The 144179-nt window shown below is 42.3% G+C and overlaps 6 protein-coding genes across 6 annotated transcripts; all 6 read right to left on the reverse strand.

Moving 5' to 3' along the window:
* Positions 1 to 4646: 4646 nt before the first annotated feature.
* ctsla (cathepsin La) lies at positions 4647 to 8799 on the reverse strand. Its single transcript, NM_001146546.2, has 8 exons — positions 8659 to 8799; positions 7603 to 7741; positions 7268 to 7390; positions 6658 to 6810; positions 6191 to 6415; positions 5713 to 5881; positions 5324 to 5441; positions 4647 to 5088 (listed from the first exon to the last, which is right to left on the reverse strand). Exons 2-8 carry the CDS (start codon positions 7729 to 7731, stop codon positions 4989 to 4991), a joined length of 1017 nt encoding a protein of 338 aa, NP_001140018.1. The 5' UTR covers positions 7732 to 7741; positions 8659 to 8799; the 3' UTR covers positions 4647 to 4988.
* Positions 8800 to 22844: 14045 nt separating this feature from the next.
* LOC145850149 (uncharacterized) lies at positions 22845 to 28610 on the reverse strand. Its single transcript, XM_014138637.3, has 2 exons — positions 28347 to 28610; positions 22845 to 24128 (listed from the first exon to the last, which is right to left on the reverse strand). Exons 1-2 carry the CDS (start codon positions 28519 to 28521, stop codon positions 23194 to 23196), a joined length of 1110 nt encoding a protein of 369 aa, XP_013994112.1. The 5' UTR covers positions 28522 to 28610; the 3' UTR covers positions 22845 to 23193.
* Positions 28611 to 38644: 10034 nt separating this feature from the next.
* Positions 38645 to 44265, reverse strand: LOC145850150 (uncharacterized). Its single transcript, XM_082960518.1, has 2 exons — positions 43135 to 44265; positions 38645 to 40864 (listed from the first exon to the last, which is right to left on the reverse strand). The coding sequence occupies exons 1-2, from the start codon at positions 43307 to 43309 to the stop codon at positions 39930 to 39932; spliced, it is 1110 nt and encodes a 369-aa protein (XP_082816644.1). The 5' UTR covers positions 43310 to 44265; the 3' UTR covers positions 38645 to 39929.
* Positions 44266 to 52869: 8604 nt separating this feature from the next.
* On the reverse strand, positions 52870 to 59333 carry LOC106568359 (uncharacterized). Its single transcript, XM_014138638.3, has 2 exons — positions 59072 to 59333; positions 52870 to 54568 (listed from the first exon to the last, which is right to left on the reverse strand). Exons 1-2 carry the CDS (start codon positions 59232 to 59234, stop codon positions 53592 to 53594), a joined length of 1140 nt encoding a protein of 379 aa, XP_013994113.2. The 5' UTR covers positions 59235 to 59333; the 3' UTR covers positions 52870 to 53591.
* Positions 59334 to 75352: 16019 nt separating this feature from the next.
* On the reverse strand, positions 75353 to 83066 carry LOC145850151 (uncharacterized). The gene is made up of 2 exons (XM_014138642.3): positions 82729 to 83066; positions 75353 to 77600 (listed from the first exon to the last, which is right to left on the reverse strand). Exons 1-2 carry the CDS (start codon positions 82898 to 82900, stop codon positions 76666 to 76668), a joined length of 1107 nt encoding a protein of 368 aa, XP_013994117.3. The 5' UTR covers positions 82901 to 83066; the 3' UTR covers positions 75353 to 76665.
* A 20435-nt stretch (positions 83067 to 103501) lies between these two features.
* LOC106568360 (uncharacterized) lies at positions 103502 to 106436 on the reverse strand. Its single transcript, XM_014138644.3, has 2 exons — positions 106125 to 106436; positions 103502 to 104903 (listed from the first exon to the last, which is right to left on the reverse strand). The coding sequence occupies exons 1-2, from the start codon at positions 106294 to 106296 to the stop codon at positions 103969 to 103971; spliced, it is 1107 nt and encodes a 368-aa protein (XP_013994119.1). The 5' UTR covers positions 106297 to 106436; the 3' UTR covers positions 103502 to 103968.
* Positions 106437 to 144179: the final 37743 nt, after the last annotated feature.

The raw sequence follows: 144179 nt of genomic DNA on the forward strand, positions 1-144179 counted from the left end.
ACTCAGTAATTGTTGAGCACCTTTGGCAGTGATTATAGCTTCGAGTCTTCTTGGGTATGACGCTACAAGCTTGGCACATCTGTATTTGGCGAGTGTCTCCCATTCTTCTCTGCAGATCTTCTCAAGCTCTGTCAGGTTGGATGGGGAGGGTCGCTGCACAGCTATTTTCAGGTCTCTCCAGAGATGTTCAATCGGGTTAAAGTCCGGGCTCTGACTGGGCCACTCAAGGATGTTTAGAGACTTGTCCCGAAGACACTCCTGCGTTGTCTTGGCTGTGTGTTTAGGGTCGTTGTCCTGTCGGAAGGTGAACCTTCGCCCAAGTCTGAAGTCCTGAGCACTCTGGAGCAGGTTTTCATCAAGGATCTCTCTGTACTTTGCTCTGTTCACCTTTCCCTCGATCCTGACTAGTCTCCCAGTCCCTGCCGCTGATGGTGCCACCACCATGCTTCACCATAGGGATGGTGCCAGGTTTCCTCCAGACGAAGAGTTCAATCTTGGTTTCATGAGACCAGAGAATCTTGTTTCTCATGGTCTGAGAGTCCTTTAGGTGCCTTTTGGCAAATTCCAAGCGAGCTGTCATGTGCCTTTTACTGAGTGGCTTCCATCTGGCCACTCTACCATAAAGGCCTGATTGGTGGAGTGCTGCAGAGATGGTTGTCCTTCTGGATGGTTCTCCCATCTCCAAAAACGAACTCTGGAGCTCTGTCAGAGTGACCATCGGGTTCTTGGTCACCTAGCAGCTCTAGGAAGAGTCTTGGTGGTTCATTTAAGAATGATGGAGGCCACTGTTTTCTTGGGGACCTTCAATGCTGCAGTAATGTTTGGTACCCTTTCCCAGACACAATCCTGTCTCAGAGCTCTACGGACAATTACTTCGACCTCATGGCTTGGTTTTTGCTCTAACATGCACTAGACAGGTGTGTGCCTTTCCAAATCATGTCCAGTCAATTGAATTTACCACAGGTGGACTCCAATCAAGTTGTAGAAACATCTCAAGGATGATCAATGGAAACAGCATGCACCTGAGCTCAATTTTGAGTCTCATAGCAAAGGGTCTGAATACTTGTGAAAATAAGGTATTTCAGTATTTTTTTTAATACTTTCTGAATGCACTGTATACTACAGTACGTAGGCCTACTGTCAGTATTTATCATCATATAGAGAAAATAAGGTGTTCACATAGGCCTATCTCAGGACAGCTAATGAGTCAATATCCATGATATCTGGAGGGAATGCAAAAAAGATTTTTGCATGAAAGAAAAATATGGATTTCATATTTGTCAAATTTTTGAGCATGTGCAGAAAACTTAGAAATGTATCAGAAATCGTCCTTATTTTCAGCATATGAAAAAGCATATCAAGATCCGGATATGGACTTCAGCCAAGAGAAGCATATCTGGAATCAATATAGCTTCATATCTTAAATATGATGAGAAAACAAAGATATGCTATGTATAGTTATAGTCAGTATTTGTCAACATGAAGAGAGAAAATAGGATGTCGCATATCTCAGGCGATTGAATGAGTCCATATCTGGTCATATTCAGAGTACTCCCAATATCATATATGTCTAAAAGACACATCTGGATCCACAAACTGAAAAAACATGCATTGGAAATCTGTATTTTGAAGAATTGCAGAAAAAAATGAGTAACTCGCAAAATGTTTTATTTACTTTTTTTTAGCATGAGAGCTACTTTTAAAAAATAAAACGTGGAGAGCTACACATTTTTTTTCTAGCTTTCAGATGGGCACATTCTTCTCTCCCCTGCAACTCATCCCCGGGTGTTTAGTGTACAAGAGAAAACAGTGCACTATGTTTTCTGTCAATACCTGGTAAAATAATGGTTAATAAACAACTCAGTTGTTATTTATTTATTTATTTAACCTTTATTTAACTAGGCAAGTCAGTTAAGAACAAATTCCTATTTACAATGACGGCCTACACCAGCCAAACCCAGACGACACTGGGCCAATTGTGAGTCACCCTATGGGACTCCCAATCACTGCCGGTTGTGATACAGCCTGGTTTCAAACCAGGGTGTCTGTAGTGACACCTCTAGCACTGAGATGCAGTGCTTTAGACCGCTGCACCACTCGGGAGCCTCAAATGTAGAATTGCTCATAGAGAAACAAGGAAATTGGATGTTCTGAGGCCATGTCAATGCTTAAATCACATCAGAATACCATTTGTTTTAGGACTGGAAGAAAACTAACACATTTAGATTTTTGAGTGTAATTCCCCTATAATTGCGCATCTGGCCCTTTAATTGTGCATCTAACGAGTGAGGAATGTGCCTTCTAACTGCTGGTCTAGTGATGGTTCTATACTGCAGCTGCTCATTTCATGGCAAAGTTTGCAAATAACACATATAAAATATATAATGACTCACGATATAGGCTAATCCCCAGGGAAGCCTACTTTGCAGTTAACATTTAATTATGAAAGGTGTTAGGGAAAGTATTTCTGTCAACCCACAAGACGGTTATCACATCAACTGGCTACACACAGAGTGAAAGTCAAACGGGCGCACCACACAGACAGACGGGCAATTTTGCTGGAAATTAATTGGCAGATATTGTTTGAGTTTCTAAGCCAAAAGTAGCCAACCAAGGATGGGATAATGTTTACATTGTGTTGATTAGATAGTAGCTGGGAGCTTGCGTTCTCTGATTCCAGTTTGCAGTGGAACATGTGAAAATTGCATATACTTTCAGAATTGTTTGGCAAACTACTCATAGATGGGCTGTGAGCTACTTAGATGGGCTGCAACCGACCTGTTGGAGACCCCGGCTTTAGAATATCAAAAAATGTTTCATGTAAAGATATCCCGATATGGACCCTTTTCGCCTAGTGGTTGGACGCTGAGCTGTAGGCCATGAACAGCACTCTCAAATAGGCGTTCCTCTTGTCCAGGTGGGAAAGGGCAGTGTAGAGTGCAAAAGAGATTGCGTAAACTGTGGCTCTGTTGGGGTGGTAAGCGAGTTGGACTGGGTCCAGGGTGTCTGGGGTTAGCTTGGCGTTCTTGGGCAAGTTAGCTTGGCGTTCTTGGGCACAGGGACTATGGTGGTCTGCTTGAAACCTGTAGGTATTACAACCTGGGTCAGGGAGAGGTTGAAAATGTCAAAGAAGGCACTTGCCAGCTGGTCAGCACATGCTCTGTGTACGCGTCCTTGTAATTTGTCTTATGAATGTTGACCTATTTAAAGATCTTACGTCGGCTACGGAGAGCGTGATCACACAGTCGTCAGAACAGCTGTTGCTCTCGTGCATGGTTCAGTGGCGCTTGCCTCAAAGCGAGCATAGAAGGCATTTAACTTGTCTGGTAGGCTTGTGTTACTGGGCAGCTCGCGGCTGCGTTTCCCTTTGTACTCTGTGATAGTTTGCAAGCCCTGCCACATCTGTCAAGCATCAGAGCCATTGTAATAGGATTCGATCTTAGTCCTGTATTGATGCTTTGCCTATTTGATGGTTCGTTGGAGGGCGTAGCAGGATTTCTTATAAGCGTCCAGATTAGTGTCCCACTCCTTGAAAGCGTCAGCTCAAGCCTTTAGTTCAGTGTGGCTGTTGCCTGTAATTCATGGCTTCTGGTTGGAATATGTACATACGGTCACTGTGGGGACGACATTGTCGATGCGATTATTAATGCTGGTGACTGATGTGGTAACCTCAATCCTATCGGATGAATCCCGGAACATATTCCTGTCTGTGCTAGCGAAACAGTCCTGTAGTTTAGCATCCGCTTCATTGGACTACATCACTGGTACTTCCTGTTTGAGTTTTTGCTAGTAAGCAGGAATCAGGAGAATAGAGTTATGGTCAGATTTGCTTCTTTGTGAGGAGTGAAAGTGTTTTTTTTTTTCACCTCTAGTTGCACAGGTGACATGCTCGTAGAAATTAGGTAAAACTGATTTCAGTTTTCCTGCATTAAAATCACCAGCCTTGCCGCTTTTGGATTAGCATGTTCTTGTTTGCTTATGGCCCAACCTAAACACAATATTGCTCCTCACACCAATCCAAGCATACAGCCTCACTGATAGTCAGATGACAAAATCGATTTTTGGTAACTAAGACCATTTTATCTGGGAAATAACTGCATTCCCTTTAAATTGGGAGCTGCTACACATACCCAATGCAGTACACACAAATGTCACTAACAAACAACTGCCAGTCAAGCCACAATCTGGCGTGATTGGACACAGTGTTCTTTTTCTATGACAAAGGTTACTGGATCTGTGGCTAGAGTTAACCAGTTAGTTGTTTTGGATCCCACCAGGCTAAAACTGGTCTTATCTGAGCCATGAGGACCTTGCTCCTCTAAAGGGAGAGGCTGTTCATCTTATCTGCTCTGAGACACACAAACTCCTGCTGTATTATTGGTATAAAATGTTAATACCGTCAAGGTTTTTCCTGACCTATCTGGAATACAGACTGTTTTGTGTGTGTACCTAAGTGGTGGGGGCAATATGGCTTTAATACTGGCAATAGGGAACAGCCGTGTGCAGTAAGCTAAGTTAAATGACTAGGACTAACTCAAACAGTGACATTGACCAAAGGGCACAAAAACACTATTGGCAAAGTTTTACACAGTTTGGATAGGATGACTATTACCAATTTTGTAGTTTGCCATGTAAACAACAAATCCATTTTAAAAAGAGGTTTATTTTGCTCATATGTACAACATTTTTACAGAACAGGTGTAAAAGCAGTAAACTAGGAATGTACACAGAGGTCACACCTGTAACATGTACTTGACTCAACTATATGTGTATAGACATACAATAAATCAAGTATAAAAACAAACTAGGTAGAATTTCATAGATTCCCTAAAACTGTGTTTCTTTAAAACCCATGCAGCAGGATTCACTAGTGCCTTTCACAGACTTAATAAGGCAGCACTGTCGTCATCATTGCCCTTTATGAACGTTTTTCAAACATTAAAAAAACAAAACAAAAAACATCTAGAACGTGTCCAGGTTCTAAAACACTAGACCAGTGGGTAGCTGGATGCCGTGGCGATACCACAGTGGTTCTTCCTGTCTTTGGCCATGTAGATATAGCCTTTGTCTCCCCATTTCTCGCTCCAGCTGAGGAAAATACAAACAATTTTAGCTTCTCTGTTGGAGTTAGTTGGGAAATTATACAAAACTTGATTTACTGCCACTTTAGAGAAATTCATGACTTAAACCATAGTACCAGACCAACACCATATTCAAATAAAGGCAATGGTATTGTAGAGGTATATTCCCTGACGGAGAAATTAACCATTCCTGTGGTGGAATCTGGTCACAAACAAAAACATTCCAGGAAGAACATCTGTACCTGTTCTTGACAATCCAGTATTTCTTGCCATCCACATCCTCTCCTTCAAAACCATACCCCACCACTAGAACGCCATGGTCCAACTCCTCACTGCTGCACTCCTTCTCATAGTAGATCCCTAGAGCGAGGGCATGTAGTTACATTAGTTGGGCTAAAATGGGTTTACCTCAGCGTACAACCATCTGATCAATGCTAAAGCTGCTAGCGGGCAAAGTGACAACTTTGGTAACACTTTACTTAATGGCTTTGAAAGAACCATTATTAGCTACAGTGTGAACAGGACAGTGGACCAGTGAAGCTCACTGCTACTCAAAAATAGAATGTATGGACTCCAAATAAAGTTGAGGAAGTTGATGTAACATATGTTGCGTTGCCTTTTTGCTACTAACCAGACTCATAGAACTGAAAGGACTCGTGGCCGGCATCGATGGCAACAGAGACCGGACCGACTGCAGCCACAGCCTTCATCATAGCATGCTCCTTGCCACTGGGAATGTCCACAAAGCCAGTCTCGTTGGCACCACTGAACTCTGGTTTGTAGTGGCAAGGGTCCTCATCCTGGGAAAATATATATATTATTAGTTAAGAAAAAAATAAAAAATAATAATTATCCAATGAATCAAGCAATACTGGTTGAAATGGCCTAAATTTCAATGCAATCAAGAGCAGAAACCTTCATTTATTTTTACCGAACGTATGGAATTTTCTGTCAGTACCTCACGCAACAATAAATCCAGATTTCTAAACATTTATGGCCCAGTCTTGCCAAATCCTATTGTCATGCCAAACATGACTTTAACCATAGGAGTTGGTTATTCAGCTTGAACAGATCTGAGACCAGGCTAAAATAACAGAAATGGGTCTTACAGTGCCGACGTAGGGGTAGGACTCCTCTGTGTCCAGGCCGGCGTTGTCCTGGATGTACTGGAAGGCCTGGTCCATGAGCCCACCATTACAGCCCTCATTGCCCTCCGGTCTGGAGCAGTCCACCAGGTTCTGTTCACTCAGAGACACCAGCTTGCCAGTCTTCCTGAACTGCTGGCCCTCCATGGCCCCGGTGGTGCTGAACGCCCAGCAAGACCCACATGATCCCTGAGGGAGGCGGAGATTGTGAATAGCTAGCATGTGTATAACAAAGAAAGTGACAATAATTAAGCAATTGCGAAGTAAGGGTGTAAGCAATGCATTTAGTGCAACTATAAATATCCTGTGTACACAACTTGTGGCAACTTGGAATGGGTTAACGGCAAACCTCAAAGTCTTGTTTTATTCAGAGAGACACAGCTGTGTATGGTTAAGAATGAGTCATGGCTCATGAGTGACTGAGGTCTCACCTGGTCCTTGACGGGAGTGACGTAGCCCTTCTCCCTCCAATCAACAGCTTTAGGTGCCTGCAGGTAGTTGGGTTCCATGAACAAAGAGCCCTTGAACTTCCTCTCAGTCGTCTGCTTGTAGCCGTTCATCGTCTGCCTGAACTCCTCATTGGTCTAGGGAGGAAGGAATCAGTAAGGGCATGTTGAAATGTATGTCATTCCTGGCCAGGTGTGCTTTGGGGTTTTTAAAGTTCCTATCTGAATAGAACATTGAGGGGTTTCCAATGTCTAAGGACTTTAAAAACTTTTTTATTTTTTACTTATGCATAAAGATGAGTAAGTTTCAGTTCCCTTCTCAGATCACTATTCTGTTCCTGTTTCTTCAGTACGTGCTAGTGGGAGAAACCCAACCTGTGAGTCTGAATACATCCCTGCTTTCATTGCCAACGCTGACACCTGTGGCTATGTTTTCATAGTCCCTGTGAAATATTTCCTTATTCTGTACTGTGTCATAGACCACATAGGGCATAACAACAAAAGGATTCAGCTACAGCAAACACTATGGGACAAGGCTGCTGACATGCATCTTCTGCCCCACAGTAAAATGTCTCAGCAAGGAGCTTGTTCTTACCATGTCACCAAAGTGGTTCATGCCCAGACGGTAGGAGTGTTTTCCCATGGTGTGTTCGAGGTTGTGCATCTCAATCTTCTTCAGGTTTTTCTCCCAAACCATCCTCCTCCAGCCCTCCTCACTCTGAGAAATTAGTGTACTTGGTCAGAGAATGGACATACAAATCATAGTCCCAGAACTACAAACAAAATCCAGGGAAAAATAAGTCACTACATTTTGCAATAATACAGACCTACATGAAATGTACAGTTTGTCAAGGCACCAAATAATACATTTGAGACTCACTAAGACCTTGAGGCGCTATGGTGCCTTACTTGTACTTCAATAACACCCACCTCATGGTAGCTCTTGCTGTGCCAGTTTTTCCACAGGTGCCAATGGTCCTCCAACTGAGAGTCAAACCTAGGAGCCGCACACACAGCACTCACACAGAGCACCAACACTGCCAAGTACAGTGCTGTCATGGCCAAACAGCTGTGAAGGGAGCGAGAAGAGCTATCAGTCAGCCTTGTATTTCACAGTGTGAAGCAGCTACATTTATATATAGAGATTGTTATTGCCTTCAGATTATTGCCACAGGCAGCTTGGTTGACTGACATGTTAAGTGTGTGTTGCGTTTATCTAGAACCAACAGAACAGGAAAAACAAGGGCTATAGATTCTGTGAGGATGAGAGTTGAGCATAATGCCTGAATCAGAAGTCATATAACAACTCATAATAAACCAACTAGCTAATTTCCTTAATTTAAGTCTATGCAAATGGCAGACTGCAGCCGTCTGAACCGACGTTCTGGTTAGAATACTGTGTATGCAAACACTGAAAGGGAGTCTGCGCAAAGTGGGACTTGGTTGGTTGCATCATTCCTGTTTTTCTCTAGTTTGGCTTGATCCTGATCACAAGACGCGGGCGGATCCAAAGCCGCTGAATCATTCTCTGAACGTGGGCAAAGCCCAAAGAAAATAGAAAAGGAAATCGAATCTCCCACATCACCATTTCCAAAAATGTTACGGTTCGCTATAATATATAACAACCTATAAACGATAACATTCGCGACTGATACATTTGAACACAATGTTCCCTTTGTGAGAACAAAACAAAGCCCTCTAAGCGCTACACAAAAGCACTCGACTCATGGAGGGGGAAAAAAAGATAACGTTTTATAAGGACCGTTTTACTGTTATACCTTTTCAAATTATATCAAATACTGTAATGTTGATATCAACGAAACTAGTCGAGGGAATGTTAGGTAACAGCAGGTATCAAAAACATAAGAAACCAGATCAAATGTCCGGGGTAAAGTCCATAACCCAAGTAGACTTACCTAACGTAGCAGGCGTAAATAGACAGGCCTAATACTGTACAAACAACGCAAGCCCTAGAGAAATACTTACTTAATGTATTGTCAATTTGCAGTAGAAGTGTGGAGGTCCCAGCTGTTGCGTGTCGATCAATGGATAAATATTGTGTAGACACCACTTTATACAGACAGTTTTTGTTTTACAGTAGGAGGGCCTGTGATTTGTTGAATGGGTAACATATGTCACACAGGAGGGGCTAGGATTGGCTGAAATGGGACTTTATAACGCGCAGGTCCCGCCCCGAGTAAAGATCCCAGCATGTGATTCCTGCCCACGTGACCGTCTTATCCCGCAGCGGAATTGCTGGCATGTTACAAAGTAACAGTAAGTCATTTTCCCTCAACAGTCTTTACTTTTCAGATAGTCTACTTTGTAACAGTTCTCCCATGGATACAGAAAATACAAAGAAATTGTCAGAAAAAAAAGTCAAGACATGTTCAGAGCACAAGGACGACATGCATTAAGGAAGAAATGGTAGTCATATGATCAATAACACAGCACTCACGTGAGACACACCTTAATGTTAGTCTTGGGCCCTAGACAAATGTTTTGTAACACACAAAAAATGACCAGGGATGTTCTCTTGATAATTATGTGAATTGGACCATTTTCCTGTCAAAATGTGAGGAGTACTTTTGGGTGTCAGGGAAAATGTATGGAGTAAAAAGTATATTATTTTCTTTAGGAATGTTGTGAAGTAAAAGTTGGCAAAAATATGACTAGTAAAGTACAGATAACCCCAAAAAACGACTTAACCTCTATGGGCTAGGCGGGACGTAATCGTCCCACCTACGCAACAGCCAGTGTAATCCAGTGGCGCGATTTTCAAATACCTTAAAAATCCTATTACTTCAATTTTTCAAACATATGACTATTTTACAGCTATTTAAAGACAAGACTCTCGTTAATCTAACCACACTGTCCAATTTCAAAAAGGCTTTACAACGAAAGCAAAACATTAGATTATGTCAGCAGAGTACCCAGCCAGAAATAATCAGACACCCATTTTTCAAGCTAGCATATAATGTCACAAAAACCCAGAAGACAGCTAAATGCAGCACTAACCTTTGATGATCTTCATCAGATGACAACCCTAGGACATTATGTTATACAATACATGCATGTTTTGTTCAATCAAGTTCATATTTATATCAAAAAACTGCTTTTTACATTAGCATGTGATGTTCAGAACTAGCATACCCCCGCAAACTTCCGGGGAATTTACTAACAATTTACTAAATTACTCACGATAAACGTTAACAAAAAGCATAACAATTATTTTAAGAATTATAGATACAGAACTCTTCTATGCACTCGATATGTCCGATTTTAAAATAGCTTTTTGGTGAAAGCACATTTTGCAATATTCTAAGTACATAGCCCAGCCATCACGGGCTAGCTATTTAGACACCCGGCAAGTTTAGCCTTCACCAAAATCAGATTTACTATTACAAAAGTTTGATTACCTTTTGTTGTCTTCGTCAGAATGCACTCCCAGGACTGCTACTTCAATAACAAATGTTGGTTTGGTCCAAAATAATCCATCGTTATATCCGAATAGCAGCGTTTTGTTCGTGCGTTCCAGAAACTATCCGAAATTGTAAATCAGGGTCGCGCGCATGGCGCAATTCGTGACAAAAAAATTCTAAATATTCCATTACCGTACTTCGAAGCATGTCAACCGCTGTTTAAAATCAATTTTTATGCAATTTATCTCGTAAAAAAGCGATAATATTCCGACCGGGAATCTCCTTTTCGGTAAACAGAGGAAAAACCAGAAAGACGGGGGCGGCCAGTGCACGCGCCTAAGCCCACAGTCCCTTGATCGGCCACTTGAGAAAGGCGATAATGTGTTTCAGCCTGGGGCTGGAATGACGACATTCAGGTTTTTACCGGGCTCTGAGAGCCTATTGGAGCCGTGGGAAGTGTCACGTTACCGCAGAGATCCTTTGTAATGGAATGAGATGTCAAAGAAAGACAATAAATGGTCAGACAGGCCACTTCCTGTAAAGGAATCTCTCAGGTTTTGACCTGCCATTTGAGTTCTGTTATACTCACAGACACCATTCAAACAGTTTTAGAAACTTTGGAGTGTTTTCTATCCAAAGCCAATAATTATATGCATATTCTAGTTACTGGGCAGGAGTAGTAACCAGATTAAATCGGGTACGTTTTTCATCCAGCCGTGTCAATACTGCCCCCTAGCCCTAACAGGCTAAGTAGTACTTTAAAGTATTTTTTTTACTTAAGTATGTTACACCAGTGCAAAAAACAGGTAGGCCTGAAAATATTTGTACCGCAAACTCGTTCACCAGACACTTCTGCCAACGCGCAATTGGCCTAGACTAGGCCTACTACCTAAAACTGAGTGGGCAGCAACAAACACCACACCGCTAATTGGACATCAAAACCAGTCTAATACTCTTTTTACAGACAAAGCTCACACATGGTGAAAATTATAACTTTCCTCTCTGTGAAGTACATTCAGTGTTTGATCAACCGTGGGCTGATATGATTTAAAAAATATACAGTTGAAGTCAGAAATGTACATACACCTTAGCCAAATACATTTAAACTCAGTTTTTCACAATTCCTGACATTTAATCCAAGTAAAAATTCCCAGTCGTAGGTCAGTTAGGATCACCACTTTATTTTAAGAATGTGAAATGTCAGAATAATAGTAGAGAGAATGATATATTTCAGCTTTTATTTCTTTCATCACATTCCCAGTGGGTCAGAAGTTTACATACACTCAATTAGTATTTGGTAGAATTGCCTTTAAATTGTTTAACTTGGGTCAAACATTTTGGGTAGCCTTCCACAAGCTTCCCACAATAAGTTGGGTGAATTTTGGCCCCTTCCTCCTGACAGAGCTTCTGCAACTGAGTCAGGTTTGTAGGCCTCCTTGCTCGCACATGCATTTTCAGTTCTGCCCACAAATTTTCTATAGGATTGAGGTCAGGGCTTTGTGATGGCCACTCCAATAGCTTGACTTTGTTGTCCTTAAGCCATTTTTTCACAACTTTGGAAGTATGCTTGAGGTCATTGTCCATTTGGAAGATCCATTTGCGACCAAGCTTTAACTTCCTGACGGATGTCTTGAGATGTTGCTTCAATATATCCAAACAATTTTCCTGCCTCATGATGCCATCTATTTTGTGAAGTGCACCAGTCCCTCCTGCAGCAAAACACCCCCACAACATGATGCTGCCACCCCCGTGCTTCACGGTTGGGATGGTGTTCTTCGGCTTGCAAGCCTCCCCCTTTTTCCTCCAAACATAACTATGGTCATTATGGCCAAACAGTTCTATTTTTGTTTCTTCAGACCAGAGGACATTTCTCCAAAAAGTCTTTGTCCCCATGTGCAGTTGCAAACCGTAGTCTGGCTTTTTTATGGCGGTTTTGGAGCAGTGGCTTCTTCCTTGATGAAAAGCCTTTCAGGTTATGTCGATATAGGACTCGTTTTACTGTGGATATAGATACTTTTGTACCTGTTTCCTCCAGCATCTTCACAATGTCCTTTGCTGTTGTTCTGGGATTGATTTGCACTTTTTGCACCAAAGTACGCTCATCTCTAGGAGACAGAACGCATCTCCTTCCTAAGCGGTATGACGGCTGCGTGGTCCTATGGTGTTTATACTTGTGTACTATTGTTTGTACAGATGAATGTGGTACCTTCAGGCATTTGGAAATTGCTCCTAAGGATGAACCAGACTTGTGGAGGTCTGCAATATTTTTCTGAGCTCTTAGCTGATTTGTTTTGATTTTCCCATGATGTCAAGCACTGAGTTTGAAGGTAGGCCTTGAAATTCATCTGCAGGTACACCTCCAATTGACTCAAATTATGTCAATTAGCCTATCAGAAGCTTCTAAAGCCATGACATAATTTTCTGGAATTTTCCTAGCTGTTTAAACGCAAAATGAACTTAGTGTATGAAAACTTCCGACCCACTGGAATTGTGATACAGTGAAATAATCTGTCTGTAAACAATTGTTGGAAAAATTTACTTGTGTCATGCACAAAGTAGATGTCCTAACCGACTTGCCAAAACTATAGTTTGATAACCTCTTTGGGCTAGGGGGCAGTATTTTGACATCTGGATGAAAAGCATGCCCAAAGGAAACTGCCTGTTTCTCAGGCCCAGAAGCTAGGATATGCATATAATTGGTCGATTTGGATAGAAAAGACTCTAAAGTTTCTAAAACTGTTAAAATAATGTCTGTGAGTATAACAGAACTGATATGGCAGGCGAAATCCCGAGGACAAACCATCCACAAAAAAGAAATCTGCCTACCGTCATTGAAGTCAAGTTTCTCTCATCCACCAAGAAACCCCAATCACTGTTTACTTAATCGGTTACCTAGAAGTAAAATTATATTTACTCTGACAACTGACCAACAGTGGGGTTGAAAATTATTGACACCCTTGATAAACATGAGCAATAATGACTGTATAAAATAAAGAATTCAAATACTGAGCTATATTGTATGCAACAAAAAAAGTGGGAGATTATTAGCTTATACTAATACAATTGTTCAGCGAAAGAGATGTTGTTAAACAAGTAATACTTTATTTTCTCAAAAAGGCAAGGGGTAAAAATTGACACCCCTAAAGCTTTTTATAAATAAAGTAGTCAAAAGTTTTATATTTGGTCCCATATTCCTAGCACGCATGGACTACATCAAGCTTGTGACTCTACAAACGTGTTGGATGCATTTGCAGTTCGTTTTGGTTGTGTTTCACATTATTTCTTGCCCAATAGAAATGAATGGGGAATCATGTGTCATGTTGGAGTCCATTTTGTTGTAAATAAGAATATAATATGTTTCTAAACACTTCTACATTAATGTGGATGCTACCATGATTAGTGATAATCCCGAATGAATCATGAATTATGATGATTGAGAAAGTTAAAGGGGGTGAAAGACCATACCCCCAACTCATGCTAACCTCCCCTGTTAATGGTTAGAGGTTAGCAGGGGAGGTGAGCATGATTTGGGGGTATGGGTGTAAATGGGTGTTTGACAATTGGCATCCCTAGCCGCGTCCTCAGAGCATGCGCAGACCAGCTGGCTAGTGTGTTTACGGACATATTCAATCAAGCCTTATCCCAGTCTGCTGTTCCCACATGCTTCAACAGGGCCACCATTGTTCCAGTTCCCAAGAAAGCTAAGGTAACTGAGCTAAATTACTATCGCCCCGTAGCACTCACCTCCGTCATCATGAAGTGATTTGAGAGACTAGTCAAGGATCATATCACTCCACCCTACCTGATACCCTAGACCCACTCCAATTTGCTACCGCCCCAATAGGTCCACAGACGACGCAATCACCATCACACTGCCCTAACCCATCTGGACAAGAGGAATACCTATGTAAGAATGCTGTTCATCGACTACAGCTCAGCATTTAACACCATAGTACCCTCCAAACTCGTCATTAAGCTCGAGAACCTGGGTCTCGACCCCGCCCTGTGCAACTGGGTCCTGGACTTCCTGACGGGACGCCCCCCAGGTGTTGAGGGTAGGATACAACATCTCCACCCCGCTGATCCTCAACACTGGGGCCCCACAAGGGTGCGTTCTCAGCCCTCTCCTGTACTCCCTGTTCACCCATGACTGCGTGGCCATGCACGCCTCCAACAACGACGAGACGGCCTACAGGGAGGAGGTGAGGGCCCTCGGAGTGTGGGGTCAGGAAAATAACCTCACACTCAACGTCAACAAAACAAAGGAGATAATCGTGGACTTCAGGAAACAGCAGAGGGAGCACCCTCCTATCCACATCGACGGGACAGTAGTGGAGAAGGTGGAAAGTTAAGTTCCTCGGCGTACACATAACGGACAAACTGAAATGGTCCACCCACACAGACACAGTGGTGAAGAAGGCGCAACAGCGCTTTTTCAACCTCAGGAGGATGAAGAAATTCCACTTGTCACCAAAAACACTCACAAACCTTTACAGATGCACAATCGAGAGCATCCTGTCGGGCTGTATCACCACATCGGGCTGTACGGCAACTGCTCCGCCCACAACTGTAAGGCTCTCCAGAGGGTAGTGAGGTCTGCACAACGCATCACCGGGGGCAAACTACCTGCTCTCCAGGACACCTACACCACCCGATGTCACAGGAAGGCCAAAAAGGACAAGGACAACAACCACCCGAGCCACTGCCTGTTCACCCCGCTATCATCCAGAAGGCGAGGTCAGTACAGGTGCATCAAAGCTGGGACCGAGAGACTGAAAAACAGCTTCTATCTCAAGGCCATCAGACTGTTAAACCACCATCACTAACATTGAGTGACTGCTGCCAACATACAGACTCAATCTCTAGCCACTTTAATAATAAAAAAAATGGATGTAATAAATGCATCACTAGTCACTTTAAACTATGCCACTATATAATGTTTACATACCCTACACTACTCATCTCATATGTATATACTGTACTCTATACCATCTACTGCATCTTGCCTATGACGTTCGGCCATCGCTCGTCCATATATATTTTTATGTACATATTCTTATTAATTCCTTTACACTTGTGTGTGTATAAGGTATTTGTTGTGAAATTGTTAGATTACTTGTTAGATATTACTGCATGGTCGGAACTAGAAGCACAAGCATTTCGCTACACTCGCATTAACATCTGCTAACCATGTGTATGTGACAAATAAAATGTGATTTGATTTGAAATATAGCATAAAGGAAAAATTACAGTAAATGACCGGCATTGGAAAAGTTACTTCATGAAATCGAAACAGAGTGAAAGAGAATTGTTATCAAAACCCTCCAACAGTTACAGTTGAAGCGGAAGCACATTTTATCTGAATTAACTGAAGGATTGTTTGTCTCTGACTTTGTATAGGACACACTGGTCTCTGAGCCAACGGGGAAGACACTACCACACAGGAAGAACAGGACGGATCGTTTTTATTTTTTGGCAGCTGCTGAATCTACCTGTAGATATGTGGTTACTGAGAGGACGGACACACACACACACACACACACGGCAGATATGTGGAGGTTAATAGGACTACTTGATGGTGTGTACAGAAACAGAGGGAAATCGCATTACCATTCCTGAGGAGTTTCTCTCTCTTAATACAATCAGTGAAGCATTCATTATCACAATTATCCTTTGCAGTATAATGAGGTAGTCGAGAAAGTGGGGTTGATTGAAAATGATAAAAATTGATTAATATTGATTAATCTTATCAAAATAAATTTGATAACAATGGAGTACTGACCATTACCTCATCCATGCAACTTCAAACATTTTGCTGACACTGATTACAGTCTGACGTAAACAGATGCACTTACTCTACCTGCCGGCCATCAAGAGTACTGAAGTCAATCTAACAGTCATGACCTTAGAATGGACATATTGACTTGTGTTTGCTCCTCTAAACAGGACCTAATAACAATAGGGTCTGAAAGCAACATTAACATTTTAGTCGTTCATTGTCCACTCATCTTAGCATTTCAGTATTTGATCCACCTACACTGAGTGTACAAAACATTAAGGACACCTGCTCTTTCAATGACATAGACCGACCAGGTGAATCCAGGTGAAAGCTATGATGTCACTTGTTAAATCCACTTCAATCAGTGTAGATGAAAGGGAGGAGACCGGTTAAAGAGACAATTGAGCCTTGACATATGGATTGTGTATGTGTGCCATTCAGAGGGTGAATGGCCACATAAAAGATTTAAGTGCGTTGAACGGGGTATGGTATATTTGTATTCATTAAGGATCCTTGGCAGCAGCTACTCTTCCTAGGGTCCAGCAACATTAAGGCAGTTATATACAATTTTAAATATTACATGGCGTTATATTTCAGGACACTTTACCCAATACATTTGGTGTGTTCCCTCAAGCCACTACTCCTATCACATATTTACAATACATCATCCGTGTGTGTGTGTGTAGAGTGCATGTCTTATCGTGTGTGTGTCTCTTCACAGACCCCGCTTTTCCATAAGTTGTATTTTTATCTGTTTTTTAAAAAAAAATCTGATTCTACTGCTTGAATAAGTTACCATGTAGCCATGGCTCTATGTAGTACTCACTTAGTCTGCACAACTGAACAGGCAGCGGCATCTACAGAAGGTAGCTAATGAGCTAGAGCTAGGCAAGCTTGTCACATGCTGTCTTAAAGTAAAAGATGAAGGTAACTCAGCCAGGGCAGAGGAACCCCTCACCAGCACCATCTGATGAATCATGTGACAGCTTTGCGTCTATATCACTGACACAACCACGCCAACCTAGGAGAACAAGGTGGAGCCTATGAAGATTCACATCTTATCCCTGCCACCCGAGGCACTGGTTCCGCACCCTGCTCCAGCTCCCGTGGTTCCGCACCCAGCTCCCGTGGTTCCGCTCCCGTGGTTCCGCACCCAGCTCCCGTGGTTTCGTACCCAGCTCCCGTGGTTTCGCACCCAGCTCCAGCTTCCGTGGTTCGGTACCAAGCTCCAGCTCCTGTGGTTCCGCTCCCGTGGTTCCTCACCCAGCTCCAGCTCCCGTGGTTCCTCACCCTGCTCCAGCTCCCGTGGTTCCTCACCCTGCTCCAGCTCCCGTAGTTCCTCACCCTGCTCCAGCTCCTGTGATTCTGCACTGTGCTCCAGCTACCGTGGTTCCGTACCAAGGACCAATACCTGCGGCTGCATAACCCGAACCAGCACCTGTGGCTCCATACCCTGGACCAGCATCCGCAGCTCCACATCCTGCAACAGGTTTTACACCATACCCTGTTCCAGGTAAACCCTACTTACCTGCGGGACAAAACATGCCTTATCCAGTCCCAGCAGCACCGGGCTTCCATCCAGATTTAGGCATGCCCTATCCCAATCCAGCAGCACTACATCCTGCCCCGGGACAGACGGTACCCTACCCGGAGCCTGCTCCGCCACCTGGCATGGATCAGCTGATTGCCTCATCATACAGCATGCTGAAGCCGTCGTTGCCCTACTTTGAGAGTGGTAGAGAGAGGGATTTTGCCCTCCTCAAAATGTTCCTAGATGACCTGATGAGCAGTCACAGACACCTAAACGAGCGGTATAAGTATCGAGTGCTCCTGGCCCACCTGAAACTACAGAGTGCAGTACAGCTCGCTAAGGCCTACATGCATGACCCGAGACGTTACACTGCTGTCTTACAAGCCCTGCAGGACAAGTACGGTCAGCCAACTTGTCCAGTGTGAGCTAGCCACCATCCTAAACTCCCCCGCCTTCAGGTCCGGAGATGCAGAAGCTTGACACCTTTGCCCTGTCTATCCACTCACTGGTAGGCATGCTCAGGACCCTTGAGGGGCAGAACGGCTATGAGCTCAGATGTGGATCCCACGTCGACCGGCTCTTGAGCAAGATGCCACAGAGCTACCGGGATGAATTTGTTGAGTACTGCTTCAATCACGACACCCTCCAGACGTACATCCAGGTCAAACAGAGCTGCAGTCCTCTGTCAATGTGACATGCCTAAGCCATTCAAGACCACCGTGCCTTGACAAAACAGAAGGAGAAATCTGCTTCAATCTTTTTCAACGCAAGTGAAGATCCAAACCCAAAGGAGCCTGCTCAATCCAAGGAGAAATCCAACCCCAAGCTATACTGTCCCCACTGTGACCATAAAGAACACTTTCTCTTCTCGTGAAGAGTTCAAGAAGCTGAACACAGGACAGATCGTCAAGTGGATAAAGGATTGGAAAATGTGCTGGAAGTGCAGACGATCCCACAAAGCTGATGCTTGCACCCTCCGACAACCTTGCAAGACATGTAAAGAGCAGCACCTAACAATCTTTCATGATGCCATACAGGAAAACCACAAAAGCGTGCTCATGAGTGTCCCTACGACCAAGGTGTACATGGACAGACCCAAAAGATCGGCGAAAGTAATGCTGTAGGTCGTGAAGGTCTTACTTTACAATGGAGACCGAGCCCTGGAGACACACGCCATGCTCGATGATGACTGAGTGTAGCATCGTCCTGCCACAGGCTGTTCAACAACTTAACCCCAATTCTGAGCCTGAGACCCTCACCCTTAGGACAGTTCAACAAGGCGTTGTGCAACTTCAAGGTGCCTCAGTTACCTTTGAGGTGTCCCCCCTGCTCAAACCTTTCAAGAAGCATCAGATACGTCAGGCATTCACCGCAGACCACCTAGGCCTTTCCGAACACTCCTGACCAGTAGCAGCTCTCCAAAGGCGATACGACCACCTCCGTAAGCTGCATGCCACCGGTGGACCAAGCTGATTTGGTTTAGACATGCCTCACTTCCTGATACCCATACAGCCAGAGTGTACAGGCCCGCCTGGTGGACCCATTACCGTCCACACCGAACATGGCTGGTCCCTGCAAGGCCCTACTAGCTTTGTCCACACATCACCCGCTGAACAACAGTGCCTGCTCACCACCGTTTTGCCTTCTGCCGAGCTCTTAAAAAATGTTGAGCGTCTTCGGCAGATCGATAACCTTTCCTACATGAGTGAGAAGCTGGTGACTCAGTCAAAACGACCAGCAAGCCATGACTTCCACCTCTAGGATAGAAGTTGATGGCGTTCAGCGCTACGCTACACCCCTGCTTCGTCGAGTCAACAATGCAACTCTCCATGCTCCAAAGGAAGCTGTACTGCCAAGCCTCAATAGCATGGAGTGAAGACTCGCCAAAGATTTAAAACGCGCAGAGGTGTACTGCCAGGATATCAAGAAGCTGCAGACGGCAGGTTAAGTGTCACTTGTGCCACCCGAGGTAGCTGAACAATCCTGGTTTATACCCGACCATATTGTGCATCACAATGGAAAGGATAGGATTGTGTTTAACTGTTCGTTCCAGCATAAAGGACAGTCGCTCAATGACCTTCTCCTCCCTGGACCAACCTTGGGACCATCCCTGCTCGGTGTCCTTCTCAGATTCCGTCAACATGCCGTAACTGTAAGTGGTGACATCAAAGGCATGTTTCATCAGATTCGCCTCTTACCAGCAGACAAACCGGTGCTATGCTTCAACTCTAGGGAGTTTTTCCTAGCCACCGTGCTTCTTCACCTGCATTGCTTGCTGTTTGGGGTTTTAGGCTGGGTTTCTGTACAGCACTTTGAGATATCAGCTGAAGGGCTATATAAATAAATTTGATTTGATGGTACATGCGTAGAACTGAAAAACCGAGCATCTATGAGTGGCAGGTCTTGCCATTCGGCATGACTTGTAATCTCTGTTTTGCCATCTACGCTCTGCAGCGACACGTTCAGGACAATGTAGGAGTCAACCAAGAGCTTGTGAAGGAGTCATTCTACATGGAATACTGCCTTTGAAGCATCCCCTCTGCCGAGGAAGCAAGAAACCTTGTTAATGGACCTCCATGCTGGAGGCTTTGAAATACGCCAGTGGTCTAGCAATGTACCAGCTGTCATCGATCACCTACCACCCGAGGCCAGATCGGAAAGCAGCGAACTGTGGGTTTCCCAAAGTAGCATGGATCTCAGGAGCCAAACCCGGGGCTACGTTGGAACTGCCTCAGACTCCTTGCGATACAAGCACTGCACTGTGGAGCGCTCCAAACCTACAATGAGGAATATCTACAGCATGCTCGCTCATCAATATGACCCGCTAGGCTACATCACGCCTTTCACAACCTGAGCCAAGGTACTCGTCCAGGACCTGTGGAAAGAAGGGATAGGTTGGGACAACCCCATTCAGCCTCAGAGCCTGCTGGACAAATGGCTTGGCTGGGAACAAGAGATTCCTGACCTTGCCCAGATGGAACTCCCCAGAACTTACGCACCACCATATACTGACAATCCAAAGTCAACCAGAGACCTCCAGATATTCTGTGATGCATCAGAAAGAGCATATGGTTCTGTTGCCTACATGCGGACGACCAGAAGCAGGTGCACATTTCCTTCGTTCTGGCCAGGTCTCGCGTTGCACCAAAGAAGCAGCTGTCGATGCTACACTTGAAGCTGAGTGCTGTACTCACTGGGGCTCAGCTGGCTAGTGTCCTCCAAGCAGAACTCACTCTGCCCATCGGACAAGTCATCCTCTGGTCCGATTCCACCACAGTCCTTCATTGGCTCAAGTAAATTTTGTAGATACAAGGTCTTCGTAGGAACTCGTGTTGCAGAGATTTAGAAACTTATGGATGTAACCAACTGGAGGTATGTGGACAACGCAAAAAAAACAGAGGATGACATCACTCGGGCAAGACACTGAAAGAGCTGGCCCAACCACATTGATGGCACCAAGGCCTCGAGTTCCTCCAACACTCAGAAGATCAGTGGCCTTCAATGCATTCTGCTGACCCGGAGCCTGATGACAGCGAACCGATGACAGCGAACTGAAGAAATTATCTTTCCGAGGACATGTGTCTATCAGTTACAGTCCTCAGCTCCCAGATATCTGCAAGTTTGATACATAGGAAGACCTCATGAAGGAAACAACTAGATCCCTACACAGGGTGGACAATCCACTCTCCAGTTCACCCAGACATCCTTGATGATGCAGAAGAACCTGTCATCTAGAACAGACTTTCCATCTGGTTAGAATGTCATAGCAGACATTTGGGGCGGCTGTGTAAGAACTCAGTGATGACGTCACAGCTATCACAAGCAGGCAGAGTGTTTTAGGTCATTGCCACGTGCAGCTCGCCACCTACTGCTGTAAACACATCTCAGTTTTGGACATTATTTCCTTTCTGACCATTTTATTCATCACTGTGCGTGAATACCAAAACTAAGTAAGCTATATGTTTTCCCTGTTTTACTGACAAAGTTGTTAGTTTAAGAATATTTTTGTCATTATTACAGCATTATGTATCTCGTTTTATGCTAGCTATCTACCATTGTTCCTCATGAAGCTGGTTGAGAGAATGTCAAGAGTGTGCAGAGTGGCTACTTCAAAGAATCTAAAATATTTTGATTTAATACTTTTTTTGGTTACTACATGATTCCAAGTGTGTTATTTCATAGTTTTGATGTCTTCACTATTATTATACAATGCAGAAAATGGTAAAAATAAAGAAAAACCCTTGAAAGAGTAGGTGTGTCCAAACTTTTTGACTGGTACTGTATGTTAATATGTGCTATTTTTAGCACTTTTCTGGGTTGCTTGATTGTTTTTAATTCTTTACTGGGAAGCTTATCAGAAGTAGACTTGCTCATGTTATTTATATTGGAGCTGATAGTGCACGGTGAGCTGCACACTGGACTTCCTACTAGGGCACACCGCCTCAGTGCTAAAAGTGTAACTCTGGTTCATAGGCACATGATTACTGCATACAATAGCTGTAGGATCAACAGAGGTATTCAGGGTAGTTAGGGGGACATAAATTAAGTTACTTACATAATGTACATTTGATGCAGCATTATGACAACTCAGTCTCACAATGGTAGGGATTAACCGAGCAGGTCTTGGGTCATTCATAAGTCATTGTCTCACCGCAGCCTTGAAATGCGTGGACAGAGTCAAGATGATTTGGATGGACTCAGTCATTCCTGTAGAGTATCTTCTGTTTCCAGGTGTCAAAGTTGTCTATAAAAGTGTTTCGAACAGAGCTACAGTAATCTTTTAGCCAGGTGTGTAATGCCAGTAGCTGAATCTTTCACACCTGCAGCCCAACGACGGTACCAGACCTTTTTTGGAATCTTTAAGTGCTAGAATCAGTTCTTTTAAAATCCATTGAGGGTATGAAATTTACTAAGGCCATTGGATATGTTATAAACTTCATAATACAACACATTAAAGGTAAAAACCAATTTGAATGGTTATGAAATCTCTATTGGCCCACCTTGGGGGGGTCAACGGTCATACATGTATACATTTGGGGGTATATCGAGCCAGAATGAACAGTATTGGGATGTGCTCTATTATCGCATGGTACCCTAGTAACCACACCAAATTCACGCACAGTAAAAGGAGACCCATTGGGGAAGTTGTTTTAGCTATATAGAGTCATCATAGATTTAGAATGTTTGTATGTATAAACTTTTTCACCAATATCTTGGTTTCTGGATTTTAGGCTGTTGCTTGGCAGGATCTGTGAGAGCAATAATATTGAACATTGTAACACTTTTGTAGAGGATATATAATTCAAGAATACCATCTAGTGTTCAAACTTGGTTATACAACAACATTGGTGAGAATAGGTTGTCTGTAGCAACAGTCACTCCAGCTAACATTGATCTGATGCAAGTTGTTATTTTCTTCAGAAACAGACATTCAGAAATAAATGTTCCCAAACATTTTTAATCAATATGACAGTTTATTTGCAAGGAGACCAACCAGCTCCTATTGAAAATCAAGAAGGTATATTTTTAAATCTAACCCAAATGAACATTATATTTCTCTCTAAAATAGTTAGTGTAACCTAATGATACATAAGGGTCAAGTCTTTTCATAGCATGTTATTAAGCAACTCTCTCAAATCAATGCAGACATGCCTCAGTCTGCAAAACATTACACATTCTATAGTCCTCTAGTGTTACAACTATATGTAGAAGTGAAGAGAAGGGAGGCACTTTGAGAACAGAAGGCTCTGTCTATCCCTTCATGAGCTCCTTCCACTCTAAGGAATCTTCTACCTCCCTCGGGTGTGAGTTCTGAGGTGTCCCTTGATCTGGCTGGACTGACTGAATCCTTTCCCACAGACAGGACAGGAGTAGGGTTTCTCCCCCGTGTGGACCCTCAGGTGGGTCTTCAGATGGGCAGACCGGTTGAAGCGTTTAGCACACACGTGGCAGCGGTATGGTCTCTCTCCCGTGTGAATGCGTTGGTGCTCCCTGAACCTCCCTGAGTAGCTGAAACTCTTGCCACACACACCACAGTGGAAGGGCTTCTCATTGGTGTGAGAACGCAGGTGGACCTTGAGGTAACTGGTAGAGGTGAATGACTTCCAACAGACTGTGCAGAGGATTTGCCTGTGACTAGTGTCACCACTGTGTGGTACTGTATGGGATAGCATGTGTGCCTTCAGTTGGGAAAGCTCACAGAACACGGCTCCACACTGAGTACATGAGTGTGTCTGGGTGTCCTCCTCTGGTCTCCTTTCTGGATCTCTTGGAACACTTTCAGTGTTCTCACTCTGTGTTCTAGAACAGGCTGGATTTACTGCAGAGAGGGGCTGAGACTGAGGGGAGTCACTGGTTGGTTCTGATAGTGATACTCCATAGCCCTCTCCATCAGGTTCTGTTTTGATCTGTCCAGTTGTGTTGGTCAGTAGAGAGTCTCTCTCTCTGTTCTCCACAGTTTGGGGAAGATGTGTGGGCTGAGGTGGCTCCTGATCACAGTCACTTTTCACACAGGGAGGAATGGTTATGGATTCTTCTTTGTTATCAGCCTCCGGCCCTTGAATCTGCTCTACCTCCTGACGGGTCCTATGTTCACCCTGTTCCTCTTTAATCTGTGTGGGCTCTGGGTCCCTCTGCCCCAGACTGGGGCTCCACTCCTGCTCACAGTACTGTTGCTCAGGGGGAGTTTGCTGCTCCGAGACCCAAGAGACAATGGGCTGAGGAGCTGGTGGGAAGAAGACAATAAATTACATCAATGAAAGTAATGACAGCTGTTGACGCTTGATTGACAAGACCACCATTGAGTTAGCTATGTCATTCCCAAAACAAGCTAGCTATTTCTCTGGCTGAATCCCATATCACCCTTCCCCTCGCCCATCCATTTGCACATTCACGCATTCCTCTGCCATATGCACAAGTATCCCAAAGTTGAGGGTGTGAAAATTATGGAGGGTGTAATTAGACCCTCCGAAAACCAATTAGATCAAACCAGCAACGCAGCTACTTCAGAGCGAAGTGGAATCCCATAAGGCCCTGCATTACTTTTTAGTGTGTACTAGCAAATAGTTTGGGGAAGCATATTTTCACCATCAAAAAGCACCTTTATAATAAAGCTTGCATTATGACATTTGTAAACTTATGTAAGATAGCCTACTATTGCTAAATGTGATGAGTAGACATAATGTAGGCTAATAATATACACTATACAGTGCATTCGGAAAGTATTCAGACCCCATTACTTTTTCAAAATGTTGTTACGTTACAACCTTATTCTAAAATAGATTCCCCCCCCCCTCATCAAATCTACACACAATACCCCATCATGACAAAGCAAAAACAGGTTTAGACATTTTTGAAAAGGTATTATAAATAACTGGAATATCACATTTACACAAGTATTCAGACCCTTTACTCAGTACTTTGTTGAAGCACCATTGACAGAGATTACAACCTTGAGTCTTCAGTATTTAACCAGTGTCTGTAGTGGCGCCTCTAGCACTGAGATGTAGTGCCTTAGACCGCTGCGCCACTCGGGAGCTTCTCTGCAGATCCTCTCAAGCTCTGTCAGATTGGATGGGGAATGTCGCTGCACAGCTATTTGCAGGTCTCTCGAGTTAAAGTCCGGGCTCTGGCTGGGCTACTCATGCAAATTCAGAGACTTGTCCTGAAGCCACTCCTGTATTATCTTGGCTGTGTGAAATAGGGTTGTTGTCCTGTTGGAAGGTGAACCTTCACCCCCGTCTAAGGTCCGGAGCACTCTGGAGCAGGTTTTCATCAAGGATCTCCCTGTACTTTGCTCCATTCATCTTTGCCTTGATCCTGACTAGTCTCCCAGTCCCTACTGCTGAAAAACATCCCCAAAGCATGATGCTGCCACCACCATGCTTCACCGTAGGGATTGTGCCAGGTTTCCTCCAGACGTGACACTTGGCATTCAGGCCAAAGAGTTCAATCTTGGTTTCCTTTTACTGAGGAGTGGCTTCTGTCTGGTCACTACCATAAAGGCCTCATTGGTGGAGTGCTGCAGAGATGGGAGAACCTTCCAGAAGGACAACCATCTCCACATAGGAACTCTAGAGATTTGTCAGAGTGACCATCGGGTTCTTGTTCACCTCCCTGCCCAAGGCCCTTCTCCCCCGATTGCTCAGTATGTCCGTACGCCAGCTCTAGAAGAGTCTTGGTGGTTCCAAATCTCTTCCATTTAAGAATGATGGAGGCCACTGTGTTCTTGGAGACTGTCAATGCTGCAGACTTTCTTTGGTACCCTTCCCCAGATCTGTGCCTCGACACAATCCTGTCTCAGAGCTCTACGGACAATTCCTTCGACCTCATGGCTTGGTTTTTGCTCTGACGTGCCCTGTCAACTGTGGGATCTTTATATAGACAGGTGTGTGCCTTTCCAATCAATTGAATTTACCACAGGTGGACTCCAAGTTATAGAAACATCAAGGATGATCAATGGAAACAGGATGCACCTGAGCTCAATTTCAAGTCTCATAGCAAAGGGTCTGAATACTTATTTACATAAGGTGTTTGTTTTATAAATTAGCATAAAATTCTAAAAACCTGTTTTCGCTTTGTCATTATGTGTAGATTGCTGAGGATTTGTTTTTATTTAATCAATTTTAGAATAAGGCTGTAACAAAATGTGGAAACAGTCAAGGGGTCTGAACACTTTCCGAAGGCACTGTATATATTTCATTGTGACCTGATGCTGCTGACTATCAGGCAGTGAACAGGCTGTTACTGAGTGACTGAGTGAATGGTGGAGAGGGAGAGGGCTGGATGTGTGTGTGTTGGTTGAGAGAGTGCTGCAGCAGAGGCAGCTGAGTCATGGAGACAGTGCAGCACGCGCGCACATCGTGACAACTTTTTACCAGTTGTAGGTAGGCTATTTAGATACCCATTTTCTATAAAACATTAACGTGCTAGAACTGACATAACGGCGACAAAGCATTGGAAAATTCTTTAGGCGCACTAGAGCGCTTTAGATAAATTAGCTCAGAGGAGGAAAGTAAACTGTATTCTAATGTTGACTTTTCTTATGGATAACCCTATCAAGTGAAGGGTTTTACTCATGCTCAGTTCTAGGGTCTGGAGGGCTGCACGAGTAGAAATTTGAAATGGAACTCCCTCGCGTGCTTGTGTTATTGGAAAGAGTCCACAATGAAAATTACATGAAATGTGGAGAATGATAGGCTACATTTGCATTTGTTGGCCATCAAGTAGGCTATTCATTTATATTCCATTGCAGGCTACTGTAGCTTACCATTTGATACAATAAATATATTGAAATGAAGATATCACTGGAGTCATTGCAAATCAATTCTTGCTATTTGTGTAGCCTTCCTGGAGCTTGCAAACAGATTTAATAAATAGCCTATAACTCAGTTATTATGCAATTATTAATGTCCATGTTTAGTTAATTAACTTGGAAGTTGTCAACTGTAATCATGGTCTGAGCTCTCTCAAATGTATCATTCTCCACATTTAATGTCAGTTTCATTGTGGACTTTTCCCTGAAATGAGATGTTAGCCTATCAGGGGCTATACGCTTCCTGCATCTAGCTCAGCAAACCATGGCAAAGTTGAATTGCAATTATAAACCCATATTTTAGTCAGTAGCCTATGCCTATTGTAATACCAAATCAATCTCGCAAATAGGCCATTTATAATGGTTTGTAGTCTTAACATCTGGCACAATGGCCAGAAAATAACCTAACATTCATTTTTTGAAGTTCGTCCAAGTGTTTCTTGCCCAGAGATTGAGATCCTCTGTCCAACTTACATTTAACAGGAGAGTTTGAGTGATGAATCTATAGTTGTGTGCATTCGCAAACAAGATTTATTTGGGCCTCCCGAGTGGCGCAGTGGTCTAAGGCCACTAGATATTCTGGGTTCGAGTCCAGGCTCTGTCGCAGCCGGCCGTGACCGGTAGACCCATGGGGTGGCACACAATTGGCCCAGCGTCGTCCGGGTGAGGGGAGGGTTTGGCCGACAGGGATGTCCTTGTCCCATCACGCACTAGTGACTCCTGTGGCGGGCCGGGCACAGTGCACGCTGACACAGTCGCCAGGTGTACTGTGTTTCCTCCAACACATTGGTGCGGCTGGCTTCCGGGTTAAGCGGGCAATGTGTCAAGAAGCAGTGCGGCTTGGTTGGGTTTCGTGGGACGCACGGCTCTCGACCTTCGTCTCTCCCGAGTCCGTACGGGAGTTGCAGCAATGAGACAAGACTAACTACTAATTGTATACCACGAAATTGGGAAGAAAAAGAGTTTAAAAAATGTATTTACAATTACAAACTGGGTAGTTTGAGCACTGAATGCTGATTGGTTGAAAGCCATGGTATATTCTAATTACGTTGTTAACCAGTTTATAATAGCAAACCTCAGGGGTTTGTGGCCCTAAGAACAGCCCTTAGCCGGCATGGTTTATTGGCCATATACCACACCACCTCGGGCCTTATTGCTTAATCATAGCAGTAAAAACAAGTTAAATCGACATCCACTGATGGAAAATGATCTGGAGAGTTTAATAAAGGCGATTTATATTGTCTCTTGCGACATATTATTAAACTTGCAAGAACTACTATTTTGATGGAAAACCTAGTTTGCTTCTTAGCCTACTTCGTTAAAAATGATTTCTATATTCCTTCTTAATTCGCTGGAAAAATGGGTATATTGGATAAATGTGGCACCAAAACTGGCTGAGAAAATATTTTTAGAGATAGTTTTCGGGACTTTTGAGCAGGTTTTCAGAGTTTAACCTGGAAACCCTGACTGAAAAACTGATGTGGGGACACCGCTCAGACGTCTTTTTACGCCTGCTACATTAGGTTAGGGTTTCATCCTTCAAATACTGTAGAATACAATATAACACGTTTCTAGCTATCTAGATAATTCGTGTAAATGAGAAGCACAGTAGTTCAGCTAGCTACATACCAGGGAAGACCGGTGTGATCAAGTGTCGTTTCAGGTATTGGTTTTCTCTCTTCGTCCGGGCTATTTCTTCCTGGTACTCGGATATCGTGTCTCCGACCACTCCAAGTATCTCCTCCGCAGCTTGCATCAAACGCTCAGTTAGATACACATTCAGATATTGTAATTTAGTCATCATTGGACGATAGGGGGCAAAAAAATATTCCCGAAATACACGTAGATAGCTAGACCGCTGTGAAGAAGGCAAGAATAACCAAGTACTTCCGGGTCACGGATTAAAACAAATATTTCAGAAAATGAGTTCCGTCGTGTATGCTTTATAAATGAATAATAAAGGCGAATATGATGGAAAATGTGCATAATTATAGATATGTTATACTAGTTGTCATGCAATATGTGATTTAAAAAAAAGTACATTTATTTTTACCCATCTACCAATAGGGATTGGAAAACATCCTGGTCTTTGTGGTTGAATCGGTTTGAAATTCATTTCTCGACTGAGGGAGGTAGTCATTACAAAATCATGTAAACCATATTATTGCACACAGATTGAGTTCATGCAACCAATGTGACTTGTTAAGCCCATTTTTACTCCTGAACTTATTTAGACTTGCCATAACAAAGGGGTTGAATACTTCATTTCAGCTTTTCATTTTTAATTCATTTGTGAAAATTCTGAAAAACAGAATTCTACTTGGACATTATGGGGCATTGTTTGTAGGCCAGTGACAATTTTAAATTCGGGCTGTAACACAAAATGTGGAAAAAGTAAAGGAAGGTGAATACTTTCTGAAGGCACTGTAAGTCAAATTTACAGGGATGAAGGTGTGATTGCAGGGTACAGTGAAAATCTTAGGCTCCCAGCTCCAACATGCAGGAATAAGTGAAATAAAATAATAATCATGGTAATACAAAAACAACATACATGTAAATATAAATAGCACTATATACATATCAAATGTAGCAGTGATGTCCATTGGGGTGGAGGAAGGGGGTGGGAGGGAATGACTATAGGGGAGCAGCAGTCAGAGTAAATGACCATTGAGGGGGAGTGGGGACCAAGGGAAATAAAACAGACACAAATATAAATAATAATATACATATTAACAACTACAACAGTGATGAATGTCATTGGGGTGGGGGGAAAATGTCCATAGGGGGAGTAGCAGGGGAAGGAGGGAGCAGGTAGCTGACTAGTGGTGGCTATTCAGCAGCCTGATGGTCTGGGGGGTAAAAACTATTGGCCAGTCTTCCAGTTGTCGCCATGATGCTCCTGTACTTCCCGCGTCTGAGTGATGGAAGCGGGTAGAACAGGCCATGGCTCGGGTAGCTGGGGTCTTTGATGATCTTCTTGGCCTTCCTGCGACACCTGGTGTTGTAGGTGTCCTGCAGGGCAGGCAGTGTGCGTTCGACTGCGCGTATCACCCTGTGAAGAACCTTGCGGTCAGCGGCGGTGGAGTTTCTGTACCAGGCTGTAATGCAGCTCGACAGTATGCTCTCGATGGTGCTCCTGTAGAACGCTCTGGGAAAGGAAGAATTTCTTCAGCATTCTGAGGTTGAAGAGTCGCTGTCATGCCTTGACCATTACAGTTTCTCTGAGATGTGTAAGCCTAGGAATTAAGTTACTCACAGTCTCCACAACCAACACATTTACATTTACATTTAAGTCATTTAGCAGACGCTCTTATCCAGAGCGACTTACAAATTGGTGCATTCACCTTATAATATCCAGTGGAACAACCACTTACAATAGTGCATCTAAAAAAATTTAGGGGGGGAGGGGGGGGGTTAGAAGGATAACTTTATCCCATCCCAGGTATTCCTTGAAGAAGTGGGGTTTCAGGTGTCTCCGGAAGGTGGGGATTGACTCCGCTGTCCTGGCGTTGTGAGGGAGCTTGTTCCACCATTGGGGTGCCAGAGCAGCGAACAGTATTGACTGGGCTGAGCGGGAACTGTGCTTCCTCAGAGGTAGGGAGGCGAGCAGGCCAGAGGTGGATGAACGCAGTGCCCTTGTTTGGGTGTAGGGCCTGATCAGAGCCTGAAGGTACTGAGGTGCCGTTCCCCTCACAGCTCTGTAGGCAAGCACCATGGTCTTGTAGCGGATGCGAGCTTCAACTGGAAGCCAGTGGAGAGAGCGGAGGAGCGGGGTGACGTGAGAGAACTTGGGAAGGTTGAACACCAGACGGGCTGCGGCGTTCTGGATGAGTTGTAGGGGTTTAATGGCACAGGCAGGGAGCCCAGCCAACAGCGAGTTGCAGTAATCCAGGCGGGAGATGACAAGTGCCTGGATTAGGACCTGCGCCGCTTCCTGTGTGAGGCAGGGTCGTACTCTGCGAATGTTGTAGAGCATGAACCTACAGGATCGGGTCACCGCCTTGATGTTAGTGGAGAACGACAGGGTGTTGTCCAGGGTCACTCCAAGGTTCTTAGCACTCTGGGAGGAGGACACAAGGGAGTTGTCAACCGTGATGGCGAGATCATGGAATGGGCAGTCCTTCCCCGGGAGGAAGAGCAGCTCCGTCTTGCCGAGGTTCAGCTTGAGGTGGTGATCCGTCATCCACACTGATATGTCTGCCAGACATGCAGAGATGCGATTCGCCACCTGGTTGTCAGAAGGGGGAAAGGAGAAGATGAATTGTGTGTCGTCTGCATAGCAATGATAGGAGAGACCATGTGAGGATATGACAGAGCCAAGAGACTTGATGTAAAGCGAGAATAGGAGAGGGCCTAGAACAGAGCCCTGGGGGACACCAGTGGTGAGAGCACGTGGTGCGGAGACAGATTCTCGCCACGCCACCTGGTAGGAGCGACCTGTCAGGTAGGACGCAAAACAAGCGTGGGCTGCGCCGGAGATGCCCAGCTCGGAGAGGGTGGAGAGGAGGATCTGATGGTTCACAGTATCAAAGGCAGCAGATAGGTCTAGAATGATGAGAGCAGAGGAGAGAGAGTTAGCTTTAGCAGTGCGGAGAGCCTCCGTGACGAGCAGTCTCAGTTGAATGCCCAGTCTTGAAACCTGACTGATTAGGATCAAGAAGGTCATTCTGAGAGAGATAGCAAGAGAGCTGGCCAAGGACGGCACGTTCAAGAGTTTTGGAGAGAAAAGAAAGAAGGGATACTGGTCTGTAGTTGTTGACATCGGAGGGATCGAGTGTAGGTTTTTTCAGAAGGGGTGCAACTCTCGCTCTCTTGAAGACGGAAGGGACGTAGCCAGCGGTCAAGGATGAGTTGATGAGCGAGGTGAGGGGGATGGGGGCATATCCAGCCTGGTTCCTCCTGCAGTCCACAATCAGCTCCTTTGTTTTGCTGACATTGAGGGAAAGGTTGTTAACTGGCACCACGCCGTCAGAGTGCCTACCACCTCCATGTAGGCCGTCTCGTCGTTGTTGGTGGTAATCAGGCCTACTACTGTCGTATTGTCTGCGAACTTGATGATGGAGTTAGAACTGTGTGAGGCCACGCAGTTGTGGATATACAGGGAATACAAGAGGGGACTGAGGGGGCAACACGGCAGTTGTAACCAAAAATCGCAAATTTGGACTCATCAGATCAATGGACAGATTTCCACCGGTCTAATGTCCATTGCACGTGTTTCTTGGCCCAAGCAATTCTCTTCTTATTGGTGTCCTTTATCAGTGGTTTCTTTGCAGAAATTCAACCTTGGCCTGATTCACGCAGTCTCCTCTGAACAGTTGATGTTGTAGATGTCTGTTACTTGAACTCTGAAGCATTTATTTGGATTGCAATTTCTGATGCTGGTAACTAATGAACTTGTCCTCTGCAGCAGACGTAACTCTGGGTCTTCCTTTCCTGCGGTGGTCCTCATGAGTGCCAGTTTCATCATAGCGCTTGGTGGTTTTTGCGACTGCAATTGAAGAAAATTTCAAAGTTCTTCCAGATTGACTGGCCTTCATGTCTTATAGTAATGATGGACTGTCATTCTCTTTGCTTATTTGAGCTGTTCTTGCCGTAATATTGACTTGGTCTTTTACCAAATAGGGCTATCTTCTGTATACCACCCCTACCTTGTCACAACAACTGATTTGCTCAAATGCATTAAGGAAATACATTCCACAAATTAACAAGGCACAACTATTAATTGAAATGCATTCCAGGTGACTACCTCATGGAGCTGGTTGAGAGAATGCCAAGAGTGTGCAAAGCTGTCATCAAGGCAAAGGGTGGCTACTTTGAAGAATATCAAATATATATTTTGATTTGTTTTACACTTTTTCGGTTACTACATATTTTGATATCTTCAACATTGATCTACAATGTATAAAATAGTAAACCCTGGAATGAGTAGGTGTGTCCAAACTTTTGACTGGTACTATATATATATATACATACACTACCGTTCAAAAGTTTGGGGTCACTTACAAATGTCCTTGTTTTCCATGAAATGAGTTGCAAAATGAACAGGAAATATAGTCAAGACATTGACAAGGTTATAAATAATGATTTTTAATTGAAATAGTAATTATTTCCTTAACTTGGCTTTTGTCAAAGAATCATCCATTTGCAGCAATAACAGCCTTGCAGACCTTTGGCATTCCAGTTGTCAATTTGAGGTGATCTGAAGAGATTTCACCCCATGCTTCCTGAAGCACCTCCCACAAATTGGATTGGCTTGATGGGCACTTCTTACGTACCATACAGTCAAGCTGCTCCCACAACAGCTCAATAGGGTTGAGATCTGGTGACTGTGCTGGCTACTCCATTATAGACAGAATACCAGCTGACTGCTTCTTCCCTAAATAGTTATTGCATAGTTTGGTGCTGTGCTTTGGGTCATTATCCTGTTGTAGGAGGAAATTGGCTGCAATTAAGCGCTGTCCACAGGGTATGGCATGCCGTTGCAAAATGGAATGATAGCCTTCCTTCTTCAAGATCCCTTTTAGCCTGTACAAATCTCCCACTCTACCACCACCACATTGCCTCCACCCTGCTTGACAGATGGCGTCAAGCACTCCTCCAGCATCTTTTCTGCGTCTCATGAATGTTCTCCTTTGTGATCCGAACGCCTCAAACTTAGATTCTTCAGTCCATAACATTTTTTTTCCCCCCAATCTTCCTTTGCCCAGTGTCTGTTTTTGCCCATCTTAATCTTTTCTTTTTATTGGCCAGTCGGAGATATGGCTTTTTCTTTGCAACTCTGCCTAGAAGGCCAGCATCCCGTAGTCGCCGCTTCACTGTTGACGTTGAGACTGGTGTTTTGCAGGTACTATTTAATGAAGCTGCCAGTTGAGGACTTGAGGCATATGTTTCTCAAACTAGACACTAATGTACTTGTCCTCTTGCTCAGTTGTGCACCGGGGCCTCCCACTACCCTTTCTATTCTGGTTAGAGCCAGTTTGTGCTGTTCTGTGAAGGGAGTAGTACACAGCGTTGTACGAGATCTTCAGTTTCTTGGCAATTTCTCGCATGGAATAGCCTTCATTTCTCAGAACAAGAATGGACTGACGAGTTTCAGAAGAAAGTCCTTTGTTTCTGGGCATTTTGAGCCTGTAATCAAATGCTGATGTCCCAGATACTCAACTAGTCTGAAGGCCAGTTTGTTGTGCTTATTAAAGAAGCAATAAGTGTTCAGCTGTGCTAACATAATTGCAAAAGGTTTTTCTAATGATCAATTAGCCTTTTAAAATGATAAACTTGGATTAGCTAACACAACGTGCCATTGGAACACAGGAGTGATGGTTGCTGATAATGGGCCTCTGTACGCCTATATTCCATTTAAAAATCAGTCGTTTGTTAATGTTGTAAATGACTATTGTAGCTGCAATGTCTACTGTATTTCTGATGAATTATGTTATTTTAAAAATGGACAAAAAAATGAATTGCTTTTCTTTCAAAAACAAGGATATTTCTAAGTGACCCCAAACTTTTGAATGGTAGTGTACATATATTAACTCAGCAAAAAAAAGAAACGTCCCTTTTTCAGGACCCTTTCAAAGATAATCCAACTAACTTCACTGTAAAGCACCGTTTCCCATGCTTGTTCAATGAACAATAAACAATTCATGAACCTGTGGAACGTTCGTTAAGACACTAACAGCTTACAGATGGTAGGCAATTAATGTCACAGTTATGAAAACTTAGGACACTAAAGAGGCCTTTCTACTGACCCTGACTCTGCCCAGGGTCCCTGCTCATCTGCATGAACGTGCCTTAGGCATGCTGCAAGGAGGCATGAGGACTGCAGATGTGGCCAGGGCAATAAATTGCAATGTCTGTACTGTGAGACGCCTAGGACAGCGCTACAGGGAGACAGGACGGACAGCTGATCGTCCTCGCCGTGGCAGACCACGTGTAACACCTACACAGGATCGGTACATCCGAACATCACACCTGCGTGACAGGTACAGGATGGCAACAACAACTGCCCGAGTTACACCAGGAACGCACAATCCCACCATCAGTACTCAGACTGTGCTCAATAGGCTGAGAGAAGCTGGACTGAGGGCTAGTAGGCCTGTTGTAAGGCAGGTCCTCACCAGACATCACCGGCAACAACGTCACCTATGGGCACAAACCCACCGTCGCTGGACCAGACAGGACTGGCAAAAAGTGCTCTTCACCGATGAGTTGCGGTTTTGTCTCACCTGGGGTGATGGTCGGATTTGCGTTTATCGTCGAAGGAATGAGCATTACACCGAGGCCTGTACGCTGGAACGGGATCGATTTGGAGGTGTAGGTCCCGTCATGGTCTGGGGCGGTGTGTCACAGCATCATCGGACTGAGCTTGTTGTCATTGCAGGCAATCTCAATGCTGTCCGTTACAGGGAAGACATCCTCCTCCATCATGTGATGCTCATCCTGACATGACCCTCCAGCATGACAATGCCATCAGCCATACTGCTCATTCTGTGCGTGATTTCCTGCAAGACAGGAATGTCAGTGTTCTGCCATGGCCAGCGAAGAGCCCGGATCTCAATCCCATTGAGCACGTCTGGGATCGGAGGGTGAGGGCTAGGCTATTCCCCCCCAGAAATGTCTGTGAACTTGCAGGTGCCTTGGTGGAAGGGTGGGGTAACATCTCACAGCAAGAACTGGCAAATCTGGTGCAGTCCATGAGGAGGAGATGCACTGCAGTACTTAATGCAGCTGGTAGCCACACCAGATACCGACTGTTACTTTAGATTTTGACCCCCCCTTTGTTCATTATTCAATTTCTGTTAGTCACAAGTCTGTGGAACTTGTTCAGTTTATGTCTGTTGTTGAATCTTATGTTCATACAAATATTTACACATGTTAAGATTGCTGAAAATAAATGCAGTTGACAGTGAGAGGACGTTTCTTTTTTTGCTGAGTTTATATGGGGGGGGGGGGGGGGCGGGCAAGCAAAAACATACAGTACATAGACTAAAACAATAGACAACTTAACATTTATATAAATACATTTCCAAACATAAATGACGTCACACATGCTCAGGCCCACATGTTCCCACCGTATCCACACCCAACTTTGTTTCTAATGCTTGTAAGACTCTGCCCCGTATGACTTCAAATTGTGTTGTTTGTCTGTAGCCAGATTTTTTCTCTCCAATATTTAAATAATAAAGCATTTGATTCTTCCATTCTCTTAACATGGGTGTATCATTTGACTTCCAATATTTAAGTAATAGCTTCTTCAATATAAGTGATGAAAAAAATATTGTTCGACCCATTGGGTATCTCACCACACCTCCCTATTCCCAGTCTTGAAATATACAGATAGACGGACTAAAAGTCAACTTACATTGTAAAATGTTTGACAGCCAGCTTTCTAACTCTGATAGGTCACTCTTTAAAGGTCCACAGAATGAGCAGTGATGCTCCTTGGGTTGTAAACTGTTGATTTGGAAAGTAAAAGTGCTCCTGAGTGGAATGGGCCCTCCTTTACTGCAACACAATGTGCAGGCAATTAAATACAGTGTCTTCAGAAAGTATTCACACCCCTTGAATTTTTCCACATTTTGTTGTGTTACAGCCTGAATTTAAAATTGATTACATTTATATTTTTGGTCACTGGCCTACACACAATACCCCAAAATGTCAAAGTGTAATTATGTTTTTTGAACATTTTAAAATAAATATAATTACAAATGAAAAGCTGAAATGGCATGAGTGAATAATTATTCAACGCCTTTTATGGCCAGCTTAAATGAGTTAATGAGTAAAAATGTGCTTAACAAGTCAAATAATTTGCATGGACTCAATCTGTCTGCAATAATAGTGTTTAACATGACTTTTGAATGACTACCTCCTCTCTGTACCACACACATACAATTATCTGTAAGGTCCCTCAGTCAAGCAGTGAATTTCAAAAACAGATTCACCCACAAAGACCAGGGAGGCTTTCCAATGCCTTTTAAAGAAGGGCACCTGTTGGTAGATGGGTAAAAAAAAAAAGCAGACATTGAATATCCCTTTGAGCATGCTGAAGTTATTAATTACACTTTGGATGGTGTATCAATACACTACCTATTGGGGCAGCAGGTAGCCTAGTGGTTAGAGCGTTGGACTAGTAACCGAAAGGTTGCAAGATCGAATCCCTGAGCTGACAAGGTAAAAATCTGTCGTTCTGCCCCTGAACAAGGCAGTTAACCCACTGTTCCTAGGCCGTCATTGTAATTAAGAATTTGTTCTTAACTGACTTGCCTAGTTAAATAAAGGTAAAATATCTATCTGTATATTTTTTTAAACACCCAGTCATACAAAGATGCAGGCATCCTTCCTAGCTCAGTTGATGGAGAGGAAGAAAACCGCTCAGGAATTTCACCATGAGGCCAATGGTGACTTTAGAATAGCTGTGATAAGAGAGAACTGAGGATGGATCAACAACATTATAGTTACTCCACAATACTAACCTAATTGACAGAGTGAAAGCAAGAAAGTCTGTACAGGATAAAAATATTCCAAAACATGCATCCTGTTTGCAACAAGGCACTAAAGTAATACTGCAAAAACAATGTGGCAAAGCAATTCACTTTTTGTCCTGAATACAAAGTGTTGTATTGGATTTGCCAACATATTACTGATTACCACTCTCCATATCTTCTAGCATACTGGTGGCTGCATCATGTTATGGGTATGCTTTTAATTGTTAAGGACTGGGGAGTTTTTCAGAATAAAAAAATAGACGGAATGGAGCTAAGCACAGGCAAAGGCAAAGGTTATTGGTAGTCTGAAACAAATATACTTTGAAACAAGAGTATACACGTCACTAAACATGGGTATGCGCTTTAAAAAAAGAAGACACCTGTACCATGTCAGATATAGAATTGAGATGCATTACATTTTGAGTTTGAGTCCCAATATTACACTTTATAGACATCACAAGACTGAAATAACAAAACGGTTTGACATAGAAACACAGGATTTTCGTTGTAAAAAAATAAATAATTCTATATTAATTATTCAATTATGTAAAATATTAATAACATTGCAGCCATGAGGCCAAATAGGGCTCTTTTGGTCATTGAATGCAGGAAAGGGCTACATCTACTTGAAAATATATGGCAAGACCTGAAAATGGTTGTCTAACGATGATCAACAACCAATTGTTACACAATCCAGGTGTGGAAAGCTCTTAGAGACTCACAGCTGTAATTGCTGTCAAAAGGTGCTTCTACAAAGTATTGACTCAGGGGTGTGAATACTTATGTAAATTTGGTATCTGTATTTCATTTTCTATACATTTGAAAAAATGTCTAAACATGTTTTCAATTTGTCATTATGGGGTATTGTGTGTAGATGGGTAAGAAGAAACATTATTTAATCCATTTTGAAGTCAGGCTGTAACACAACTAAATGTTATGAACGTTATGCGGTTCGTTGGGCCAACAGGATTGAGGGTATGAGATGTCATTTTAAATGATCAGATAATAATCTTCTCAAACTAAGGCCATTTGATATGTTTTTAACTTTATAATACATCCCATATTGAGGTATGAAACAATTTGAATGGTATGCATTCGGGCAGGTAGCGTTCTCCTGGCATCCGCCAATGAGCCCACCTTGGGAGAGGGGTCAAAGGTCATACATGTATACATTTGGGGGTATATCAAGCCAGAATGAACAGTATTGGGATGTGCTCTATTATTGCATGGTACCCTAGTAACCACACCAAATTCACACAGAAAAGCAGACCCATTGGGGAAAGGTTTTTGTTGCTATAGTCATCATAGATTTTGAATGTATGCATAAACTTACCAATAACTCCGTTTCTGGATTTTAGGCTGTTGCTTGGCAACCTGTGAGGGCATTAATATTGAAAACTGTAACACTTTTGTGAAGGAGAAATAATTAAAGTATATGCCATCTAGTGTTCAAACATGGTTTTATAACAACATTGGTGAGGATGGGTTGTCTGTAACAATAGTCCCACTAGTCACTCCAGCTAACATTGACCTGATGTGGGGTTTTTTCGCTAAAGAAACAGACATTCAGAAGTAAATGTTCCCAAACATACTTAATCAATATGACAGCGTAAGTTTGTTTGCAAGACCAACCAGCTCCAATTGAAACATAGTTAGTGTAACCTAGTGATATGAGGGGATGCGTTCAAGTCTTTTCATAGCATTGTATTAGAGCAGCTTTCTTAACTCAATGCAGACATGAGGTGCCTTAATTACAGTCTGTAAAACATCATACATTCTATAGTCCTCTAGTGTTACAATAATACACTACATGGCCAAAAGTATGGGGACACCTGCTTAGTCGAACATCTCATTTGAAAATCTTGGGAATTAAGATGGAGTTGGTCCCCCTTTGCTGCTATAACAGACTCCACTCTGCTGGGGAGGCTTTCCACAGCCCCAGACCATTATTAATCCTCCACCAAACTTTACAGTTGGCACTATGCATTCGGGCAGGTAGCGTACTCCTGGCATCCGCCAAACCCAGATTCATCTGTCGGACTGCCAGATGGTGAAGCGTGATTCATTACGCTAAAGAACGTGTTTCCACTGCTCCAGAGTCCAATGGCGGCGAGCTTCACACCAGTCCAGCCCACTCTTGGAATTGCGCATGGTGATCTTAGGCCTGTGTGCGGCTGCTCGGCCATGGAAACCCATTTCATGAAGCTCCCAACGAACAGTTCTTGTGCTGACGTTGCATCCAGCGTTTGGAACTCGGTAGTGAGTGTTGCAGCCGAGGACAGGCGTTTTTACGCACTACGCGCTTCAGCACTCAACGGTCCCGTTCTGTGAGTTGCTATGGCCTACCGCGTCGCGGCTGAGCCATTGTTGCTCCTATACTTTTCCATTTCACAATAGCAGCACTTACAGTTGACTGGGGCAGCTCTAGCAGGGCATAAATTTGACGAACTCACTTGCTGGAAAGGTGGCATCCTATGATGGTGTCACTTTGAAAGTCAACTAAAAGTACATTTTATACACCTGTCAGCAACGGGTTTGGCTGAAATAGCCGAATCCACTAATTTGAAGGCGTGTCCACATACTTTCGCCATGTAGTGTACGTAGAATTAGTAGCATTGAAGAGAAGTAATGTCTTTATCGCTTTCTCCTCCTAAAAGCTGGGCACTGTGAGAACAGAAAGCTCCGTCTATCCCCTCATGGGGTCTTTCCACTCCAAGGCATCTTTCTCCTACCTCCCTCGGGTGTGAGTTCTGAGGTGTCCCTTGATCTGGCTGGACTGACTGAATCCTTTCCCACAGACAGGACAGGAGTAGGGTTTCTCCCCCGTGTGGACCCTCAGGTGGGTCTTCAGATGGGTAGACCGGTTGAAGCGTTTACCACACACGTGGCAGCGGTACGGTCTCTCTCCAGTGTGGATGCGCTGGTGCTCCCTGAACCTGCCTGAGTAGCTGAAACTCTTGCCACACACACCACAGTGGAAGGGCTTATCCTTAGTGTGAGAACGCAGGTGGACCTTGAGGTAACTGGTAGAGGTGAATGACTTCCAACAGACTGTGCAGAGGATTTGCCTGTGACTAGTGTCACCACTGTGTGGTACTGTATGGGATAGCATGTGTGCCTTCAGTTGGGAAAGCTCACAGAACACGGCTCCACACTGAGTACATGAGTGTGTCTGGGTGTCCTCCTCTGGTCTCCTTTCTGGATCTCTTGGAACACTTTCAGTGTTCTCACTCTGTGTTCTAGAACAGGCTGGATTTACTGCAGAGAGGGGCTGAGACTGAGGGGAGTCACTGGTTGGTTCTGATAGTGATACTCCATAGCCCTCTCCATCAGGTTCTGTTTTGATCTGTCCAGTTGTGTTGGTCAGTAGAGAGTCTCTCTCTCTGTTCTCCACAGTTTGGGGAAGATGTGTGGGCTGAGGTGGCTCCTGATCACAGTCACTTTTCACACAGGGAGGAATGGTTATGGATTCTTCTTTGTTATCAGCCTCCGGCCCTTGAATCTGCTCTACCTCCTGACGGGTCCTATGTTCACCCTGTTCCTCTTTAATCTGTGTGGGCTCTGGGTCCCTCTGCCCCAGACTGGGGCTCCACTCCTGCTCACAGTACTGTTGCTCAGGGGGAGTTTGCTGCTCCGAGACCCAAGAGACAATGGGCTGAGGAGCTGGTGGGAAGAAGACAATAAATTACATCAATGAAAGTAATGACAGCTGTTGACGCTTGATTGACAAGACCACCATTGAGTTAGCTAGCTTGTTCTGGGAATGGAGTATCTATGTCTCTGGCCAAATCCCATATCACCCCTTCCCCCAGGCTATATCAGATATGTTTCTTTGCACAGGAAAAATGTTGCCTTTTCTATAACATATTTCATGCCATTCCTCTACACTTAATGACTGGAGACAAACAGATGAATAATAATAGGTCTAGAAGGGGAGACAAATACAATATGACACCCATCTAACCTGGAGGAGGATATTATTGTCCGAAAATACAATATGAAGTGGCACTAACGCAACAATGATAAAGAGTGAATATGCAAACTCACCGGGGATGTTGCCGATGCTCTCCGTTGGTGCCAATAAGATAGGCTATACTGTTCGCTCAATTAAGTTGAGAATTTTGATAACTAAAAGACATTAGTCTTTTCATTGTCTTCTCTTTACATCAATAGCCATTTGCTTTCCAAACTGTTTTCCGGCGATTGCATTTTGAAATATTGTGTGATATGCCTAGCTGGACGTTTCTACTTTTTACTGACAGTTGCAACTCAACAATCATCTACTTGGTATTTGCCGCCCACGATGCCCGAATTGGGGGCCCTTCCAACCGTAGGCAATGTGATTTAAAACAATCTACAGCTTTTTTTTTTTTTACAGAAGCGAATGAACGTCTGCAGCCAAAACATGCTTCCTGGTGTAGTAGCCTATTTTGAATGATTTTAGGCTACTTAGGCTATATCATTTTTAAAACTGAATTCAATTGGGGCTACTTTAGCCTAATGGACACGCCACCTATGCCCACTAGCTAGCATGTACTAACTAGCTAGCTAGTGTGTACCAGCTACACTACATGACCAAAAGTATGTGGACACCTGCTCGTCGAACATCTCATTCCAAAATCATGGGCATTAATATGGACTTGGTCCCCCCTTTGCTGCTATAACAGCCTCCACTCTTCTGGGAAGACTTTCCACTTGATGTTGGAACATTGCTGTGTGGACTTTCTTCCATTCAGCCACAAGAGCATTAGTTAGGTCGGGCACTGATGTTTGGCTATTAGGCCTGGCTCGCATTCGGTGTTCCAATTCATCCCAAAGGTGTTCAATGGGGTTGAGGTCAGGGTTCTGTGCAGGCCAGTAAAGTTCTTCCACACCGATCTCTTCAGTAAGTCCATTTTACTGCCAATGTTTGTCTATGGAGATTGTATGGCTGTGTGCTCGGTTTTATAAACCTATCAGCAATGGGTGTGGCTGAAATAGCCAAATCCCCTAATTTGAAGGTGTGTCCACATCCTTTTGCATATATAGCGTAGTTAGGGTGCTAGCTAGCGTGTTCTAGCTAGCTAGCTACCTAGAGTTGTACTTGCTAGCTAGTATACATGTAGTGACGTAATGGTTGAGGGCGTGGCATGAAGTGACGTAATGCTAATGAACGTGGTACAGTTACAAGTACCCTCGATGGCAGTGGGCTCGGTGTGTAGCTACTGCAGTCAGCAGATGGATCTGATTGCAATTTCACAAAAAACTATGGAGAGGTGTGCCTAATTATGTGACGTGCATTTGACACATGTAAATTATGAAATACCTCCCAAATGCAATGTTTAACTGTTACTGAGGTTTATATATTTTGGGGTATTCTCTTTGTATTTACATTTTCTGGTGTATTTCCTGTGTGATTTGTTTTGTAATTGTAAGACGCCAGGCACCCCTGCAAGGGAGACCTTGGTCTCAATGGGCCTCCCTGTTAGAATAAATAAAGTATATCTCGTTAATTTGAATTTCATGTACTCTTATTATTTAAAAGTGGAACATGAATTGCATCATTCAAGTCACTAAGTGTCCCGAAGTTAATGGGTTTATTGATCCCCGAGCCACTTTCTGGAAGTCAACCTCGAAATTTTGTCAGCAACACGTGACAACGGAGAGTCCTCCGAACGAGTTAGTAGGAGCGAGGGGGTGGTGTGGGAGTCAACGCCGGGTTGAATCGCAGCTAATGTTTCCGGTTGTCAAGGATACAGTATTTTCAACCCAACTTCCGATTCTCCGGAAAATTCGAATTTGGGGACTCTGCTCAGGCGTCTTTTTACGCCTGCTACATTTGGTTAGGGTTTCACGGTCTCTCTCTGCCATACTGAGTAAAATACAATATAACACGTTTCTAGGTATCTAGATAATTCGTGTAAAGGAGAAGTACAGTACAGTAGTCTACATACCCGGTAGGACCGGTGTGATCAAGTGTCGTTTCAGGTATTGGTTCTCTCTCTTCGTCCGGGCTATTTCTTCCTGGTACTCAGAGATCGTGTTTCCGACCACTCCAAGTATCTCCTCCGCAGCTTGCATCAAACGCTCAGTTAGATACACATTCAGATATTGTAATTGAGTCATCATTGGACTATTATATGGGGCAAAAGATATTCCTGAAATACACCTAGATAACTAGACCACTGTGAAGGCAAGAATAACTAAGTACTTCCGTGTCACGAGTTCCGACCTGTATGCTTTGTAAATGAATAATTAGGGCGAAGATAATAAAGTGTGCACAATTACATATTTTATACTAGTTATCATATAAATAATAATTACAAGTATTTATATGCGATTTATGTATTATTATTTCAAGGCTTAAATGGTCAACAAAGGGTGCATACTAGCACTTCTAGTATCCAAATCCAGAGTTTACAGCCAGAGGAGCGTTACATTTTAGTCATTTAGCAGACACGCGTATCCAGAGTGACTTACAGTAGTGAGGGCATACGTTTGAATATTTGTTTCGTACTGCTCCCCCGTGGGAATCGACCCACAACCCTGCCGCTGCAGGGGCCATGCTCTACCAACAGAGCTACACGTTGCTGCTCATTTTGCAGCCCTTAAAGAGTGACCTATCAGCTGAATAACAATAAATACCTATTGCAACATATATAATTTTCTGTAAATTGTGTCACAGTAAAAGGGAGGGTCCATTCTACTCAGGAGCACTTGTAGTTTCCAGCCAGAGGAGCGTTGATGCTCGGCACTTAGTGTCAATCAGGTGTTGAAACAATAAAGCCAGACCGCCCTGTTTCAGTAAAAATCTGAGAGATAGGGCTGGAGAAATGTAAAATTCATAGAAAGAGCTATGGATGGAAGGACTGGCCATCTATAAAATTATAGTTTTAACCAAGTTGAGGCTATAAAGTGCTTGTTTACATTTGCTTATATTTTGGGTTCCGAAGGGGTACGGCAGTTGAACTAAGCTCATGGTGCATTTATACATGTTATATTCTTTAAGAATCAATGGGTACATATCATTAATTTAAAAGTAAAAAAAATGTATGTTACAACTGCAGATTGCCCCTTTAAAGAGTGGTCTATCAGCTTAAATTCCCCCCAAAAATCATATTGGACATACATATTGCACCATACACAATGTTTCTGTACATCATGTCGCAATAAAGGGGGGTCCATTCTAGTCGAGCATCACTGCTCGTTTTGTGGCCCTTAGTGGCCAATCAACTTAAATTTCATATTGGAACAACTTTTTGAAGTCATGATTACAAGATATTATTCTAACGACAGTAATACAAATAACATTATTTTTTAATGCTACTATTAAAAATAATAATAGCAATAACATGATTATCATTATAATAATCAACTTTATAAAACACTTAAATCCCATTGTTGAAAATGTGGATGCCGATTATGGCAGCCCCCCGCACCTCTCTGATTCAGAGGGGTTGGGTTAAATGCGGAAGACATTTCAGTTGAATGCATTCAGTTGTACAACTGACTAGGTATCCCCCTTTCCCTTTCTTAATTAGCCCATTCGTATTGCACAATGTTCAGTACTTTTTTCATGTTACACATATACATATTGCACAGTACACAATTTACTGTAAGTTGTGTCCCAGTGAAATTAGGCTCCATTCTACTCAGGAGCACCTGTAGTTTCCAAATCCAGAGTTTACACTCTGAGGAGCATCGCTGCTCATTCTACAAACAAACTTTTTTTTTTTTTTTTAAGTGTAGAGATGCAATTTGGTAAAAAAAAAATACACTACCGTTCAAAAGTTTGGGGTCACTTAGAAATGTCCTTGTTTTTTAAAGAAAATCACTTTTTTTGTCCATTAAAATATCAAATTGATCAGAAATACAGTGTAGACATTGTTAATGTTGTAAATGACTATTGTAGCTGGAAACGGCCAATTTGCTTTATGGAATATCTACATAGGCGTACAGAGGCCCATTATCAGCAACCATCACTCCTGTGTTCCAATGCACGTTGTGTTGGCTAATCCAAGTTTATCATTTTAAAAGGCTAATTAATCATTAGAAAACCCTTTTGCAATTATGTTAGCACAGCTGAAAACTGTTTTTCTGATTAAAGAAGCAATAAAACTTGCCTACTTTAGACTAGTTGAGTATCTGGAGCATCGGCATTTGTGGGTTCGATCACAGGCTCAAAATGGCCAGAAACAAATACCTTTTTTCTGAAACTCGTCAGTCTATTGTTGTTCTGAGAAATGAAGGCTATTCCATGCAAGAAATTGCCAAGAAACTGAAGATCTCGTACAACACTGAACTACTCCCTTCACAGAACAGCGCAAACTGAATAGAAAGATGAGTGGGAGGCCCGGTGCACAACTCAGCAAGAGGACAAGTACATTAGAGTGTCTAGTTTGAGAAACAGACGCCTCACAAGTCCTTAACTGGCAGCTTCATTAAATAGTACCCACAAAACACCAGTCTCAACGTCAACAGTGAAGAGGCGACTCCGGGATGCTGGCCTTCTAAGCAGAGTTGCAAAGAAAAAGCCATATCTCCGACTGGCCAATAAAAAGAAAAGATCTAGATGGGCAAAAGAACACAGACACTGGACAGAGGAACTCTGCCTCGAAGGCCAGCATCCCAGAGTCGCCTCTTCACTGTTGACATTGAGACTCGTGTTTTGCGGGTACTATTTAATGAAGCTGCCAGTTGAGGACATGTGAGGCATCTGTTTCTCAAACTAGACACTAATGTACGTGTCCTCTTGCTCAGTTGTGCACCGGGGCTTCCCACTCCTTTCCATTCTGGTTAGAGCCATGAAAGCCGTGGTATATTTAAGCAATAAGGCCTTATGCGCAACCCCTTATTGCTATTATAAACTGGTTACCAATTTAATTAGAGCAGTAAAAATAAATGTTTTGTTATGCCTGTGGTATACAGTCTGATATACCATAGCCCTGAATTCTGATTGGCTGAAAACTCAAACCACCCAGTTTATAATTAAGCAATAAGGCCCGAGGGGTTGTGGTATATGGCCAATATACCACGGCTAAGGGCTGTGTCCAGGCACTCTGCATTGCATCGTATGTAAGACCTCATTGCTTAAATATACCACGGCTTTCAGCCAAATCAGCATTCAGGACTTGAACCACCCAGTTTATAATAAAAAATAAACAATTGTCAATTTTATAACTGAATATGTACAATTATTTGTGTAAAACTAACACTGAAATACGAATCAGACATCTTCTGGCTTCAAAACAGAAGTACAAACTGGCTCGAAACACCCAGTTTATAATAGACCGTATACCATGTCTATGAAAAAACATTTCATTTTACTGTCTAATTATGTTGGTAACCAGTTTATGTAAAGGATAATCAACGAGGGGCTATGCGTTCTATAGAAAATAACAAACGATGTGGAAAGGTGTGTTCCACAGACACGCTAGTGGAGTGGAACGAATCTTCCACGGAGTTGCATTATTTTCCAGAGAACCCATGGAGCGCAGAGTTGATTATCCTTTTTATACCATGGCTATAATTTAACTCATTTGCAGGTAGAAATGTGTTCAACATCCACTGAAGTAAGTAGCAAGCATACTATACTTAATGAAAATACAGTGGTGTAAAGTACCTAAATAAAAATGCTTCCAAGTACTACTTAAGTAGTTTTTTTGGGGGTATCTGTACTTTACTATTTATATTTTATACATTTTCCCCGACACCCAAAAGTACTCGTTACATAGACAGGAAAATGGTCCAATTCATACACTTATCAAGAGAATATCCCTGGTCATCCCTACTGCCTCTAATCTGGCCAACTCAATATACAAATGAACCATTTGTGTTTAGTATGTGAGTGTTGGAGATGCCCCTGGCTATCCGAAAATGGTGGCGTATGTTTTGATTAATAACGAATTTTAAATTATTTATACTTTTACTTTTGATACTTAAGTACATTTTAGCAATAACATTTAATTTTGATACTTAAGTATATTTAAAACCAAATACTTTAAGACTTTTACTCAAGTAGTATTTTACTGGGTGACTTTCACTTGAGGTATTTTCTATTAAGTTATCTTTACTTTTACTCAAGTATGACAATTGAGTACTTTTTCCACCACTGCAAAAATATAAACGCAACATGTAAAGTGTTGGTCCCATGTTTCATGAGCTGAAATAAAAGATCCCAGAAATGTTCCATACGCACAAAAAGCTTACTTCACTGAAATTTTTAGCATTTATCATTTTCCAAGATAATTCTGTCGTTCTGTCCCTGAGCATGGCAGTTAACCCACTATTCCCCGGGCGCCGAAGACGTGGATGTTGATTAAGGCAAATCATTTTATAACATTTTTGACATGCGTTTTTCTGGATTTGTTGTTATTGTGTCTCACTGTTCAAATAAACCTACCATTAAAATGATAGACTGATAATTTCTTTGTCAGTGGGCAAACGTACAAAATCAGCAGGGGATCAAATACTTTTATCCCCTCACTAAGAACAAATTCTTATTTACAATGACGGCCAACCCCGACCAAACCATAACCCGGACGATGCTAGGCCAATTGTGCACCGCCCTCTGGGACTCCCAATCACAGCCGGTTGTGATACATCCTGGAATCGAACCAGGGTTTGTAGTGACACCTCTAGCACTGAGATGCAGTGCCTTAGACAGCTGCGCCACTTGGGAGCCCCAGTGACTAGTGTTCTATTTATTAAAGTGGCCAGTTTATCCACCAGACAGGTGTGGCATATCAAGAAGCTGATTAAATTAGCATGGACATTACACAGGTGCATCTTGTGTTGGGGACAATAAAAGGCCACTCTAAAATGTGCAGTTTTGTCACACAACACATTGCCACAGATGTCTCAAGTTTTGAGGGAGTGTGCAATTGACATGCTGACTACAGGAATATCCACCAGAGCTTTTGCCAGAGAATTGAATGTTAATTTCTTTACCATAAGCCGCCTCCAACATCGTTTCAGAGAATTTGGCAGTACGTCCAACTGGCCTCACAACCGCAGATCACGTATAACCACTTCAGCCCAGGACCTCCACATCTGACATCCGGGCTTCTTCCCCTGTGGGATTGTCTGAGAGGGGTGTGCTGAGGAGTATTTCTATCTGTAATAAAGCCCTTTTGTGGGGAAAAACTAATTCCGATTGCCTGAGCCTGGCTATCCAGTGGGTGGGCCTATGCCCTCCCATGTCCCTGCTCAGTCATGTGAAATCCATAAATTATGGCCTAATGAATTTATTTCAATTGACTGATTTCCTTCTATGAAGTGTAATTCATTAAAATCTTTGAAATTGTTGCATGTTGCGTTTTATATATTTTTGTTCAGTATAGATAGCTACAGTAGTTGCCTTGGTAACCAAAGAAACATACTTGCTAGTTTAGCCATTGAATTCCACCTTGCTGATATACAGTTCCTTGCGTTATAGCAAAATAACGCACACTAGAATGCCCTTCAAGCCAATCAGAAACGAGTATTCAATATTGCCATGGTATAAAATAGCAATAAGGCACCTAAGGAGTTTGTGTTATATTGCCAATATGCCACAGCTAAGGGCTGTAATCCAGGCACTCCGCATAAGAACAGCCCTTAGCTGTGTTATATTGGCCATATATCACACCTCCTCTGGCCTTATTGCTTAATTATTATACTGGTTGTTTGGATCCTGGATGCTGATTGGACGAGCAGCGTTCCAAGCTGTGCTCTATTGGCCGTCAGACACACCTATGCCATTGCTTGCTAACAGTTCCATCTGAAAATTATCACTGCACCTCCATAAGAATATCATGTTCCTGTCTGAATCATCCCTTGTATATTTCTGAACGCGCACATTATTTCACCTTGCTTCTAGCCCAGCATTTAGTTTAGTACAGCAGGGGTTCATGTATAAGCCTCACTTGTCTGCCTGTCCAACTTCTGAATTTCAATCTCTGTAGTACAACACAGTGAACGGTGCCCAGACTAGACAACTCTTTGAGCCGATCTAAATCACTTTTACATTATCATAGAAATATCCAAATAAATGCCAATTGAAAAAAGATCAAACAAATGAAAATGCAGCTAATATACTGTCATTCCAGGTTCAATGTTTGACGTGACTGAGTTAGGGTGCGTTCGTAAATTCACTCTGGCCATCTACTCTGATTTCAGAGCACTCACATCTGAGTGTGCCAAATTGCAGAATAACTGATGAATTTACGAACGCTCAACACCTCTTAAAATATGGGAGGTGTCGGTAACCGTCGGCAAAAAATATTAATTAAATTGTTGCCAGCAGCACAGTTAGTCACCAATGCTCTGGATAACATAAAAACAGCCAAACCAGCTCTGCAAGGGCGAGTACAATGGTCAGAGTGAGGTGTTCTCTCAATGCCAAGAGTGCACTCTTGCACTCCAGATTGAATTTACGAACACCCTTAGTTGAATTTGGCTAGCTACCGGCAAGAACATTAACCAGCCTGCGTAGCAACCATTTTGTTTAGAATCAAAGACCAGTCTGTTTGTATAGCAACTATGCAAACATATTTAACAACTGCATCATATCTGTAGCAACATGATGAAAATAACCAGATTTTTGTCAGGACTATATCTTCTGTTGGAAGAATGAAATTATATGAATCGACTTAGTTAATGAAAATGTGATTAAGATGCTGGTAACAGTTTTATAAAAGCAATAAGGCACGTGAGACAGTGCTGTATCATGAATACTCCCAGGTTAGGGTTAGCATTATTGCATCGGGCCGAACAGAGCCATTTACCTGTGACTGTGGGTACGTGCGTGAAGTCGCTCTGGCTATCTACTCCGATTTCAGAGCACAGAATAACTGATGAATTTACAAAACGCTCAACACCCGTTGAATATGGCCGGTGTCAGTAAACGTCCGAAAAAAAAGCGTGCCCTACTATTTAAATTGTTGCCAGCAACAGTTAGTCACCAACACTCTGGATAACATGAACATAGCCTAACCAGCTCTGCTAGGGTGAGGTGTTCTCTCATTTGCAGTGGTGTAAAGTACTTAAGTAGAAATACTTTTACGTACTAGTTTTTTGGGACTCTACTTTACAATTTATATTTTTGACAACTTTTACTCCACAACATTCCTAAAGAAAATAATGTACTTTTTACTCCTTACATTTCCCTGACACCCAAAAGTAGTCATTACATTTTGAATGCTTAGTTGGACAGGACAATTGTCTAATTTCACACACTTCCAGAGAACATCCCTGGTCATCCCTACTGCCTCTGATTTGGCGGACTCACACAACACAAATGCTTAGTTTGTAAATTATGTCTGAGTGTTGAACTGTGACCCTGGCTAGCCGTAAATTAAAATAAAAATCGTCATCTGGTTTGCTTAATATAAGACATTGTAAATGATTTATACTTTTACTTTTGATACTTAAGTACATATAAAAACAAATACTTTTAGACTTATACTCAAGTTGTATTTTACTGGGTGACTTTTACATTTACTTGAGTCATTTTCTTTTAAGGTATCTTTACTTTTACTCAAGCATGAAAATTGGGTACTTTTCACACCACTGCTCATTTGTGTCAGTAAGTAGCTAGCAAGCTAACCAACGTTAGCCAGTTAGCTTGGGTACTTGACTGCCATTGTGTGGTCAGAATGCTTGGATCATCCCTACTCCTTGGCCAGAGCGTCCAGTGCGCGCTCTGAACGCTCCGAGAAACGCTCTGAATTTACGAACGCCAGAGCGCACTCTGAGCACATTCTGGCACTCCAGAGTGAATTTACGAACGCACCCTGTATTCGATACAGCACTGCCTTTTGTGCCTTACTGCTTAATTAAAAGTACGGATGATGGACGTACTGTTGCTTCATGCGTCACCCTGATACTAGGTAGCTACGTCCCACGCCGCTGCCTGGCAGTAGTGCTTGTCAAGCGGGAACAAGGGCACTGTGTCGTTGTTGTTCATGCCCTCACAATTTGAGTAGACCATGTGTGATAAAAATGGCCACGCTAGTTACCGCCCGCGACACGTTCATATACCCAATAGGAAGCTTTACTGGGTACCACGGGTAGGTCTCAGCTCGGCAGGCATGTCCATGTCCATGCGGCAACAGAATAGAAAGATGCTAAACAAATTATTTTTTGCATTGTTTAAAGTTGATAGATCATTCACGCAAATTAAGGGACTGTACAGTGAGACTGGGAGTGTAAGTATGCCTCCAGGATAATATGGTAAAGTTGGCGTCATGTATAGGCAGAGCTCGGCGATAAACAAAAATCCATGATAAATTGCCTGAATTGATGCAATAACAATAAATATAACGATACATTTATAGAGCCCAGGACCTCTACATGCAGCTTCTTCACCTGTGTCTGAGACGGCTGATGAAACTGTGGGTTTGCGCAACCAAATAATGTATGCAAACGGTCAGAAACGGTCTCAGGCAAGCTCATCTGCGTGCTCGTTGTCCTCACCAGGGTCTTGACCTGACTACAGTTTGGCGTGGTAACCGGCTCACCTTCGATGGCCACCGGCACGCTGGAGAAGTGTACTCTTCACAGATTAATCCCGGTTTCAACTGTAGCAGGCAGATGACAGAGTGTATGTCATGTGGGCGAGAGCAGTTTGTTGATGTCAACGGTGGTACCCCATGGTGGTTATGGTATGGGCAGGCATAGGTTACGGACAACGAATACAATTGCATTTTATCAATGGCAATTTGAATACAGATACCGTGGCAAGATCCTGAGACCCATTGTCATGCCATTCATCCGCCGCCATCACCTCATGTTTCAGCATGATAATGCACGGACCCATGTCACAAAGATCTGTACACAATCCTGGAAGCTGAAAATGTCCCAGTTCTTCCATGGCCTGCATACTCACCAGACATGTCACCCCTTGAGCATGTTTGGGATGCTCTGGATCGACGTGTATGACAGTGTGTTCTAGTTCCCACCAATATCCAGCAACTTCGCACAGCCATTGAAGAGTGGGACAGTGCATCTCCCAGGAAAAGTGGGGATTTCAAAAACACTAAAACCCCCATGACTTTATCTATTATTATTAAACAAGGTAGCTAACGTTACATACATGGCTACCGGCAGGTAACGTTCAAAAACAGCTCAAAGTGAGTGAATAGCCTTTTTGTTGCATAACTGGAATTCCTTACTGTCATCTCTGCAGACAGTGACTAACGTCCGATAACCCAAATTACGTCGAGTGGCACCTTTCGAGACCCACATTTCTAATTATATGGTTGCTTTCGAAAAACGTCCACTCCTTTTGAAACTCCCACTTTTCCAGAGATGCACTACACAGAGATGACATATCAGTAGGTGGCAGCAGAGACCCGGAAGGACGACGTCGCAGCTGGACACCTCGTGAAAAGAGTGTCCCAGTTCAGTGCTGCCCCTCAGAGTATCTCAAGTTAAATGCCGACCGGGGTACTGCAGGCTGCCATTAGCTACTAAGTTATCCTTAAGTTCTTCTGTGTGGAATTTAAAAAATTAAAATTGGTTCAATGAAATACATCTGGTGTAATAGATGCAATTATTGATTCCATGATTGTCTTCTAATTTGTATTTATTTACACGAAGATTGCCATTTTTCCATTTCCTATAATCGGGGGTCCTGTATTCGGCAAACAATGCCAGCAGTACTGCGGTCGGCCTTGAACTTCGTGGCTTCCCTGATTTGATCCAACTTTATTTTTCAGATCTCGTCTTTATTTCCCCCCCTTCCCTTTTTCCACACTAGAGGGCGACCTCTAACAGTTAGTCAGCTCAGAAGTAGCTCCTAGCTAGACCTACCATAAAAATAAACACTGTACATCGTTACAAATACTAGACAAGTTTAGCCTACTCTGACGAATGTATACATTTACATAATGAAACAACTTGGTAAACTTGTGTACAGTAGAAAACCCTATGTATACGTTAGACCTTTCTGTCAGTTTCAATGAAATGGACTCTAGGGTGTGTAAAATAAAACGGGGATAATATTGGTCTAATGAACTTCCTCAGTCATACCAAGACTGACCTCTGTGTTTCTGGGTGAGAGAACTCAAGTATGCCATCTAGTGTTCAAACATGGTTTTACAACATTGGTAAAAAAAAAAAAGTTGCCTGTAACCATTATCCCACTGAGCACTTTAGGAAAAAAATGGGGGATCTAACCAAAATTAACATTATATTTCTCTCTTAACATAGTTAGTGATACATGAGGCACAAGTATTTTCATAGCATGTTATTAAGCAACTCTCGAATCAATGCAGACATGAGGTGCCTCAGTCTGCAAAACATCACACATGCTATAGTCCTCTAGTGTTACAATAATATGTAGAATTAGTAGCATTGAAGAGAAGGAATGTCTCTCATTCTCTTTCCAAACACTGGCTACTTTGAGAATGGAAGACTGTCTAAGCTCTCACGGGCTCTTTCCACTCCAAGGCATTTTTCTTCTACCTCCCTCAGTGTGAGTTCTGAGGTGCCCCTTGATATGGCTGGACTGACTGAATCCTTTCCCACAGACAGGACAGGAGTAGGGTTTCTCCCCCGTGTGGACCCTCAGGTGGGTCTTCAGATGGACTGACTGGTTGAAGCGTTTACCACACACGTGGCAGCGGTACGGTCTCTCTCCAGTGTGGATGCGCTGGTGCTCCTTTAATCTCCCTGAGTAGCTGAAGCTCTTGCCACACACACCACAGTGGAAGGGCTTCTCCTTATTGTGAGAACACATGTGGACCTTGAGGTAACTGGTAGAGGTGAATGACTTCCAACAGACTGTGCAGAGGATTTGCCTGTGACTAGTGTCACCACTGTGTGGTACTGTATGGGATAGCATGTGTGCCTTCAGTTGGGAAAGCTCACAGAACACGGCTCCACACTGAGTACATGAGTGTGTCTGGGTGTCCTCCTCTGGTCTCCTTTCTGGATCTCTCTGAACATCAGGTACACTTTCAGTGTTCTCACTCTGTGTTCTAGAACAGGCTGGATTTACTGCAGAGAGGGGCTGAGACTGAGGGGAGTCACTGGTTGGTTCTGATAGTGATACTCCATAGCCCTCTCCATCAGGTTCTGTTTTGATCTGTCCAGTTGTGTTGGTCAGTAGAGAGTCTCTCTCTCTGTTCTCCACAGTTTGGGGAAGATGTGTGGGGTGAGGTGGCTCCTGATCACAGTCACTTTTCACACAGGGAGGAATGATTATGGAGTCTTCTTTGGTATCAGCCTCCGGCCCTTGAATCTGCTCTACCTCCTGACGGGTCCTGAGTTCACCCTGTTCCTCTTTAATCTGTGTGGGCTCTGGGTCCCTCTGCCCCAGACTGGGGCTCCACTCCTGCTCACAGTGCTGTAGCTCAGGGGGAGTTTGCTGCTCTGAGACCCAAGAGACAATGGGCTGAGGAGCTGGTGTAAAGAAGACAATAAATGACATCAATGAAAGCAATGACAGCTATTGACAAGACCAACATTGTGTTAGCTAGCTTGTTCTGTCAATGTAATATCTATGTCTCTGGCTGAATCCAATATCACCCCTTTCCCCACTCCTCTATTTGCGCATTCACCTGTGCCACTGCCATATGCACACATCTCCCAAAGCTGAGAGAGTGAAAATGATGGATGGTGTAGGGGCTAATTAGATACTTAGAAAACCATTTTGACCGAGCCAAGGAAGCTAATTTTCACCATAAAAATGCACCGTTATAATAAAGCATTCCATGTGTCATCACATTTCAAATCAAACTGTCACATGCACCGAATACAACAAGTATAGACCTTACTGTGAAATGCTTACTTGCAAGCCATTAACCAACAGTGCAGTTCAAGAAGAGTTGAGAATATTTACCAAATAAACTAAAGTAAAAATGAATGAACAGTAACACAATAACAAGGCCATATACAGGGGGTACCGGTACAGGTTAACAGAGGTAATTTGTACATGTGGGTAGGGGTGAAGTGACTATGCATAGATAATAAACAGTGAGTAGCAGGAGTGTACAAAACAAATGGGGGTCAATGTAAAACGTAAATAGTCCGGTGGCCATTTGATTAATTGTTCAGCAGTCTTCTGGCTTGGGGGTAGAAGCTGTTAAGGAGCCTTTTGGTCCTAGACTTGGCGCTCTGGCACCACTTGCCATGCAGTAGCAGAGAAAACAGTATGACTTGGGTGACTGGAGTCTCTGACAATTTTATGGGCTTTCCGCTGACACCGCCTATTATATAGGTCCCGGATGGCAGGAAGCTTGAACCCAGTGATGTACTGGGCTGTACGCACTAGAGGTCGACCGATTAATCGGAATGGCCGATTAATTAGGGCCGATTTCAATTTTTTTTTTTTTACACCTTTATTTGACTAGGCAAGTCAGATTAAAAACACATTCTTATTTTCAATGACGGCCTAGGAACGGGTGTTAACTGCCTTGTTCAGGGGGGATTCAGGGATTCGTTTTTGCAACCTTCCGATTACTAGTCCAACGCTCTAACCACCTGCCTTACATTGCACTCCACGAGGAGCCTGCATGGCAGGCTGACTACCTGTTACGCGAGGGCAGCAAGAAGCCAAGGTAAGTTGCTAGCTAGCATTAAACTTATCTGATAAAAAAACTATCAGTCTTAACATAATCACTAGTTAACTACACATGGTTGATGATATTACTAGTTTATCTAACGTGTCCTGCGTTGCATATAATCGATGCGGTGCCCGTTAATTGCTCATCGAATCACAGCCTACTTCGACAAACAGGTGATGATTTAACAAGCGCATTTGCAGAAAAAAAGCACTGTCGTTGCACCAATGTACCTAACCATAAACATCAATGCCTTTCTTTAAAATCAATACACAAGTACATATTTTTAAACCTGCATATTTAGTTAATATTGCCTGCTAACATGAATTTGTGTCACTTCTCTTGCGTTCCGTGCAAGCAGTCAGGGTATATACAGCAGTTTGGGCCGCCTGGCTCATTGCGAACTGTGTGAAGTCCATTTATTCCTAACAAAGGCCATAATTAATTTGCCAGAATTGTACATAACATTGAAGGTTGTGCAATGTAACAGGAATATTTAGACTTAGGGATGCCACCCGTTAGATAAAATACGGACCGGTTCCGTAATTTCACTGAATTAATAAACGTTTCGTTTTCGAAATGATAGTTTCCGGATTCGACCATATTAATGACCTAAGGATCGTATTTCTGTGTGTTATTATGTTATAATTAAGTCTATGATTTGATATTTGATAGAGCAGTCTGACTGAGAGATGGTAGGCAGCAGCAGGCTCGTAAGCATTCATTCAAACAGCACCTTCGTGCGTTTTGCCAGCAATTCTTCAAGCATTGCGCTGTTTATGACTTCAAGCCTATCAACCCCTGAGATTAGGCTGGTGTAACCGATGTGAAATGGCTAGCTAGTTAGCGGGTGTGCGCTAATAGCGTTTCAAACGTCACTCGCTCTGAGACTTGGGAGTGGTTGTTCCTCTTGCTCTACATGGGTAACGCTGCTTCGAGGGTGGCTGTTGTCGATGTGTTCCTGGTTCAAGCCCAGGTAGGAGCGAGGAGAGGGACGGAAGCTATACTGTTACTGGCAATACTAAAGTGCCTATAAGAACATCCAATAGTCAAAGGTATATGAAATACAAATGGTATAGGGAGAAATAATCCTATAATAACTACAACCTAAAACTTCTTACTTGGGAATATTGAAGACTCATGTTCAAAGGAACCACCAGCTTTCATATGTTCTCATGTTCTGAGCAAGGAACTTAAACGTTAGCTTTTTTACATGGTACATATTGCACTTTTACTTAATTCTCCAACACTTTGTTTTTGCATTATTTAAACCAAATTGAACATGTTTCATTATTTATTTGAGGCTAAGTTGATTTTATTGATGTATTATATTAAGTTAAAATAAGTGTTCATTCAGTCTTGTTGTAATTGTCATTATTACAAATAAATAAAAATCGTCCGATTAATCGGTATCGGCTTTTTTGGTCCTCCAATAATCGGTATCGGCGTTGAAAAATCATAATCGGTCGACCTCAAGTACGCACTACCCTCTGTAGCGCCTTACGGTCAGATGCCGAGCAGTTGCCATACCAGGCGGTGATGCAACCGGTCAGGATGCTCTCGATGATGCAGCTGTATAACTTTGAGGATCTGGGGACCCATGACAAATCTTTTCAGTCTCCTGAGGGGGAAAAGGTTTTGTCGTGCCCTCCATGATTGTCTTGCTGTGTTTGGACAGTGATAGTTCATTTGTGATGTGGACACCAAGGAACTTGAAACTCTCAACCCACTACAGCCCCGTCGATGTTAATGTTGCCTACCCTTACCACCCAGAAGTCCAGGATCCAGTTGCAGAGGGAGGTGTTTAGTCCCAGGGTCCTTAGCTTAGTGATGAGCTTCGTGGGCACTATGGTGTTGAACGCTGAGCTGTAGTCAATGAACAGCATTCTCACATAGGTGTTCCTTTTGTCCAGGTGGGAAAGGGCAGTGTGGAGTGCGATATAGATTGAGTCATCTGTGAATCTGTTGGGGCGGTATGCGAATTGGAGTGGGACTACGGTATCCGGGAGGATGCTGTTGATGTGAGCCATGACCAGCTTTTCAGCCTTCATGGCTACCGACATTAGTGCTACGGGGCAGTAATCATTTAGGCAGGTTACCTTCGCTTCCTTGGGCACAGGCTGTCAGACTTATGTAAAATAGCCTACTATTCCTGTGATAAGTAGATTGGATAGTCATAACTTAGTCTAATAATATTACTCAAACAAAACACTGTTCGCAAAAAAAACTGTTCATTGAGTGCGTAGAGTAGGCCTAAAGAGTGTGTACTAGCTAGCTAATGTATGACATGTAGTGACGTAATGCTAATTGGCTTTGTACTGTTTACAAGTACACTCAATGGCAGTTGTCGTGGCATGTAGTGCAAGTTCACACAAAATAATGGAGGCGTACCTAATTATAAGACATAGGTCGCAACCTGTGATAAATAGCTATCTAGCATTACACAAACACCTGTGTGTAAGCATAACAGGGGATGTAGTGTGGTTCGTCAACAGGAAGCACACAGGTTGTGCATCTGTGCAAAACTGCTACTGTAAGTGTTTCTTTATTTGAAATATTATGTATTGCTGATATGAAAGATATGGGGAATATCAGCATGTGTTTAGAAAACTGGTTTGAAAGTGATGATTGGCGTTTCTAAACAATAAAACACAGCTTCGGAATTGTTGACACCCAAAAATATAGCCTTCCCTGTAGCTCAGTTGGTAGAGCATGGTGTTTGCAACACCAGGGTTGTGGGTTCGGCCAGCACAGAAAAATAATGTATGAAATGTATGCATTCACTACTGTAAGTCGCTCTGGATAAGAGCGTCTGCTAAATGACTAAAATGTAAAATGTAGTTCACGTGGAGCCAACTGTGGTGGAATGTAACAGCTGGAAACCTTAGATATGGAGAAGGGTTTGAGAGTTATGGGACTCCCTTTTAAAATAAAAGGGAAATATTGTAAAACGACTGTGTGGGTGTTAATTTGAATGCTCGTTTTTACTATTTAAAAGTGTAACATGTATTGCATTTCAGTCACCAGTGTGTCCCAAACTTTATGGGTTTATTGATCCCCTCGCCACCGAGGGCCCTCTAAACGCGTTGGTATGGGTGGTTTGGGATTGACGACTCTCCGCGAGTAGATACAATCAATCGGTTGTTTCCGGTTTTCAGTATTGAACCTAACGGCCGTTTCCCCTAAAAAAAAGCTAACCTCCGCCCAGGCGTCTCTTTACGCCTGCTACGTTAGGTATTCACCGTCTCTCTGCCCTACAGAGTAAAATACTGTAGAATACAATGCAATACGTGTCTAGATAATACGTGTAAATAAGAGTACAGTAGTCTAGATGGCTACATACCCGGTGTGATCAAGTGTCGTTTCAGGTATTGGTTCTCTCTCTTTGTCCGGGTTATTTCTTCCTGGTACTCGGATATCGTGTCTCCGACCACTCCAAGTATCTCCTCCGCAGCTTGCATCAAACGCTCAGTTAGATATACATTCAGATATTGTAATTTAGTCATTGTTTGAAGATTATCGGGGTCAAAAGATCTTCCTGAAATACACGTAGCTAGCTAGAACTTGTTGTCAAATTTACCGCTGTGAAGCAGGCAAGAATAAATAAGTACTTCCGGTTCATGGATTTTTGGAATCCTTCGGAATAAGAGTCCCGTCCTGTTTACTTTGTAAATGAATAATTAGGTCGACAATTATGGAAAATGTACACTTATCGATATTTGATACTAATTATCATTCAAAGAATCATGTATATTGTTATTTGTTCACTTTAATCCAATCGTTTTTCATATTGTACATACACAGCAAAATGGGATCCATTCTATTCAGGAGCACTTCTAGTTTCCAAATCCACAGAGTTTACACGCAGAGGAGCTTTTACTGTGACACAACGTACAGATCATTTTGTATGGTGCAATAGCGATACATGTCCAATTTGAAATCCAATATTTTCTTTAAGTTGATGGGCCACTCTGTAAGGGCTTCCAAATGAGCATCAACACTCGTATGGATGTAAACTCTGTGGATTTAAAAACTCAAAGTGCTCCTGAGTAGAATGGACCCCACTTTAACTCCGACAGAATGTACATCAAATGGTGTAAATACTTGTATGTTCAATGTGAAAAACATCCTGAACATTGTGCAATACGAATGGGCTAATTAAGTATGGGATGATTATTCATATTGTTATTACTATTATTAATATTATCATTCATGTTTTGTTATTTGTATTACTGTTACCTATCTAGTAATCATTACTTTTAATGCTGTTAACAATGTCAATGTGGTAATAATATTTTAGCTATAAAGGCGATTAACTTTATTCCTTTTTTCATATTGTTAAACACAATTCTAAGTCTGCTTATATTTCCTCATAAAATGTTACCAATTTTGAAGGTTTGAATCATTTTTTTACCAAATTCATTGTAGGACTTATATTTTGAAGGAAAATCCCTGAGGATTTATTCTTTCTAGGTCTTGCTCAGTTGTCAGTTGTGTAAAAAAACTTTAAAGTCCTACTTAAGTCGTTTTTTGGGGTACTTGTACTTTACTTTTTAAAATGTTGCCTACTTTTACTTCACTACATTCCTAAATGAAATAATGTTATTTTTATTCCATACATTTTCTCTGACACCCCAAAATACTTGATAAATGGTCCAATTCACAAACTTATCAAGAGAACATCCCTGGTCATCCTCTGCCTCTGAACTGGCAGACTCACTAAACACAAATGCATCGTTTGTAAATTATGTTTGAGTGTTGGAGTGTGCCCCTGACTATCCATCAATAAAAAATAAACAAGAAAATTGTGCCGTCTGGTTTGCTTAATATAAGGAATTTTAAATGGTTTACACTTTTACTTTTGATACTTAAGTACATTTAAGCAATTCCATTCACTTGATACTTAAGTATATTAAAAAACAAATACTTTCAGACTTTTACACAAGTAGTATTTTACTGGTTGACTTTTACTTGAGTCATTTTCGATTAAGATATCTTTACTTTTACTCAAGTATGACTTTTGAGAACTTTTTCCACCACTGGTGTTGCTTATTCTTGCTAGCCGAACTGATGTGTCAAACTTGAAGAGAAGGGTGCAACTGCAGGCCGCAATTCAGTGCGTTTCTGCATCTGCAGGAACCCACTACTTTATACTTCTATTGGTACATGTTTAAGCTAGGACTCCAGTACATGGGCGTGAGGCAGGGATGTTCCAGTACAGTAGATGGCGGTAATGCACCATAATGTTGGATTCCAACCACAGATAAACCCCACAGAAGAGGCGGGGGTGGAAAGGGTAGCTAACTATATCTAGTACACACAGGTAGGTGGAGGTGAGGGCACTACGGGTGTGTACTTGCTACCGTTTCCGCCCTGCCTCTTCTGTGGGCTTGATCGGCTGTTAGCAACACCGTATGCTAGCTTGCTTGCTAACTAGTTAGCACACGGTGTCGCCCCAGCCTCCCGCGCTAGTGGGAGGCTGGGGCGACCGGTACAGTGTCCTTCGTCCCCGCCTGTCGGATATAGTTCTCTCTGGTACACAGCAGATGGGGGTTGGGGACGAAACCGTGTGCTAAGTGTTGCTCCCGCCTGCTGTACTAGCAGGGGAGTGTCCTTCGCCCCCGCCTGTCTGGTCTGTTTTCCCGCAGTTCAATTAACAACGGTGAGGGCAGGTGTTCGGCGAGAGGGAAGGACACTGTCTAAATGCAGCAATGCTGGGGCTGCAGTTGCAAACTTGGAACGCTGTAAGCACGGAAGTGACGTCGGCACTCTAGTCGCATATGGCCGTGTTTACCATAGAAATGTAAGAACGTAAAATGTATTAATTCTAAAGGATTGTTCGTCTCTGACATTGTTTCTACATCTGCATTGCTTGCTGTTTGGGGTTTTATGCTGGATTTCTGTATAGCATTTCGTGACATCTGTTGATGTAAAAAGGGCTTTATAAATACATTTAATTGATTGATGGAGTGGCTGAGCGCCACTACACAACACTCAACAATACATGAATTGCACTATAACGGTGACAAATGGTGCCCACAAACTGTTAGTGCCTACAGAAAGCTGTCCCAATAGCAGTCCCAACATTTTACCACTGCTACACCTGGCTATCAGTAGAGCCTTGTCTGGCAGCGAAACAGTTAATTCAGCCTAATTTACTGCCTTTAAAAATACATAGCTGATATGGCTGACTTGCTTAAACAAATGTGGTTTCTACTGACAATTGAGATGTACAAACTATGGCATAAGGGAACGACAAGCAGATAAGAGGAAATCTGTAATTTCGATTAAGACATTAAGGAGCTAGGATGGACGTAGTCAATATAACTATTTGTTCAGCACTTTTGAAATGTACAGAAACAGAATTCAGAACATGGGCCGTTCTTACAGTGTTCTCGCTGTACACCAAGTCAGAACCGTAGGATAAATAAAGGGGGCATATAAGCAAACAATGAAAGCTCTTACAATATTCAATGATTACATTTCTCTAAAACAGGTTATAGGCTACATGTGCACCACCAAGTCAGAACAGGTTAAATTAAGAGGGCAAAATTGACCAAATTATTAGGGCTAGGCACATGGGTTACTAACAGCTATGCCATATATCCAATGGCCATATACTTAGTATTACTTTCTTAGCTACAGTATCTCCCTAGCACATTGCAGTATGTATGCAGCAACATACAATACATTTTTGGACTCAACTTGTTGTGCTGTGCTCACTTGAACAGGTGGCACGGCGGTCCTTCATGGGCAAACTTTGTCATAAAACGTTGTCATCAAAGTCTGGCATTCTCTGGATTTGTGGTGTTTTCAAGACAACTGGGAACTCGGAAAAAAACAAGGTTGAATCAGTGATCTGATGATGTCAGTGATCTTCAGATTGTAGCTCTAAAAAGAGGCCCAAGTTCCCGTCCTACAATTCCGAGTTGGATGACCGTTCAAAACGTATTTTTCCAGTCGGAGCTAGTTCCCAGTTGTTCCCAGTTGTCTTGAACTCACTGGTCAGATTTCCCAGTTACGAGTTAACAATTGTTTTGAGTGCGGCAGAAATCATGCTGGATTGACAGCATGGCCAATGTTGAATGTTTTCATTTTAAGCTTGGAAAAGAGACCCTTAAACTTAGAATTGGGACCACACACCCACTCAACTGAATAGGAGGCTAGTGATTGCTTTGCAATACTTGCAGTTAGTCACGGATTCCTTCCAACCCACTCAGTGTTGAATTTGCGATTTCCAACTTGTTGTGTAATGTTTATATCCAATAGCCGATTAGCACCGATACGTTTCATCTATAATTTCTCTTCATTATTTCTCTTCATATGACAAGGATTCAAAATTATTTGCCAGTAGATTGTCGACTTCATTCATGATGATAACTGCTAGCTAAGATTTTGAAAGTAAGATGTTGACATGATCAGTCCAATCAAAGGTACTGTTGATATGTGATTTGACGTCATTTTATATGTGGCCAATGACCTTGAGCTTTCTTGGAAGGGCACTTCTAATGTAACTCTACAACAGCACACAAGGGGCTTGAATATGAGCTCTATCCTTAGATTTGGCAGTGACGCAGAGTCCTCATGAGTGACAGAACACTGAGCCAATCACGGAGCAACTAGATAACATTACCAACCCCTATACTCTGTATTTTCCGCTGGCTGCCCCACCACCACAGAAAGCACTGAGCTAGGCTGAAAAACCTGCATTTTGGAGCTGCCTTACTCAAGAAAGTAAAAAAAGAGACCATGTTTGTATGGAGGCTTTATTAACTCAATGATTTTTATAGATTTTTTACATTGTTTGCAAACTGATATGGCACTTATCAATGCCAAAATAACATTAAAAAAAGGCAACCTTTTTGCTAAAAATGCAGAGCTCAGAGCCCCACCTGCCTTGAATGACGGTTCGCTACTGAGTGTTTGTTTTTCAATCATCTTACCATTGCAGTACTTGATCCACCTATTTTTCAGCTTTCATCTTTATTTTTTGCCTTCTCCTCTCTTTTCCCACTAGAGGGCAACCTCTAACAGTTAGTCAGCCCAAAAGTAGATCATGGGCCTAGATGCAAGTTTATCCACTGTGACATATGTTCTTTTTCATCATGTCAAGTTAAGGGAGGTAAACTTGTGTACACCACTGCCATTTTCAACAAAATGGACTCTAGGGTGTATAACATAAAAATGGGGATAATGTTGCTAATGAACTTTCTCATAGTTCTCATACTAAAACTGACCTGAGTGTTCCTGGTTGAGTGACGTTACAAGGTTGTTTTGAAGAAGGAAAAGTTTCACAGCCGTTCTCTACCCATACAGTCTGAAATTAACACAAGCTGAAACGCACTGCTCCGCAAACGCACGCACACTCTCTCTCTCACACACACACACACACACACACACACACACACACACACACACACACACACACACACATACGTGTCCACAAACGTACATATTACATAACCATTACAAATTCACTGTTCTGAGTGCCTGCAGTCTATTGACACAGTAATGAAATGAGATACAAACAACACAACCATCACTTGAGATAGGAGTTCAATTAATGAGAAACATAATTTCTGTTGGCAAAGGGGCTTTCAGCTTTAATGACTTGCTGCAGTATGCAAGTGCTCAGACTCAGAGCTCTTCGGACCCAGCTCCACGAGGGGGCTAAAGGGGGCTTACCCCTCTCAGTTCAAACTTGCGCCCCCTCAGTTTTAGTTTTGTCCTTTATAGAAATAGCAAGAAGGTTTAAAATGATTGAGTGACAGGTTGGCGCAAAAACAAATCTGTGTATCCGCTGTGCTGTGTCAGGAGGGCTATGAAAAGTCACTGGGTGGTTAGGTATGACTCCTTTTGGGTTTCCATAAAAAGCCGGAAGAGTCACTTCTCATCTGTGGTAGGCTAAGTGAATAATGTGATGCGCCTGTAATATTTGATTTATAAGGGCGGGGCCAAGTTTACAGTTGAAGCTGCTTTACTCATCTGCCTCATGCCCCACCACTACCAAGTTGAGTAAGCTTCTTAGCTAGCCTACCCACCCTTCCACAAGCGCTGCCAGGATAATGGCTCTACCTCCAACTGTTCCTGATGATCTTGTAACAGTGGAACCAGCCCAGGTTAGCCTAGAATACTACACCAGCCACAGGTTTTCTGTCCAAAAATGTTAATTTAATAGCAACTGATTCATGAGAAGAGAGTGGCTGGAATACTCGGTTACTGCAGATACGGCATTTTGTTTCCCATGTCGAAAGTTTTGTGTTGGGACCAATGCTAACGCAGACAAGAAATACATGGTGGAAAGTACAGTAGGCCAGCAGGACAGAGGAGAAGAGACTGAGTGTATGGCACACAGGGCCTCCACACATTGGATGCTGTCATTGGTGAGATGTCAGCGAACGCAACAGCCAACTGGTGGAGGCCCTGTCTGCCATTGACCAAGAGAGCCATGACTTTCTAGATCTGAAATAGGTGAAACCGTTTGGTGGAAGCTGAGCTTAGTGTCACTCAGCAGTTTTTGCAGACTGAAATCGCCTGCTCTGGCTCCAGTGAGGACAAACAGACCTCACTTGATATCCTGCAACGATTCTCTGGACCTGCACTGAAACATGGACTGACTTTTGGGGCGTCCACAGCTACACGTAATAACTCATTTTCCACTTTGACAAACGTGCTCAGTCAGCGAAGAAGAAGCATGCTACATCCGAGGAAAGCTCAACTAATCCAACTGTCATTTGAGGAAATTTCAGGGAGAATGGAATAATCGATTACTCAGGAAGTTCCACAGAGCATCAAGGAGGTTGCAACTCTTTTTGAAAAGGTAACATTGTTTCAATCTAGCTGGTTGGTTTTGATCAGAATCTTGCTTTAGCGTCTATTGTGCTGTCCATGGACGCTATTACTTCTTGGTCCAAAACATTTGAACTTCTATGTTTGTGATATAAGCAGAATTCAATATAATTCCAATGCAAGAACCCAAATGACGCACCTGGGTATAGCTACATATCGGTCTGTTTCTGTCAAGGGTGTGTATGGGAGGCGAAGTCAGGTGCAGGAGAGCAAAAATCACAGCACATAAAAACAATAACGTGCCAAAAACACAGAACATAGCAAAAGTAAAGCGCCTGACAATAATCCACATAACAAACAAACAATTACACACAAAGACAATGGAGGGGAACAGAGGACTAAATACATGCAGTAATTATGGAATGAAAACCAGGTGGGTAATGGAACAAGACAAAACCAATGGAATATGAGAAATGGAGCGGCGATGGCTAGAAAGCCGGTGACGTTGATCGCCGAACGCCGCCCGAACAAGGAGAGGAGCCGACTTCGGTGGAAGTCGTGACAGTTTCATTAGAAACAGATACATTCTATTATGGTTTTACATTTACATTTACATTTAAGTCATTTAGCAGACGCTCTTATCCAGAGCGACTTACAAATTGGTGCATTCACCTTATGATATCCAGTGGAACAACCACTTTACAATAGTGCATCTAAATCTTTTAAGGGGGGGGGGGGGTTAGAAGGATTACTTTATCCTATCCTAGGTATTCCTTAAAGAGGTGGGGTTTCAGGTGTCTCCGGAAGGTGGTGATTGACTCCGCTGTCCTGGCGTCGTGAGGGAGCTTGTTCCACCATTGGGGTGCCAGAGCAGCGAACAGTTTAGACTGGGCTGAGCGGGAACTGTGCTTCCTCAGAGGTAGGGGGGCCAGCAGGCCAGAGGTGGATGAACGCAGTGCCCTTGTTTGGGCGTAGGGCCTGATCAGAGCCTGAAGGTATGGAGGTTTTCTTGGCAGCCTATTGGTTTTCGTTGCTGTAAATGGAAATGTACGTATTGGAAATGAGTTTATGGTAGGCTGGCATTAGAGGTTGGTGGCATCTTAATTGGGGAGAATGTGCTCGTGGTAATGGCTGGAGTGGAATTAGTGGAATTGTATTGTTTCCATGTGCCGTTCTCCCCTCAGCAGCCTCCTGTGACTGGCATTGCTTAATTGATTACATGGGTTGAATTTGATTCACAGGAGTGTATTGTGTCATATTACAATGTGTTGCTGAACTCATGAGCGAGCAGCATGATTTTCCCTACCAGCTGTGTCTCACGTCAGAATTAGACATTCATCCTTGTTTCTGAAATGTCACATCAAAATGTTTAAGGTTAGATTTAGGCATTAACTCTGAATGGTTAAGGGTTAAAACAAAAATATAAAAAACAACTATCATTGGATTCAAACTTGCAACCTTTGGAATCAGAGGCAGATGCTTACACCCATCCACCAACTTAATATAAAACTTGAGTCATTGGCATACATGGACACCTTTTGTTTTTAAGCCTTGGATTTCTAATCCTCTGTTGTTATTGGATTTTAATAGCTAGCATTTCGATGGCCATAACGAATAGATATGGTGACAGCGGACACCCTTGTTTAACTCCTCTTGACAATTCAAAACTCTCTGAGAAGTAGCCATTATTTACTATTTTACACCTGGGGTTGCTATACATTATTTTTACCATTTTATACGAGAATCACCGAAATTGAAAAAATCCAGTCTTACTTTATCAAATGCCTATATACCAGGCCTGGCTTCTTAGATGTTTCATGATGTTCTATTATTTCTAGTAGTTGTCATATATTATCTCCAACGTATCGTCCATGTAAAAAACCTGTCTGATCAGGATGAACAATACCTGGTAAAACCTTTTTAATTCTGAGTGCTATGCATTTCGCTAGTAATTTTGCATTACAACATTGAAGTGTAAGGGGCCTCCAGTTTTTTAGATAGACTGGGTATTTATATTTGCCATCTGGGTCTTGTTTTAATAATAGAGAAATCAGAACTCCCTGCTGAGTACCTGACAGACTACAATTTCTATAGGAGTAGTTAAAACAATCTACAATGGAGCTTTTAGTATATGAAAAACAGCTTGATATACCTCTACAGGTATGCCATCAATCCCAGGGGTTTTTCCAGACTGAAAGGATTTAATAGCTTCAAAGTTCTTCCTCTGTAATTTGGCCTTCGCACTGCTCTTCCTGTACATTTGTTAATTTCCCATTTTTTTAATTATTATTCCTTACCGTAATTTTCATTCAGTGGGAGAGGATGGGACGGAAAAGAGAACATCTTCCTAAAATAATTAGCTTCCTCTTTTAAAATATCATTCGGAGAATCATAGATGACTCCGTCTTCAGTGACGAGTTTCTGCAAATTCTTTTTGTTAGTGTTCCTGTATTGTAGATTCAGGAAGAATTTGGTGCATTTTTCTCCATATTCCATCCAGTTTGCTTTATTTTTGTAATAGATTACACTAGATTGTTCTTGAATAAGTTCCTCAAGTTCTTTTTGTTTTTTTCTCTAACTTATTTTGTATGTCTGTAGTATCGTTTTTATTGCTATCAACCTGTACTATTAGTTCATGTTAGTCTTGTCTCTTTAGCCAGAAACTGCTTTTTTATTATTGATGAATATTGAATTGAATTGAAAAATATTGAAAAGGTATTCCAAACAATAAGGGACCTATATTATACTGGAAAAATTCAGTTATAAATAATTTTGTCTTACTTATAAATAAGTTATCTTCCAGTAAACTTTGATTAAATTTCCAATATCCCTGTCCATGTGGAAAATCTATAAAAGAGTTATGTGAATACCAATTAGATGATGATACGGTCGCATTCTGTCTCCTATATAAACTTTTTTTAACCTTTGATGCAAGAGAGAAAGAGACAAGAAAGTAGTCTCCTCAATGTATATCTCACTAGGTCGGGGTTTTTTAGTCTCCAAATATCCACTATTTCTAATGTGTCCATAATATTTGTGGTTTCCTTAAGGGCACAGTGATGATAGCTTGTAGAGTGATTACCTTTACGGTCCATTGAGGTACTTAACACTGTGTTATAGTCTCCTACCATAATGATATGATCATTTGTTGCCTGTAAGTTCAATAAATTGGTATAAATGTTTTCGAAGAAGTATGGCACATTCTGATTTGGACCATATAGATTAATGAGCCAAATCTCTTTTTCGTCCACTTTCATATTCAAAAAGATTCACCTTCCATTGCAAATCATTACTGACTATTTGCACATTCAGATTGACATTTTTGTTAATTAATATCGGCACCGAGCTGGAAATGGGTGCACCTCAGCCATGCTCAAGGTCCTAAACGATATCATAACCGCCATCGATAAAAGACAGTACTGTGCAGCCTTCTTCATCGACCTGGCCAAGGCTTTCGACTCTGTCAATCACCACATTGTTATCGGCAAACTCAATAGCCTTGGTTTCTCAAATGACTGCCTCACCTGGTTGACCAACTACTTCTCAGATTGAGTTCACTGTGTCAAATCGGAGGGTCTGTTGTCCGGACCTCTGGCAGTCTCTAGGGGGGTGCCACAGGGTTCAATTATCGGGCCGACTCTTTTCTCTGTATATATCAATGATGTTGTTCTTGCTACTGGTGATTCTATGATCCACCTCTATGTAGACGACACCATTCTGTATACATCTGGCCCTTCTTTGGACACTGTGTTAACAAACCTCCAAACAAGATTCAATGCCATACAACACTCCTTCCGTGGCCTCCAACTGCTCTTACATTCTAGTAAAACTAAATGCATGCTCTTCAACCAATTGCTGCCCGCACCCGCCCGCCCGACTATCATCACTACTCTGGACGGTTCTAACTTAGAATTTGTGGACAACTACAAATACCTAGGTGTCTGGTTAGACTGTAAACTCTCCTTCCAGACTCACATTAAGCATCTCCAATCCAAAATTAAATCTAGAATTGGCTTCCTATTTTGCAACAAAGCCTCCTTCACTCATGCTGCCAACATACCCTCATAAAACTGACTATCCTACCGATCCTTGACTTTGGCGATGTCATTTACAAAATAGCCTCCAACACTCTACTCAACAAATTGGATGTAGTCTATCACAGTGCCATCTGTTTTGTCAACAAAGCCCCATATACTACCCACCACTGCGACCTGTATGCTCTCGTTGACTGGCCCTCGCTACATATTCGTCGCCAAACCCACTGGCTCCAGGTCATCTATAAGTCTTTGCTAGGTAAATCCCCGCCTTATCTCAGTTCACTGGTCGCCATAGCAACACCCACCCATAGCATGCTCTCCAGCAGGTATATTTCACTGGTCATCCCCAAAGCCAACACCTCCTTTGTCGCCTTTCCTTACAGTTCTCTGCTGCCAATGACTGGAACGAATTGCAAAAATCACTGAAGCTGGAGACATATCTCCCTCTCTAACTTTAAGCATCAGCTGTCAGAGCAGCTTACTGTACCTGTACACAGCCCATCTGTAAATACCACACTCAACTACCTTATCCCCATATTGTTTATTTTTTGCTCTTTTGCACCCCAGTATCTCTACTTGCACATCATCATCTGCACATCTATCACTCCAGTGTTAATTGCTAAAATGTAATTATTTCGCCACTATGGGCTATTTATTGCCTTACCTCCTTAATCTTACTACATTTGCACACACTGTACATAGATTTTCTATTGTGTTATTGACTGTACATTTGTTTATCCCATGTGTAACTTTGTGTTGTTGTTTTTGTCGCACTGCTTTGCTTTATCTTGGCCAGGTCGCAGTTGTAAATGAGAACTTTCGTTCTCAACTGGCCAACCTGGTTAAATAAAGGTGAAATGAAAAAAATATATAAATAACATCTTTTGAGTTCCTTTGTCCATGACAGTAAATTATTTCACCACTCCATTCCTTTTACCACGCAACTTCATTTAAGGATATAAAGTGAGTTTCGTGTAAACAGTATATGTTATATTCCTTTTCTTTTAGCCACGTAAAGACTGATCTTTTTTTATAATCTGCTAAACCGTTACAATTATAACTGGCTATACTTATTTCACCCCTTACTTTAACTAGATACTATTCTCAGTCAAAATTGACCATAATTAGTGCCTGTAAAGTTACTGCCATCAGAGGTATTATGACGATCAAAATTAGAGCTTTCAAATGTCTGATATTTAGAATTCAAGAAATAGGTTCTAGCAATATTTGTTTTATTCCCTTGCCTGTTTGCCTGTGAGCCAATGCCACAGATGTTAGAAAATTGAGACAAGATATTATGTGTGTAGTAAATCTGAGTAGGTTGATGTGTATGATAATGGATGTGATTTAGTGAGTGTGTACGATGTCTGTATAAGACAAAGACTATAATGTATGCCGTCCAAATAAATAATAACTCCACCAATTTGCATGGTTGAGTGTCTGTGTGTGTGTAACATGTAGTGTGTATAGCCTTAATATTCATGATGATAACTGTAATCCATATCGTATCACCGACATAGGTGCATCATAATTACCTTAACATCATTGAAAAACACATCCCAGCATTTCCACAGAAATTGACATTTCACATGATCATGAAAGACACCTTTCATTACTCTACAGCATGTACAAGTCCATATGTGTAAGCGAGCATGTAATTGAGTATGTGTGTGTTCATATCCACTTCAGTGTTCAGATATTTTTTCAGTTCTCATACTTTCTTTTTGTCTTAACCTGAAGTCCCTGTAGAATTTAGTACATCCATGGTGTTATGGAGCTGTCTCGGGAATAGCTGTCCATCTATAGTTTGTCCACAATGAGAAAGGCACGCTTACCCTTCTCCGTCTGTTGCCTTTGTACGGGATACATTCTCTTACGACGTTCGTTTATATAGTCATCATAGATTTTTAATGTTTGTACGTATAAATGTACCAATAGCTGGGTTTCTGGATTTAAGGCTGTTGCTTGGCAGGACCTGTGAGGGCAATCATATTCAACTGTAACCAGGTTTCCATTCAAAATGTAAAATTAGTCAAATTAATTTTGTGAGAAATGGCGTTGGAAATGCTTTTATGTGCAAATATTGATATTATAATAAGAGTTAAATGCGATGCAAACCATTAAACCGTTTTTTTATTTGGTATATGTGAATTTAACATCAAGTTATTTTGATGGGAACACATCTGGTGGGAAAACACACAGTTTTATGCAGAAAATCTGTCGCCAATAGGATGGAAACCTAGCTTGTGTAACACTTTTGTGGAGGAGAAAAAGTATACCATCTAGTGTTCAAACATGGTTTTACAACAACATTGGTGAGGATGGGCTGTCTGTAACAGTCCCACTGATCACTAGAACATTGATCTGTGACAGTATTGTTTTCCTTCAGAAAAAGACATTCAGAAATAAAATGTTCCCACACATAGGCCTACTTAATCAATGAGAGTTTGTTTATTTGCAAGGAGACCAACAAGCTCCTATTGAAATCAAGAATAAAAAAGTGCAAATCTAACAAATTAACATTATATTTCTCTCTAACATAGTTAGTGTAACTTGGTGATACATGAGGGGATTCAAGTCTTTTCATAGCATTGTATTAGAGCAGCTCTCTTAAATCAATGCAGAAATGAGGTGCCTTAGTTACAGTATGCAAAACATCATACATTCTATAGTCCTCTAGTCTTACAATTCTATGTAGAATTAGTAGCACTGAAGAGAAGGTATGTCTATCTTCCTCTTTCCAAAAGCTAGGTACTTTGAGAACAGAAGGCTCTGTCTATTCCCTCATGGGCTCTTTCCACTCCAAGGCTATCTCTGATAAGCTACCCAGGAAAAGGATAAATGCCGAAAAACAAGGTCTGTGATAAATACAGACTAAGGAGATCTTATACATTTTGTTGAGAGATAATCAGCTAACGCCACTTTTTGTGAATTTTCAAGCACTTATCAAGCAATCGGAAAGTATTCAGACCCCTTGACTTTTTCCACATTTTGTTACGTTAGTCTTATTCTAAAATTAAATCGTCCCCCCCTCAATCTACCCCATAACGACAAAGCAAAAACTGGTTTAGAAATGTTCGCAAATGTATAAAAAAAAAAAACGGAAATATCAAATTTACACAAGTGTTCAGATCCTTTACTCATCTTTGTTGGAACACCTTTGGCAGCGATTACAGCCTTGAGTCTTCTTGGTATGATGCCACAAGCTTGGCACATCTGTATTTGGAAAGTTTCTCCCATTCTTCTCTGCAGATCCTCTTAAGCTCTGTCAGGTTGGATGGGGAGCGTCGCTGCACAACTATTTTCAGGTCTCTTCAGAGATGTTCGGTCGGGTTCAAGACCGGGCTCTAGCTGGGACACTCAAAGACATTCACAGACTTGTCCCGAAGCCACTCCTGCGTTGTCTTGCCTGTGTGTGTGTAGGGTCGTTGTCCTGTTGGAAGGTGAACCTTCACCCCAGTCTGAGGTCCTGAGCGCTCAGGAGCAGGTTTTCATCAAGGATCTCTCTGTACTTTGCTCTGTTCATCTTTCCCTCAATCTTGACTAGTCTCCTAGTCCGTGCCACTGAAAAACATCCCCACGGCATGATTCTTCCACCATCATGCTTCACCGTAGGGATGGTGCCAGGTTTCCTCCAGACGTGACACTTGGCATTCAGGCCAAAGAGTTCAATCTTGGTTTTATCATACCAGAGGATCTTGTTTCTCATGCTCTGAGAGTCCTTTTAGATGCCTTTTGGCAAACTCCAAGCGGGCTGTCATGCACCTTTTAGTGAGGAGTGGTTTCCGTCTGGCCACTCTACCATAAAGGCCTGATTGGTGGAGTGCGACAGAGATGGTTGTCCTTCTGGAAGGTTCTCCCATCTCCACAGAGGAACCCTGGAGCTCTGTCAGAGTGACCATCGGGTTCTTGGTTACCTTCCTGACCAAGGCCCTTCTCCCCCCGATTGCTCAGTTTAGCCAGGTGGCCAACTCTAGGAAGAGTCTTGGTGGTTCCAAACTTCTTCCATTTAAGAATGATGGAAGCCACATTGTCCTTGGGGACCTTCAATGCTGCAGAAATGTTTTGGTACCCTTCTCCAGATATGTGTCTCAACACAATCCTGTCTCAGAGCTCTACGGACAATTCCTTCGACCTCATGGCTTGTTTTTTGCCGACATGCACTGTCAACTGTGGGACCTTATATAGACACGTGTGTGCCTTTCCAAATCATGTCCAATCAACTGAATTTACCACAGGTGGACTCCAAGTTGTAGAAACATCAAGGATGATAAATGGAAACAGGATGCACCTGAGCTGAATTTTGAGTCTCATAGCAAAGGGTCTGAATACTTATGTAAATATGTTTTTAAAATTTTTAATACATTTGCAAACATTTCTAAAAACCTGTTTATGTTTTGTCATTATGGGGTGTTGTGTGTAGATTGATATTTTTTTAATCCATTTTAGAATAAGGCTGTAACATAAAATGTGGAAAATGGAAAGGGGTCTGAATACTTGCTGAATGCACTGTATTAGCCATTTCTGAGACTCACTTAGCTAATTTCTTTGATAAAGCAGTAGCAATACAAGCAATACAAATATATATTCAGAGCCATATCCCTCTAATGCTTAGGGAAGATCTCATGTCAAGTGATATTGAAGTGTTGTGGTTTCAGGTTCACCTATCTCAACTAAAGCTTGTTCTTTTAGGGTGTTGCAATAGACCACCAAGTGCTAACAGTCAGTCTCTAGATAATGTGTGTGAAATGCTTGATAGTGTATGTAATATAAACAGAGGTCTACTTTTTTGGGGACCTGAATATTGACTGTTTCCATCAAGCTGTCCGCTCAAGAGGAAGCTTCTCACTGTAACCAGTGCCTGTAATCTGGTTCAGGTTATTAATCAACCTACCAGGGTGTTTACACTACAGGAACTAAACTCCACAAAAAAAGAAACGTCCCTTTTTAAGGACCCTGTCTTTCAAAGATAATTCGTAAAAATCAAAATAACTCCACAGATCTTCATTGTAAAGGGTTTAAACACTATTTTCCATGCTTGTTCAATGAACCATAAACAATTAATGAACATGCACTTGTGGAACGGTAGGCAATTAAGGTCACAGTTATGAAAACCTAGGACACAAAAGAGGCCTTTCTACTGACTCTGAAAAACACCAAAAGAAAGATGCCCAGGGTCCCTGCTCAGTGGGTTAACATCTCACTGCAAGTACTGGCAAATCTGGTGCAGTCCATGAGGAGATGCACTGCAGTACTTAATGCAGATGGTGGCCACACCAGATACTGACTGTTACTTTTTATTTTGACCCCCCCCCCCTTTGTTCAGGGACACATTATTACATTTCTGTTAGTCACATGTCGGTAGAACTCGTTCAGTTCCTGTCTCAGTTGTTGAATCTTGTTATGTTCATACAAATATTTACACGTTAAGTTTGCTGAAAATAAACAGTTGACGGTGAGAGGATGTTTCTTTTTTTGATGAGTTTATATAATCCACATGTAGTTATCACATTTTTTACTAATACTGTAGAACTTTGTTCTAAAACTGTATCCGTACCCATTGAATGCAGTGATCTCAATATAGTGGCTATATCCAGGAAAGACAAGATTCCAAAAGCTGTTCCTAAAATAGTGTATAAGAGATCATACAAAATATTTAGCTGTGACTTATGTAGAAGTAAAACATATTTGGTCTGATGTGATTAATAAGAAGCATCCAGATGCTGCACTTGATGAATTTATGACATTGCTTCTTCCAATTATTGATAAACATGCACCTGTTAAGAAACAGACTGATAGAACTGTTAAGGATTTAATGAGGAATTGAAGAACGATGGTTGAAAGAGATGGGGCAAAAGGAGTGGTTAATAAGTCTGGCTGCACATCTCTTATTGAGATTTGAGAAATTATGTGACTAAACTTAAAAGAAACTTATGAAAACAAGGTCAATGATGGAAAATAACTTGAGTACTTTAAATTAAATTATGGGCAGGAAGACATTCAACTCCATCTTCCATAAAATCAGATGGCTTATTCAACACAAAACCATTTAATGTTGCCAATTATTTTAATAATTACTACATTGGCAAAGTGGGCAAACCTAGGCAGTAAATGCCAACCACGAACAGTTGAAAGAAAAGAATGACAGAAAAGCATTGTAAGTTTGAATTTTGTAAAATTAGTGTGGAAGAGGCAGAACAATTGTTATCAATAATGACAAACCTCCTGGCATTGACAACTTAGATGGAAAGCTGACCTGCCACTGTCAATAAACAAAGCCTGTGTCCATGTCTGCTGATGATTCAACCCTACACGGGCCAGCAACCACAGCTAGTGAAATCACTGCAACCCTAAACAAAGAGTTGGTCAGTTTTAGAATGGGAGGCCAGTAATAAACTGGTCCTGAAAATATCAAAAACTAAGAGCATTGTATTTGGTACAAATCATTCCGTATGTTCTAGACCTCAGCTGAATCTGGTAATGAATGGTTTGGCTGTTCAGCAGACTAAATGATTTGGTGTTATCTTAATATTGTAAATTGTCATGGTCAAAACATTTTGATTCAATGGTTGTAAAGATGGGGAGAGGTCTCTCCGTAATAAAAAGATGCTCTGCTTTTTGACACCGTCATCCCCTAAGCAATAATATGCATGCTAGTCTCTCTTGGCTAAGTGTTGAGGAAAGACTGACTGCATCGCTTCTCGTTTTTATAAAGCATAATCAACTTACACACAGCACTTACCCCACCAGACATATTTTCACAGTTCCCAGGTCCAGAACAAATTCAAGGAAACTTACAGTATTATACAGAGCCATGATTGCATGGAACTCCCATCTTATATAGGCCAAGTGAACAGCAAACCTGGTTTCAAAAAATAAATAAAGCAACACCTCACGGCACAACGCCTCTCCCCCATGTGACCTACTTGTTGCATGTATGTACTGACATGTATGTGGAACTGAGTGCACACACACATACTACATGTTAATGTTTAAGTGTAAAGTCTTTTGTCTGTAATGTCTTTTTCGTGATGTGTCGGACCCCAGTAAGACTAGCTGTCGCCATTGGCGTCGGCAAATGGCGATCCTAATAAAAAAAGGCATCTTTCTTCTACCTCCCTCGGGTGTGAGTTCTGAGGTGTCCCTTGATATGGCTGGACTGACTGAATCCTTTCCCACAGACAGGACAGGAGTAGGGTTTCTCCCCTGTGTGGACCCTCAGGTGGGTCTTCAGATGGGCAGACCGGTTGAAGCGTTTACCACACACGTGGCAGCGGTACGGTCTCTCTCCAGTGTGGATGCGCTGGTGCTCCCTGAACCTCCCTGAGTAGCTGAAGCTCTTGCCACACACACCACAGTGGAAGGGCTTCTCCTTATTGTGAGAACACATGTGGACCTTGAGGTAACTGGTAGAGGTGAATGACTTCCAACAGACTGTGCAGAGGATTTGCCTGTGACTAGTGTCACCACTGTGTGGTACTGTATGGGATAGCATGTGTGCCTTCAGTTGGGAAAGCTCACAGAACACGGCTCCACACTGAGTACATGAGTGTGTCTGGGTGTCCTCCTCTGGTCTCCTTTCTGGATCTCTTGGAACACTTTCAGTGTTCTCACTCTGTGTTCTAGAACAGGCTGGATTTACTGCAGAGAGGGGCTGAGACTGAGGGGAGTCACTGGTTGGTTCTGATAGTGATACTCCATAGCCCTCTCCATCAGGTTCTGTTTTGATCTGTCCAGTTGTGTTGGTCAGTAGAGAGTCTCTCTCGCTGTTCTCCACAGTTTGGGGAAGATGTGTGGGCTGAGATGGCTCCTGATCACAGTCACTTTTCACACAGGGAGGAATGATTATGGAGTCTTCTTTGGTATCAGCCTCCGGCCCTTGAATCTGCTCTACCTCCTGACGGGTCCTGAGTTCACCCTGTTCCTCTTTAATCTGTGTGGGCTCTGGGTCCCTCTGCCCCAGACTGGGGCTCCACTCCTGCTCACAGCGCTGTTGCTCAGGGGGAGTTTGCTGCTCTGAGACCCAAGAGAGAATGGGCTGAGGAGCTGTGGGAAAGAAGACAATTTACATCAATGACAGCTGTTGATGCTTGATTGACAAGACCACCATTGAGTTAGCTAGCTTGTTCTGGGAATGACATAGCTATGGCTCTGGCTGAATCCCATATCAACCCTTCCACTTCCCCTCACTCACTCATCCATCCATCCATCCATCTGCGCATTCACGCGTGCCTCTGCCATACACACAAGTGTACCAAAGCTGAGGGAGTGAAATTTATGGAGGGTGTAGTGCAGTGTTTCCCAAACTAGAGGTCGCGAAAGAAACTGACAAATTGAAATACTATCAAAAGTACTGTCAGACTGATTTGTAATAGACTGTCATATCCCCAATTTAAAAAGGTAAACATTGGGGTCGCAGGACAAATGGGGTCGCAGGACAAAAAAGTTTGGGAACCCCTGGTGTAGGAGCTAATTAGACCCTCCGATAACCACCTGGATCAAGCCACGGCACTGCATTATTTGAGTGTGTTGTACCAGCGCATAGGCGGCCAGTGAGTTTTAAGTTTGGGGAAGCTAATTGTCACCATTAAAAATACTTATTTTAGAATAATGCATTCCATACATCATCGCATTTGCAAACTTATGTTAGTTAGCCTGCTATTCCTAATGTGATGAAAAGATTGGATAGCCATAATTTTGGCTCATAATATAACTCAAAACACAAAAAATAGCATGGCTGACCACGTAGAGTAGGGCACCAGCGGAGAGCATTGGCCATATCCCCGATGAGCGCACACATTCACTCTATCATTGTTGGGTCAGTGCCACTTGAATGTTTATTTTTGGACAATCATTTCCTCCTCTATGGTAGATGGATGTCATTGTATTTGTTTCTCCCCTTCTTGTAGGCCTATTATATGAATCAGACAACGCTGTTAGCAGAGTAAGCTACCCTGAACTTTTTGTCGTATAAAAAAATAATTCTGCTAATGTCTCCAGTCATATAAAGCGTAGTAGAATGGCATAAAATTTGTTTATAAAAATGCCAGATTTTTCCAGTTGAAAGGAGAAGAAACGTATCTGATATAGCTTATAGACTATCCAATAAGGTAGGCTATACTGTTCGCTCAATTAAGTAGAGAATTTTTATGACTAAAAGACAGTCTTTTCATGATCTTCTCTTTAAAGCAATAGCCATTTGCTTTCCAAACTGTTTTCCTGTTTTCAAACTGGGTTCTGTTCTTCGACCAATCGATTGTTTGGAAATGTTTTAATCACATGCACGTGACCAATAGGGCCTGACCTATAGCATATCATAATCACATCAATAAATTGGTTATAACAAACTCTGAACACCGTAACACATCACAGCAAAATGGATGCAGAGGTGGTGACAAACTCGAAACGGGGGAATGTTTACTGGTTGCTAAGGAGGTAAAGGGGACATCAGATGTGTGGAATAAATTTGAGTAGTTGTGGAAAATACTGCAGATCAAGAAAAATAAGGTAAGGCGCAAGTGCTGTGTGCATATTGTGTGTCAAACAGGTGCTGTTAGATTACAATGTAATTTTTCTGACCGTTCGGAACAATGAAAACAACAGTAAATAAATTCGAAGAGTACCAGAGAGTATGTAAAAAAAATGTTTTAAAGCCTTTATTACAGCAAAGACTAAAAACAGTCGCATGCATTCGTGAATGCAATTGCCGAAATGGAGCGGTTTATTTATTGTTTATGCTAATTATTCAAGGGTCGCCATATTTTGTTTTAAAGCAAAAATCCTTGATTGCACTTAAAATCATGAATGACTCGTATGCTGTGTGATGACATTAACTAATTAATTGATAAAGTACCCTATATACAGTGCATTCGGAAAGTATTCAGACCATGACTTTTTCCACATTTTGTTACGTTACAGCCTAAATCTAAAATGTATTAAATTGTATTTTTCCTCAATTTAGACACAATAGCCCATAATGACAAAGCAAAAACAGGCTTTACATTTTTTTTTTGCAAATGTATAAAACATTTTTTTTTGTTACCCTATTTATCTAAGTATTCAGACCCTTTGCTATGAGACTCAAAATTTTGCTCAGGTGCATCCTGTTTCCATTTATCATCCTTGAGATGTTTCTACAACTTGCTTGGAGTCCACCTGTGGTAAATTCAATTGATTGGACATGATTTGGAAAGGCACACACCTGTCTATATATGGTCCCACAGTTGACAGTGCATGTCAGCGCAAAAATCAAGCCATGAGGTTGAAGGAATTGTCCTTAGAGCTCTGAGACACGATTGTGTCGAGGCACAGATCTGGGGAAGGATACCAAAATATTTCTGCAGAATTGAAGGTGCCCAAGAACACCACCAAGACTCTTCCTAGAGCTGGCTGCCAGCCAATCTGAGCAATCAGGGGAGAAGGACCTTGGTCAGGGAGGTGACCATGGTCACTTTGACAGAGCTCCAGTGTTCCACTGTGGGGATAGGAGACCCTTCTAAAAGGACAACCATCTCTGCACCACTCCACCAATCAGGCCTTTATGGTAGAGTGGCCAGACAAAAGCCACTCCTCACTAAAAGGCACATGAGAGCCCGCTTGGGGTTTGCCAAAAGGCACCTAAAGACTCTCAGACCATGAGAAACAAGATTCTCTGGTCTGATGAAACCAAAATTGAACTATTTGGCCTGAATGCCAAACGTCACATCTGGAGGAAACCTGGCACCATCCCTGCGGAGCAGAGTACATAGAGATCCTTGATGAAAACCTGCACCAGAGCACTCAGGACCTCAAACCGGGGTGAAGGTTCATCTTCAAACAGGACAATGATCCTAAGCACACAGCCAAGACAACGCATGAGTGGCTTCGTGACAAGTCTCTGAATGTCTTTGAGCAGCCAGAGCCCAGACTTTAACCCGGTCGAACATCTCTGGAGAGACTTGAAAATAGCTTTGCATCGACGCTCTCCATCCAACCTGACAGAGATTGAGAGGGTCTGCAGAAAATAATGGGAGAAACTCCCCAAAAACAGGTGTGCCAAGCTTGTAGTGTCATACCCAAGAAGACTGAAGGCTGTAATCGCTGCCAAAGGGTCTGAATACTTATGCAAATGTTATATTTCATTTTTTTTTTTTGTGCAAACATTTCTAAAAAACAGTTTTTGCTTTGTCATTATGGGGTATTGTGTGTAGATTGATGAGAAAAAAACAATTTAATCAATTTTAGAATAAGGCTGTAACATTAAAAAAAATTGAAAAACCAAGGGGTCTGAATACTTTCCAAATACACTATATCTTGTTAAACGACAGGAGGATTTATTCATTTGAATTTCATGCATGTTTTATTATTTTAAAATTGGAACAGGAATTCCATCATTCATCCACACAATATTGCATGACCCTAAACCCGCCTACCCCGCGGATATAACAGTGTGGACTGCTGGTTATGAACTAACCCGCACATCACTACAATAAACCCATCAACTTCAGGACACAAGTGTGTGGATGTGGATGAAGGACGGGCTGGTTGAATGAAGAGAAAACGATACATTAAAAAAAATACATTTTTGTACAATTTATTCTTGTACATTGAAGTTTCTGTCATTCTTTTTAGGCCATCTGGCATTAGTACGTGAGCCTATAAACTTCTGCGCAAAATAGCCTACACGCCTATCGCCAAATGTTTTTGTGAAGGGGCAAAAAAGGTTTGTTGATACACGGAGGCTAAAATGACAATGTCTGAGTTTAATTCAATAAGAGAAAAGCTGTAAAATGAAGAGTTGAAAATAACGAGAAGGTAGGGCAAGAAAAGTAATGAAAGATTTGGTGAAGTGGTAAAAGAGGATGATAGCAGTGCTGTGATGATTGTGAGGCACTATAAAAATTTGAAGTCACAAGACGGGGACATCAAACAGGCCTATGGCACATCAAGGGAACTGTAGCCTACTGTTCAGATGTTTTAAATGTTAACTGAAATCTGGACACTGACTGTAGATTTTACCTTTCACATAGCCTTAATATTAACTCCTGCCGAATTAAGCATTAATTGCAGTAAAATTATACACCAAATGTGAAATGACTCAGGAACAGGAGTGGAGAAATATGATTTATTTCTTTCAGCATCTTGAGAGAACGTAAATGCACAGTTAGAGATGTCTGTAGAGGTGCTATCTTCACCAGCATCATGAAAGCTGATATTTCAACCACATAAAACATGCATCCAAGCCAAACTGAAATATTATTAGAAACATGTTGGGTCATTTTCATAGCTTTCCATTTCCTTACAACCGGTTAAACTGATGTCATTTTAGTAATGTTACTAAACGTCTTTGCTCCACAAAAGAAGCAGAGATTAAAGAGAACTTTACCATGTCAACTAGATTGAAGCATTCAATCTATCAATTGATAACATTCTGGTGAACAAAGGTTTATTTAGTCTTATAGGGCAACATATATTGACAGAAGAGAAGCCACATGTATCTAATTATAGACAGTTCACTAACACATCAAGAGCTTGGGACTATAAGGTTATATCTGCAAGATGATGATTCTGAGATAATTGGCTTTAAAGTTCCAAACCCCTCATTGGTTTAAATGGTGTCAGCTAGTTTTATCTTGTATTCTTTTAAGCTTATCAACATGGATTGGGGTATTTAGAGTACTATATTGGTAGAGACCATTGAACAGAACAAGGCTATGTCAACTCATTTTTTACAAAAATGCAGACAGAACTTTGTCCCAAGCTCTCGAAATACAATTTCCAATATTTTGGTAGGCTAAGAAGAAACATATCTAAATTAGGCCCCAAATAAATGGCTCTTTCACCGACCCGATTCCCAACGTTCACCAAAAAACGGCCCATCACTAGTACACCAGTGGGAACTCCGCGATTTCGCGCTGATGAAAGATAAGAGCCATACGTATCGAAAGCAATGATTATTTAAGTTTCTAAACGTTAAAACACTGCGTCGGGATTGTAGTTCACGTGAGGTAGTCGTGGGCGAAGTTAGTGGCTGAAACTATAGAAGGCAGAATGCTGCTTAGTGTTTGAGAGCTAGGCATCCACCGTCTCTGCCCCACAGAGTCAACTATTGTAGAAAACAATGTAACTTTTCTAGCTGTTTAACTAATTCGTGTAAATGACAAAGTACAGTACAGTAATCTAGCTAGTTACATACCCGGTAGGACTGGTGTGATCAAGTGTCGTTTCAGGTATTGGTTCTCTCTCTTTGTCCGGGCTATTTCTTCCTGGTACTCGGAGATCGTGTCTCCGACCACTCCAAGTATCTCCTCCGCAGCTTGCATCAAACGCTCAGTTAGATACACATTCAGATATTGTAATTTAGTCATTGTTGGACGATTATAGGGGGGGAAATATCTTCCCGAAATACACGCAGCTAGCTAGGGCTTGTTGTGAAACGTGAACGCTGTGCGCACGGAAGTGACGTTGGCACTCTAGTCACATTCACCATAGAAATGTAGGCACGTCAAATTAATTGATTAATCATATCAATAGGAATGTTTTGATAACAATGCAGTACTGACCATTACCTCATCCATGCAACGTTTTGCTGGCACTGATTACATCGTGACGTATTTCATTACACTGTTTGTCATTTTCACGGAGTTTTGCCCGCCGTCAGTGTGCTACTGCAGCCTGCATTCGGGGCGTTCCTATTGGTTCCTTCATGAACACCCCCCTCGAGCATCCCATTGGTTACAGCATGAACGCCCCCCATCTCGAGCTGAACATTTCATCAGAGTTTCATACTGTACTGTCTTTGTCTTCATACTTGTGACACTTTTGAATGTGGGTCCTTCGCTCCTACCTGCCAAACACCTGCCCTCGCGTCATTAACAGAACTGCGGGAAAACAGTGCCCGACAGGCGGGGACAAAGGACACTGTCTATCATGTACAGCTGGTTAGCTAGCTACCGTTGTCGCCCCTGACCCTTCTTCTGTGGGGTTTATTGGCGCCTGGCATCCAATGTTATTGTGCATTAATGCCACCTACTGTACTGGAGCGCTCCTGCCTTCCGCCTGTCCTAGCTTAAAAATGTACCAATGCAAGTATAACGAGGGGTTGCTGCAGATGCCACAATTGCACCCTTCTCTGCCCCGCTACTGAACGGACAACTGTAGTGTTTGTAACGCAAGGTGGAGGATAGCCTGTCTCTCATCAGAGACCAGATTTATTTTGGGAAACTGCAAAGCAGCTAGCTTGCTAAAAGAAATGTAATCAATTTTAGAATAAGGCTGTAACGTAACAACATTATTGAAAAAGTCAAGGGATCTGAATACTTTCCGAATGCACCGTAGCTAGCTAAAAGCTAGGCTGAAAATACTGTTATCTTCAACCAAGCCTAGCTTTTAGCTAGCTACTCTACATTGCACGCTAGGTTGACTTGCAATAAAGTTAGAGAAACAAGTTCAGGAACAAGTAATTAAATATTATCCACAGAAAAAATATATTTATCCTATATTGAATAATATTTGTATATTTAATGAGAGACAGGCTCTCCTGCATCTTGCGTTACAAACACTACACTTGACCATTCAGTAGTGGGGCAAGACTCCGTGAAGACGACATATGGCGTAATGAAATATGTCTTGATGTAAACAAGGCATAACAGAAACAGATGCACTTACTCTACCTGCCAGCCATCAAGTGTACTGCAGGCAATATAACAGTCATGACCTTAGAGTGGACATGTTGCCTATCATTGACTTTGTTTACTTCTCTGAACAGGATCTAATAATGCAAAATTAATATGTTAGGTGTTCATTTTCCAATCATCTTAGCGTTTCATTATTTGATCCAATGACTATACTGTGTGTGTGTGTGTGTGTGTACAGTACCAGTCAAAAGTTTGGACACACCTTCTCATTCAAGGGTTTTCTTTATTTTTAATATTTTCTACATTGTAGAATAACAGTGAAGACATCAAAACTATGAAATAACACATATGGAATCATGTAGTAGCCAAAAAAGTGTTAAACAAATCAAAATATATTTTATAACTGAGATTCTTAAAAGTAGCCACCCTTTGCCTTGATGACAGCTGTGCACACTCTTGGCATTAGCTCACCAGTCAAACTATTGTGTACTGAACATTCATATTGCAATGTACAGCCTTACCCCATTTCATGGACCCAAGATCCATAAGTATCAGTCTAGTCAGTGACACCCACAGAACACACTGTGGAGAGTTTACACAAATATTAAGGTCGTAACTCTTATTGCAGGACTTTGACACCACTGTGAAATGACACTACTGTGAAATGAGCCACATTAGCTCACCAGTCAATGGGCTGAATAGTGAGGTGATTACCCACAGTGGTAGCAATGCACGGTTATAACATTTACAGAAAATACAGATATGCCAAGGGGGGGGGGGGGGGGGAGTGTTGCTTTCCATATTCAGCACCACATTCCTGTAAAGCTTAGAGAAGATCTCATGTTAAACACTATTGAAGTACAATGACTACAGGTTCATCTGCCTAACCAAAATTCTTGTGGGAAGATGCTATAGACCACCAAGTGCTAACAGTCAGTATCTGGATAATATGTGTGAAATGCTTGATAATATACAGTCGAAGTCGGAAGTTTAAATATACTTAGGTTGCAGTCATTAAAACTCGTTTTTCAAACACTCCACAAATTTCTTGTTATCAAACTATAGTTTTGGCAAGTCGGTTAAGACATCTACTTTGTGCATGGCACAAGTACGTTTTCCAACAATTGTTTACAGACAGATTATTTCACTTATAATTCACTGCATTACAATTCCAGTGGGTCAGAAGTGTACATACACTAAGTTGACTGTGCCTTTAAACAGCTTAGAAAATTCCAGAAAATGATGTCATGGCTTTAGAAGCTTCTGATAGGCTAATTGACATAATTTGAGTCAATTGGAGATGTACCTGTGGATGTATTTCAAGGCCTACCTTCAAACTCAGTGCATCTTTGCTTGACATCATGGGAAAATCAAAAGAAATCAGCCAAGACCTCAGAAAACAAATTATAGACCTCCACAAGTCTGGTTCATCCTTGGGAGCAATTTCCAAACGCCTGAAGGTACCACATTCATCTGTACAAACAATAGTACGCAAGTATAAATACCATGGGACCATGCAGCCGTCATACCGCTCAGGAAGGAGACACATTCTGTCTCCTAGAGATGAACATACTTTGGTGCGAAAGTGCAAATCAATCCCAGAACAACAGCCAAGGACCTTGTGAAGATGCTGGAGGAAACAGGTACAAAAGTATCTATATCCACAGCAAAATGAGTCCTATATCAACATAACCTGAAAGGCCGCTCAGCATGGAAGAAGCCACTGCTCCAAAACCGCCATATAAAAGTCAGACCACGGTTTGCAACTGCACATGGGGACAAAGATTGTACTTTTTGGAGAAATGTCCTCTGATCTGATGAAACAAAAATAGAACTGTTTGGCCATAATGACCATCGTTATGTTTGGAGGAAAAAGGGGGAGGCTTGCAAGCCGAAGAACACCATCCCAACTGTGAAGCACGGGGGTGGCAGCATCATGTTGTGGGGGTGATTTGCTACCTAAGAATAGTAATGCCCCCATTACTGTGTCACATATACTCCCTCTCTGGCCTTTAGGTCATCAGGCTGCTGATTATCCCGCACACCTGTCACCATCGTCATGCGCACCTGCACCTCATGACACTCACCTGGACTCCATCACCTCCTTGATTATCTTCCCGATATCTGTCACTCCCCTTGATTCTTTCCTCAGGTGTTATTGACTCTGTTTCATGTCAGTGTGTTGTTTGTGTTTCGTGTTCATTGTTTCTTTTATTGATTAAACACTCACTCCCTGAACTTGCTTCCCGACTCTCAGCGCACTCGTTACATACTGGCTGAAATAGCCGACCAATCAGCCTGTTAACAACCCTTTGGAAACTTTTGTGAAAAATTGTGTTTGACCAGATACAATGCTATTTTACAGTAAACACATTTCCAACAGACTTTCAGCATGCTTATAGGGAAGGACATTCAACTTACACAAATGACTGATGATTGGCTGAGAGAAATTGATAATACAAAGATTGTGGGGGCTGTTCTGTTAGACTTCAGTGCGGCATTTGGCATTATCGATCATAGTCTTCTGCTTGAAAAATGTATGTGTTTTGGCTTTACACCCCCTGCTATATTGTGGATAAAGAGTTACCTGTCTAACAGAACGCAGAGGGATGTTCTTTAATGGAAGCCTCTTCAACATAATCCAGGTATAATCAGGAATTCACCAGGACATCTGTCTAGGCCCCTTACTTTTTAAAAACGTTACTAACAACATGCCACTGTCTTTGAGTAAAGTCAGTGTGTCTATGTATGCAGATGACTCAACACTATACACATCAGCTACTACAGCGAATGAAATGACTGCAACACTTAACAAAGAGCTGCAGTTAGGTTCAGAATGGGTGGAAAGGAATAAACTAGTTCTACATATTAAAAAAATTAAAAGCATTGTATTTGGGACAAATAATTCCCTAAACCTCAACTAAATCTTGTAATAAATAATGTGGAAATTGAGCAAGTTGAGGTGACTAAACCTGCTTGGAGTAACCCTGGATTGTAAACTGTCATGGTCAAACATGTTGATTCAACAGTAGCTAAGATGGGGAGAAGTCTGTCCATAATGAAGCGCAACTCTGCCTTCTTAACAACACTATCAACAAGGAAGGTCCTACTGGCCCTAGTTTTGTCGCACCTGGACTACTGTTCAGTCGTGTGGTCAGGTGCCACAAAGAGGGACTTAGGAAAATGACAATTGGCTCAGAACGGGGCAGCACAGCTGGCCCTTAAATGTACACAGCGAGCTAACATTAATTATATGCATGTCAATCTCTCATGGCTCAAAGTGGAGGAGAAATTGACTTCATCACTACTTTTTTTGTAAGAAGTGTTGACAAGCTGAATGCACCGAGTTGTCTGTTTCTACCACTAGCACACAGCTCGGACACCCATGCATACCCCACAAGACATGCCACCAGAGGTCTCTTCGCAATCCCCAAGTCCAGAACAGACTATGGTAGTCGCACAGTACTACATAGAGCCATGACTAAATGGAACTCCATTTCACATCAGGTAACTGATGAAAGGAGTTGAATCAGATTTTAAAAACAGATAGAAATACACCTTAGGAACAGCCGGCACTGTGAAGAGACACACACAGGTACAGACGCATACGCACACACATGCTAGCACACGCACTCTACACACGTACATTGTAATATTGTTGTATGGTGGTATTATACATTTTGTATTGTAGATATGTAGTGGTGTAATAATGTTATATGATATAATGTTTTATCTTTTGTTTTATGTGTAATGTAAATGCCTTAATGTGTTTGGACCCCAGGAAGAGTAGCAGCTGCCTTGGCTAATGGTGATCCCTAATAAATACGAACACATAACTTTTCGTTGATTGTCATAACATTAAAATAAGTGATAATTATTCTAAAAAGGTCTGGCCTTTTTAGGCAAAATACGGAGAGCCAGGTTGCTCTTTCAAATGTTGTGTAATTACTGAGCACAGTAGTGTGCAATTATTGATGTACATAATGTATAGGTCCCCTTGTCTGTCCAGTGCCCTGACCACTGTTTTGTTTCAAGGTACTTATAGAGACAACACTGAGTGACCTGTTCCCAAGACATAACACCACAACCCTGAAGACCTCCACCTGGCCGCCACATTGAAGCTCGCTCAGAACAAGCTGCAGAAGTCAAGATTCATTTGGTTAAGTAGAAAATGTTGTATCCCACATCCTACACATTTTACTGGACCAGGGTATCTATAGACCAGGGTACCTGTAGACCAGGGTACCTGTAGACCAGAGTATCTGTAGACCAGGGTATCTGTAGTGGGATTTGGTTTGTTAGGTTGATGTGAGGACTGCTATTAGTGTTTGCTGTACTAATGATTCTGATGTGCCGCTTGAAACATGAAATCCGTTAAGTCATGCAATGGACATACAGTTCCTAAATTATGGTCCAAATGCAAATCCTCAGCCCAGCTACTGTACAAGGGGTAAGAGCGTCTGCTAAATGACGTAAATGGGTACCAGTACTGAGTCGATGTGCAGGGGTACGAGGTAATTGAAGTAGATATGTACATATAGGTCGGGGTGAAGTCACTAGGCAAAAGGATATATAATAGACAGTAGCAGCAGCGTATGTGATGTAGAAGTGTGTGTGTGTGGCAAATGTGTGCCTGTGTGAACATGTTATTTGTGTCTGTGTGTTGGAGTGTCAGTGTAAGTATGTGTATGGTGTGGCGGATGAATCAGAATTAGTTGGGTAACATAGATAATTAAGATGTTTTATTTGCATAATATGCTTATGTGAGATACTTGTAGAATAGAATGTAGAATAGAATGTATCCCTTTGGACTTTGGTGTTGGCAGTTGTACATCTTCCCTCAGCTGGGGCTCAGTCACTTGGGGCCCAGAGAGGGGAGAGGTCAGAATGGAACATTGTCTTCATATGTGAATGTGTCTTTACCTATTCTTAAACCATGTGAAGGGATGGCGTGATTAACGGGGAACCAATTACTTGTCTCCACAATGTCTGTGCGCAAGTCATTAATAATGAAATATTCTCTGCATTCTGTTGTCCTCTTCTTGATGTCAATCCTTCCTGTTCTCCAATTAAAGTATCTGTCTCTTCTTTCAGTGTCTTTCCCAGACCTTTTTAGAATATTTTGCACTTGATGTTTCTATGACAATCAATGCAAAAGTTATTGCGAACAAGAGATTTAAAAGCATTTTTATATGATTTGATTATTTATATTAAATCAACACATTCATTTTAATGCAAATCAAATGTTGTAAAAGTAGACAAGACATGTTTTTAAATAATTAGCACTTGTTTTTATGTTTCTATGACAATCAATGCAAAAGTTATTGCGAACAAGAGATTTAACAGTGAATGTCAGATATAAAACATACTTTACCTCGGTGCTGAGCACTCGCTCAAATGTGGATTGTGGAATCTATTTAACACACCGATCTTATTCAACACAGCGCTACAGGTTGGCTAATGCCCTGCGTCCTACACTACACGACTTTCAAAATCCTAACATTGCTGAGCCTCTCACATTAAACAACCATCTTTACTGTAGTTTTTTTTGTAATGGATGTTACTGTTTCATCAGGGAGCCACAAAGATGAAGAAAACAAATGTCATCGCTGAATTCATGTTATGTTTTCTATTTCATGCAGCCACAGAATAGAAAGAAGCAACATTTCACACTGTTTAAAGTTGAGAGTTATCATTCACACAAAGTATCAGGGGCTGTACAATGAAACTGGGTGTGTAAGTATCCCTCCAAGATAATATGGTCAAGTTGGCCTCATGTATAGATCCTCAAACAAATAAATAACACCAAGGACATGAAAATCCATCATATTAACAGTTTTTAAAACCTCTTAAGGATCTCTACAGATCGGTGTCCCACCCACGGGACGGTTGAGCTAATGTAGGCTAATGCGATTAGCATGAGGTTGTAAGTAACAAGAACCTTTCCCAGGACATAGACATATCTGATATTGGCAGAAAGCTTACATTCATGTTAATCTAACTGCACTGTCCAATTTGCAGTAGCTATTACAGTGAAATAATACCATGCTATTGTTTGAGGAGAATGCACATTTATGAACTTGAAAAGTTATTAATAGACCAATTAGGCACATTTGGGCAGTCTTGATACAACATTTTGAACAGAAATGCAATGGTTCATTGATCAGTTTAAAACTTTGCACATACACTGCTGCCATCTAGTGGCCAAAATCTAATTGCACCTGGGCTGGAATAATACATTATGGCCTTTCTCTTTCACGTCAAAGATGATGGTACAAAAAAATACCAAAAAACTGTTGTTTTTTTTCTTTGTATTATCTTTTACCAGATCCAATGTGTTATATTCTCCTACATTAATTTTCCATTTCCACAAACTTTAAAGTGTTTCCTTTCAAATAATATCAATAATATGCATATCTTTGCTTCTGGTCCTAAGCTACAGGCAGTTAGATTTAGGTATGTAATTTTAGGCAAAAATTTAAAAAAAGGGTAAGATTAATTAATTAATGGAGCCAGCAACGCTGATACCAAATCAATTTTCTAGAAGGAAAAAATAAAGCTATCATATTGAGAGAGAGAGAGAGAGAGAGAGAATGACAGAACACTTAATCAACTTTTTAAAAGCTTAGAACACAAGTAAAATAAAATGCACACATATAGAAATAATTGCATTTTTTATGTGAAATTGAATTATTGATTTCAATAATTAAAATTATCGATATAAAAAAATTATATACAAATTTAAATTATTGATATTGATTGATAGAAAAATTTCAATAATCGAATTCCACATATTTTAGCATATATTTAGCATTATTAAGACTTAAACCAATCAACTTCTAGTTCCTTGAATGTCAAAGAAGAGGAGGGTGGAGAGAGCACAGAGAGGCAGTCTTCCCATTTTGTTGCTGTAGCTCTTTCCTGCAGTCCAATGGCCAAAGCCCAAATTTAAACTCTATATCTGACATGGTTCAAGGGTCTTTTATTTTGTTAAGGCCATAATCATGCCTGTGAGGTGCATACTTTTTTTTCAAAGATTTGTTTAATTAAGACTACCAAGAAACACTCTGTGTGACCCTGATTTAGCCCACTGCAGTAAAAGGTTAAAATTAAAAGACTAAAATAATTACATTACATTTTTTTCCTACCGATGTACACAACCTACTCCACATTTCTAAAGTGAAATAAAAATCTAAGAACATTTTCCAAATGAATACAAAATAAAAAACAAAGATATCTTGATTGCATACTGTATGTCTTCATATTCCATAGTTCAAAGGTAGGACCACAGGTCTCCGAGTTGTGTGGTGGAAAAACATTTCAGGGGCACGTAGTTTTTCCTGATCTGGTAACCTTCCTGATCTGGTAACCTAACCAGGTACAACTCTGGACCTTTTACAGTATGACGTGATTAATCTGTGCTAAAAAGGTTTAAAATGGGCTGTGATGGGACCAGAGTTTTTCTAATCAGCTCACATTGTTTTAAAAAAACTCCTTGATGAAAACCCTGTCAAACTGCAGCAACCTGGTACTTGTCAATATTAATTATACAGGACTAGTGGTGTTTCCTATACACAGACATAGAAAATAACATGATTGGACAATAAAACTCACAGGGCTTGCTTTATGCAGTTTTGCATCATGTAGTCCTGCCCTATGCAACTGTAGGTCTAATTAAAAATATACTCATGTACACGTGTATTGTGTTTATTGCTAAATTCCAGTTCATCATTTTGGATTGAAAAAGTATTGGTAGCCAAGTCAGCCCAAGTTTGAATATAAAGCACATTTGATACCATTCACATTTTCTCACAAACAAATGGACTATAAATACACAACATTACCGCTTTACCCTGGCCAGAGCACATAGTAGAGCTGCTGTTATTAGTAGCCTACAGTTGATAGAAAATAGTCTAGTTTCCATGCAATACAGCATCCCAGCAAACAGGGGATGTCCTGAGGACATTCAACGACATTCCCGTTAGGTCTCTTAAGGGTTTTGGCGTAACATTATTCTATTGACATTATGATAACGTTCTAAGAACGTTGCGTGGTGGACCAAAGGGAATGTTCTCTCCGGGACATTTCTCTATTTCCCTGTTTGTTCTCAGGACATCACTGAGGACTATGTCAGAACCTTTTAAAGAGTTTCTCAGGACTTACATTTTACTAGTCCTTTGGACGTTGTGTGATGGTCGCAAGGGAACGTTCTCAGGGGGACATTTTTTATAGATTTTTTTATAGATTTTGTCCAGTCCGGTCTGACTGTTGACGTTAACATCAAAGTTTGGACTGACCAAACTTAAACAACTTTTCAACGTCCATGGATGTCCGGTGTCGGTTGGTGAGATGCTGGTTACAGTAAATGGAAAGAGAGGGGGCTCATTGATAGGTGTCAGTAAGAGCTGGGAGACTTGGCATTACCAGGAGATTGAGAGTGAGAGGCAGAGAGAGAGAGGGGGGGAGAGAGGAAGGTGTTGTCCAGACTCTGACTGTTTTAACACTTGGTTTGATCACCAGACGAAAGGAAGACAAAGAAAACCATTAAGAACTGAACATAACAGTATGCCAGTGGAAGGGAGTAGCAGGTGCAGGTGACCCAACTGTGTTTTGTGTCAGCTATGATTTCCCAGTGTAGCCAATTCAGTTGCAGTAATTCCTTTACTGATTTGTTTTGGTAATTCTGAGCTTTAATCACTTAATAATTCATAAACAAAATTAATATATTAAAAACACTATAACTAATTGGTAGGTCTACCATTACTTGTTACTTCTGTAAACGTTTATTATCCTCCACCCTGATGAGGGAGAGAAATTAGAAAATATAAAGATACACTGTGTGGGTTTTTGTAATGGCAAAATTTCTTAAACTTACAGAAGGTAAACCACTTATCCAAAACTAAATATAAGTGTTGGCAGGGGACTTTACGTCAACATTATTTTGTTTTGATGTAATTCTAATACCTTTTAAGGCTTTTTCTTGTAGATGTTTTCTAAGACCCCTTTTCCATCTGTTATTCAGAAATCAAAAGTCGTTACTTATGCCAAATTCTTAAGATGGAAAAATGTATCTATGCCTTCATTTCCCCAAAATATAGACTCTTAAATTTCATTTGACACCCAATTTGATATACTCCTACGACCTTCACATGTTGGTGCTCATGGGTCCTTTCAAATGGATATGCCCCTAACCAATAGCAGTGAAATGAGATTAAATCTGGTCATGATCAGTTTAATATATTTTCATTAATTAGCCTAAGTGAAATAGATTGGCTTGATAGCAGCAGTCATTGACCTTGTTGGTTGGCTAGCAAGAAGATCTTGACGTTTTTATTTTATTTATTTATTTTTATTTCACCTTTATTTAACCAGGTAGGCTAGTTGAGAACAAGTTCTCATTTGCAACTGCGACCTGGCCAAGATAAAGCATAGCAATTCCACATATACAACAACACAGAGTTACACATGGAATAAACAAAACATACAGTCAATAATACAGTAGAACAAAAAGAAAACAAAAAGTCTATATACAGTGAGTGCAAATGAGGTAAGTTAAGGCAATAAATAGGCCATGGTGGCGAAGTAATTACAATATAGAAATTAAACACTGGAATGGTAGATGTGCAGAAGATGAATGTGCAAGTAGAGATGCTGGGGTGCAAAGGAGCAAGATAAATAAATAAATACAGAATGGGGATGAGGTAGTTGGATGGGCTGTTTACAGATGGGCTATGTACAGGTACAGTTATCTGTGAGCTGCTCTGACAGCTGGTGCTTAAAAGTAGTGAGGGAGATATGAGTCTCCAGCTTCAGTGATTTTTGCAGTTCGTTCTAGTCATTGGCAGCAGAGAACTGGAAGGAAAGGCGACCAAAGGAGGAATTGGCTTTGGGGTTGACCAGTGAGATATACCTGCTGGAGCGCGTGCTACGAGTGGGTGCTGCTATGGTGACCAGTGAGCTGAGATAAGGCGGGGCTTTACCTAGCAGGGACTTGTAGATAACCTGGAGCCAGTGGGTTTGGCGACGAGTATGAAGCGAGGGCCAACCAACGAGAGTGTACAGGTCGTAGTGGTGGGTAGTGTATGGGGCTTTGATGACAAAACGGATGGCACTGTGATAGACTGCATCCAATTTGTTGAGTAGAGTGTTGGAGGCTATTTTATAGATGACATCGCCGAAGTCGAGGATCGGTAGGATGGTCAGTTTTACGAGGGTATGTTTGGCAGCATGAGTGAAAGACATTAGACTTTAGACATTGTTCATTTTTTCTTGACGTTACACAGCATTCACTTTTTGTAAAACTGGTCCAGCCACTTCAAATGAAACCAAATTGTATTGGTCACATACACATATTTAGCAGATGCTATTGCGGGTGTAGCGAAATACACCCGCAATAGTTAGCCAAGATGGCGTAGCAGTAGGACGTGTGTGTTTGTCTTTGTCTAATCCCGTGTATTATCCCGTGTAAATAGCCAGGCTTTTTCATATACATCTTAATTTCACTTTCTATCTACGAACTAAACATACTTTCCTGCAACCCGCCTCACCCAATGTGGTATGGATCTGCTATTTTTATTCCTTATAACTGGAATTTCCATTAGGAGCTAGCCAGCTAACTAGCTACTAGTCTTTCTTAGCCACGGCTAGCAGTCTTCACCTTTTTCTCGGTCACCAGCCAGCCTTAGCTCGGACAACACCTGCCAGTCTGCACAGCGCGATATCAACCCAGAGCATATCGGACTGCTTATCTCTACCATATCACCGGATTCCTGCCGCTCTGGATCATTACACTGGATCATCGCAGCTAGTGTGGTGGCTAATTTCTGCATTACCAAATGAGGAGAGTTAAACACACCAGTCCGAGTTAACTACATATTTAATACTTAAGATACTTTTGCAAAAGCCTCTTTGACCTTCAATAATGCACTCTCTCGAATGAACCAGGAAGGTGATTACACAATGGCTACAGAGATATTTTATAGCAAAGATACACCCCCTTCAACGTACATTGACAAACCACAGATACATAGAATGGGTCACAAAGGTTAAGTTTTGTATGACAGATATCCATAAAACACAGCAGGCAGTAACTGCTATGTCAACAGGGTTCATTGTATAGCCCAGTATCTGGTCCCCTTAGAACCGTCCCTCCCTGGTACTTCATAGAACAAAAATACCATTTCATCCAATGGCATATATCAATTGTCAACTCTAGATACTCCTATCTCAAGCAAACCCCCTCTTGACCCCACTTCTGGACAGGCTCACTGGGGGGAGTGAGCCTCTAGGCCATATATTATCACAGGATAAGTGCATGATCTAAGAGACAATGGTCCCAGACACTGCCATAAACCTCCCCACAATAAAGAAAGGAGGGAGTGACTTGCTCACAGACATTGTGGACACAAGTCATTGGTTCCCCCTTAATCACGCCATCCCTTCACATGGTTTAAGAATAGGAAAAGAGACATTCACATATGAAGAAAATATTTCATTCTGTCCTCCTCTCTCGCTGATATTCTGCAGAGCAACAGAGACATGTAAAAAACAGGTCTGACCTCTCCCCTCTCTGGGCCCCAAGTGTCTGAGCCCCAGCTAAGGGAAATGTGCAAATGAAACATACCAGAGTCCAAAGGACACTTTCTAATGACAAGTATCTCACATAAGCCTATTATACTAATAAAACATCTTAATCATCTATGTTACCCAACTAATTCTGATTCATCCACGACACTAGCTAGATGCAAACGAGTGGCTACTGTTAGCTAACACCTCTGTCCCGAAGCAAGCACCAGCTAGTCTTGAGCTAGCCTCAAGCTAGGCCCATATACAAGCTAATTCTAGGGCTACAATACTTCCTTTGCCAATTGGCCTGGACCCTTTATTGTCGACACGGAGCCTCGTCGATCCATCACGACTGGACTGCCGACGTGATCGCCCGATGTGGTCTCAACAGGCTATTCTGTTACGATGTCACCGAAGAAGCATCTACTAGCCCCGGCCCACTAGCTTTTCTGAACGCTGTGTCCCCTGCTAGCGTAGTAGTGACCCTTGTCTATACATTATGCCTTGAATCTATTCTTCCACGCACAGAAATCTGCTCCTTTTAATCTCTGTCCCCAATGCACTAGACGACCAGTTCTTATATCCTTTAGCCGTAACCTTACCCTACTCCTCCTCTGTTTCTCTGGTGATGTAGAGGTTAACGCAGGCCCTGTAGCCCCCAGTTCCACTCCTATTCCCCAGGCGCTATCATTTGTTGATTTATGTAAACGTAAAAGCCTTGGTTTCATGCATGTTAACATCAGAAGCCTCCTCCCTAAGTTTGTTTTATTCACTGCTTTAGCACACTCCGCCAACCCTGATGTCCTAGCCGTGTCTGAATCCTGGCTTAGGAAGGCCACCAAAAATTCTGAAATTTCCATCCCCAACTACAACATTTTCCGCCAAGATAGAACTGCCAAAGGGGGTGGAGTTGCAATCTACTGCAGAGATAGCCTGCAGAGTTCTGGCATGCTATCCAGGTCTGTGCCCAAACAGTTCGAGCTTCTACTTTTAAAAATCCACCTTTCCAGAAATAAGTCTCTCACTGTTGTTGCTTGTTATAGACCCCATCAGCCCCCAGCTGTGCCCTGGACACCCTATGTGAATTGATTGCCCCCCATTTATCTTCAGAGATTGTACTGTTAGGTGACCTAAACTGGGGTGTGCTTAACACCCTGGCCGTCCTACAATCTAAGCTAGATGCCCTCAATCTCACACAAATTATCAAGGAACCCACCAGGTACAACCCTAAATCCATAAACATGGGCACCCTCATAGATATCATCCTGACCAACCTGCCCTCTAAATACACCTCTGCTGTCTTCAATCAGAATTTCAGCAATCACTGCCTCATTGCCTGCATCCGTAATGGGTCCGCGGTCAAATGACCACCCCTCATCACTGTCAAACGCTCCCTAAGTCACTTCAGCAAGCAGGCCTTTCTAATCGACCCGGCCCGGGTATCCTGGAAGGATATTGACCTCATTCCGTCAGTAAATGATGCCTGGTTATTCTTTAAAAGTGCTTTCCTCACCATCTTAAATAAGTATGCACCATTCAAAAAATGTAGAACTAAGAACAGATATAGCCCTTGGTTCACTCCAGACTTCATTGCCTTTGACCAGCACAAAAACATCCTGTGGCGTACTGCAATAGCATCAAATAGCTCCCGCGATATGCAACTTTTCAGGGAGGAACAAATATACACAGGCAGTTAGGAAAGCAAAGGCTAGCTTTTTCAAACAGAAATGTGCATCCTGTAGAACAAAATCCCAAAATTTCCAAAAAAGCTCCAAAAAGCTCTTCCATGCCGTCCCTAGGAGGGGTGTGTCACTTGAGTGGGTTGAGTCACTGACGTGACCTTCCTGTCCGGGTTGGCGCCCCCCCTTGGGTTGTGCCTTAGCAGAGATCGTTGTGGGCTATACTCGGCCTAGTCTCAGGATGGTAAGTATCCCTCTAGTGGTGTGGGGTTATGCTTTGGCAAAGTGGGTGGGGTTATATCCTGCCTGTTTGGCCATGTCCGGGGGTAACGTCGGACGGGGCCACAGTGTCTCCCGACCACTCCTGTCTCAGCCTTCAGTATTTATGCTGCAGTAGTTTGTGCCGGGGGCTAGGGTCAGTCTGTTATTTCTGGAGCATTTGTCCTGTCTTATCCGGTGTCCTGTGTGAATTTAAGTATGCTCTCTCTCTATCTCTCTCTCGGATGACCTGAGCCCTAGGACCATGCCTCAGGACTACCTGGCCTGATGACTCCTTGCTGTCCCCAGTCCACCTGGCCGTGCTGCTGCTCCAGTTTCAACTGTTCTGCCTGCGGCTATGGAACCCTGACCTGTTCACCGGACATGCTACCTGTCCCAGACCTGCTGTTTCAACTCTCTAGAGACAGCAGGAGCGGTAGAGATACTCTGAATGATCGGCTATGAAAAGCCAACTGACATTTACACTTGAGGTGCTGACCTGTTGCACCCTCAACAACCACTGTGATTATTATTATTTGACCCTGCTGGTCATCTATGAACATTTGAACATCTTGGCCATGTTCTGTTATAATCTCTACCCGGCACAGCCAGAAGAGGACTGGCCACCCCTCATAGCCTGGATCCTCTCCAGGTTTCTTCCTAGGTTCTGGCCTTTCTAGGGAGTTTTTTCCAGCCACCGTGCTTCTACACCTGCATTGCTTGCTGTTTGGGGTTTTAGGCTGGGTTTCTGTACAGCACTTTGTGACATCAGCTGATGTAAGAAGGGCTTTATAAATACATTTTATTGATTGATTGATTGATTGACTGTAAAGTCCATGGAAAATAATAGCACTTCCTCCCAGCTGTCCACTGCACTGAGGCTAGGAAATACTGTCACCACCGATAAATCTACGATAATCGAGAATTTCATTAACCTCTTGAGCATCTGATCCCGTTAGCGGGATCAAAATCCAGCGAAAAATCATATCGCCAATTAGCATTAAAAAATTATCATAATTTTTTACAAAAATTAAAAATATTTTTTTTTTTTTTTTATAGATACACCTCTCCTGAATCGACCCACGTCGTCCGATTTCAAAAAGGTTTTACAGGAAAAGCAAATCATTAGATTATATTAGATGAGTCCATCGTAAAAAGCAGCTTCATAGCCATTTTCCGACCAACCACTTCCATCACATATTATCAATAAACAGCTAAATGTAGCACTAACCTTTTACAAACTTCATCAGATGGCACCCCTAGGACATCATGTTATACAATGCATGCATTCTTTTGTTCAATAAAGGTCATATTTATATATAAAAACAGCATTTTACATCTCTGTCTGACGTTGACTACCTAATTTCCCCTCAAAAGCGTCCCGGTAAACAATGCTACGTTTCAATAAATTGCTATACTATAACGATTTTTTAAATGTATATTGTCAATCTAACATTTATAGATGAATATCTCTTGAGAACACCCGTCATACCAGATTTTAAATTAACTTTACTGGGTAATCACACTTTGCGATAAAAGGAGATGCGATACTCAGAAAATCAGCTAATATACAGTGCTCGGCGCCATCTTGGATGCAACAGTATGAACCATCTCATCTTCAATAATATTGTCAATAATCGCCTACCTTTAGTTGTCTTCATCAGAAAGCATCCCAGGTCCACAACAGATGTATTTTCGGTCAAAAAGTCCATACTTCACGTTCCATTAGCCTGATGTTGGTAGCGCGTCCTATGGCTCTCTCCAAACGCAGCTCTGCACTTCATACTGAAAGCAATCCTCGCGCATGTAGGTTCGTTCAAACATGTCAAACGTTGTATAAAATAAATGTTCAGGGCCACTAACACCAAGAGAGCCAATAAGATTCGAGGGGGATGATTTCATTGCCTTTAAAACCGTTTCCAAAGGTGGGGGCAGACATGGCCGCCGGCGTCATAATGGTGATGGCCCATCCCCTGTGACCAATTTCAAACTCCTGTCATTCACTGAGTTTTGACTCTATAAGGCTCAAACCACTGTGAAAGGACTGGCGACATCTAGTGGAAGCAATAGGAAGTGCCAAAATATTCCTAAACCCCTGTGTTTTTCAATGGGATAGGTTAGAACTCAATACAACACATCAGGTATCCACTTCCTGTCAGAAAATGTCTCAGGGTTTTGCCTGCCAAATGAGTTCTGTTATACTCACAGACACCATTCAAACAGTTTTAGAAACTTTAGAGTGTTTTCTATCCATATATAATAAGTATATGCATGCCCTATCTTCTGAGTTTGATTAGTAGGCCGTTGAAAATGGGAACGATTTTTTTTCAAAATGCGCTGTGGCGCCCCCTATCCTAGGGTATCCTCAAGAGGATAAGCATTTTTCTACGGCTGGCCATGCTTTCCACCTGGCTACACCTACCCTGGTCAACAGCTCTGCACCCCCCACAGCAACTTTCCCAAGCTTCCCCAATTTCTCCTTCACCCAAATCCAAATAGCTGATGTCCTGAAAGAGCTGCAAAGTCTGGACCCCTACAAATCAGCTGGGTTAGACAATCTGGACCCTCTCTTTCTAAAATTATCCTCCGCAATTGTTGCAACCCCTGTTACTAGCTTGTTCAACCTCCCTTTTGTATCTTCTGAGATCCCCAAAGATTGGAAAGCTGCCGCGGTCATCCCCCTCTTCAAAGGGGGAGACACTCTAGACCCAAACTGCTACAGACCTATATCTATCCTGCCCTGCCTTCTCTAAAATATTCGAAAGCCAAGTTAACAAACAGATCACCGACCATTTCAAATCCCACCGTACCTTCTCCACTATGCAATCTGGTTTCTGAGCTGGTCATGGGTGCACCTCAGCCACGCTCAAGGTCCTAAACGATATCATAACCGCCATCCATAAAAGACAGTACAGTGCAGCTGTCTTCATCGACCTGGCCAAGGCTTTCGACTCTTTCAATCACCGCATTCTTCTCGGCAGACTCAATAGCCTTGGTTTCTCAAATGACTGCCTCGCCTGGTTCACCAACTACTTCTCAGACAGAGTTCAGTGTGTCAAATCGGAGGGCCTGTTGTCCGGACCTCTTGCAATCTCTATGGGGGTGCCACAGGGTTCAATTCTCGGGCCGACTCTTTTCTCTGTATATATCAATGATGTCGATCTTGCTACTGGTGATTCTCTGATCCACCTCTACGTAGGACACCATCCTGTATACAGTTGAAGTCGGAAGTTTGCATACACCTAAGCCAAATACATTTAAACTCAGTTTTTCACAATTCCTGACATTTAATCCTAGTTAAAATTCACAGTCTTAGGTCAGTTAGGATCACCACTTTATTTTAAGAATGTGAAATCAGAATAATAGTGGAGAATGATTTATTTCTGCTTTTATATCTTTCATCACATTCCCAGTGGGTCAGAAGTTTACATAGACTCAATTAGTATTTGGTAACATTGCCTTTAAATTGTTTAACTTGGGTTAAACGTTTCAGGTAGCCTTCCACAAGCTTCCCACAATAAGTTGGGTGAATTCCTCCAGACAGAGCTGGTGTAACCGAATCAGGTTTGTAGGCCTCCTTGCTCGCACACGCTTTTTCAGTTCTGCCCACACCTTTTCTATAGGATTGAGGTCAGGGATTTGTGATGGCCATTCCAATACCTTGACTTTATTGTCCTTAAGCCATTTTGCCACAACTTTGGAAGTATGCTTGCGGTCATTTTGAAGACCCATTTGTGACCAAGCTTTAACTTCCTGACTGATGTCTTGAGATGTTGCTTCAATATATCCACAGAATTTTCCTCCCTCATGAAGCCATCTATTTTGTGAAGTGCACCAGTCCCTCCTGCAGCAAAGCACCCCCACAACATGATGCTGCCATCCCCGTCCTTCACGGTTGGGATGGTGTTCTTCGGCTTGCAAGCATCCCCCTTTTTCCTCCAAACATAACGATGGTCATTATGGCCAAACAGTTCGATTTTTGTTTCATCAGACCAGAGGACATTTCTCCAAAAAGTACAATCTTTGTCCCCATGTGCAGTTGCAAACCGTAGTCTGGCTTTTTTATGGCGGTTTTGGAGCAGTGGCTTCTTCCATGCTGAGCGGCCTTTCAGGTTATGTCGATATAGGACTCATTTTACTGTGGATAAAGATACTTTTGTACCTGTTTCCTCCAGCATCTTCACAAGGTCCTTTGCTGTTGATCTGGGATTGATTTGCACTTTTTGTACCAAAGTACGTTCATCTCTAGGAGACAGAACGCGTCTCTTTCCTGAGCGGTATGACGGCTGCGTGGTCCCATGGTGTTTATACATGCGTACTATTGTTTGTACAGATGATCATGGTACCTTCAGGCGTTTGGAATTTGCTTCCAAGGATGAACCAGACTTGTGGAGGTCTACAAATTGTTTTCTGAGGTCTTGGCTGATTTCTTTTGATTTTCCCATGATGTCAAGCAAAGAGGCACTGAGTTTGAAGGTAGGCCTTGAAATACATCTGCAGGTACACCTCCAATTGACTCAAATTATGTCAATTAGCCTTTCAGAAGCTTCTAAAGCAATGACATCATTTTCTGGAATTTTACAAGCTGTTTAAAGGCAGTCAACTCAGTGTATGTTAAGTTTTGACCCACTGGAATTGTGATACAGTGAATTCTAAGTGAAATAATCTGTCTGTAAACAATTGTTGGAAAAATTACTTGTGTCATGCACAAAGCAGATGTTCTAACCGAGTTTCGAAAACTATAGTTTGTTAACAAGAAATCTGGTGAGTGGTTGAAAAACTAGTTTTAATGACTCCAACCTTAGTGTATGTAAACGTCCGTCTTCAACTGTAGCTAGCTATCGTTGGTTCAAATGAAGCAAAATTATGTACTAATATGAAAGTATAAACCCACCACAGTGATGTCGATTATGAATGAAGTCCCAGGCGGAGGGTTCTCGGTTGAACACAGATGCGCATCGGACAGTCCTTGCACTTTTCAACCCACGCCCACCCTGATACATAACACCGCCCACTGGGCGAAATGGCGTAAAATGAGTGCTGCCCTCTCTGTAAGGCTGCCATTAGCTACTAAATGATCCTTAACTTATTCTGTATGGGATTTTAATAATAATCGGTTCAAGGACATACATCTGGTGTAATAGAAGCAATTATTGGTACCATGATTGTCTTTAAAATGTGTATTTATTTACATTAAGATTGACCACGAAGATGTACATTTTCCCTTCACTATAATGGGGGATCCTGTTTTCTGCATACAATGCCTGCAGTACTGCGGTCGGCCTTGAACTTGGTGGCTGATTTTAGCCATCTTTATTTTTCACCTTGTTTTCTTTTCCACTAGAGGGCGACCTCTAACAGTTATTAAGCTCAGAGGTACCATAGATCCAAGGCCTACCATAAAAATAAACACTGTACATTGATTCACACACTACTAGATGTAAGTGTATCCTATTGTGACAAATGATAACTTGACATGATGAAAGAGAACTTAAGGGAGGTAAACTTGTGTGCATTAGAAAACCCTATGTCAACTTTACACCTCTCTCTGTTGGTTTCAAGAAATGGGTGTGTAAAATAAAAACAGGGATAATATTGCTCTAATGACCTTCCTCACAGTTCTCATACTAAGACTGACCTCTGTGTTCCTGGGTGTGAGATAATTCAAGTATACCATTTAGTGTTCAAACATGGTTTTATAAGAACATTGGTGAGGATGGGCTGTCTGTAACAATAGTCCCACTGGTCACTCTAGCTAACGTTGACCTGATGTGAGTTTTCTTTCCTACTTCGGAAAGAGACATTGAGAAATAAATGTTCCCACACATGCTTAATCAATATGACAGTGTTAGTTTATTTGCAAGGAGACCAACCAGCTCCAATTGAAATATTTAAGAGGAAGAAATTAACATTATATTTCTCTCTAACATAGTGTCACATATTGATCCACTAGGGGATGCGTTCAAGTCAAGTGTTTTCATAGCATGTTCATGAGCAGCTCTCTCAAATCAATGCAGACATGAGGTGCCTCAGTTTGCAAAACATTACACATTCTATAGTCCTCTAGTCTTACAACTAAATGTAGAATTAGACATTCCTTCTCTTCAGTTCTATCTCTTTCTCTTCCAAAATGCTGGGCACTTGAGAACAATTTTATTTAACCTTTATCTTGACAAGGAAGTAACACAGACTAGATAAGCCCTGAGACCCTAGACTCAGTATGACTTTCCATGTTGCTCAAGGGAAAGGCTTTGTCTATCCCCTCATGGGGTCTTTCCACTCCAAGGCATCTTTGTTCTACCTCCCTCGGGTGTGAGTTCTGAGGTGTCCCTTGATATGGCTGGACTGACTGAACCCTTTCCCACAGACAGGACAGGAGTAGGGTTTCTCCCCTGTGTGAACCCTCAAGTGGGTCTTCAGATGGACTGACTGGCTGAAGCGTTTACCACACACGTGGCAGCGGTACGGTCTCTCTCCCGTGTGAATGCGTTGGTGCTCCCTGAACCTGCCTGAGTAGCTGAAGCTCTTGCCACACACACCACAGTGGAAGGGCTTATCCTTAGTGTGAGAACGCAGGTGGACCTTGAGGTAACTGGTAGAGGTGAATGACTTCCAACAGACTGTGCAGAGGATTTGCCTGTGACTAGTGTCACCACTGTGTGGTACTGTATGGGATAGCATGTGTGCCTTCAGTTGGGAAAGCTCACAGAACACGGCTCCACACTGAGTACATGAGTGTGTCTGGGTGTCCTCCTCTGGTCTCCTTTCTGGATCTCTTGGAACACTTTCAGTGTTCTCACTCTGTGTTCTAGAACAGGCTGGATTTGCTGCAGAGAGGGGCTGAGACTGAGGGGAGTCACTGGTTGGTTCTGATAGTGATACTCCATAGCCCTCTCCATCAGGTTCTGTTTTGATCTGTCCAGTTGTGTTGGTCAGTAGAGAGTCTCTCTCTCTGTTCTCCACAGTTTGGGGAAGATGTGTGGGGTGAGGTGGCTCCTGATCACAGTCACTTTTCACACAGGGAGGAATGGTTATGGAGTCTTCTTTGGTATCAGCCTCCGGCCCTTGAATCTGCTCTACCTCCTGACGGGTCCTGAGTTCACCCTGTTCCTCTTTAATCTGGGTGGGCTCTGGGTCCCTCTGCCCCAGACTGGGGCTCCACTCCTGCTCACAGTGCTGTTGCTCAGGGGGAGTTTGCTGCTCTGAGACACAAGAGAGAATGGGCTGAGGAGCTGGTGGAAAGAAGACAATAAATGACGTCAATGAAAGTAATTACAGCTGTTGACATTTGATTGTCAAGACCACCATTGAGTTAGCTAGCTTGTTCTGGGAATGGAATATCTATGTCTCTGTCTGAATCCCAAATCCCGCCTTCCCCTCGCCCCTCTATTTGCGAGTTCACGCACACCTCCGCCATATGCACAAGTGTCCTAAAGCCGAGGGTGTGAAAATGATGGAGGGTGCAGGGGCTAATTAGACTCTCCGATAACCACTTTGACCAAGCCAGCAACGTTGGCGGCTTCAGAGCGAAGTGGAATCCCGAAAAATTATTTTTGAATTTGCGCAAGCGTCACTGTGCAAAATGGTACGCAGCATCATCTGGATATGTGAGCAACAAAAGTTCAACATTCACCTTCTCCTACCATTTCTGTCAAGCCGTCTATGCATATAATCTCATATATATGTTCAATAAATCCAAGGTATGCACCACACAGAACGCACTGCAATTGCCTCTACAATGCAATGCTGCAAGGCAAACACAGTGTTCCATTGGAAATGAATGTACTTCTGGTGTCCCAAAACTGGGTTGGTGTGAGGAGGTGTTATTATATTCCAAGTGCATTTGTTTGTTTGATTTTTGATACATGTAAAATATTAAATACCCCACAAAATGTAATGTATAACTGTTACTAAGGTTTATATCTTGTAAAACGACAGGGTGGATTTGTTAATAAGAATTTCACGCTTGTTTTATTATTTCAAAGTTTAACATGAATTGCATCATTCACCAGTGTGTCCTAAAGTTGATGGGTTTAATGATTCCCTCATCACTCTCAGGAAGTCACCCTCGGATTTCGCCAGCAACATGGGGAAACTGAGGGCCCTTGGTCCAGCTTTTGTCAAATTAATGTCAGATTTTACTTTTCGTAGCAGACTAGGAAATTTTACTCAACAAGTTAGGATAATTAGGTTAATGTTAGGAAAATGGTTAGGGCATGCTCAAATGCAACCCCCCCCCCCCCCCCCCCCCAAAAAAAACAATCAACTTTTGACATTAATTTGGCACAAGCTGAATTCCTTCCAGCCATGACCAGGGCCCTCAGAGCGAGTTGGTAGGGGCGAGGGGTGGGATTCACCGTCTCTCTGCCCTAAACATTAAAATACTGTTGAATACAATTTAACACGTTTCTAGGCCTATAGCTAATTTGTGTAAAGTCGAGCTAGCTACATACCCGGTAGGACCGGTGTGATCAAGTGGCGTTTCAGGTATTGGTTCTCTCTCTTTGTCCGGGCTATTTCTTCCTGGTACTCAGAGATTGTGTCTCCGACCACTCTAAGTATCTCCTCCGCAGCTTGCATCAAACGCTCAGTTAGATACACATTCAGATATTGTAATTTAGCCATCGTTGGACGACTCTAGGGGACAAAATCGCTTCCCAAAATAAACGTAGCCTGGGAAAAGACAGTACAGTCTTCAGAATCTCTGTGGCTAGGGCTTGTTGTCAAACATGAACGCTGTACTGCACGGAAGTGACGTCAGCACGATAGGCACACATGGGTAGAATTGCTCTTTTCAGATTTAACAAAATATAGCTAAAGTTGCGTCATTGACATTGTAAAAGAGATACACACCATTGCATTGGTATGCCGCGTTGCACATCATGAAATTAAGAAAAAAAGGGCGACTTTGACAGACTGAGCAGTACACTAAGTAGACTACCACTGGAAGAACGTGAAAACAACAACTCAGTAAAGTAATTAGTTACTACAATTTATGTCTTGCTATGATGTGTTAATCTGATCCCTTCCAGAATGTCAACACAATTACTTCTGAAAAGGCATATTATGCATATAATGTAGCCTAAGCTATGATATTGGATAGGCTATTCATATCAAGTATCTATTTTCATAGTGTGAATGATGAACAAAATGTATCAATTTATTAAAAGGCATTAGGAAGGTGCCTGTAATAGTGTTCTGTAATGACTGTATTTATTCACATTCTCTGTGTCTACATTCATAGGTCATGGACAGGACATACCAGACAGGACCCACCGGACCTACAGCCATCTTGGGTAGTGCGCATCCCAGGCTGGCAAACCTGGATAGGGTGTTCCCCAAGGTGACATTCTATTGAAATCCACCCTACTCCTGGTAATTTATTATGACTTTATTATGATCAGTCTGACATAATTCTATTTATAACTGCATAATATCCTACTTAAGCAAATTTGATGGGTAGCCAGGCTGAAACTCCCTGTGACAGTCAGTCCAACACCTTTGTCACGGGCTGTCAAACTAAACTCCTGGAGAACCTCATGATTACTGGGTTATTTCCTTTCAATTAATGTTCAATTAAGACCTATGTATGTATGTAATATATATATATATATATATATATATATATATATATATATATATATACAGTTGAAGTCGGAAGTTTACATATACTTAGGTTGGAGTCATTAAAACTTGTTTTTCAAACACTCCACAGATTTCTTGTTAACAAACTACAGTTTTGAAAAGTCGGTTAGGACATCTACTTTGTGCATGACACAAGTAATTTTTCCAACAATTGTTTACAGACAGATTATTTCACTTATAATTCACTGTATCACAATTCCATTGGGTCAGAAGTTTACATAGACTAAGTTGACTGTGCCTTTAAACAGCTTGTAAAATTCCAGAAAATGATGTCATGGCTTTAGAAGCTTCTGATAGGCTAATTAACATAATTGGAGTCAATTGGAGATGTACCTGTGGATGTATTTCAATGCCTACCTTCAAACTCAGTGCCTCTTTGCTTGACATCATGGGAAAATCAAAAGAAATCAGCCAAGACCTCAACAACAAAAAATTGTAGACCTCCACAAGTCTGGTTCATCCTTGGGAGCAATTTCCAAACGCCTGAAAGTACCACATTCATCTGTATAAACAGTAGTACGCAAGTATAAACACCATGGGACTATGCAGCCGTCATACCGCTCAGGAAGGAGATGCGTTCTGTCTCCTAGAGATGAACTTACTTTGGTGCGAAAAGTGCAAATCAATCCCAGAACAACAGCAAAGGACCTTGTGAAGATGCTGGAGGAAACAGGTACAAAAGTATCTATATCCACAGTAAAACGAGTCCTATACCGACATAACCTGAAAGGCCGCTCAGCAAGGAAGAAGCCACTGCTCCAAAACCGCCATAAAAAAGCCAGACTACTGTTTGCAACTGCACATGGGGACAAAGATCGTACTTTTTGGAGAAATGTCCTCTGGTCCAATGGTTCAGGCCGGTTTGGAGCGAGCAGTCGCACTACTCTTCGCTCCACAGGTAATATTACACTTCACTACATTACAACGGCTTGATTTGTTTGATCTGAGCAATTCTTCTTAGCTAGCTACATAGCCGTCTTTGTATCAAAGATAATTGTGTAGTTTTAGAGTAATTGAGTAATTATCGAGGCTAGCTATCTTCGTCCTCCTAACGTAGTCAACACTCCTAGCTGCTAGCTAGCTAGTCATCACTGCTAGCTAGCCAACTTCTACCGACTAGCAGCACTGTAGAAACTATTACATTACAACGTAACGACTTGATTAGTGTGGTGTTAGTGTTAGTTAGCCAGCTACATAGTTGTCCTTGCTGTCTCTGTATCTAAGATAGTTGTGTAGTTTGAGTAATTATCGAGGTGAGCTAGCCAGCCGCGACGCGGCGCCAGACTTAGTCAACACACCTAGTCATCATTAACCCACTGCTAGCTAGCCAACCGTTACCGACTAGCAGCGCTGTAGATACTAATACTTTACAACGGAACGATTTGACTAGTGCAGTGTTAGCTAGCTAGCTACTTAGTTGTCTTTGTCATAGCTTGATAATTGTGTAGTTTAGTAATTACCGAGGTTAGCTAGCCAGTCATCGAGGTCAGCTAGCCAACTATTTCCGTCCCCCGCGACGCCATTTTTCCTAACCCAGCCAACTATTACCGACGAGCAGCATTGTAGAAACTAAATACATACAAGGAACGTCTTGATTAGTGTTATGTTAGCTAGCTAGCTACAAAGTTGCTTTGTATCATGACAAGGTGTAGTACTGAAACTATCGAGGTTAGATAGCCAGCTACACGTTCAAAGTCAACAACGCAGCCACTGCTAGCTAGCCTACTCCACCAGCCAGCAGTACTGTATCATTTTAGTCAATAAGATTTTTGCAACGTAAGCTTAACTTTCTGAACATTCGAGACGTGTGGTCCACTTGTCAGTCCAATCTCCTTTGCATTAGCGTAGCCTCTTCTGTAGCTTGTCTACTATGTGTCTGTCTATCCCTGTTCTCTCCCCTCTGCACAGGCCATACAAACGCTCCACACCGCGTGGCCGTTGCCACTCTAACCTGGTGGTCCCAGCGCGCACAACCCACGTGGAGTTCCAGGTCTCCGGCAGCCTCTGGAACTGCCGGTCTGCGGCCAACAAGGCTGAGTTCATCTCAGCCTATGCTACCCTCCAGTCCCTAGACTTCCTGGCGCTGACGGAAACATGGATTACCACAGATAACACTGCTACTCCTACTGCTCTCTCCTCGTCTGACTACGTGTTCTCGCATACCCCTAGAGCATCGAGCCAGCGGGGTGGTGGCACTGGAATCCTCATCTCTCCCAAGTGGACATTCTCTCTTTCTCCCCTGACCCATCTGTCTATCTCCTCATTTGAATTCCATGCTGTCACAGTTACCAGCCCTTTCAAGCTTAACATCCTTATCATTTATCGCCCTCCAGGTTCCCTTGGAGAGTTCATCAATGAGCTTGACGCCTTGATAAGTTCCTTTCCTGAGGATGGCTCACCTCTCACAGTTCTGGGTGACTTTAACCTCCCCACGTCTACCTTCGACTCATTCCTCTCTGCCTCCTTCTTTCCACTCCTCTCCTCTTTCGACCTCACCCTCTCACCTTCCCCCCCTACTCACAAGGCAGGCAATACGCTTGACCTCATCTTTACTAGATGCTGTTCTTCCACTAATCTCATTGCAACTCCCCTCCAAGTCTCCGACCACTACCTTGTATCCTTTTCCCTCTCGCTCTCATCCAACACTTCTCACTCTGCCCCTACTCGGATGGTATTGCGCCGTCCCAACCTTCGCTCTCTCTCTCCCGCTACTCTCTCCTCTTCCATCCTATCATCTCTTCCCTCTGCTCAAACCTTCTCCAACCTATCTCCTGATTCTGCCTCCTCAACCCTCCTCTCCTCCCTCTCTGCATCCTTTGATTTCCTCTGTCCCCTATCCTCCAGGCCGGCTCGGTCCTCCCCTCCTGCTCCGTGGCTCGACGACTCACTGCGAGCTCACAGAACAGGGCTCCGGGCAGCCGAGCGGAAATGGAGGAAAACTCGCCTCCCTGCGGACCTGGCATCCTTTCACTCCCTCCTCTCTACATTTTCCTCTTCTGTCTCTGCTGCTAAAGCCACTTTCTACCACTCTAAACTCCAAGCATCTGCCTCTAACCCTAGGAAGCTCTTTGTTACCTTCTCCTCCCTCCTAAATCCTCCTCCCCCTCCCCCCCCTCCTCCCTCTCTGCGGATGACTTCGTCAACCATTTTGAAAAGAAGGTTGACGACATCCGATCCTCGTTTGCTAAGTCAAACGACACCGCTGGCCCTGCTCACACTGCCCTACCCTGTGCTTTGACCTCTTTCTCCCCTCTCTCTAGGTGAAATCTCGCGTCTTGTGACGGCCGGCCGCCCAACAACCTGCCCACTTGACCCTATCCCCTCCTCTCTTCTCCAGACCATTTCCGGAGACCTTCTCCCCTACCTCACCTCGCTCATCAACTCATCCTTGACCGCTGGCTACGTCCCTTCCGTCTTCAAGAGAACGAGAGTTGCACCCCTTCTGAAAAAACCTACACTCGATCCCTCCGATGTCAACAACTACAGACCAGTATCCCTTCTTTCCTTTCTCTCCAAAACTCTTGAATGTGCCGTCCTTGGCCAGCTCTCTTGCTATCTCTCTCAGAATGACCTTCTTGATCCTAATCAGTCAGGTTTCAAGACTGGGCATTCAACTGAGACTGCTCTTCTCTGTGTCACGGAGGCTCTCCGCACTGCTAAAGCTAACTCTCTCTCCTCTGCTCTCATCCTTCTAGACCTATCTGCTGCCTTTGATACCGTGAACCATCAGATCCTCCTCTCCACCCTCTCCGAGCTCGGCATCTCCGGCGCGGCCCACGCTTGGATTGCGTCCTACCTGACAGGTCGCTCCTACCAGGTGGCGTGGCGAGAATCTGTCTCCGCACTACGTGCTCTCACCACTGGTGTCCCCCAGGGCTCTGTTCTAGGCCCACTCCTATTCTCGCTATACACCAAGTCACTTGGCTCTGTCATATCCTCACATGGTCTCTCATATCATTGCTATGCAGATGACACACAATTAATCTTCTCCTTTCCCCCTTCTGACAACCAGGTGGCGAATCGCATCTCTGCATGTCTGGCAGACATATCAGTGTGGATGACGGATCACCACCTCAAGCTGAACCTCGGCAAGACGGAGCTGCTCTTCCTCCCGGGGAAGGACTGCCCGTTCCATGATCTCGCCATCACGGTTGACAACTCCCTTGTGTCCTCCTCCCAGAGTGCTAAGAGCCTCGGCGTGACCCTAGACAACACCCTGTCGTTCTCCACTAACATCAAGGCGGTGACCCGATCCTGTAGGTTCATGCTCTACAACATTCGCAGAGTACGACCCTGCCTCACACAGGAAGCGGCGCAGGTCCTAATCCAGGCACTTGTCATCTCCCGTCTGGATTACTGCAACTCGTTGTTGGCTGGGCTCCCTGCCTGTGCCATTAAACCCCTCCAACTCATCCAGAACGCCGCAGCCCGTCTGGTGTTCAACCTTCCCAAGTTCTCTCACGTCACCCCGCTCCTCCGCTCTCTCCACTGGCTTCCAGTCGAAGCTCGCATCCGCTACAAGACCATGGTGCTTGCCTACGGAGCTGTGAGGGGAACGGCACCTCCGTACCTTCAGGCTCTGATCAGGCCCTACACTCAAACAAGGGCACTGCGTTCATCCACCTCTGGCCTGCTCGCATCCCTACCTCTGAGGAAGCACAGTTCCCGCTCAGCCCAGTCAAAACTGTTCGCTGCTCTGGCACCCCAATGGTGGAACAAGCTCCCTCATGACGCCAGGACAGCGGAGTCAATCACCACCTTCCGGAGACACTTGAAACCCCACCTCTTTAAGGAATACCTAGGATAGGATAAAGTAATCCTTCTAAAAGATTTAGATGCACTATTGTAAAGTGGTTGTTCCACTGGATATTATAAGGTGAATGCACCAATTTGTAAGTCGCTCTGGATAAGAGCGTCTGCTAAATGACTTAAATGTAAATGTAAACAAATAGCACTGTTTGGCCATAATGACCACTGTTACGTTTGGAGGAAAAAGGGGGAGGCTTGCAAGCTGAAGAACACCATTCCAACCGTGAAGCACGGGTGGCGGCATCATGTTGTGGGGGTGCTTTGCTACAGGAGGGACTGGTACACTTCACAAAATAGATGGCATCATGAGGGAGGAAAATGATGTGGATATATTGAAGCAACATCTCAAGACATCAGTCAGGAAGTTAGAGCTTGGTCGCAAATGGCTCTTCCAAATGGACAATGACCCCAAGCATACTTCCAAAGTTGTGGCAAAATGGCTTAAGGACAACAAAGTCAGCGTATTGGAGTGGCCATCACAAATCCCTGACCTCAATCCCATAGAAAATTTGTGGGCAGAACTGAAAAAGCGTGTGCAAGCAAGGAGGCCTACAAACCTGACTTCAACTGTATACATACATACATACATACATACATACATACATACATACATACACACACACACACACACACACACACACTATACATATATATATATATATATATATATATATATATATATATATATATATATATATATATATACAGTTGAAGTCAGGTTGAAGTCAGGTTTGTAGGCCTCCTTGCTCGCACACGCCTTTTCAATATATATATATATATATATATATATATATATATATATATATATATATATATATATATATATATATATATATATATATATATACTGCTCAAAAAAATAAAGGGAACACTTAAACAACACAATGTAACTCCAAGTCAATCACACTTCTGTGAAATCAAACTGTCCACTTAGGAAGCAACACTGATTGACAATAAATTTCACATGCTGTTGTGCAAATGGAATAGACAACAGGTGGAAATTATAGGCAATTAGCAAGACACCCCCAATAAAGGAGTGGTTCTGCAGGTGGGGACCACAGACCACTTCTCAGTTCCTATGCTTCCTGGCTGATGTTTTGGTCACTTTTGAATGCTGGCGGTGCTTTCACTCTAGTGGTAGCATGAGACGGAGTCTACAACCCACACAAGTGGCTCAGGTAGTGCAGCTCATCCAGGATGGCACATCAATGTGAGCTGTGGCAAGAAGGTTTGCTGTGTCCGTCAGCGTAGTGTCCAGAGCATGGACGCGCTACCAGGAGACAGGCCAGTACACCAGGAGACGTGGAGGAGGCCGTTGGAGGGCAACAACCCAGCAGCAGGACCGCTACCTCCGCCTTTGTGCAAGGAGGAGCAGGAGAAGCACTGCCAGAGCCCTGCAATATGACCTCCAGCAGGCCACAAATGTGCATGTGTCTGCTCAAACGGTCAGAAACAGACTCCATGAGGGTGGTATGAGGGCCCGACGTCCACAGGTGGGGGTTGTGGTTACAGCTCAACACCGTGCAGGACGTTTGGCATTTGCCAGAGAACACCAAGATTGGCAAATTCGCCACTGGTGCCCTGTGCTCTTCACAGATGAAAGCAGGTTCACACTGAGCACGTGACAGACGTGACAGAGTCTGGAGACGCCGTGGAGAAAGTTCTGCTGCCTGCAACATCCTCCAGCATGACCGGTTTGGCGGTGGGTCAGTCATGGTGTGGGGTGGCATTTCTTTGGGGGGCCGCACAGCCCTCCATGTGCTCGCCAGAGGTAGCCTGACTGCCATTAGGTACCGAGATGAGATCCTCAGACCCCTTGTGAGATCATATGCTGGTGCGGTTGGCCCTGGGTTCCTCCTAATGCAAGACACTGCTAGGCCTCATGTGGCTTGAGTGTGTCAGCAGTTCCTGCAAGTGGAAGGCATTGATGCTATGGACTGGCCCGCCCGTTCCCCAGACCCGAATCCAATTGAGCACATCTGGGACATCATGTCTCGCTCCATCTACCAACGCCACGTTGCACCACAGACTGTCCAGGAGTTGGCGGATGCTTTAGTCCAGGTCTGGGAGGAGATCCCTCAGGAGACCATCCGCCACCTCATCAGGAGCATGCCCAGGCATTGTAGGGAGGTCATACAGGCACATGGAGGCCACACACACTACTGAGCCTCATTTTGACTTGTTTTAAGGACATTACGTCAAAGTTGGATCAGCCTGTAGTGTGGTTTTCCACTTTAATTTTGAGTGTGACTCCAAATCCAGACCTCCATGGGTTGATAAATTGGATTTCCATTGATTATTTTTGTGTGATTTTGTTGTCAGCACATTCAACTATGTAAAGAAAAAAGTATTTAATAAGATTATTTCTTTCATTCAGATCTAGGATGTGTTGTTTAAGTGTTCCCTTTATTTTTTTGAGCAGTATATATATATATATATATAATTACACACACACACACACACACACACTACCGGTCAAAGTTTTCAAACACCTACTCATTCAAGGATTTTTCTTTATTTTTACTATTTTCTACATTGTACAATAATAGTGAAGACATCAAAGCTATGAAATAACACGTGGATTCATGTACTTATCAAAAAAGTGTTAAACATATCAAAATGTATTTGAGATTCTTCAAATAGCCACCCTTTGCCTTGATGACAGCTTTGCACACTCTTGGCATTCTCTCAACCAGCTTCACCTGGAATACTTTTCCAACAGTCTTGAAGGAGTTCCCACATATACAGAGCAAACCAGATGGGATGGCGTATCGCTGCAGAATGCTGTGGTAGCCTTGCTGGTTAAGTGTGCCTTGAATTCTAAATAAATCATAGACAGTGTCACCAGCAAAGCACCCCCACACCATAACACTTCCTCCTCCATGCTTTATGGTGGGAAATACACATGCAGAGATTATCCGTTCACCCACACCGCGTCTCATAAAGACACGGCGGTTGGAACCAAAAATCTCAAATTTGGACTCATAAGACCAAAGGACAGATGTCTAATGTCAATTGCTGGTGTTTCTTGGCCCAAGCAAGCCTCTTCTTCTTATTGGTGTCTTTTAGGAGTGGTTTCTTTGAAGCAATTTGACAATGAAGGCCTGATTCATACAGTCTCCTCTTAACTGTTGATGTTGAGATGTGTCTTGAACTCTGTGAAGCATTTATTTGGGCTGCAATCTGAGGTGCAGTTAACTTAATGAACTTATCCTTAGCAGCAGAGGTCACTCTGGGTCTTCCTTTCCTGTGGCGGTCCTCATGAGAGCCAGTTTCATCATAGAGCTTGACGGTTTTTGCGACTGCACTTGAAGAAACTTTCAAAGTTCTTGAAATTTTCCAGATTGACTGACCTTCATGTCTTAAAGTAATGATGGACTGTCTTTGCTCTGTGCTTATGTGAGCTGTTCTTGCCATAATATGGACTTGATCTTTTACCAAATAGGGCTATCTTCTGTATACCACCCCTACCTTGTCACAACACAACTGATTGGGTCAAACACATTAAGAAGGAAAGATATTCCACAAATTAACTTTTAGCAAGGCACACCTGTTAATTGAAATCCATTCCAGGTGACTACCTCATGAAGCTTATTGAGAGAATGCCAAGAGTGTGAAAATCTGTCATCAAGACAAAGGGTGGCTACTTTGAAGAATCTCAAGTATGTGTTATTTCATAGTTCAATGTAGAAAATAGTACAAATAAAGAAAAACCCTTGAATGAGTAGGTGTGTCCAAACGTTTGACTGGTACTGTATATAAAACTCTTCTGACTTCAAATCCCATACACCCAAAAACTTTTTCTGAATGTGCCACCACAAACTTAATTTTTTCTTACTTATCAACCATACCGCAGGGATGGAATGTAACTATTGCTATGAACGCTATAAAGCCAATCTTGCTGAAGCACATACTGTATCACTCATTGGCCTATCCCTCTGTGCTGGCACAGATCTACTACTCACACAAATCCTCTCAGAATCCCTTCCCCTTGTTCTCCCTATCTGCAAGCATAACTCATGTATATTCAACCAACCAATAGGAATACATAAACATCGAATACATTCAAGTGTTTTTGGGGAGATTAGTCATTATTAGAAAAGTTTGGTCCAAATCAGATTTTTTTTAAATTATGTTAATCCTATAAATAAAAAATGGACAATTTGGGTGCAATCAATTTGCTTAATTTCCCAGAGATAAAATTATATTTAAACAAAGTAATATTGCAGTAATGCTAATCTGATCTGTTTCTAACTACAGAAACAGTTTCAGAACAATCTGAGATAGTGGGTGTTGAAGTTCTCTTTCTGGTGATTTTTGAGGTGGAACGACTCTCTGTCTGTTTCAATTAAATGGGCTTGTAGAAATACAAACACAGGGATAATATTGCTAATGAACTTTCTCACGGTTCTCATACTAAGACTTACCTCAGTGTTCCTGGGTGAAAGACGTTATGAGGTTGTTTTGAAGGAAGCAGAGTTTCACAGCCTCTCTCTGCCCACTCAGTCTTCTCAAATTAACATGGGCTGAAACATACTGCTCCACGAACACATGAACGTAGGCACAGGCACACACACGCATGCACATACACACACACACACAAACTTTCACATTACACATTACATTGCCCTTACAAAGCGCTGCTCTGAGTGCCTGCAGTCTATTGGCACAGTACTGAAACTAGAGACAAACAACACAACCACCACTTGAGATAGGAGCTCAATTAATGAGAAACTTTATTTCTGTTGGCAAAGGAGCTTTCTGTTTTAATGACTTGCTGTAGTGTGCAAGTGCTCAGACTGAGAGCTCTCTTTATTCATTCTGTCCTTTTAATGCATCAAAGGGTTACTGTTTCGAGACAATATTTCAGCGGTGACTTTCATACTCAGAGAAATAGGAAGTGTATAGCCAGCCAAAGGCTACCTGCTTATTTGATATACAGCTAACACACTACTTACGCTAATGCTTTGCTACACCTTTAGAAAAGAAGATGCTAAGTGGAACCATATAGGGCTTTTCGTTTTGTCCCCATAGGGGAACCCTAAAACCCTTCGTGAGGGTTCTACCTAGAATGGTGGTAAAAGTACCCAATCGTCATACTTGAGTAAAAGTAACGATACCTTAATAGAAAATGACTCGAGTAAAAGTGAAAGTCACTAAGTAAAATACTACTTGAGTAAAAGTCTAAAAGTGTTTTGTTTTAAATATACTTAAGCATCAAAAGTATGAATCATTTAAAATGCCTTATAATAAGCAAACCAGATGGCACCATTTTCTTTTTTTAAATTTACGGATAGCCAGGGGCACACTAACACTCAGTAATCATTTACAAACAAAGCATGTGTGTTTAGTGAATCCGCCAGATCAGAGGCAGTAGGGATGACTGGGGATGTTCTCTTGATAAGTGAGTGGATTGGACCATTTTCTTGTCCTGCTAAACATTCAAAATGTAACGATTACTTTTGGGTGTCAGGGAAAGGGTATGGAGTAAAAAGTACATTATTTTCTTTAGAAATGTAGTGAAGTAAAAGTTGTCAAAAATATAAATAGTAATGTACAGATACCCCCAAAACTACTTAAGTAGTACTTTAAAGTATTTTAGTTAAGTACTTCACACCACTGCCGCTATGTAGGGTTATTCCTAGAACCCTCTATAAATGGTTCTACCAAGAACATTTTTATCATTCTTCCTAGAACCCTCTATGAAGGGTTGTACCGGGAACCCTTTTATCTTTGAAGGGTTCTTCCTAGAACCCTCTATGAACAGTTCCACAAGTCTTATTAGCATTTCAAATTAACCGCTTTATGACATTACATATATCATATGTCCTTTCTTTGAGGTCTTATTTATATAAACTTATTTATAGCAATCGGGGGAGAAGGGCCTTGGTCAGGGAGGTGACCAAGAACCCGATTGTCACTGACAGATTCCAGAGTTCCTCTTTTGGAGATGGGAGAACCTTCCAGAAGGACAACCATCTCTGCAGCACTCCACCAATCAGGCCTTTATGGTAGAGTGGCCAGACGGAAGCCACTTCTCAGTTAGTCACATGACAGCCCACTTTGAGCTTGCCAAAAGGCACCTAAAGGACTCTTTGGCCTGAATGCCAAGCGTCACGTCTGAAGGAAACCTGGCACCATCCCTACGGTGAAGCATGGTGGTGGCAGCATCATGCTGTGAAGATGCTTTTCACCGGCATAGACTGGGAGCCTAGTCAGGATCGAGGGAAAGATGAACGGAGCTAAGAACCTAAAAATAGCTGTGCAGCGACGCTCCCGATCCAACCTGACAGAGTTGAGAGGATCTGCAGAGAAGAATGGAAGAAACTCCCCAAATACAGTTGTGCCAAGCTTGTAGCGTCATACCCAAGAAGACTCTAGGCTGTTATCGCTGCCAAAGGTGCTTCAACAAAGTAAAGGGTCTGAATACGTATGTAAATGTGATATTTCAGTTTTGATTTTCAATACATTTGCAAAAGTTTCTTAATCAGTTTCTACTTTGTCATTATGGGGTATTGTGTGTAGTTTGATGAGAAAAAACAACAATTTAATACATTTTGGAATAAGGCTGTAACGTAACAAAATGTGGAAAAAGTTAAGCGGTCTGAATACTTCCCGAATGCACTGTATATTAGCCCTCTGATTACAATGAAGAGCAAGACGTACCGCATTGTTCTGGGCCAGCTGCAGTTTAAAACCAAAACTGGTTCAATCAACGTTGTTTCCACGTTATTTCAACCAAACAATTCCATGTGATGACGTTGAATCAATGTGGAAAACTCATCGGATTTTCAAAAAGTCATCAACGTAAGGGAATTTCGTCTTGAACATTGAACTGACGTCTATACCCAGTGGGCTTCTTGCCTTAAAAAGAATCATCAAAGAACCCTTTCTTCCAAAAACGGTTCTTAGGATAAAAAAGGTAAACCCTTTGCCTTACAAAGAACCCTTGTCTTCCAAAAAGGGTTCTTCATATGAAAATAGTTATTGATAGAACTCTATCCCTCTGCAAAGAACCCTTTTGGAACCTTTTTTTCTAAGAGTGTACTTTGTTTCCTTCTGTGTTCAATGTTCTCAATATGAGAGCAAAGATCAGCTTGAATGGCCTTGCTCATAGTCATAGCCTAATTTAGTTTATTAAATATATTAATGGAAGATATGGTGTCGGACGTGTTTGTTTTGGGTTTGTCCAAGTGTCTGCACTACATGATGGAACATCCTTCAATTCTGACAGATGTCATGCAGTCAAGTGAAAGAGGAGTCTGTCTGTCTGTTCATCCATTTCCCCCTTTCTCTCTCTCTCTCTCTCTCCACTGACGCTCAGGTCCTTTGCCAGGCTCTCTGCACTCCTCTGATTGCCTCTGGCACCGGCAACACACCCTTACACACAGCACACACACACTTACACATTTCATACAGGCTCTGTGTAGCGGAACTAGAAATGTTTTAGCATCGCCGCAGCGCTAATGGTCCAGAAAGAAAGAGAAAATCCAATGCTAGCTCAACAGTGTCATTAGGGTGATATATAGCCGCCCCCCGATAAATCACAAAATATACAAAACAATCCACCAAATTAGTGCACTAGGCCTTTATTAGTCCTGTATGAGCGGAGAAAAATACTTGTCAGCAGAGCGTGGAGAAAAAAAGTTTTGCACAGCATACCCACCCCCCACCGCCCCCACTGCCCAGAACAACAGGGCTTTGAAGGCCAATGCTATTATGGCTAAACTGTAGGGAGGGGAACAACTTAGGGACAACAGATCAGAGAGGCACAACTCAGCCCCACAATCATCTAGATTTACAGCCTGATATGAGACTGCTTGGGGTTTGGGAGCTTTAGTGCAAATTTCCGGGGTGTGTGTGCGTGCCTGCATGCATGGGTGTCTGTGAAATTGTGCGCACACACACACACACACACACACACACACACACACACACACACACACACACACACACACACAGAGAAAGCGAAAACATGCATGCACATGTAATTGCGATGATTGATATCTGTTATTATGATGTCATTTATGAGTTCAGTTCAGTGGAAACTTGGCATGTCACAATAATGCTCCTTCAAGAACCTATTGGATTTTTTTATTGCTCCCTTCAGTGTATTCTTGGCCGTTGCAAAAAGTCCCTTGATGTCAGATGTTGGTATACGACTCATATGAAACTAAAATGATGATGTTAATCAGTGGAGGCTCCTCAGAGGAAGGGAGGACCATCCTACTCAGTGAATTTCATAAAAATAAAAATAGTGAAACATTAAAAAGTTATCCTTTTTAGATTAAACAATACTAAATATATTCACGTCACCAAATAACTAATTAAAACACACTGGTTTGCAATGAAGGTCTACAGTAGCCTTAACAGCATCCTCTAAGGTAGCACTATGGTATAGCCAGAGGACAGATATTTTCCACCTTCCTCTGGGTACAGACCTCAATACAAAAACCAAGTAGGCTCATCGTTCTCATCCCCTTCCATAGACACAGTAATTACAACAACTTCAGGAGGACGACTGCAGTGCATAAAATGTTGTGAGTAGTTGACTCAAAAAGAGAGAAAGACAATAGTTGAACAGTTTTGAACACTTTTTTCTTCAAGCAGCAGAGAGAGAGAGACAGTGAGTACGTTTCCTCAGCGAAAACAATGTACTGAGCAAATGTCAATTTGGCTTTTTACCAAATTACCGTACGACAGACCACGTATTCACCCTGCACACCCTAATTGACAAATAAACAAACCAAAACAAAGGCAAAGTCTTCTCATGCTTTGTTGATTTCAAAAAATCTTTTGACTCTATTTGGCATGAGGGACTGCTATACAAATTGATGGAAAGTGGTGTTGGGGGAAAACATACGACATTATAAAATCCATGAACACAAACAACAAGTGTGCAGTTAAAATTGGAAAAAAACACACCCATTTATTTCCACAGGGCCGTAGGGTGAGACAGGGATACAGTTTAAGCCCTACCCTCTTCAACATACATGTATATATATTTTTTTTTACATTTTTTTTCTTTACTTTTTCGAACGGTACTTTTATATTCTCAAACAGGGCTATACATTTGGGTGAGTTTTTTTCTCTCGCCTGAGTAGCATCTAGTGTTCAGCAAAATAACAACACAATGTCAAATACAGGTAGTCTAGTCAAATATTTAACATCCAATCGCATTTACCGTTACTCTCTTGCGGGAAAAATAAGGATGATTTTCGAGTAGTAAGACATGTATAAAAATAACAGATACCATTAATAAGAAGGGGCTAGAAGCGTCTTATATGGTGAGCTACCGAGTGGCTAGGACAGGCAAGCCTCATACTATTGTGGAGGACTTAATTATTCCTGCTGTCGCGGATATGGCTGGGACAATGCTGGGGGGAAAAGCCCCAAAAACTACACAGACAATGCCTTCATCAAACAACACTGTTTCACGACGCATCAGTGACATGGCAGGAGATGTTTTGAAACAATTACTGCTTCGCATACAAGCCAGTGAATTATATGCGTTACAGCTGGATGAGTTAACAGACGTGGCGGGCCTGGCACAGCTCTTGGTATATGTCTGTTACGTTTATGGGGGGTCAATTAAGGAAGACTTCTTCTTCTGCAAACCACTGAAAACCAGGACAACATGAGAGGATATTTTTAAAGTACCGGACAGCTTTGTGACATCAAATGGACTTAGGTGGTCAAGATATGTTGGTATCTGTATTGATGGCGCGAAAGCCATGACAGGAAGACATAGTGGAGTGGTAACGCCCGTGCAAGCAGTTGCTCCCGACGCCATTTGGGTACACTGCAGCATCCACTGAGAGGCTCTTGCTGCCAAGTGAATGCCTGACAGGTTGAAAGACGTTTTGGACACTACAGTGAAAATGTTTAACTTTGTTAAAGCAAGGCCCCTGAACTCTCGTGTATTATCTGCATTATGCAATGATATGGGCAGCAACCATGTCATGTAACTCTTTTACGACATACAGAAGTGCGCTGGTTATCAAGGGGCAAAGTATTGACACGTTTTTTTTTATAATTGAGAGACGAGCTTAAAGTTTTCTTTACTGACCATAATTTTCACTTGTCTGACCACTTGCATGATGACGAGTTTCTCACACGAATGGCCTATCTGAGTGATATTTTTTCTCGACTGAATGATCTGAATCTAGGATTACAGGGACTCTCCGCGACTATATTCAATGTGCGGGACAAAATTGAGGCTATGATTTAAAAGTTGGAGCGCTTTTCTGTCTTCATTAATAAGGACAACACACAGGTCTTTCCACCATTGTATGATTTTTTGTGTGCAAATCAACTCAAGCTTACGGACAATATCAAATGTGATACAGTGAAGCACCTGAGTGAGCTGGGTGCGCAATTACGCAGGTACTTTCCCGAAACGGACGACACAAACAACTGGATTCGTTATCCCTTTCATGCCCTGCCTCCAGTCCACTTAGTGATATCTGAACAAGAGAGCCTCATTGAAATATCAACAAGTGGTTCTGTGAAAATTTTGGCAGAGTTTCTTGACTTGGCAAATCGCACTGTTAAGACACTGATGCCGTTTTCAACCACGTACCTATGTGAGAGTGGATTCTCGGCCCTCACTAGCATGAAAACTAAAAACAGGCACAGACTGTGTGTGAAAAATGATTTAAGACAACCCAACATTGCAGATTCATGTGCATCCTTTCAAGCATACCCTTCTCATTAACCTGTGGTGAGTTATTCACAATTTCTGATGAACAAATAAGGTTTTATATGTAAGATGGCTAAATAAAGAGCAAAATGATTGATTATTATTATTATTATTTGTGCCCTGGTCCGACAAAAACTCACTCTCATTCTTTTGTTTAATAAATGTATCGTATAGTGTGTGTGTGTCAGGCTTACAATGATGGCAAAAAACAACATTTGAGAGTGTGCTGACCCTGGTGCTAGAGGGGGTATGCAGCTGGAGGTTGAATGTTTGAAGGGGTACGGGACTATAAAAAGTTTGGGAACCACTGCCCTAGTGCACACAAAAAACATATACATACCTCGGCCTGAACATCAGCACCACAGGTAACTTCCACAAAGCTGTGAACGATCTGAGAGACAAGGCAAGAAGGGCCTTCTATGCCATCAAAAGGAACATAAAATTTTACATACCAATTAGGATCTGTCTAAAAATACTGAATCAGTTATAGAACCCATTGCCCTTAATGGCTGTGAGGTCTGGGGTCCGCTCACCAACCAATAATTCACAAAAGGGGACAAACACCAAATTGAGACTCTGCTTGCAGAATTCTGCAAAAATATCATCCGTGTACAATGTAAAACACCAAATAATTAATAGAATTAGGCCGATACCCGCTAATTATCAAAATCCAGAAAAGAGCCGTTAAATTCTACAACCACCTAAAAGGAAGTGATTCTCACATCTTACATATCAAAGCCATCACCTACAGAGAGATGAACCTGGAGAAGAGCCCCCTAAGAAACCTGGTCTTGGAGCTCTGTTCACAAACACACCCCACAGAGCCCCAAGACAGCAACACAATTAGACCCAACCAAATCATGAGAAAACAAAAAGATAAATACTTCACACATTGGAAAGAAGTAACAAAAAAATAAAGCAAACTAGAATGATATTTCTGCCTAAACAGTAAGTACCCAAAATTAAGGAACTATTTGACTATGTACAGACTCAGTGAGAATAGCTTTTCCATTGAGAAAGGCAGCCGAAGGCAGACCTGGCTCTCAAGAGAAGACAGGCTATGTGCACACTGCCCACAAAATGAGGTGGAAACTGAGCTGCACTTCCTAACCTCCTGCCAAATGTATGACCATATTAGAGACACATATTTCCCTCAGATTACACAGACCCACAAAGAATTCAAAAACAAATCCAATTTTGATAAACTCCCATATCTATTGGGTGAAATACCACAGTGTGCAATCACAGCAGCAAGATTTCTGACCTATTGCCACAAGAAAAGGGCAATCAGGGAAGAACAAACACCACTGTAAACACAATCTATAATTATGTAAAAAAAATTCCCTTTTGTACTTTAACTATTTGCACATCGTTACAACACTGTATATAGATATACTATGACATTTGAAATGTCTTTATTCTTTTGGGACTTTTATGAGTGTATTGTTTACTGGTAATATTTATAGTTTTTTTCTCTTTTGTTTATTATCTATTTAACTTGCTTTGGTAATGCAAACATATGTTTCCCATGCCAACAAAGCCCCTTAAATAGAAATTGTATTGAGAGAGAGAGATTTTGTCGTAATTTGTTCTTCTTAGTTTACCTTTCACTTACTTAGCTAATTCCGCTAATTTAGCCTACTCGACAACCTGACTCAAACGGAGTTGAATGCTATTTATGTTAGCTAGCTAGCTAATGCTATCCAACACCGCAACTCTTCCAAGTCAAGGTAAGATTTTAGTTGTATTAATTTATTGCCGCCGCTATAACTGCTTTCTGTACACTGTACTGCATAATTGCACACATGGACTGGAATGTGGGTTTACTAACGCGTTAGTTCTAGTGTGTTGACTATGACATTAGCTAATATGGTGATAATGTTGTAGGCTATGTCAAGGTTAGCGGTTATGGTATGAAGGTTTGGCTTGGAGAGGTTTTTGCGCCTGGTCACAAACAGCTATTGTACACTGAAGTCCACAAACGAAGGGAAAAGGTAAGATGAGGAGAGCTCGTAGATATGAGAAGGAATTATACAACGAGCAAAGGGATGATACTGTATGTGTCTGCTATGAAAGTCAACTACACTGAGTAGTTGACTTTCGTGGCAGAACAACCTCCCCCCTCAAAAAAAGCCTTAATTCGTCGGGGTATGGACTCTACAAGGTTTCGAAAGCGTTCCACAGGGATCCTGGCCGATGTTGACCCCAGTGCTTCCCACAGTTGTGTCAAGTTGGCTGGATGTCCTTTGGGTGGTGGACTATTCTTGATACACACAATAAACTGTTGAGCGTGAAAAACCCAGCAGCGTTGCAGTTCTCTACACAAACCAGTGCGCCTGGCACCTACTACCATACCCCGTTCAAAGGCACTTAAATCTTTTGTCATGCCCATTCACCCTCTGAATGGCACACATACACAATCCATGTCTCAATTGTCTCAAGGCTTAAAAATCCTTATATAACCTGTCTCCTCCCCTTCATCTACACTGATTGAAGTTGATTTAACAAGTGACATTAATAAGGGATCATAGCTTTCACCTGGATTCACTTGGTCAGTCTGTCATGGAAAGAGCAGGTGTTCTTAATGTTTTGTACACTCAGTGTATTTGCACGGGGGATCAGGGGTGTATTCATTCCAATGATTCTGTTGCAAAACGTTTCTTAAACAGAAGCGGGAACTGAATGAAACGGGGATGGACCTAGCTGAATTTGTACTAAATAAACTCTTGTTTTGCAACTGTTGGACTTATGATTACACCACAGATCAGCTGGATGCAGGCAAGAGTGTGTAAGACGATATTGAATGTGTCACTGTCTGTCACCTTGATTACTCCAATTTGTCTCTCGACTTGTGTTATGTTATAAACTTTCATTTGTAGGCTAGGTTTTTAGCAACCTGGTGGGTATAGGGAAAATGTTTGTATCATGTAGTAGCCTACACCTATCAATGTTACATTGAGCTGTTACATTGAACTGCGTGAATGGAATATGAATGACAGTCATCCAATATGCTGTAATATAAATAAGGCCATGCTCATTAAAAAAAAGTGTCCTCCCTTACCTTAATGTTAGTGCTGATGAGAATTAACAGCAGATGCCGTGTTGTGGGTGTTTCAGAGGAAAGGGGTTCATTTGACCTCCATCATCTAGGACGTGACATGGGTTAATAAAATCTCCCAATTTCTGCCCATTTTTTGCACAGTTTTGCAGGCCTTCTCATACAGCTGCAACTGTATATGCATTAGTAAATCAAGACTTTTCTTGAGTTGGGCTCTGGGATGGTGCAACCGTTGAGAATGTGAGCCTATGGTTGTGTGGGGGAAAGGGGTTGAGTGTGTACGAGTCTGTGTGAGTGTGTGGGTGTATGTGTGTATCCCACAACTGTTGCGAGGGAGTAAAAGATGTTAGGCACAATATAGGATGATTCACAATAATTGTTTGCTGATATAATAATTGCTTGCAATAATGTAATTTTGGTGATGGCGAGACTGGTGAGAGGTAAAATCCTTTGCATAAATTGCCAACATTACTACAAATATTAATAGCTAATTATAGAAAATAAGAAACAGGATTTAAAAATATATACATATATTTTTTTGATGGCTATATATAATACAAACTGAGGTGAGGGCGATGGAAATGCATTTGGTGGTTGATCTACTTCTGTTCTGTGAGTGGCACTGTGTGCTCTTTTTTTTAGGATGGATCCCAGTCTCTTCATGGCTATGGGATCCGGGGGGTCGGGGGTGGTCTGCCGGGCATTGGGATGACAACCCAACTCGGTATGAGGAGGGCTTTTAGCGGGTGGAATAGTGGGGACCAATTGAGGTTTACTTAGTAGCAATGCAAATATCATGGTACAGCTACAGACACTCAATCATCATGTTACTTTTTAATGGTACATTTACAAACATATTTTGATAAATAGAATTGAAAGTTGTGTCTCATTATGGTAAGTGGTGAAATAAGTATAGCCATTTACAATTGTAATGGCTTAGCAGATAATAAGAAAAAACAATCAGAATTTACCTGGCTAAAAGAGAAGGAATATAATATCTATTGTTTACAGGAAACTCATTCAACAATTTTAGATGAAGTTTTGTGGAAAAAGACTGGGGGCGAAATATATTTCTCCCATGGGCAAAGAAATTCAAAAAGGGTGATGGTATTAATTAACAGTAATTTTGATCCAAATGTGCAAATTGTCCAAACAGATCATCAAGGTAGATGGATTATTTTAAATATGTTATTGGACAATAAACAGATATGACTTATTAACCTATACGGTCCAAGTAATGATGATCCAAGCTTCTTTGAAAATATATATAAGGTGTAACAGTTGTCGTCGGATATAGACCAAAATGCAGCGGGGAAATGTGCACTCATCTTCTTTATTATAAACGGACAAGAAGGAGACCCAAAACAAACACAACGACTAATCACAGGCTGGTAAGGCAAAAGGCTATACACAGAACAATCTCCCACAAAGTACTCAAACACACACCTATATATAGGACTCTCAATCAGAGGCAACTAGAAAACACCTGCCTCCAATTGAGAGTCCAACCCCAATTAACAAAACATAGAAATACAAAAGACTAGACAGAACATAGAAATACACTAACATAGAACAGTGCCCCAAAACCCCCGGAATACATAAATAAAATACCCTACTTAACAAACCACCACCCCGAACCACATAAAACAAATACCTTCTGCCACGTCCTGACCAAACTACAATAACAAATAACCCTATACTGGTCAGGACGTGACATAAGGATTGATCAACTCTAAAAGCAACACTAGACTATTATTATGGTGGGAGATTTTAATACGGTCTTAAATACCTCTATGGACCGGAAAGGAAATCACACTACACACTCTCACCCTCAGGCACTTAAGGAAATCATGAATGTCATGGATATATTGGAATTAGTGGATATATGGAGGCTTAAATACCCTGACATAGTGAGATATACATGGCGGAGGCTTAATCAAGCTAGTCGTCTTGATTACTTTCTTATGTCATTCTCTCTGGCACCAAAAGAAAAAAAGTGTTGATAGGGACAGAATACAGTCGGTTCATCACATAATTGGCATATATATATTACTCTTACAGAATTTCCACATGGGCGAGGATATTGGAAATTTAATCAAAGCCTACTAGATGATAAATTGTTTAGAACTAGGACAGAATAATTTATAACTGACTTTTTCAGACATAACATAGGTACAGCAGATCCCCTTATTGTATGGGACACTTTTAAATGTGCCTTTAGAGGCCATGCAATTCAGTACTCACTCATCTATAAAACAAAAGCAATTTAGATCAAAAGATTCCATATTAACAAAGGAAAATTGAAGCACTAACAGTACAGTTAGATAGCAATAAAAACTGTACCATAGAGGCACAGAATAAGTTAGAGGAAAAACAAAAAGAAACAGAGGAACTTATTCAAGAAAGATCCAGTGTAATATATTATAAAAATAAAGCGAACTGGATGGAATATGGGGGAAAATGCACCAAATTATTTTTCAATCTTCATTATAGAAATGCTACCAACATTTTTTTTTTATTGAAACTTGTTACAAATGATGGAGTCACACATGATTCACTGAATGATATTTTGAAAGAGGAAGTAAAGTACTTTAAGAATATGTTTTCATTTCAGTCTCCTCCATCTCCACTAACCGAAGCTAATTGTATGTTTTTTCCCCCTAATAATAATGTAAAATTAACATCTGTACAGAAAGACTCACGTGAAGGCCAAATTACAGAGGAGGAACTGCTTGATGCAATTGGGGTCTTTAAGGATGGGAAAACTCCAGGGCTGGATGGCATATCAAATCAAATTTATTTATATAGCCCTTCTTACATCAGCTGATATCTCAAAGTGCTGTACAGAAACCCAGCCTAAAACCCCAAACAGCAAGCAATGCAGGTGTAGAAGCATGGTGGCTAGGAAAAACTCCCTAGAAAGGCCAAAACCTAGGAAGAAACCTAGAGAGGAACCAGGCTATGAGGGGTGGCCAGTCCTCTTCTGGCTATGCCGGGTGGAGATTATAACAGCACATGGCCTAGATGTTCAAATGTTCATAAATGACCAGCATTGTCAAATAATAATAATCATAGTAGTTGTCGAGGTGCAACAAGTCAGTAACACAAGAGTAAGTGTCAGTTGGCTTTTTCATAGCCGATCTTTGAGAGTATCTCTACCGCTCCTGCTGTCTCAAGAGAGTTGAAAACAGCAGGTCTGGGACAGGTAGCACGTCCGGTGAATAGGACAGGGTTCCAGCAGGTCTGGGACAACAGGTCTGGGACAGGTAGCACGTCCGGTGAACGGGTCAGGGTTCCATAGCTGCAGGCAGAAGTGGAAGTATACCAAAATAATTTTGATATATCAGAGGACCATTATTAGCATGTTTTAACCATTCCTATATAAATGGTAGATTATCAGACATGCAACAAGGTCTGATATCATTATTACTGAAACAGGATCCAAGTGGTATATATAAAGATCCAGTCCATTTAAAAAATTGGAGGCCTCTTACACTTCAGTGTTGTGATGCAAAAATCCTAGCTAAATGCTTGGCGCATAGAATTAAAAAAGTATTGTCAGATATTATTAATCCTAATCAGACATATTTTTTACATGGACGATACATTGTAGATAATATAAGACAAGTACTGGAAACAATAGAATACTATGAAATATCAGGGACACCAGGCCTGGTTTTCATAGCTGATTTTGAAAAGGCTTTTGATAAAGTACGACTGGAGTTTATATATAAATGCCTAGAATATTTCAATTTTGGGGAATCTCTTATAAAATGGGTTAAAGTTATGTATAGTAACCCTAGGTGTAAAATAGTAAATAATGGCTACATCTCAGAAAGTTTGAAACTATCTAGAGGAGTAAAACAAGGTTGTCCACTATCGGCATATCTGTTTATTATTGCTATCGAAATGTTAGCTGTTAAAATTAGATCCAACAATAATATTAAGGGATTAGAAATCCGTGGCTTAAAAACTAAGGTGTCATTGTACGTTGATGATTCATGTTTTCTTTTAAAACCACAATTAGAATCCCTCCATGGCTTCATAGAGGATCTAGATACTTTTGCTAACCTCTCTGGATTAAAACCAAATTATGATAAGTGTACTTACTATATTACGTATTGGATCACAAAAAAATTCAAATTTTACATTACCATGTAGTTTACCAATAAAATGGTCTGACGGAGATGTGGACGTACTCGGTATACAAATCCCAAAAGAAAGAAATGATCTCACTGCAATACATTTTTATATAAAGTTAGCAAAAATAGATAAAATCTTGCTACCATGTAAAGGAAAATACCTGTCTATTTGTGGAAAAATCTCCCTGATTAACTCTTTAGTCATATCACAGTTTACCTATTTGCTTATGGTTTTGCCTACACCTAGTGACCTGCTTTTTAAATTATATGAACAAAAAATATTCAATTTTATTTGAAATGGCAAGCCAGACAAAATTAAAAGGGCGTATTTATATAATGAATATGAATTCGGAGGGAAGAAATGATAAAATATTAAAGCATTAGACCTCTCACTGAAGGCATCAGTCATACAAAAGTTATACTTAAATCCAAACTGGTTCTCTAGTAAATTGGTCGGAATGTCTCACCCCATGTTCAAGAATTGCCTTTTTCCCTTTCTTCAGATTACACCTGCTCACTTTTGGCTGTTTGAAAAGGAAATAATCTCCAAAATATCATTATTTTTTAAACAAGCTTTAGAAGGTTGGTTGCAATTTCAGTTTAATCCACCTTAAAAGACAGAACCAATAATACAACAAATATTGTGGTTAAATTCAAATATACTAATTGATTTAAAAAATAATAATAAGATTTCGATTAAATGTTTAAAAAAGGTATCATTTTATTGAATGATATCATAAATAGGACTGGTGGAGTTATGTCTCACATGCAGCTAACACAGACATATGGAAATGTCTGCTCTACCCAAAATTACAACCAACTAATTGCAGCATTACCACAAAAATGGAAGAGGCAAGTAGAAGCGGAAAAAAGTAAGGAACTTGTGTGTCGGCCCTGCATTAAAGAATATAAATGGTTAAAGAAAATTGTGATAAATAAAAACATATACCAATTTCTTTTAAGGACCAAAAAATGGACATCTGTCACATATAAATTGCAAAATAGTTGGGAAGATATTTTCAATGTACCCATTCCATGGCACATGTTTTATGAATTGACACGCAAAACAACGCCGGATTCAAAACAATACAAAATTACTATACAAAATTCTTGCAACCAATAGAATGTTATACACTGCTCAAAAAAATAAAGGGAACACTTAAACAACACAATGTAACTCCAAGTCAATCACACTTCTGTGAAATCAAACTGTCCACTTAGGAAGCAACACTGATTGACAATAAATTTCACATGCTGTTGTGCAAATGGAATAGACAACAGGTGGAAATTATAGGCAATTAGCAAGACACCCCCAATAAAGGAGTGGTTTTGCAGGTGGGGACCACAGACCACTTCTCAGTTCCTGGCTGATGTTTTGGTCACTTTTCAATGCTGGCGGTGCTTTCACTGTAGTGGTAGCATGAGACGGAGTCTACAACCGACACAAGTGGCTCAGGTAGTGCAGCTCATCCAGGATGGCACATCAATGCGAGCTGTGGCAAGAAGGTTTGCTGTTTCTGTCAGCGTAGTGTCCAGAGCATGGAGGCGCTACCAGGAGACAGGCCAATACATCAGGAGACGTGGAGGAGGCCGTAGGAGGGCAACAACCCAGCAGCAGGACCGCTACCTCCGCCTTTGTGCAAGGAGGAGCAGGAGAAGCACTACCAGAGCCCTGCAAAATGACCTCCAGCTGGCCACAAATATGCATGTGTCTGCTCAAACGGTCAGAAACAGACTCCATGAGGGTGGTATGAGGGCCCGACGTCCACAGGTGGGGGTTGTGCTTACAGCCCAACACCGTGCAGGGCGTTTGGCATTTGCCAGAGGACACCAAGATTGGCAAATTCGCCACTGGCGCCCTGTGCTCTTCACAGATGAAAGCAGGTTCACACTGAGCACGTGACAGACGTGACAGAGTCTGGAGACGCCGTGGAGAATGTTCTGCTGCCTGCAACATCCTCCAGCATGACCGGTTTGGCAGTGGGTCAGTCATGGTGTGGGGTGGCATTTCTTTGGGGGGCCGCACAGCCCTCCTAATGGCAGCCAGAGGTAGCCTGACTGCCATTAGGTATCGAGATGAGATCCTCAGACCCCTTGTGAGACCATATGCTGGTGCGGTTGGCCCTGGGTTCCTCCTAATGCAAGACAATGCTAGACCTCATGTGGCTGGAGTGTGTCAGCATTTCCTGCAAGAGGAAGGCATTGATGTTATGGACTGGCCCGCCCGTTCCCCAGACCTGAATCCAATTGAGCACATCTGGGACATCATGTCCCGCTCCATCCACCAACGCCACGTTGCACCACAGACTGTCCAGGAGTTGGCGGATGCTTTAGTCCAGGTCTGGGAGGAGATCCCTCAGGAGACCATCCGCCACCTCATCAGGAGCATGCCCAGGCGTTGTAGGGAGGTCATACAGGCACGTGGAGGCCACACACACTACTGAGCCTCATTTTGACTTGTTTTAAGGACATTACGTCAAAGTTGGATCAGCCTGTAGTGTGGTTTTCCACTTTAATTTTGAGTGTGACTCCAAATACAGACCTCCATGGGTTGATAAATTGGATTTCCATTGATTATTTTTGTGTGATTTTGTTGTCAGCACATTCAACTATGTAAAGAAAAAAGTATTTATTAAGATTATTTCTTTCATTCAGATCTAGGATGTGTTGTTTAAGTGTTCCCTTTATTTTTTTGAGCAGTATATATATATATATATATATATATATGGGGGATACAATCTTCCTAGCTCTGCAGATTTTGCCGTGAGGTGGCAGAGTCATTAGATAATTTATTTTGGTTTTGTCCATATGTAGCTTGTTTTTGGTCACAGGTCCAGGAATGGCTGAAGAAGTGTAACATTTGCCTAGAACTAACACGGAACCCAAACCGGCTGTGCACGTGCGCCATCGTCCGCTATCGTGCATACATTTATTTGGTCCCCCTACACCAAACGCGATCACGACACGCAGGTTAAGATATCAAAACAAACTCTGAACCAATGACATTAATTTGGGGACCGGTCGAAAAGCATTAAACATGTATGGCAATTTAGCTAGTTAGCTTGCACTTGCTAGCTAATTTGTCCTATTTAGCTAGCTTGCTGTTGCTAGCTAATTTGTCCTGGGAAATAAACATTGAGTTGTTATTTTACCTGAAATGGACAAGGTCCTCTACTCCGACAATTACTCCACACATAAAACGGCCAACCAAATCGTTTCTAGTCATCTCTCCTCCTTCCAGGCTTTTTCATCTTTGAACTTATATGGTGATCGCATCTAAACTTTCATAGTATTAATAGCACAGTTACAAATAGAAATCAAAGTGAATGGACATCAGAAATAGAGGAAGGGCTAAAAACAAACAAAATATAACTATTGTAAAATAGCTTGTGTCTGTAAAATGTGTATAATATGTATAAACTGAAGGTAGAAGCCTAAGTGTTACTGTTTATTAGTTTACTCCAATTGGGGGAAGGGTGGTAGGGTTTGGGGGAATAATAAAGGTATATTCTAAAAAAAAGTATATATATCTATATAGGTATGTGTATGTATATATGTGTATATGTATGAATGTTTATGTATGCGTATGTATGGGTATGTACACGTATGTATATGGATATATATATTTTACCAAAAAAAGATATGGGGGATTGGAAATGATGCAGACAATTACATTGATGGAAGCAACAATCTTTCCGCAATATTAAGCTGATCCACCCCTAAATTAAAAAAAATACAAAAAACAGCTGATGCCTGTTTGTGTAGCAGATCATGAACTGAGCACACAATACAGTCCCATATGTAGAAACCCTTTGTGTCTAAAGTACTAAAGGAAAGAGATATTTCAACTTGACTTCAAATAGCCTCAGATAAAGAAGCTGTAGTGCTTCAATAACGAATCCAATTCAATACATCTTAATTGTGTGACACACACACACACACACACACACACACACACACACACACACACACACACAGAGAGAGAGAGAGGCACACATAAATAGAACACACACTTGTTTATTTCTATTCTGTCCAGACTGTGTATGATTACAGGTTGCAGAGTCAATATTTAGATTTTGCGGAGAACAGCTCAGCCTGTTTATTTTCCTCTCGCTACTGTGTGTGTGTGTGCCTCTGTGTGTGTGTGGGTCCACTCACTCAGCGCTGCGGACAAGGCCGTCATTGTAAATAAGAATTTGTTCTTAACTGACTTGACTAGTTACATAAAGGTAAAAAAATGTTTTTTTAACCATGTAAAAGGTGGGATGCAATGTCATGTCAATGGTCTCACAATTCACACACTGCACTATAAACTGTTGTAGTTTAATTTAGATTACCTTGTAAATGTATTATAATGGTTATCCTTTTATGAGATGGGGAGGTTACTTTTAGCCTAATTCCGCCACAGGTAATTTCCATGTAAAAGGACCCATGAGCACCAACATGTGAAGTTTAAAGGAACATGTCATATTTGGTGTCAAATGAAAGCCTATATTATTGATATATACATTTTCAACCATTTTCCATCCTAAAAATGTGGAATAAGCAAAGGCTTTGATTTCTGATCAAACAGACGGAAAATGGGTCTTAGAAAACAGTTTTGTGAGCCAGTGCTAACTAGCGCAATGACTGGAAGTCTATGGGTATCTGCTAGCATGCTGCTAGCATGACAACTACCTCTAACTTCCATCATACTGGACAAAGAGACATAAAAATGGTATCCATGAGTTCATCTGACCCTGGGGAAGTAGATCATGTGCGTCATTGCCAAAATCCTGAAGCAACCATTTAACCACACAGACACGTTGTTTGCACAAACCCTCCAGAGGGTTTAGGGCAGAGGGATCATCAACTAGGTTTAGCCGTGGGATGAGTTTTTCTTGAGCGGATTGTTGGGAGCCGGAACATATTTACAAATTTGTAGACTTCAAAATGATCACAAGAAGCCTAAACAGATATAACATTTGACTAAAACATAATCATTTCAAACCGTCATTGCATTTGTATATGATCACATCCATCTATTATGCATGGGAATACTTGGGAGCTGATTTCCTGGTGTTTTATCTCCAACAATGAAAAAAAAAATGTTTTGTTTACTTGCTCAGAAAACTTGGGAGGTCGTATAAAACCACTGCGCGCCGCCAGTTGGGGAACCCTGGTTTAGGGTTTAGTGTTGGTACTCAGATGTGGGCTCGTGTCTAAGAGTAAACACTCCAAACAGGCCAGTGTCTGACGTACAGCCTGCTATAAACATATAGAAGAAGGGAGGGAGTGAGGGAAGTAGGGAAGGAAGTAGGGAGGGGAAAAGGGGCCACATCCAGATTTACGTCTGTAGATTAGGATTCTTTAACACAATTGTTGTAAGCATTGTGAGAGGATTCCTTTGAATCAGATTCACAGAAAATCAGACTACAGGATTTGTAGAATGTGTCTTCTATCTATGACCTTAACTTATCTCCTTGTCTCCTTGTGTCCTTTTTATACTGTACTTCTGTGACCTAGTAGCTGAACCTCATGTACTGTAGAGTCAGAGTCATGCTGCTAGGCTGAGTGCGGATGTGTGTATGTGGCCTACTGTATGGTAACTACAGAATGATAGACTGTTGGATAAAGCTCTCCATTTGGTGAAGTCGTGAATATCCTGGCTTGGATTCATAACAGTCTGGCCCCATTTCACCCATGTTTACTTAGTCACAGGAGTTGTTGACCTGCATGGTCCCTGTATGAAGAGTTACAGCTTTAAAGGGATAGTTCACCCAAATTACATATTGGTTTCCTGACCTTGTAAGCAGTCGAGAGACAATCTATGACAGCAATCCATACTTTGGTTTAGTTTCCCTGGCACTGTTTCCACATGCTAACATTTTAGAATTTGTGGCACAAATCCCACTTACACTACATAACCAAAAGTATGTGGATACCTGCTCATCGATCATCTCATTCCAAAATCATGGCCATTAATATGGAGTTGGTCCCCCCTTTGCTGCTATAACAGCATCCACTCTTCTGGGAAGGCTTTCCATTAGATGTTGGAACATTGCTGCGGGGACTTGCCTCCTTTCAGCCACAAGAGTATTAGTGAGGTCGGGCACTGATGTTGGGCGATAAGGCCTGGCTCGCAGTCAGCGTTCCAATTCAACCCAAAGGTGTTCGATGGGTTTGAGGTCAGGGTTCTGTGCCGGCTAGTTTAGTTCTTCCACACTGATCTCGACAATCCATTTCTGTATGGACTTCGCTTTGTGCACAGGGGCATTGTCAGGCCTTCCCCAAACTGTTGACACAAAGTAGGAAGTACAGAATTGTCTAGAATGTTATTGTATCCTGTTGCGTTAAGATTGACCTTCACTGGAAATGGGGTAGGTAGCGTTCTCCTGACACCCCAAACCCAGATTTTCCATCGGACTGCCAGATGGTGAAGCGTGATTCATCACTCTAGAGAGCGCATTTCCACCGTCCAATGGCGGGAAGCTTTACACCACTCCAGCCCACACTTGGCATTGCGCATGGTGATCTTAGGCTTGTGTTCGGTTGCTCGGCCATGGATACCCATTTCATGAAGCTCCCGACTAACAGTTATTGAAATAAAATAAAATGTTACTGGTCACATACACATACTCATTAGATGTTATTATGAGTGTAGCGAAATGCTTGTGTTCCTAGCTGCTCCAACAGTGCAGTAATATCTAACAATTCACAATAATACACAAAATTCTAAAAGTAAAAGAGTGGAATTGACAACCGACCCATAGTACTCACATCTGTAGCTATGTAATGCTTTGAAAGGCTGGTCATGGCTCACATCAACACCATTATCCCAGAAACCCTAGACCCACTACAATTTGCATACCGCAGCAACAGATCCACAGATGATGCAATCTCTATTGCACTCCACACTGCCCTATCCCACCTGGACAAAAGGAACACCTATGTGAGAATGCTATTCATTGACTACAGCTCAGCATTCAACACCATAGTGCCCTCAAAGCTCATCACTATGCTAAGGACCCTGGGACTAAACACTTCCCTCTGCAACTGGATACTGGACTTCCTGACGGGCCGCCCCCAGGTGATAAGGGTAGGTAACAACACACCCGCCACGCTGATCCTCAATACGGGGGCCCCTCAGAGGTGCATGCTCAGTCCCCTCCTGTACTCCCTGTTCACTCATGACTGCACGGCCAGGCACGACTCCAGCACCATCATTAAGTTTGCCGATGACACAACAGTGGTAGGCATGATCACCGACAACGATGAGACAGCCTATAGGAAGGAGGTTAGAGACCTGACCGTGTGGTGCAAGGACAACAACCTCTCCCTCAACGTGATCAAGACAAAGGAGATGATTGTGGACTACAGGAAAAGGAGAACCGAGCACGCCCCCATTCTCATCGACGGGGCTGTAGTGGAGCAGGTTGAGAGCTTCAAGTTCCTTGGCGTCCACATCACCAACAAACTAACATGGTCCAAGCACACCAAGACAGTCGTGAAGAAGAGGGCACGACAAAACCTATTCCCCCTCTGGAGACTGAAAAGATTTGGCATGGGTCCTCAGATCCTCAAAAGTTTTTACAGCTGCACCATCGAGAGCATCCTGACGAGTTGCATCATTGCCTGGTATGGCAACTGCTCAGCCTCCAACCGCAAGGCAGTACAGAGGGTAGTGTGTACGGCCCAGTACATCACTAGGGCCGAGCAGTCGCCCCCCTCGGGTTCGTGCCGTGGGGCAGATCTTCGTGGGCTATACTCGGGCTTGTCTCAGGGTAGTAAGTTGGTGGTTGAAGATATCCCTCTAGTGGTGTGGGGGCTGTGCTTTGGCAAAGTGGGTGGGGTTATATCCTGCCTGTTTGGCCATGTCCGGGGTTATTGTCGGACGGGGCCACAGTGTCTCCCGACCCCTCCTGTCTCAGCCTCCAGTATTTATGCTGCAATAGTTTATGTGTCGGGGGGCTAAGGTGAGTCTGTTATATCTGGAGTATTTCTCCTGTCTTATCCAGTGTCCTGTGTGAATTTAAGTATGCTCCCTCTAATTCTCTCTCTCTCTTTTTCTCTCTTTCTCTTTCTCCTTCTCTCTCTTTCTCTCTCTCTTTCTCTCAGAGGACCTAAGCCCTAGGACAATGCCTCAGGACTACCTGGCCTGATGACTCCTTGCTGTTCCCAGTCCACCTGGTCGTGCTGCTGCTCCAGTTTCAACTGTTCTGCCTGCGGCTATGGAACCCTGACCTGTTCACCGGATGTGCTACCTTGTCCTGGACCTGCTGTTTTGGACTCTCTCTCTACCGCACCTGCTGTCTCTAACTGAATGATCGGCTATGAAAAGCCAACTGACATTTACTCCTGAGGTGCTGACCTGTTGCACCCTCTACAACCACTGTGATTATTATTATCTGACACTGCAGGCCTTCTATGAACGTTTGAACATCTTGGCCATGTTCTGTTATAATCTCCACCCGGCACAGCCAGAAGAGGACTGGCCACCCCTCAGAGCCTGGTTCGTCTCTAGGTTTCTTCCTAGGTTCCGGCCTTTCTAGGGAGTTTTTCCTAGCCACCATGCTTCTAAATCTGCATTGCTTGCTGTTTGGGAGTTTTAGGCTGGGTTTCTGTACAGCACTTTGTGACATAGGCTGATGTAAAAAGGGATTTATAAATACATTTAATTTGATTTGATTTGATTCCTGCCATCCAGGACCTCTATACCAGGCGGTGTCAGAGGAAGGCCCTAAAAATTGTCAAAGACTCCAGCCACCCTAGTCATAGACTGTTCTCTCTGCTACCGCATGGCAAGCGGTACCGGAGCGCCAAGTCTAGGTCCAAGAGGCTTCTAAACAGCTTCTATCCCCAAGCCATAAGACTCCTGAACACATAGTCAAATGGCTACCCAGACTATTTTCATTGCCCCCCCCCCCCCCCACGCTGCTGCTACTCTCTGTTATTATCTATGCATAGCCACTTTAATAACTCTACCTACATGCACATAATTACCTCAATTATCTCGACACCGGTGCCCCCCTCACATTGACACATTGACTCTGTACCGGTACCCCCTGTATATAGCCCCGCTATTATTATTTACTGCTGCTCTTTAATTATTTGTTATTCTTATCTCTTACTTTTCTAGGGATTTTCTTAACTGCATTGTTGGTTAAATGCTTGTAAGTAAGCATTTGACTGAAGGTCTACACCTGTTGTATTCGGCGCATGTGATAAATTCAATTTGATTTGATTTAATCTATAATTGACTTTGTTGAGCTTCACAATCAATTTTCGGTACTTTTGGATGATTTGGACATGATGCGCGAAAACGCTAATATCGGTCCATTGACTTGAATGGGATTTGCACCACAAATGCTAAACGATAGCATGTGGAAACAGTGCCAGTGAAACTAAACCAAAGCATGGATCAAATCAAATCAAATTGTATTTGTCACATGCGCCGAATACAACAGCTGCAGACCTTACAGTGAAATGCTTACTTACAATACAGTTTAAAAAAAATACCAATGTGTACTTTGTAATTTGGGTGAACTATCCCTTTAAGGGATACAGTTGTGTTTTTTTCCAGTTGGCTGTCTTGCATGTCTTTGTCATTCTTTTCAGAGTATCTAGATGGGCTCTCCCTCCATTTTCCCATAGCTGTGGGGATATATGTTACATCTCACTTGGCTCACGTTGGCTGCTGATTTAAATTGAATCAATGGTGTTTTATATTCCAGTAAAAACAGTAAAATGGCAGATTTAGGTCATGCCCCCAGGGGGGTAAAACAATGGAAGTACAGGGAGAGCATGGAAGGAATTAAAATGCTTCGGACTTTTGAGACTGTGGAAATGTTTGACTTTTCTCTCCATCATTTTATTCCAAGGGTTGTCTACATCTCTGTAGGAATTCCTGTTTTATTATTGAGGTTTAACTGCTCTGGGGAATGTACACGAATGTGTACAATACATCTACAAACTGTGCCACACAACATAAAAAAAGCGAAAGCACGGCATGATATTCTGTTTGAAACTTTGTGAACGTATCTAAAGTGAAGGAGCTTATTACCAATTGAGCCTGAGTTTTCAACAACACAGATAGCCCTTTTAATGTGCATATCATGTAGCTGCCTACAATAGCTCCCCATGTCTACAGTACATGTGGTAGAGACATAGCCATATACACTGGTTCCCATAGCAGGCAAAGCTATGGCATCATTACAACCAGAACTGATAACATTTACATTTTGCAGATGCTCTTATCCAGAGCGACTGACAGTAGTGAATGCATACATTTCATACATTTCTTTTCCATACTGGTCCCCCTTGGGAATCAAACCGACAACCCTGGCGTTGCAAACACCATGCTCTACCAACTGAGCCACACGGGACCACGGGATAACCTTGAGAACCTCCCTCAAGTCCATGTTCACTCTGTTCATTCCAAATGGCACCCTATTCCCTTCATAGTGCACTACTTTTGACCAGGGTCCATATGGAATAGGGTGCCATTTGGGACATATATCATGTTCATTCTGATACTGTTTACCTCGTCCCCTTTAGAACTACTGTAGTGTTGGAGCATGCTGCCGGTAGTGGAGCTTACTGAGTCTGCGTGACCCATCACAACCTCATTCCCCTCCCTGGCTGCACCCCTCCCTCGGTGGGGGGCCAACAAGTCATTCTGACACGGCTCAGCTTTGTCACTGGTGATTGGCAGGAAGGTGGCTAGGGCCCTGGCTGCGTGGGAACATCCCGGCCCAAATGATTACCGGGTCCACAAGACAACGGATCACCTCATTTATGACTGTCCAGAAAAAAAAGAGAAAAAAAAGCTCTAAACACAAACAAAACAGGGCTGTCGGCGCTGCTATCTGCTGGTAGAGAGAGGTGAACACGTTGGTTCTCACATAGCAACCCAGACCCATCTTCATGTTACACAGCATTACAGCGTTAGGGTTGGCTCACCCTGTGTTGTGTTCAGTCAGTGGAGATGCTCTGCTTTCTGTTCTGCTTGTAATTGTGAACACTATAGCCTACTGTAGCTGTTCCAACATGGCATGTTCTCCATGCACAATGAAAATCAAGCACACTTAGTCATTCCCCTCACCTCTCATTCAGGCAAGAGTCTGTACTTAGGGCTGTTTCACCCACTATGTGAGGGGACTGGTCTGGCCAATGATCTCATCTTTCCTGTAACTGGGTAATGTGGCCCCTCTCCTCTCCTATCATAGTGAGAGTAAGCAGAGCAGGATGATCTGCAGAGGGGGTAGGTAGTCATGTTTAAAAACACAACGTAAACCCAGTGTAGTCACAGACCAGACCACCCTGACTGCCGGGCCCAGAGCTAAACACAAATCCAGGTTCTCTCTCTCTCTAACCCTCCAACCTGCCTGCCTCCACCTCTGATTCTCTCTCTCTCTAACCCTCCAACCTGCCTGCCTCCACCTCTGGTTCTCTCTCTCTAACCCTCCAACCTGCTTGCCTCCACCTCTGATTCTCACTCTCTCTAACCCTCCAACCTGCCTGCCTCCACCTCTGATTCTCTCTCTCTCTAACCCTCCAACCTCCCTGCCTCCACCTCTGATTCTCTCTCTCTCTCTAACCCTCCAACCTGCCTGCCTCCACCTCTGGTTCTCTCTCTCTCTAACCCTCCAACCTGCCTGCCTCCACCTCTGATTCTCACTCTCTCTAACCCTCCAACCTGCCTGCCTCCACCTCTGATTCTCTTTCTCTAACCCTCCAACCTGCCTGCCTCCACCTCTGATTCTCTCTCTCTCTAACCCTCCAACCTGCCTGCCTCCACCTATGATTCTCTGTTCCTGGAGAGCTACTTCCTGCAGGTTTTTGTTCCAACCCTGTTCCTGGAGAGCTACTTCCTGTAGGTTTTCATTCCAACCCTGTTCCTGGAGAGCTACTTCCTGTAGGTTTTTGCTCCAACCCTGTTCCTGGAGAGCTACTTCCTGTAGGTTTTCATTCCAACCCTGTTCCTGGAGAGCTAATTCCTGTAGGTTTTCACTTCAACCATGTTCCTGGAGAGCTAATTCCTGTAGATTTTTGCTCCAACCCTGTTCCTGGAAAGCTACTTCCTGTAGGTTTTTGCTCCAACCCTGTTCCTGTAGAGATACTTCCTGTAGGTTTTTGCTTCAACCCTGTTCCCTGAGAGCTACTTCCTGTAGGTTTTCACTCCAACCCTAGTTGTAATTAACCTGCTTCAATAAATCACTGACTGTGTCACCAGCAAAGCACCCCTACACCATCACAACTCCTCCTCCATGCTTCACAGTGGGACCCACACATGCGAAGATCATCTCATTCATCTACTCTGTGTCTCACAAAGACATGGCAGTTAGAACCAAAAATCTCAAATTTGGACTCATCAGACAAAAGGACAGATTTCCACTGACCTAATGTCCATTTGTCATGGACGTCGTAAGGATTGGACCAAGGCGCAGCGGGTAAAGTGCTCATCTTCTTAATTTATTAAAGAACACTCAAAACTAAATAAACAAACGACGATAACAGTTCCATAAGGCTCCCAGGCTATCAGAAAATAACCACCCACAAAACACAAGAGAAAACAAACCCAACTAAATATGGCCTCCAATTAGAGACAACGACAACCAGCTACTTCTAATTGGAGGTCATTGCCAAAAACCCAACATAGAAATAGAAAACTAGATAAACACATAGAAATAAATAACATAGAACATAAACCAAAAACACCGAAACACACAAAACAAACACCCCCTGCCACGCCCTGACCAAACTACAATGACAAATAACCCCTTTTACTGGTCAGGACGTGACACCATTGCTCATGTTTCTTGGCCCAAGAAAGTGTCTTGTTCTTATTGGTGTCCTTTAGTAGTGGTTTCTTTGCAGCAATTCGACAATGAAGGCCTGATTCATGCAGTCGCTTCTGAACAGTTGATGTTGAGGTGTGTCTCTTACTTGAACTCTGTGAAGCATTTATTTGGGCTGCAATTTCTGAGGCTGGTAACTATAATGAAAAGAGGTAACTCTGGTTCTTCCTTTCCTGTTGAGGTCCTCATGTGAGCCAGTTTCTTCATAGCGCTTGATGGTTTTTGCGACTGCACTTGAAGAAACTTTCAAAGTTCTTGAAATGTTCTGTATCGACTGACCTTCATGTCTTAAAGTAATGATGGACTGTCGTTTCTCTTTGCTTATTTGAGCAGTTTTTTCCATAATATGGACTTGGTCTTTTACCAAATAGAGCTATCTTCTGTATACCAACTCTACCTTGTCACAACAGAACTGATTGGCTCAAACGCGTTAAGAAGGAAAGAAATTCTACAAATTAACTTTTAACAAGGCACACCTGTTAATTGAAATGCATTCCAGGTGACTACCTCATGACGCTGGTTGAGAGAATGCCAAGAGTGTGCAAAGCTGTCATCAAGGCAAAGGGTGGCTACTTTGAAGAATCTGAAATATTAAATATATTTTGATTTGTTGAACGTTTTTTTGGTTACTACATGAGTCCATATGTGTTGTTTCATGGTTTTGATGTCTTCACTATTATTCAACAATGTAAAAAATAAAGAAAAACCCTTGAATAAGTAGGTGTCCAAACTTTTGACTGGTACTGTGTGTATCTAGTTAGAAACCTACATGAGGCCCAATGGACGCAGAAATACAGTTACACATAGAAAGCCACACTGTGCAGTTGGTTCAACATTCAACTCAAAATGTACTTTATTCTCCCTTGTGGACAACTACTTCCTCCTTCAGGAAGTGACACAACACTATATTTAAGTGCAGTCGCCTCGACTAACCCACTACCTCAATACATCAGTCAGCTTTCACTATCTGCGTCCCAAATGGCACCCTATCCCCATAGGGATCTAGTAAAAGTAGTGCACTATATAGGATATAGCGCACCATTTGGGACATACCCTCTTTTCCACACCCAGCTTCATAAAATCATACTGACGTCTCAATGGCTGATGCAAATCAGTCCCAGCATGCCGTGCTCTTTAAAAACATTCCCTCAATGCTCCGGTTACCTCAATCAGGAAACTTTTGTGTTGCTCAGGGGAAAACGCTACCCTCTAAATCAGTAGAGCTAGCTAAGGTCTAGACTCTGGAATGAAACAAATGTGCCGCGACCCGGTTTTGAAAGCCAATTTAAGTTGGATTGAGAAAGTCTAGCTAC

This window comes from Salmo salar, chromosome 13, assembly GCF_965601325.2.
Source record: "Salmo salar chromosome 13, fSalSal1, whole genome shotgun sequence".
Lineage (NCBI taxonomy): Eukaryota > Metazoa > Chordata > Actinopteri > Salmoniformes > Salmonidae > Salmo > Salmo salar.

What these genes read in the sequence shown, in the direction of transcription:
- ctsla (NM_001146546.2), bottom strand. Translation starts at nt 7,731, where the DNA reads ATGACAGCACTGTACTTGGCAGTGTTGGTGCTCTGTGTGAGTGCTGTG. An exon ending in TCACTCCCGTCAAGGACCAG is followed by an intron (nt 6,416 to 6,657) that starts GTGAGACCTCAG and finishes CGCCTCCCTCAG; the next exon opens with GGATCATGTGGGTCTTGCTG. An exon ending in TACTGGATTGTCAAGAACAG is followed by an intron (nt 5,089 to 5,323) that starts GTACAGATGTTC and finishes TATTTTCCTCAG; the next exon opens with CTGGAGCGAGAAATGGGGAG.
- LOC145850149 (XM_014138637.3), bottom strand. Translation starts at nt 28,521, where the DNA reads ATGATGACTAAATTACAATATCTGAATGTGTATCTAACTGAGCGTTTG. An exon ending in GATCACACCGGTCTTCCCTG is followed by an intron (nt 24,129 to 28,346) that starts GTATGTAGCTAG and finishes TCTTCCCACCAG; the next exon opens with CTCCTCAGCCCATTGTCTCT.
- LOC106568359 (XM_014138638.3), bottom strand. Translation starts at nt 59,234, where the DNA reads ATGACTAAATTACAATATCTGAATGTATATCTAACTGAGCGTTTGATG. An exon ending in ACGACACTTGATCACACCGG is followed by an intron (nt 54,569 to 59,071) that starts GTATGTAGCCAT and finishes TCTTTACACCAG; the next exon opens with CTCCTCAGCCCATTGTCTCT.
- LOC145850151 (XM_014138642.3), bottom strand. Translation starts at nt 82,900, where the DNA reads ATGACTAAATTACAATATCTGAATGTGTATCTAACTGAGCGTTTGATG. An exon ending in GATCACACCAGTCCTACCGG is followed by an intron (nt 77,601 to 82,728) that starts GTATGTAACTAG and finishes TCTTTCCCACAG; the next exon opens with CTCCTCAGCCCATTCTCTCT.
- LOC106568360 (XM_014138644.3), bottom strand. Translation starts at nt 106,296, where the DNA reads ATGGCTAAATTACAATATCTGAATGTGTATCTAACTGAGCGTTTGATG. An exon ending in GATCACACCGGTCCTACCGG is followed by an intron (nt 104,904 to 106,124) that starts GTATGTAGCTAG and finishes TCTTTCCACCAG; the next exon opens with CTCCTCAGCCCATTCTCTCT.
- LOC145850150 (XM_082960518.1), bottom strand. Translation starts at nt 43,309, where the DNA reads ATGATGACTCAATTACAATATCTGAATGTGTATCTAACTGAGCGTTTG. An exon ending in GATCACACCGGTCCTACCGG is followed by an intron (nt 40,865 to 43,134) that starts GTATGTAGACTA and finishes TCTTCCCACCAG; the next exon opens with CTCCTCAGCCCATTGTCTCT.